This window comes from Oryctolagus cuniculus, chromosome 16, assembly GCF_964237555.1.
Source record: "Oryctolagus cuniculus chromosome 16, mOryCun1.1, whole genome shotgun sequence".
Taxonomy (NCBI): domain Eukaryota; kingdom Metazoa; phylum Chordata; class Mammalia; order Lagomorpha; family Leporidae; genus Oryctolagus; species Oryctolagus cuniculus.
Genome location: NC_091447.1, coordinates 58,437,480 through 58,562,789, shown reverse-complemented (window position 1 = coordinate 58,562,789; position 125,310 = coordinate 58,437,480). Strand labels below are relative to the sequence as shown.

At 73.2% G+C, this 125,310-nt stretch overlaps 13 protein-coding genes and 2 non-coding genes across 30 annotated transcripts in view; 4 read left to right on the top strand and 11 right to left on the bottom strand.

Annotated features, from left to right (window-relative positions):
- ABCA7 (ATP binding cassette subfamily A member 7) overlaps window positions 1-11,346 on the bottom strand; it is an 18,162-nt gene extending 6,816 nt beyond the window's left edge. Inside the window, exons 1-29 of one of the 3 annotated variants that reach the window (XM_070058439.1) lie at window positions 10,869-11,346; window positions 10,143-10,262; window positions 9,967-10,060; window positions 9,713-9,854; window positions 9,514-9,626; window positions 9,340-9,404; window positions 9,026-9,085; window positions 8,670-8,880; window positions 8,443-8,582; window positions 7,744-7,860; window positions 7,475-7,624; window positions 7,156-7,385; window positions 6,726-6,902; window positions 6,047-6,269; window positions 5,748-5,969; window positions 5,455-5,656; window positions 5,182-5,292; window positions 4,490-4,661; window positions 4,207-4,338; window positions 3,984-4,123; window positions 3,613-3,750; window positions 2,458-2,642; window positions 2,309-2,363; window positions 1,942-2,144; window positions 1,728-1,788; window positions 1,504-1,569; window positions 469-623; window positions 271-395; window positions 87-185 (exon numbers count right to left, since the gene is read on the bottom strand). In XM_070058439.1, the coding sequence (XP_069914540.1) occupies window positions 87-185; window positions 271-395; window positions 469-623; window positions 1,504-1,569; window positions 1,728-1,788; window positions 1,942-2,144; window positions 2,309-2,363; window positions 2,458-2,642; window positions 3,613-3,750; window positions 3,984-4,123; window positions 4,207-4,338; window positions 4,490-4,661; window positions 5,182-5,292; window positions 5,455-5,656; window positions 5,748-5,969; window positions 6,047-6,269; window positions 6,726-6,902; window positions 7,156-7,385; window positions 7,475-7,624; window positions 7,744-7,860; window positions 8,443-8,582; window positions 8,670-8,880; window positions 9,026-9,085; window positions 9,340-9,404; window positions 9,514-9,626; window positions 9,713-9,854; window positions 9,967-10,060; window positions 10,143-10,208 (3,854 nt within the window). In that variant the 5' untranslated portion in view covers window positions 10,209-10,262; window positions 10,869-11,346. Of the gene's footprint in view, window positions 1-86; window positions 186-270; window positions 396-468; window positions 624-1,503; window positions 1,570-1,727; window positions 1,789-1,941; window positions 2,145-2,308; window positions 2,364-2,457; window positions 2,643-3,612; window positions 3,751-3,983; window positions 4,124-4,206; window positions 4,339-4,489; window positions 4,662-5,181; window positions 5,293-5,454; window positions 5,657-5,747; window positions 5,970-6,046; window positions 6,270-6,725; window positions 6,903-7,155; window positions 7,386-7,474; window positions 7,625-7,743; window positions 7,861-8,442; window positions 8,583-8,669; window positions 8,881-9,025; window positions 9,086-9,339; window positions 9,405-9,513; window positions 9,627-9,712; window positions 9,855-9,966; window positions 10,061-10,142; window positions 10,792-10,868 lie in introns of those variants that run through there. The other 2 variants (XM_070058440.1, XR_011382809.1) reach the window with 2 other exon arrangements.
- Window positions 11,347-11,544: 198 nt separating this feature from the next.
- CNN2 (calponin 2) lies at window positions 11,545-17,872 on the bottom strand. Its single transcript, XM_051841869.2, has 7 exons — window positions 17,715-17,872; window positions 14,574-14,695; window positions 13,825-13,891; window positions 13,597-13,734; window positions 12,842-12,958; window positions 12,513-12,659; window positions 11,545-12,247 (listed from the first exon to the last, which is right to left on the bottom strand). Exons 1-7 carry the CDS (start codon window positions 17,775-17,777, stop codon window positions 11,993-11,995), a joined length of 909 nt encoding a protein of 302 aa, XP_051697829.1. The 5' UTR covers window positions 17,778-17,872; the 3' UTR covers window positions 11,545-11,992.
- A 3,011-nt stretch (window positions 17,873-20,883) lies between these two features.
- On the bottom strand, window positions 20,884-20,990 carry LOC127489912 (U6 spliceosomal RNA). Its single transcript, XR_007917761.2, has one exon. It is a non-coding gene; the product is annotated as a U6 spliceosomal RNA (small nuclear RNA).
- Window positions 20,991-21,321: 331 nt separating this feature from the next.
- Window positions 21,322-28,321, top strand: TMEM259 (transmembrane protein 259). Of its 4 annotated transcripts, none has more exons than XM_070058451.1 (11): window positions 21,323-21,735; window positions 23,434-23,697; window positions 24,033-24,129; window positions 24,760-24,870; window positions 24,946-25,068; window positions 25,626-25,726; window positions 25,965-26,022; window positions 26,152-26,184; window positions 26,276-26,408; window positions 26,993-27,092; window positions 27,222-28,321. In XM_070058451.1, the coding sequence occupies exons 1-11, from the start codon at window positions 21,511-21,513 to the stop codon at window positions 27,744-27,746; spliced, it is 1,770 nt and encodes a 589-aa protein (XP_069914552.1). In that variant the 5' UTR covers window positions 21,323-21,510; the 3' UTR covers window positions 27,747-28,321. The 4 variants fall into 4 exon arrangements, with proteins under 4 accessions (XP_051697822.1, XP_069914552.1, XP_051697824.1 ...); XM_051841864.2 differs by having other exon boundaries at window positions 21,324-21,735; window positions 23,590-23,697; window positions 26,101-26,184; XM_051841863.2 differs by having other exon boundaries at window positions 21,326-21,735; window positions 26,101-26,184.
- Window positions 27,949-35,263, bottom strand: GRIN3B (glutamate ionotropic receptor NMDA type subunit 3B). Of its 3 annotated transcripts, XM_070058449.1 has the most exons (10): window positions 33,423-35,263; window positions 31,928-32,520; window positions 31,345-31,842; window positions 30,804-31,200; window positions 29,786-29,931; window positions 29,516-29,631; window positions 29,264-29,415; window positions 29,010-29,174; window positions 28,853-28,920; window positions 27,949-28,758 (listed from the first exon to the last, which is right to left on the bottom strand). In XM_070058449.1, the coding sequence occupies exons 1-10, from the start codon at window positions 33,846-33,848 to the stop codon at window positions 28,407-28,409; spliced, it is 2,913 nt and encodes a 970-aa protein (XP_069914550.1). In that variant the 5' UTR covers window positions 33,849-35,263; the 3' UTR covers window positions 27,949-28,406. The 3 variants fall into 3 exon arrangements, with proteins under 3 accessions (XP_069914550.1, XP_051697818.2, XP_051697816.2); XM_051841858.2 differs by having other exon boundaries at window positions 30,804-31,842; XM_051841856.2 differs by lacking the exon at window positions 29,786-29,931 and having other exon boundaries at window positions 28,621-28,758; window positions 30,804-31,842.
- A 154-nt stretch (window positions 35,264-35,417) lies between these two features.
- On the bottom strand, window positions 35,418-41,528 carry WDR18 (WD repeat domain 18). Its single transcript, XM_051841861.2, has 10 exons — window positions 40,918-41,528; window positions 39,892-40,002; window positions 39,352-39,485; window positions 39,135-39,276; window positions 37,921-38,064; window positions 37,255-37,319; window positions 37,047-37,171; window positions 36,551-36,717; window positions 35,744-35,812; window positions 35,418-35,651 (listed from the first exon to the last, which is right to left on the bottom strand). Exons 1-10 carry the CDS (start codon window positions 41,215-41,217, stop codon window positions 35,520-35,522), a joined length of 1,389 nt encoding a protein of 462 aa, XP_051697821.2. The 5' UTR covers window positions 41,218-41,528; the 3' UTR covers window positions 35,418-35,519.
- A 1,280-nt stretch (window positions 41,529-42,808) lies between these two features.
- ARID3A (AT-rich interaction domain 3A) lies at window positions 42,809-67,117 on the bottom strand. 4 transcript variants are annotated; one of them, XM_051841866.2, is made up of 9 exons: window positions 66,938-67,117; window positions 63,081-63,694; window positions 62,308-62,638; window positions 52,535-52,607; window positions 50,109-50,292; window positions 49,812-50,029; window positions 46,977-47,273; window positions 45,917-46,015; window positions 42,809-44,786 (listed from the first exon to the last, which is right to left on the bottom strand). In XM_051841866.2, the coding sequence occupies exons 2-9, from the start codon at window positions 63,446-63,448 to the stop codon at window positions 44,590-44,592; spliced, it is 1,767 nt and encodes a 588-aa protein (XP_051697826.1). In that variant the 5' UTR covers window positions 63,449-63,694; window positions 66,938-67,117; the 3' UTR covers window positions 42,809-44,589. The 4 variants fall into 4 exon arrangements, with proteins under 4 accessions (XP_051697826.1, XP_051697825.1, XP_069914554.1 ...); XM_051841865.2 differs by having other exon boundaries at window positions 66,808-66,941; XM_070058453.1 differs by lacking the exon at window positions 66,938-67,117 and adding an exon at window positions 63,900-64,144.
- A 3,936-nt stretch (window positions 67,118-71,053) lies between these two features.
- Window positions 71,054-74,818, bottom strand: KISS1R (KISS1 receptor). The gene is made up of 5 exons (XM_051841868.2): window positions 73,534-74,818; window positions 73,105-73,229; window positions 72,273-72,408; window positions 71,869-72,101; window positions 71,054-71,795 (listed from the first exon to the last, which is right to left on the bottom strand). The coding sequence occupies exons 1-5, from the start codon at window positions 73,775-73,777 to the stop codon at window positions 71,427-71,429; spliced, it is 1,107 nt and encodes a 368-aa protein (XP_051697828.2). The 5' UTR covers window positions 73,778-74,818; the 3' UTR covers window positions 71,054-71,426.
- Window positions 74,819-74,842: 24 nt separating this feature from the next.
- Window positions 74,843-82,320, top strand: R3HDM4 (R3H domain containing 4). The gene is made up of 8 exons (XM_051841871.2): window positions 74,843-74,975; window positions 78,562-78,716; window positions 79,801-79,925; window positions 80,091-80,214; window positions 80,526-80,611; window positions 80,734-80,819; window positions 80,886-80,941; window positions 81,520-82,320. Exons 1-8 carry the CDS (start codon window positions 74,896-74,898, stop codon window positions 81,621-81,623), a joined length of 816 nt encoding a protein of 271 aa, XP_051697831.2. The 5' UTR covers window positions 74,843-74,895; the 3' UTR covers window positions 81,624-82,320.
- A 1,064-nt stretch (window positions 82,321-83,384) lies between these two features.
- On the bottom strand, window positions 83,385-83,491 carry LOC127489913 (U6 spliceosomal RNA). Its single transcript, XR_007917762.1, has one exon. It is a non-coding gene; the product is annotated as a U6 spliceosomal RNA (small nuclear RNA).
- Window positions 83,492-83,732: 241 nt separating this feature from the next.
- MED16 (mediator complex subunit 16) lies at window positions 83,733-93,473 on the top strand. The gene is made up of 15 exons (XM_070058450.1): window positions 83,733-83,889; window positions 85,165-85,340; window positions 86,068-86,175; window positions 86,538-86,707; window positions 87,493-87,924; window positions 88,326-88,431; window positions 89,374-89,529; window positions 90,288-90,499; window positions 90,598-90,804; window positions 91,298-91,508; window positions 91,706-91,839; window positions 91,932-92,124; window positions 92,362-92,578; window positions 92,759-92,842; window positions 93,179-93,473. The coding sequence occupies exons 2-15, from the start codon at window positions 85,208-85,210 to the stop codon at window positions 93,303-93,305; spliced, it is 2,490 nt and encodes an 829-aa protein (XP_069914551.1). The 5' UTR covers window positions 83,733-83,889; window positions 85,165-85,207; the 3' UTR covers window positions 93,306-93,473.
- Window positions 93,474-94,815: 1,342 nt separating this feature from the next.
- Window positions 94,816-96,625, bottom strand: CFD (complement factor D). The gene is made up of 5 exons (XM_070058459.1): window positions 96,494-96,625; window positions 95,911-96,067; window positions 95,683-95,827; window positions 95,341-95,598; window positions 94,816-95,033 (listed from the first exon to the last, which is right to left on the bottom strand). The coding sequence occupies exons 1-5, from the start codon at window positions 96,546-96,548 to the stop codon at window positions 94,872-94,874; spliced, it is 777 nt and encodes a 258-aa protein (XP_069914560.1). The 5' UTR covers window positions 96,549-96,625; the 3' UTR covers window positions 94,816-94,871.
- A 54-nt stretch (window positions 96,626-96,679) lies between these two features.
- On the bottom strand, window positions 96,680-99,678 carry LOC127490148 (neutrophil elastase). The gene is made up of 5 exons (XM_051842308.2): window positions 99,606-99,678; window positions 99,024-99,180; window positions 98,740-98,881; window positions 98,221-98,451; window positions 96,680-98,128 (listed from the first exon to the last, which is right to left on the bottom strand). Exons 1-5 carry the CDS (start codon window positions 99,670-99,672, stop codon window positions 97,964-97,966), a joined length of 762 nt encoding a protein of 253 aa, XP_051698268.2. The 5' UTR covers window positions 99,673-99,678; the 3' UTR covers window positions 96,680-97,963.
- A 6,898-nt stretch (window positions 99,679-106,576) lies between these two features.
- Window positions 106,577-113,225, top strand: PLPPR3 (phospholipid phosphatase related 3). Its single transcript, XM_051842292.2, has 7 exons — window positions 106,577-107,231; window positions 109,652-109,837; window positions 109,911-110,052; window positions 110,717-110,912; window positions 110,999-111,056; window positions 111,133-111,306; window positions 111,385-113,225. Exons 1-7 carry the CDS (start codon window positions 107,160-107,162, stop codon window positions 112,654-112,656), a joined length of 2,100 nt encoding a protein of 699 aa, XP_051698252.1. The 5' UTR covers window positions 106,577-107,159; the 3' UTR covers window positions 112,657-113,225.
- On the bottom strand, window positions 112,864-120,606 carry PTBP1 (polypyrimidine tract binding protein 1). 6 transcript variants are annotated; one of them, XM_051842294.2, is made up of 15 exons: window positions 120,464-120,604; window positions 119,623-119,653; window positions 117,829-117,904; window positions 117,568-117,740; window positions 117,336-117,482; window positions 117,087-117,257; window positions 116,886-116,996; window positions 116,608-116,782; window positions 116,319-116,375; window positions 115,546-115,694; window positions 114,650-114,683; window positions 114,346-114,438; window positions 114,019-114,235; window positions 113,829-113,906; window positions 112,864-113,746 (listed from the first exon to the last, which is right to left on the bottom strand). In XM_051842294.2, exons 1-15 carry the CDS (start codon window positions 120,469-120,471, stop codon window positions 113,614-113,616), a joined length of 1,653 nt encoding a protein of 550 aa, XP_051698254.1. In that variant the 5' UTR covers window positions 120,472-120,604; the 3' UTR covers window positions 112,864-113,613. The 6 variants fall into 6 exon arrangements, with proteins under 6 accessions (XP_051698254.1, XP_051698253.1, XP_069915582.1 ...); XM_051842293.2 differs by having other exon boundaries at window positions 116,319-116,396; window positions 120,464-120,603; XM_070059481.1 differs by having other exon boundaries at window positions 116,319-116,396; window positions 117,087-117,482; window positions 120,464-120,606.
- Window positions 120,607-125,310: the final 4,704 nt, after the last annotated feature.

The window sequence follows — 125,310 nt, the reverse complement described above, 5'->3', positions numbered from 1 at the left end:
TGAGCAGCTCGGGGCGGGGCCAGCGCGGGGGGGGGAGCCAGGGGCGGGGCCAGCGCGGGGGGGGCAGGGGCGGGGCCGGCGCTCACCGGTGGGAGGTGTTGTGCAGCTCGGGCTCCTGCAGCCCCGCCTCTGCGAGCAGCATCTGCAGCAGGTGGGCCCTGCCCGGGTCCCCTGGTGCATCCTCACTGCGCATGTGCAGGCGCGCAGGGTCAGCGCGGTGCCCGCACGCCCCCGGCCCTCCCTGCACCAGGCCCTGGCGCCTGCACCCACCTGAAGAAGGACACCTGGGCCCCGTACATGGCCGGACTGAGCCGCAGGGCCGGGTAGTGCCCGGCGGGAGGCACGATGCGGCTGAACGCCAGCGCCAGGCCCACGAAGAGGGCGGGCAGCACCATCTGGGGGAGCCGCCCGTGAGCTCCGGCCGCCTCCCGCAGGCCGCGCCGCCCCGCGCCCGGGCCGGCTGCTCACCTGCGCGAACAGGCCCCTGCGGCTGCGGCGGGCGAGCAGGAAGCGCTTCAGCAGCAGGGCCCGGAGCTGCTGTCGGGTCAGCGCCCAGCCCCGCACCTGGCCCGCGCCGCCTGGCTCCGCGCCGTGCAGGGCCCGGGTCTCCGGGGCTGCCCCGGCTGCGGGGACCAGAGGCTCAGTGGCGGGGCAGGGGGCACGCGGGGAGGGGCCGCGGGGGGGTGGGGGTTGGGGCTGCGGGCTCCGGGGGCTGGGGGCTATGGGGGCGACAGGGGCTGGGGGCTCGGGGTTCCTGGGGCTATGGGGGTTGGGGCTCCGGGCTATGAGGGCTGGGGGCTCGGGGCTAAGGGGGCGACAGGGGCTGGGGGCTTGGGGCTCCTGGGGCCATGGGGGCTGGGAGCTATGGGGGCGACAGGGGCTCGGGGCTCCTGGGGCCATGGGGGCTATGGGGGTTGGGGCTCCGGGTTCCAGGGGCTGGGGGCTACGGGGGCGGCAGGGGCTGGGGGCTTGGGGCTATGGGGGTTGGGGCTCCGGGCTATGAGGGCTGGGGGCTCGGGGCTAAGGGGGCGACAGGGGCTGGGGGCTTGGGGCTCCTGGGGCCATGGGGGCTGGGAGCTATGGGGGCGACAGGGGCTCGGGGCTCCTGGGGCCATGGGGGCTATGGGGGTTGGGGCTCCGGGTTCCAGGGGCTGGGGGCTACGGGGGCGGCAGGGGCTGGGGGCTTGGGGCTATGGGGGTTGGGGCTCCGGGCTATGAGGGCTGGGGGCTCGGGGCTAAGGGGGCGACAGGGGCTGGGGGCTTGGGGCTATGGGGGCTATGGCGGTTGGGGCTCCGGGGGCCGGGGGCTCCAGCGGCTACAGGGGCTGGGGGCTCGGGGTTCCTGGGGCTATGGGGGCTATGGGGGTTGGGGCTCCGGGCTCCGGGGGCTGGGGGCTCCGGCGGCTACAGGGGCTGGGGGCTCGGGGCTCCTGGGGCTATGGGGGCTATGGGGGTTGGGGCTCCGGGGGCTATAGGGGCTGGGGGCTCATCCAGGACTCTCACCCGGCTCCCCGTTCTCCAGCGCCGGCTCCTCGGGCAGAATCCGGAGCCCCTGGCGGGGTCGGCCGCCTGCAGCAGCATCGGGGGCGGGTCAAAGGCGGGGGGCGTGGCCGGTGGGGGCGGAGCTACGCTTGGGGCTGGGCTTAACCCGGACCAGGAGGTGGCTGAGGTCAGGTGCAATGGCAGAGGCCGGGGCCGGGTCAGGGGTCGGGAAGCTGCCGCCGTACCCTCCGGGTCTGGGTCTGGGTCTGTGTCCGCAGCACACTGCTCCACCACCTTCAGGAAGATCTAGGGAGGCGAGGTGGGGCTCAGGCTGGGAACCCTCCCCTCGCACGTACTGTGGACCCCCGGCCCCCAGGGCCTTCCATCACGGGCTCTGCCTCCACGCCCCAGGGACGCCCCTGCTGTCCACCTCCTCCGGGCAGCCCACCCAGCCCGCACCTCCTCGAGGCTGGTGTCCGAAATCCCGTAGCCAGTGAGATCCAGCTCCCCCAGCTGCCCGTCCAGCTCCTGGAACAGCCGCGCGAAGCTGCCGTCCTGGGCACCCTTGTAGGGCAGCGCCAGCACCAGCTCGTGCGGCAGCTCCTCCACGAGCCGGGCACCGGGCACTGAGCGCCGCACCAGGGCCAGGAGCTGGGCTGCGCCTGCGTGGACGTCACTGCGCGTCAGGGCCCCCAGATCCACTCGGCACCGCCAGCCCTGTCCCCCCACCCTCTGGGGGAGGGAGCTTGGGGAACCCACAGGGAACTGCCCGGGTCAGAGGTCAGGGTTTAGGCCAGGGTAGGGGACAGCCAGGGTCAGCCCTCACCCGCCGTGGCTCCCTGGCCGCCCGGCTCCCGGCTGTGCTGCACATCAGCGCCACCCTGTGGACAGAAGGGTACCAGCTGGCACGGCCACCGGGCTGGACAGCGCCTGGGGGTCGGGGGTCCGGGACCCCGGGGCGGCTCCAGCCCTTACCTTCGCAGAGACGGTCAGGGGCGGCGGCCTCTTGGCCAGCGTCAGGTAGTACCCGGAGCCCAGGTGGCGACGCAGGAACAGTGGGGACCCGCAGCAGCACAGCCGGCCCCCGGCCACCACGGCCACGCGGTCTCCCAGGAGCTCCGCCTCGTCCAGGTGGTGTGTGGACAGGATGAGGGTGCGGCCTGGGCGCGGGGAAGGCCGCCCCGCACGCCGTCAGGCCCCACGCCGCCGGCTCAGACACGCCCCCCCCGCCCCGCACGCCGTCAGGCCCCACGCCGCCGGTTCAGAAGCCCCCCCCCCCAGCCCCGCACGCCGTCAGGCCCCACGCCGCCGGCTCAGACAACCCCCCAGCCCCGCACGCCGTCAGGCCCACGCCGCCGGCTCAGACAACCCCCCAGCCCCGCACGCCGTGAGGCCCCACGCCGCCGGCTCAGACAACCCCCCAGCCCCGCACGCCGTGAGGCCCCACGCCGCCGGCTCAGACACCCCCCCCCGCCCCGCACGCCGTCAGGCCCCACGCCGCCGGTTCAGACACCCCTCCCCGCCCCGCACCCCGTCAGGCCCCACGCCGCCGGTTCAGAAGCCCCCCCCCGCCCCGCACCCCGTCAGGCCCCACGCCGCCGGCTCAGACACCCCCCCCGTCCCGCACGCCGTGAGGCCCCACGCCGCCGGCTCAGACACCCCCCCCCCGCCCCGCACGCCGTCAGGCCCCACGCCGCCGGCTCAGACACCCCCCCCCGCCCCGCACGCCGTGAGGCCTCACGCCGCCGGCTCAGACACCCCCCCCGCCCCGCACGCCGTGAGGCCCCACGCCGCCGGCTCAGACACCCCCCCCCGCCCCGCACGCCGTCAGGCCCCACGCCGCCGGCTCAGACACCCCCCCGCCCCGCACGCCGTCAGGCCCCACGCCGCCGGCTCAGACACCCCCCCCCGCCCCGCACGCCGTCAGGCCCCACGCCGCCGGCTCAGACACCCCCCCCCCGCCCCGCACGCCGTCAGGCCCCACGCCGCCGGCTCAGACACCCCCCCCCGCCCCGCACGCCGTCAGGCCCACGCCGCCGGCTCAGACACCCCCCCCCCCGCCCCGCACGCCGTCAGGCCCACGCCGCCGGCTCAGACCCCCCCTCCCCGCCCCGCCCCGCACGCCCTCACCTTCCCGGTACTTGAGCAACAGCTCCCAGATGCCACGGCGGGAAGCGGGGTCCACGCCGGCCGTGGGCTCATCCAGGATGACCACGTGGGGGCCGCCCACGAAGGCGATGGCCACGGACAGCTTCCTCTGCATCCCGCCTTCGTGGTGGTCAGGGAGCTCAGCAGGACGCCCCCTGCCGCTGCCCCCTCCCGGTCCGCCACCTGTGGGCGGGGCTGCCTCTGCCCCTCCCCCACCCAGGGCAGCCCCCCCCCGTCCCCACCTGTGGGCGGGGCTGCCCCTCCGCCACCTGCCCCCAGGGCTGCCTCTGCCCCTCCCCCCCCAGGGCAGCCCCCCCCCCCCGTCCCCACCTGTGGCCCCGTGAGCCACCCACCCGAGAGGTGCCGGGTCTGTGCCCCCCGCTTGGGGACGAGCCCCACGTCCTGCAGCAGCCGGTCCTGCTCGGGGCCCACGGCGGCCGCACTCAGGCCCTTCAGCCGCCCGTAGAACCACACGTGCTCGTCCACCGTCAGCCTGCAGCCACGGGTGACAAGACAAAGCAGCTACCACGGTGGGCAGGCCTAGGGCCGCCCCCTGCCCCCCGCCCGGGGACGCACAGGTCGAAGAGCACGTTGTGCTGGGGGCACACGCCCAGGTGCGGCCGCACGGCTGCCATGTCGAACCGGACGTCGTGGCCCAGGACGAAGGCCGAGCCCCCGCTGGGTGGGAAGAGGCCGCTCAGGATGGACCTGGGGAAGGCACAGAGGAGGCAAACGCACGAGCTGAGCACCTGCTGTATGCACGCCCCCGCAGGCGAAGCCCCCTGCCCTCTGCGTGCCCCGCCCCCACGGGACAGAGGGAGAGCTGGGCCCAGGGGAGGGGTGCAGGGCCCCCGCTCACAGTGTGGTCGTCTTGCCGGCCCCATTGTGGCCCAGGAAGGCGGTGATGTGGCCCTCGTAGAAATCCAGGCTGAGGCCCCGCAAGGCTGGCTGGGGGCTGCCGGGAAAGCGCTTCTCCAGCCCCCGCAGGGAGACCCCGGGGCGCAGGCCGGGCGGTGCCTCCTCCACCAGCACTGCAGGGAGAGGCAGGCTCGGCCCCACCCGGACCCTGACGCTGGCCTTCGGGAGCGGGGCTGGGGGTGATGGGGGCTGGGGGCTTGGGGCTCCGGGGGCTATGGGGGCTTGGGGGTGACAGGGGCTATGGGGGCTGGGGGCTTGGGGCTCCGGGGGCTATGGGGGCTTTGGGGCGACAGGGGTTATGGGGGCTGGGGGCTTGGGGCTATGGGAGCTCAGGGCTCCGGGGGCTGGGGGCTATGGGGGCGACAGGGGCTGAGGGCTGGGGGCTATGGGGGCTGGGGGCTCTGGGGGCTGGGGGCTTGGGGCTATGGGGGCGACAGGGGCTGGGGGCTCGGGGCTCCACGGGCTATGGGGGTTGGGGCTCCGGGCTATGGGGGCGACAGGGGCTGGAGGCTCCATTGGCTATGGGGGCTGGGGGCGCCCTGGAGGCGGCAGCATTGGGCCAGGGGCTGGGGTCTGCATAGCCTGGTTTTCGAGGGAGACTGGGGGTGCAGTGGGAAGTGGCTGCAGCCTCACCTTTCGGGTCCTGCGGGGCAGGGGGTGGGGCAGGACCCTTAGGGGGTCCCGGCCCACACCAGTAGCTCCTCCGGAAGGGGAAGTCCCACGGCTCAGGGATGCCGTACTGGCCTGGGGGAAGAGCAGCCACCTGGGCCTGAGCCATCGGTGTGGGCTCGGCCACACGGCGGGAACCCTCCCCAGCCCTGTCCATCCAATGCGGGAAGTCCCGCCCTCTCCAGGTCGAAGGGGGTCCGGAGGCCCCGCCCCTCCCGGCGTGGCGAGCCGGCCCACCTGGGCACACGGCCTCCAGGTACCAGGTGGCCAGGCCGTAGAGTAGGGCATCCAGCAGCAGCAGGCCCGAGACCTGGGCCAGGCTGAAGACGTCGGCCGCCGGCCCGCTGCCCAGGTTGTGCCACCGGGCGCCCTCGCCCTGCTCCTCCAGCAGCGCCAGGCTCTCGCAGCCGAAGCCGAAGGCCACGGGCGACAGCAGGCTCTAGGGCGCGAGCGTGGGGGTCAGCGGCGGCCCAGGGCCCTGCCGGCCCAGCCCCAGCCCCAGCCCAGCCCCAGGCGCCCGGAGCCCTCACCGCGGCCACACGGGCCCCCGCGGGCAGCTGGTCCCGCCAGGCCACGCACAGCACGTAGGGCAGGTAGAGGGCGAAGTAGGCCAGGCCCCCGCAGGCGGCCGCCAGGTTGGCCCGCGAGAAGAAGGCGCTCAGGAGGAAGCTCTGGGCCACCGTGGCCACGGCGAAGGCCGCCAGGAACAGGAAGAGCACGCCGGGGTGGCTGTAGGGGAGGATGGCCCCCAGCTGCGGGGCGGGGCGCGGCGGTCAGCGCGGGCCGGGGGCCGCGGGCGCGCGCGCGCGCGGGCCGGCCGGGCGCGCACCTTGAGTACCAGCACGAGCAGCGCGGCGCTGAGCAGGAAGGGCCCCAGGCTGCTAAGGAGCCAGGCGAGCCACAGCACTGCGCGCCCCAGCCCCATGGCGCGCATGGTGTCCCGCAGCCGCGTCTCCTTCTCCCGCACCACGGCCTTCACGGTCAGCGCCACCGAGTAGATCCAGGCCAGCGTCAGGAACAGCGGCAAGGAGCGGCTCAGCACGCGCAGGAACCTGGGGCGCAGACGGCGCGCGGGCTGGCTCCCGACCCGGCCTGGGGCGCCCCGACGCCGACCCCTCGCGGCGCCCCGCGCAGAGCCGCGGGGGCGTCCACGGCGCAGGGGACGGCCTCCGCCGCAGGTGGAACCCAGCGCTGGGGGCGGCGCCGCAGAGCACGTGCACGGTCGCGCGCTCCCGTGCCCCGAGACCCTGCCCTCCCTGGGACCCCGACCCCTCGCGGCGAGCCGCGGGGGCGTCCACCGCGCAGGGGTACGGCCTCCGCCGCGGGTGGAACCGGGGCACGGCCGCGCGCTCCCCGTGCCCCGAGACCTGCCCTCCCGAGGACCCCGGAGAGCCGCGGGGGCGCTCCCACGTCGTCCACGTAGCGGAACCCGGGACACGGCCGCGCGCTCCCCGGGCCCCGAGACCCTGCCCTCCCCCCGGGACCCCGGAGAGCCGCGGGGCGCTCACACGTCGTCCACGTAGCAGGGGTACGGCATCTGCTGCAGGTGGAAGCCGGCGCGGGGGTCGGTACCGCTGAGCACGCGCACGGCCGCGCGCTCCAGCAGGTCCTGCAGGTACACGAAGCCGCCCCACACGTAGCGCAGGTCGGTCAGGGGATCTGCCGCCGGGCCGGGGTCCCAAAACCTACGGGAGGGTCCAGCTGGAGACATCGCAGCCCTCGCTGCGGCTCTTTTAAGCACCCGGCCCCGCCCCCACAGCCCTGAACCTGAGCCCACGCCCTTCTCACCCCAGGCCCTGGGCCACGCCCCCACGTACCGAGACCCCGCCCATCACAGACCCAACCTGGTCTAAGGTGCCCTGGGCCCCCCCAGCCTGCCACCATCGCACCGCCCCGTTTCTGGCTGTCCGTGTCCCGCCCACGTCCGCCCGCCCCCACCTGTCCCGGATCTTATTGGTCCTCATGACCTCATCGATGTCCATGCGGATCTTGAGACGCACGTGGCCGGGCCCCAGGTCTGGAGCTGGGAGCTCCGTGGGGTCCAGGGGGTCCTCGGGCCCCAGGAAGACCACGCCCGCCCAGAAGCGGTGCTCGGCCAGCAGCTGCAGCGCCCGGACCTCCAGGGCAGCTTCGGAGGGCAGGGCCTCCAGCTTGTCCAGGGACACGCACTGCGGAGGGGCGTGGGGGCGGGGCGGGAGCCTGAGTCCGCGCTCTGGGGTCTGCCCTCCCCCCCCCCCGTCCTCCCCTGGGCCCGCACCTCCATCACTCGGCCCAGCCCGTCCATCAGGCGATCCAGGTCTGCGTGCGCCGTCCGCCAGCTGTAGCCGCCCAGGCTGGGGTCCAGGAAGGCGCTGAGGGCCTCGGCCTGCTCGGGCCTCCTGCCTTTGTCCCGCATTCGCAGGAGCCTCTGCGGGGCCGCGGGTGAAGGCGGGGGTCTGAGTGGGCCTCTGCCTGCCTGCCGCGGGGCCTGCTGCTACTACCTCCACGGCCGCCCCCTCCCCCACGTGGAGCCCGCCCCCGCCTCACCTGCAGCACGGCCACGTTCGTGCTGTCATTCATGAAAGCGAAGATTTGGGGGCCCAGCGTCCTCCAGGCCTCGGGCAGGTCCCTCAGCATGGCCAGCTCCTGGAAGGTCTGGTTCACCTGCGGAGGGCGGGCGCGGCCCACTCCGGCCGCCGCCGCCCCGCCCAGCCACTCGGAGAGGCGCGGCCCACTCCGGCCCCGCCCCCGGCCCGGCCCAGCCGCTCGGGAGGCGCCGCCCACTCCGGCCACCGCCCCCTCCAGGCCCCGCCCCCGGCCCAGCCCGGCCGCTCAGGAGGCGCCGCTCACTCCGGCCACCGCCCATTCCCGCCCCGCCCCCAGCCCGGCCCAGCCGCTCGGGAGGCACCGCCCACTCCGGCCACCGCCCCCTCCAGGCCCCGCCCCCGGCCCAGCCCGGCCGCTCGGGAGGCGCCGCCCACTCCGGCCACCGCCCCCTCCAGGCCCCGCCCCCGGCCCGGCCCAGCCGCTCGGGAGGCGCCGCCTCCTCCGGCCACCGCCCCCTCCAGGCCCCGCCCCCGGCCCGGCCCAGCCTCTCGGGAGGCGCCGCCCCCTCCCGGCCCGCCCCGCCCCCGGCCTGGCCCAGCCGCTCGGGAGGTGCCGCCTCCTCCGGCCGCCGCCCCCTCCCGGCCCGCCCAGCCGCCCCCTCCCGGCCCGGCCCGGCCCGCTGCTCCGGCGCCCCCTCACCTGCGCCATGAGCTGCCGGGTGAAGTTCGTGTCAGGCGTGAACAGCAGCCTCCCGTGCAGGAGCGGCCTCAGGAACCTCCAGAACAGGCGGGACAGGGGCCGGTCCCCCGGGGCCCCCAGCAGCTCCACGCAGGTGGGGCCTGGGCGCGCGGGGGGGTTGCCATGAGGCCGCACGCGACCCCACCGCCCCACGCCCCCGGTGGAACCCCTGCGGGCCGGGCACTCACTCAGGCTGCCGACAGGCAGGGCTGGCCCCGGCTCCGACCCCACCAACTCCTTCAGGTCCCCGGCTTCGAACCAGTTGAGGGAGAGGCCGGCCGGGCTGCTGGGGCCCCGCGCACTGCACAGGGCTTCCCACACCAGCTCCAGGGGGCTGCCCGCGCCTCGGGGTCTCAGCAGCAGCGCCCGCAGCTCCGCCAGGCTGGACAGCGCCCGCAGCTGGAGGGAGGCCAGCAGAGGGCGCTGCAGTCCCCGCCGCGGGCGCCTCGCTCCCTCCCTGTCCGGCTGTCCTGGAAACCTCCCGGGCGGGGGCCCAGGGCTGCCCCTCGCCTCCTCCCGCGCCCCAGGGGTGGGGGCCTCTCACCTCCTGGGCCAGGTCCTCAGCAGCGTCCACAAAGCTGCCCAGTGTGGACACTAGAGGTGTCTGGGGAGAGAGACGCCGGGGGTGACAGTGACCTTGACTCAGCACTCACTGGGGTCAAGTGCTCTGCCACCTGCCCAGGAGGCCCAAACCATCCGAGCCCCCGTTATACAACCAGAGAAAGGGGGGCTCGGAGACCCCGCAGGGAGTCTTCACCAGGCACCGGCAGGACGAGGGACGTCACAGCAGGGGACAGCCAAGCCTGGAGGCTGGAATCGCCCCAGAGGGTCAGCCCGGCCCCGCCCCACCCGGCTCACCCCGGGCAGCAGCGTCCCCAGCAGCTGAGTGGCCGGTGAAGGTCGCTCCTGGGACAGAAGTCGGGCTGCAGGAGACAACGAACGTGGCGGCATGGGGTTGGAAAAGTCCTGGCCCTAGACCCTCACCCCCACCGGGCCAGCGCCGCACCTGCTGAGGGACCCCGGCCCCCTCACCTTGGCTGCCGGCCGCCCTCAGCACCGGCATCAGCTTCCCCAGGCCGGCCAGCGTCCGGCGGGCACTGGGGCCCCCCAGTACTGTGTGAACGTCAGCCAGCAGCCGAGAGACCCTGGGGACGGAGCGGGCAGGAGGTGGGGGCTCGGGCGGCCGCTGCCGCCCCCACCCCGGGGCGCCTCCCCGCCCGCCGGGGCTCACAGGGAGTCGTTGAAGTTGTCCAGGCGTCCGGGCTGCTCGCCGGGCGTGGGCCGGGGGAAGCAGGTATTGTTCAGCGTGCAGAGCAGGCCCTGCAGCCAGGGCACGGTGCCCGCCGACGGCAGCGGCTTGTTGGCGAAGTGGCCTGCGAGAGAGGCGGCTCTGCGTCCCCGGGCGTGGCTGTGCACGGCGACCCGCTGGCTGCCCGCCCCTGCCCCCACGCCCGCACGCGGGGCCGGGTCCCGGGTCCCGCTCACATTCGTGGCGCTCCAGCGCAGGGTGCGAGCGGCGCACGGCCACCAGGATGAAGAAAATGAAGAGCGGCCACAGCACCTCCACCAGGAGCTGCACCTGGCGGGCGCAGCCGGGTGAGGCCCGAGGCCCGGGGGGCGCGCCTGCCGCCCCGCCCCGCCCCGCCCCGCCCGGGCGTTACCGGCTGTCTCCTGCGGTACAGGAGGTTCTTCCACAGCAGCAGCCGCAGCTGCGTCCGGAAGGCCATGGTGGGCCTGGACGCGGACGGCACGGAGGGTCAGGCCGAGGACGCGCTGTGCGGCTGCGGGCAACACCTCGGAACCTCGGCCCCGCATCGCAGCGCGCCCCGGGTTCCAGCGAGCAGGGCCAACAGTAAGGAGCTCCGCGAAGGCCCGCCCCCGGGGTGGGGCAGACCAATGGGAGCCGCGCCCGGCGCAGCTCTCGCTGCTCATTGGCTGCCAGGGCTGTCGCTCCCCGGCCGAGCCCCTCGCCGGGCCCCGCCCCGAGCCGCACCGCGCTGGACCCCGGTGTCCGCCGTGCGGGGCGCTGCACACGCCCGGACTCCGGAAGTGGAAGCTGATCCCCGGGGACCGCCCGGCTCCGCAGAGCCACGGAGAGGGCAGGCGCCGCCCGCAGGCAACGGAGAGCGGGGCCGCCGGGGGCGACGGGGACCCCGCGCCGGGGCTCCCTCTCACTGGGGCGGGGCGGCGGGCTGAGGGGTCGCAGGTGGCCGCCGGCGCGCATCCCCCGCTGGAGAACTCGGTCCATTTGGCCGCGGCCCAGCGCGCACCGGGGGTAGTCGGGGCTCGCTCCGCACCCGCAGTGCCCGGAGGAGCCTGCCTCCCCCCCCCCCACCGCGCCCCGCACGCTCGTGTCCCGCGCCTTCTCCCCGCTCCAGCGCTCTCACCTTTCCGGCCCGACAGCGCCAGGCAGCGCGGCCCCTTTAAGAGGAGCCCCCCGCGGGCGCCGCGCCCCGGCCGCCCCTAGCAACGCGGCGCGGACGGACGCTCCCGGCCGCGCCCTTGCCCCTGCCCACTATTGGTCGCCCTGACCGCCACTCAAAGGGCGGCCCAATGGGGGCCGCGAGCGCCGAGGGAGAAGGCGGGACCAGAGCGCGGCGCGCCCAGCCAGGTTTTTTAAAGGGCCCGCGCGTCCCGCTGGCCCCACGGACACGCCACCCGGGCTGTCCTACGCCCGCAGCTCCACAGCGCCCCCCGTCGCGGAGGCCCACGTGTCCCCGCGCGCCGCCCCACAGATTCGTCTTCCATCCGCTCACGGACCCCGCGGCTTGGCCCGGTGCCCCAAGCCGGGCCCCTAGAACAGGGTCTCGGGGCTCAATGGTGACCCCGACTTTTGAGAACTGCCTCTGGCTCTGTTTCCCGCTTTGGACCGTGGGCCACGCGGGCCTGGCAAGGCCTGGGTGGGGGTGGGGTCTGTGGGGAGGCAGCGGCGGCCCGGGGTGGGGTCTTCAGCGGGCCGGCCCCCACCTCTCCGCCCACACTGACCTCAGCCCTCGCCCCACCCCTCAGGGCGACCCCGCCCCCCACCCCGCTCCCTCCAGCACCAGGCTCTCAACGCCCTCATTAAAAATGCAGATATTTATTGCTTTTGGTCCACAGCGAGCATTTCACATTATCTCCTGGTCCGGGAGCCCCGGGCGGGGGGGCGGGGTCCGGCAGGAGCTGGGGGGCCCTGGGGAAGGTCTGGCCTCGCCTCCAACACTCGCCCCAGTGGGGGTCAGGGCGGCGGGTGTGGGGCCTGGGGAAATCCGGTTGCCCGCCTGGCCCCCTCCCCCCCAGCCCTCCCCAACCTCCGGATGAGAGGAAATTCTTCCGATTCTTTCGTTACAACTGCCAGAAACTTCGTGGGTACAGAAACCACAAGCGGATGGCGGGTGGAGAGAGGACAGCAAAGCGGAACCTTTGGGGAGGGGGCGGCCCCCCTCGGGTCCCGGCCCCGCCCCCTGCCCCCAGCCCAGGGCTCGCACTGGGCACAAAGCACGGGCCAGCTCAGACCCCCGGGCGCGGGCCCTCAGCAGCCCGCCTCCTCCTGGCAGTAGGGGGCGTGCTCGGCCTCCCCGGAGTCCGGGGCAGCCCCCTCGGCCGCTGGGCCTTGCGGGCAGTACTTGGGGTCGTAGATCTGGCGGCCCAGGCCGAAGACCTGGCCGCTCTGATTGGCGCCCTGCGTGTAGCCCATCTGCAGGGACATGGAGGAGTTGTCGCACTTGTCGGTGCCCAGCTTGGTGTCGTAGATGTGCCGCCGCGTCCCGGGGGCCGTCATGCCCACCTGGGCAGGGAGGCGGGGCGTCAGGCCCCGCCCCGCCCCGCCCGTGCGTGCTAAAGGCCTCTGGGGCCTCCCTGCTGGGCTGTGCCGGGTGCACCTGCTCCCAGCCCAGCCTGCGTTGTGTGCAGGGATGGCCCAAGTCCGCGAGCCCCCGCCACCCCCCTGGGAGACCCGGATGGAGCTCCTGGCTCCCGGCCCCAGCCTGGCCCAGCCCAGATGGGCGCTGTGTGTGTGCGGGGGGGGCTGTGTCCCCAGGGGGTGGACCCACCTGGCTGGCACACTTGTTGGTGCCCATCTGCAGGCTGATGGTGGAGTGGTCCATGGGAGGCAGGATGTGGTTCTTGGGGTCATACAGGTGCCTCCGCGTGCCGTAGGCCGTCATGCCCGACTGGCTGGCGCACTTGTTGGTGCCCATCTGCGGGGCGGCGGGCAGGAGCGGTCAGGCTGCCCCTGCTAGGCCCCTCTACCCCGCCTAGAGTCTGACAGGGCCTGGGCTGCGTCCGGAGCGCCCCTCCCCTCCGTAGGCCCCAGTGCAGCACAGCCCAGGGGCCCTGGTGCCCCCCCAGCATGGGCCCCGGGTGCCGGGCCTGTACGCACCTGCAGCCCGATGACGCACTGGCCGGCCTTCATGGTGGCGTCATCAAAGTTGCGCTCCTGCTTCTCCGAGTACTTGACCCCAATGTCCACACCGCTGTGCAGACCCTTTGTCTTGGCCTGGGGCAGGGGGGCCGGGAGGACCAAGGAGGGTCAGCCGAGGACCCCCACCCCTTCTCTCCTACCTCCCGTCACCTCCCCTGGCCCACACCCTGTCCTGGCAACCCTGGGCAAGCCGCTGCCATCGGCTCCGGCCTGGACCCCTGTCCCCGGCTCCTGCCTGCCTGGTCTCCCGCCTCCACTGGGGGCCTCTGAGAACATCTGGGCAGGGCCCCTCCCGCCAGAGCCCCTCCCCACTCCTCCAGGCTCCTCCTGCCGGAGCCCTGCGCCAGCCACGCCCCCAGCCTGGCTTGAGAGCCAAGGCCCCAGAGGTGACCTCCATGCACCCTCACAGGCGGCCGAGACCCCCGCCCCCCACTCAATGTCTGCTCCTGACCCTGGCCCCCTGCTGATGGCCTAGGAGGTGGCAGGGAAAATGCTTGGGGCCCCGCCGGCCACGGGGGAGCCCCCGGCTGGAGCTCCCAGCTCCCGGCTTTGGCCCGGCCCGCTGTGGGCACCCGGGAGTTAGCCAGCCAGTGGGAGGCCTCTGGGTGTCTCTGCTTCTCTGTCTCCCACCCGGGGGGTGCCCGGGGCCCGCCGCGTGCCCTCGGCAGCACCGCGCGTCTGCGCCCGCCTGGCCGCCGCTCTCCCGGCCTCACCTTCCCGGCCAGCGCCAGCAGGGACACCTGCACCTGCGTCAGGTTCCCGCTCTCAAACAGGTCGTTGGCCTCGAACAGGTCCACGGGGTTCATGCCGTAGCTGACCATAGCCTTGATGAAGTTGGAGAGGTTCTCCAGCTGTGGACACAGGGCACGGGCGTGGAGGGGCTGTCGGCCCGCCGGCCAGACGGGCACCCGGCCCCCGCCGGCCCCCTCGCCAGCACCCACCTGGTGCCAGTTCTGCATGGAGCGGTTGATCTTGGGCACTGAGCCCGGCTGAAGCTTGTTCATCAGTCTGGGGGTGGGGGCACGGGGCAGGGGGCGGGACAGGAAGCCCGGTCAGCCAGGACGGGGCTCCGGGGCCAGGCCAGCTTTCCTGGGCACACTCACGGCCCCCCCCCGGGCCGCGGCTTCCCCACCCACCCAGGAGACCCGGCTGGAGCCCCCCGCTCCTGGCTTCCGCCTGGCCCAGCCCCGGCTCTTGCAGGCATCCGGGGAGCGAAGCCGCAGCTGGCAGATCTCTGTGTCTCCTGCTTGTCAAAATGTTTAGGGTAAGTTCATTCTGGTGCAGAAAGAAAATCCATCGTGTGAGGGGTCTTTGGAAGTTCGTGGAAATGTGTTTCGTGAGAGAGCTGTGCACGGGCTGCCAAACGGTTTTGTGCCAAAGAAGTGATTTATATTCCTCTACTTGAAAGAGTGAGTGTGGGGGGGAGAGTGGGGGGGGGAGAGCGAGCGGGGGGGAGAGCGAGCGAGTGCGTTTCCACCTGCTGGCTCACCCCTCAAATGCCCACCACAGCCAGGGCTGGGACCAGGAGCTCCATCCGGGTCTCCTGTGCGGGTGGTGGGGACCCAGGGCAGGGGTGGGCGGGCACAGGGCAGTGGGGGGTGCAGGGCAGGGGTGGGCGGGCACAAGGCAGTGGGGGGCGCAGGGCAGGGGTGGGCGGGCACAGGGCAGCGGGGGGCGGGCGCCCACTCACGTGCACAGGATGACCCCATCCTTCAGGCCCTTCTGGAAGTCGGGACCGATGGACAGGCCGGTCAGTCCCTCGATCCAGCTGCGCAGCTCGGCCTCCTTCTGGCCGTCGTACTTGGACAGCAGCTGTGGGGCAGCGCTCGGTGAGGCCGGCCCCCCCTCCCCCCTGCCACGGCACACGATCCCGGGCCGCGGGACCCCGCCCCTGCTCCCCATCACCCCCTCAACACACACACAGCGGCGCTCGGTGCCCTCGCGACAGCGTGCAACCCATCTAACTCCAGAACACTCCGTCCTGGCTCGCGGCCGCCAGCTCCGGCCAGTTCCCTGCTAGGAAAGCAGCGGAGGGGCCCAGGTCCTCGGGCCCCTGGACGAAGCTCCTGGCTCCAGCCTGGCCCGCCCTGGCCATTGTGGCCAGGAAGCAGCAGATGGAAGAACCCCTGTGTGCAGGTCTCGCGGGTGCTGGCCCCGGAGTGCAGCGCCCACTCCCTGCGGAGGAGCCGGCCGGGCGGTGCACACGCGTCCCCGCCCACTCGGATGCGGGTGTGGCTACCCCGCCTCGAGAGGACCCCCATCTCCCCGAACTCCCACCTGCAGGAGCTGTCCTGCCCAGCAGGGGGCGTGTGGGCTCCCACAGGAGCACCCCGGCCCCGCCCACCCCTCAGCACCGAGGGACCAGAGGCGGCAGAGCGGGATTTAGGGAGCTCTCCTGCAGCTTGGGGCGGGTGGGGGGAGAAGCCGGCTGCCCTGGGGGCCTCTGCTGCGGATCCCGCCCCCCCCCCCCCCCGCCTAGCGCTCTCTCTCTAAGATTTATTTATTCAATAAGACAGAGAGGCCAAGGGAGAAAGAGAGATGAAGAGTTCATTCACTGGTTCCCTCCCCAGATGGCCACAACGGCCGAAGCTGGTCTGATCCGAAGCCAGGAGCCAGGAGCTCCATCCGGGCCTCCCACGCGGGTGCAGGGGCCCAAGGACTTGGGCCATCGTCCACTGCTTTCCCAGGCCACAGCACAGAGCTGGATTGGAAGTGGAGCAGCGGGGACTTGAACCGGCGCCCACATGGGATGCAGCCCTGCAGGCGGCGGCTTTACCCGTCGCGTCACAGGGCCGGCCTCTTGCCTCCCTCTCACTTCCCCCTCCCTCCTGCCCCCCACACCCCAGGACCCCGTGGACTCCACAGCTGCCCTCTGCCCCCCACCCCGCCTCTGAGGGGCGTCTTCCACCCTCTGAGCCTCGGTCTTCCGGCATGAGCCCCCCCCTGCTTCCCGGCTGTGCACCCTGCTCCTACGGCTGGGGCTGGGCCCGGGGAGGCCGTGGCACAGTGGAGACAAAGGCAGGGGGGGGCTAGCCCCACCCCGAGAGCGGGCGGAGGGCTCAGGCCCTGAGTGGAGCTGGAGGCTCAGGGCGCCACGCACGCCTGGTGCAGCTGGGCTGGGTCACTGTCAGCCCCGGGGGCCGGGGGGCCGGGGGTCAGCACTCCTGGCAGAGGCGCCTGGCGGGCCCCTCCCACGGGGCCGCCCTCCCCCTGCCACCTCGGCCCCCAGTGCATTCCTGCTCCCCACAAACTGCCAGGAATGTGCCCTGGCGCCCCTGCTGAATTGGGACCAGCTGTTCCCGGGCCGTGGCGGCTGAGAGGCCCCGGACCTCGGCCTGCCTCGTGCGGCCTGGGTCGCCCCGAGCGGCTGCACCGTGGACAGGGCGTGGGCTCGGAGCCACGGGGACCGGGTCTGCAGCGGGGCTGCCAGCTCGGTGCGACCCCGCGAGCTGCCGGTGGCGCTGCTCTTCCAACTGGGAGGCCGCGGGCCGGACACAGGGAGCTGGGGCGGCCGCTGCTCCTCTGACCTCAGCGCCGCCAGGCAGGTGTCGGCCTGCCCCTCACCACACCCTGCTGCCGGCTCCGGAAGCTGCCTCGCCGCGGTGGGGGTGGTGGGAGGGCGGTGCACCCTCCCCACTTCCGCTGTCCTGGGCCAGCCCACCTGGGAGAGCCGGGGGCCAGTGGGCGCTGGCCTTGGGTCTGGCCTGGGCCCAAGCTGTGTGGTCCTGCGGCGCCACTGCAGGCCGGGTGCAAGCCAGGGCTTAACCACGCCCAGTGGTTAGGGCAGCCGGCCACCGGCTGGGTCCCTGCTCGCCCGTCCGCCCTCTGGTCCCCGGGTGGGCAGGCTCCGAGGAGCCCCAGGGTCTCCCGGAGGGCAGGGACCTGTCAGGCCCGCCGAGTGCCCAGCCTGTGCTGTGGGGCTGCATCCCCAGGTGCCCCCGGGGGAAAGTGGGGGGGGCAGGATGACCACGCCCTCCCACCTGTCAGCCGGACAGGCCACTAGGAGGAACCGAACGTTCCCCATCTCTCTCTGCCCCTCCCCACTCAGGATCCCGTTCCTGCCCCTCTCCGGGCCAGAGCCACAGTGGGCTCTCCAAAAGGGTCTCCGGGCCGGCCAGCTCCAGCCCCACGCCCGCCCGTCTCCTGGAGCCCATTCCGGGCCCGGCTCCTGACTCCAGCTCCCTCTGATGCACGATGCACGCTGGGAGGCAGCAGGACCGGCTCCAGCGCGGGGGTCCCTGCCACCCCGCCCCCGGGGCCCCGGATGCAGCCCAGCCCTGGCCATAGTGGGCACTTGGGGGGTGAACCAGTGGGCGGAAGCTCTCTCCCTCTCTCTCTCTCTCTCGCAAAGTTTTTACAAAAGTCTCTCATCGGCCCTGTCCACGCTGCCAGGCATTTCAGGGTCGCGCTCGCTCGGGGGCCCTCGGGGAAGGCGGGGCGGGGCGGGGCAGAAGGCGCCCGCAGGTTTAGAACAGGTCGAGAAAGTCCCGCGGGGGTGGCCCACACCCTGCTCAGCACCGCGGCCCCGCCCCTTTCCTGTCCCGAAGCCGAAAAAGCAGAAGTGCGGCCCGCGGATGGGGAGGGGGCTGCAGGGGTCCCCCCACCCGCGCTGCACATTCCGAGGCCTGGAGGCTGTGGGGGTCGGGGCTGAGACCAGAGGGCGCATCCACGGGCCCAGGTGGGCGGGGAGGGCGCCCAGACCACCACCCAGCGCCGCGGACGGGAGGCGCTGCCTCGTCTGGAATCTCGGGGCTCCCCGAGGAGCCGTGGGGCGCCCCTCCCAGAGCCGCCCCGACGCCCGCCCGGGTCCGAGGCGCCGCCCCTCACTCACCCGGTTCTTGACCTCGGCCGAGAGCCCGTACGAAGGCCCCTTGTTGAACTGCGTGGAGCTCATGCTGGCGGCGCGGACCGAGCGCGCGGGACGCGGAGGGGCGCGCGAGGCGGCGTGCCGGGGGCGGGGCGCCCACGAGGGGCGTGCCGGGGGCGGGGCGTGCGGGCGGCGGGGGCGTGCCGCGGCGGCGACGGCCCCGCCCCCCGCCGCTGGTTGGCCCGCCGCGCTCTTGTCCTTATAAGGCCGGGCAGCGCCGAATTCCTGCGGCCGCGGACTTCCTGAGCCCCTCGCCGCGCCCGACCCCCACCCGGGTCGCGCTCCCGGGACGGCGGCGGCCGGGAGGGGCCCCTCGCCCGGCGGCTCCGCTGACACCCCCGCCCCGGGAGCGCGACCCCCGAGAGTCCCGCGCCACCCCGGGGCCGGACGGAGACCGGGCACGCGGTTGGTGCTCCACGGGCGGTGTCTGTGCGGGAGCCGGGCACACGGACGCAGAACAGCGTGGACGTCCACGCGCTCGCGCGTGCATCGGCCTGCGCCCCTGCTGCCCGCGGCTCAGCCCCGGACTGGCGGGAGGCAGTGCAGGGGCCTGGCGCCCCTGGGGTCCTTTCCTCTCCTGGGGGGCGCCCACGCCCACGCCCACTCCCATCCGGGCAAATCCTTTCCCTTCGGGGTCTCGGTTTCTTGCTCACCCCGAGCGTGCGGGTGGTCGACCCAGCAGCCGCGAGGGAGGGAGATCGATCGGGGCGTGCGCAGGGCGGGGTCCCTGCTGCTCTCACCGCACCTGGGGGTCCGCGTGGTCTACCCACCACGCCGCGGCCCCACAGGCGGGTCCAGGACACACAGGTTGATGTGATGTCTTCTCTGCCCCGCAGGGCCCACCCGGGGCTGTGCAGCCCCCATCCAGCCCCGCTCCCCGGGGGCGGGCCCGGCCCCCAGCCCCGACGAGCCTCAGCCTCGGGGGAGGGGCTCGCGTCCTGGCTCCGGAGCCGGCTGGCCCGTGTGCTCCCGGAACAGGGCCCAGTGGCAGCCGCCTTCAAGGTGGGGCCCCGTTCGGGGGTCGGGAATCTTTTTTGAAACAACCCGGCTGTGTGTGAATTTTGTCTCAAAGAAAAAGTTTCTTTCTATGAGGCAGAGTTCATGGAAAAAATTGAATATTTTATTGGAAAGGCAGCGAGATCTTCGCGGCTCGGTTGGGTCACGCCCCAGATGGCTGGGGCGGGCCGGGCTGAAGCCGGGAGCCAGGAGCTCATTTGGGGCTCCCACGGGCCCCGGGGTCTGCGTCAGCGGGGAGCTGGCGTCGAGAGCCCGAGCCAGGCACCCGAGGAGGGGTCCTCACGGCCGTGCCACCCGCTGCCCCTTGCCTGTGCCCTGTCAGCCTCGCTCTGCCGCTGGGGAGGGAGCTCAGGGCGGTTCCGTGTTCCCCGACCTGGGGACGTGCAGTGACACCCAGGTCCCGTCCTGCTGGCGCCGGCTTGCCCCGTGCCCTGTGCTCACCACGGCGGATGCCGCACCCGTCCTCCGGGAATGCTCAGTCCACTCCCCAGATGGCCGCAACGGCCGGAGCTGCGCCCATCCGAAGCCGGGAGCTTCTTCCCAGTCTCCCACGCGGGTGCAGGCGCCCAAGGACTTGGGCCATCTTCTACTGCTTTCCCAGGCCACAGCAGCGAGCAGGACAGGAAGTGGAGCAGCCAAGTCTCAAACCAGCACCTATACGGGATGCCAGGCTTCAGGCCACCACGCCGGCCCCTCCCACCTACTTGGAAGAGAGGGGGAGACAGGTCTTCCACCTGCTGCTCCCCAAATGCCTGCAGCAGCCGGGGCTGGGCCAGGCCGAAGCCAGGGGCCCCGACGGGGGTGTCAGGGGCAGGGCCCCCGCCCCTTGCTACATCCTGGGATTCGGGAACCTGGGGATATCCCAGTTCTAGAAACTCGGGAACACGATGCTGACCAGTTCCGTGACCTCCGCAGCGTCCACCCCCGCTCCCTGGAGGCTGTGTCACCTTAGGAAGCTGAGCCCGGTCCCCTGCGGGACGAGGCTGCGCCAGGAAATGTCCCCAGGGTGCTGGGCCCAGGGGCTGGCCGTCGTGCGTCAACGTGGGCCCAGGACGGCCGGGGAGGCCATGGGTCGCCCCCCTACAGTGACACGGGGCGGGGGTGGGGCTGCAGCGCCTGGGACCAGCAATGGCCCTGGGCACGGGACACAGGGAGCTATGGGTGTGACCCTGTCCTGTAGGTGACTTCTTGTCCCTGAGCTGCCCCTAACAGAGCCGCCTGGGGCAGGACACCGGCACACTGGGGGCGTCAGGGCCGGCTTCCGTGCCGTCCAGAGTTTCCTTACAGCGCCAGCAGGCGTGCGAGGGGGCAGGCGTGTCCCCCCAGCCCGGCGCATCCCACACCGGCCCTCCCACCAGGTCCCACCTCGCAGACGGAGGATGCACACGTGCGTCCCCTCCGGGTCGCTCTCCACTGCTGGGCTCGTGCGCGTGCCCCGTGGGAGTCCAGAACCTGGGACCCGGCCGCCCAGGTGGGAGCGCACCTTCCACACTGGCCCCAGCGCAGGGCCCCGGGGTGGACGGCTGCGGGGTCAGGGACAGGCGATGTCCCACAGGCCTGTCCCTCGGGGAGGGCGCCTCTGTCCCCTCCCGCGTGAACCCACCCACGGGGGCGGCGGCGGCGGGGGCCGAGCGAGCACGGAGGCGCGACAGGGGCGGGCGGGGTCGCGGGCGCAGCCCTGACCGGGGCCGGAGAGCTGCGGGGACCAGGTGCCGTGTGAGCCCGCAAGGCGGCGCGCGGCTCCTTCGGTGAGGCCCCTGCCTATCAAATAGGTAAGGGAAACAAAGTCACAGCGCTGCTGCGGGCAGAGCTGCGGCGACCGTGGCCCCGCCGGGCCCACCTGTGAGCCGTGGCGCTGCACCGCGGGAGCTCCGTGTCCCGGGGTGCGTCTGCTGTGGGTTCAGTGCCCTCTGGTCCCGGGCCGCCTTCTCACCTGCTCCGGTGTGTGCCAGAGGGCAGGAGCAGGGCGTGGGCTGCAGAGCGGACGGCGTAGACCCCCGGCCCCCGCGCTCACCGCCCAGTCACGCACACCCTGCGTGGGCATTCACGCGCGACGGCTGCGGCTCCACGCGAACCCGGCCGGCTCCTCCTGCACGCTGTTCGTGGAAAGGGGTAGCAAAATATGGAACGCTTCACGAATTTGCGTGTCATCCTTGCGCAGGGGCCATGCTAATCTTCTCTGTATCGTTCCAATTTTAGTATATGTGCTGCCGAAGCGAGCACGAACAAGCAGTGCCTGCCGCTAGTATTTAAAGGTCACTAACAAAATTACTTTACATTTAGGGTACCTTTGGTATAGTTTCGCAGAGAGCATAGTACCTTCGTGTTCTACAGAAAAGGACAATTTCTGTACCCTTACTTACTTTGAGTCACATCTAAGCCTAAAACTACCCATAATGTTACAATTCAAACGAGGCCTCTCAGTCGCGAAGGCTCCTGGGAAGCAATATGCAAACGAGTAGTGCCACGCGCAGCCACGCCCCCGGGCTCCGCCGAGGCGGGCCGCGGAGCGTGGGGGCGGGGCCTCCGCGGTCGGGCCGCCGGCATCCCAGGGTGCCCCGCGGGCGCAGCGAGGCTGCTCTGGCCGTGCGCGGCGGCTCGTTGGTCAGCAGGGCCGCGGCCCGGAGGAGGCGGAAGATGGCGGCGGCGGCCGGGGGGCCGTGAGCGGCGCGAAGGGGCGCCGATGGCGGCCGGGAGGCGTCCCCGGGCACCCGCGGGCCGTTAGGGCGCGACGCCGGACGGCATGTCGGAGCACGCGGCTCCCGGAGCGCCGGGGCCCGGGCCCAACGGCGGCGGCGGCGGCCCGGCCCCCGCGCGCGGGCCGCGCACCCCCAACCTCAACCCCAACCCGCTCATCAACGTGCGCGACCGGCTGTTCCACGCGCTCTTCTTCAAGATGGCCGTGACCTACTCGCGGCTCTTCCCGCCCGCCTTCCGCCGGCTCTTCGAGTTCTTCGTGCTGCTCAAGGTGACCGCGACCCCCGACCCCTGACCCCCGACCCCCGACCCCCGGGCCACCCGCCTGCCGGGGGACCTGCCGCCCGCCCCCTCCGGAAAGTTCACCCGTTCCAGTCCCGCACTTGCCGCCGACCTTTGACCCCACTCTGGTGCGCCTTCCCCAGCCTGGAGGGTCCGGCGCCCGCCTCCCGGTGGGGGTGTCCCCTCCCCGGGGCCTCCCCCGCCCCTGCCCGCGCCTCACCGCGAAAGTGACAGCTGAGGTCGCCAGGCCTCCGGCTCCCCCCCCCCCCGCCGGGGTCCGCCCCTCCCGGGTCTGCTCTGGGGGGCCTGGAGGGGGTCGCGGAAGGAGCTCGCCCGGCTCCGGGGGCCGCCCGTGTTCCGGGTTTCCCTCCGGCCAGGGGAAGTGGGGAAGTGGGCAGGGCGGTTTTCATCAGCGCCCCGCCCGCGGGTGCGGGGGTGCAGGGGTGCCGGGGGCGGCCTGCGCCCCGCCTGCCGCAGGTGGGAGGGAGGGGGAGCCCCCTGGACCTCGCCTCGGCCGCCCGTCCCCGGCCTGGAGCCGGACGCCGCACGCCGGGCCGCCGCCCCCTCCGGACAGCCGGGTCTGCGGCGGCCGAGGGGGCCGCGGGGCCTCGCGGGGCCCCTCCGTGGGCGTGGAGTGGCCGGCCCCGGGCGCCGTGTGGTTGCTGGAAGCTCACCGGCTGTCGGGCCAGCTTGGTGGCCTGCTTCCTCCTGCCGGCCGCGGCGCTGCCCCGAGTTCCGGAAGCACCTTGCTTCCTGCCCGTGGTGTCCACGCGGCGCCAGGCGCTGGGGACGCGGCCTCAGACCACCCTGCTGGCCTCGGCCGTGGCCTCTGCTGGCTTCAAGGCACAGAGCAGGTGCCTGGGCCAGGCGGCCTGACCTGCCACGGGGTGAGGGCCCTGACCCGTGGTGGCGTGGACGTGGGCGGTGGTGGTTGGGAGTGGCGGGCACCCCCGCGGGGTTCCTGGGAAGGCTGCGGCGGGGGGACCCAGGGTGCCGGCGGCGGGGGGACCCAGGGTGCCGGCCGCGGGTCCCGGGGCTGGGCCTTGGGCGCTCTGCACCCTCCCCGCACGGGGAGATGCGGCCTGGAGCCGTGTCCAGGGTCACTCCGACCCCAGAGACAGGTGGGGAGGCAGGAGGCAAGGCCCGCCCCGGCAGGCCCTGCTGCCCAGGCTGCTGGCCGGGGACTGCTGCAGCTCTGTGGCTGTGCCTTGGCCGCCTGTGAACCCGCGAGGCGTGTCGTGGCCGGCCCAGGACCAGGAGGTGCGGCGTCCGGCCACACCCACGGCGGGTCCCAGCTCCCGCCTCCTGAAGGCCGCCCGTCCCGCAGGTCCCGGTCAGCCCACTGCCGTCCGTCTTGGCTTCACAGCCGTCCGGGGGCCTGGCCGTGTCCAGGTGCTGTGGGGGCGGCAGGGGTGTGGCCGGCCACAGCAGGATGTGGGCGCCCAGCTGTTGAGACAGGCGAGGTCTTTGGCCGGGGACAGGCGGCACTGCCCGCTCGGGCCAGCCAGATGGACAGAGGCGGCTGGGGGCGCGTGCACCGGGACGACCCTCGCAGGGGAGACGCCCGGCCCGGGTCCAGCCGTGTGCGGGGGCGGGTGGCCATGGTGGACGCCGGCGGGGGGTGCCGGTGCGGGGGCGAGCCCAGGCTCTCCCGCGCTGCGCGGCGCTGACCCCGCTGTCCCCCCAGGCCCTGTTCGTGCTGTTCGTGCTGGCCTACATCCACTTCGTCTTCTCCCGCTCGCCCATCAGCTGCCTGGAGCACGTGCGGGACCGCTGGCCGCGGGAGGGCGTGCTGCGCGTGGAGGTGCAGCACAACTCGAGCCGCGCGCCCGTCTTCCTGCAGTTCTGCGCCGGCGCCGGCGCCCCCGGGAGCTGCCCCGGGCTGGCCGTGGAGCCGGAGGACGAGGACGAGGAGCTGACCATGGAGATGTTCGGGAACAGCTCTGTCCAGGTGAGCCGCCAGGCCCGGCGTGCGGCCCCTGCCGGGGGCGGGGTCTGCCCTCCCAGCGCCCCAGTGGCCACGAGGAGGGGTCGGCTGGGCCTGGGCGCCGAGAACGGAGGCCGGCCAGGGCTGGGCCTGCTGTGGGGCCCCATGTCCCTGGCTGGCGGCCTCAGTGCTGGGAGGGCGGGCCGTGGGCCGGCCGTGACCAGGGCCTCCCGTCGGGGCCTGGGTGCTGTCCCCACGCGCCCACCCCCGGGGCTGGGGCAGCGCCGGGGTGGGGTCCCCGCAGGGCGGTCAGCAGGCCCGAGCTGCTGCGGGCCCTGACTCTGGCTCCGCCTCCCCAGTTTGAGCTGGACATCGAGCCCAAGGCGTTCAAGCCCCCGCGGGGCACTGAGGCCAACGACAGCCAGGAGTTCCCCTTCTCCGAGACGCCCACCAAAGGTACAGGGCCGCGGGCCACCCGCTCTGGGGCCTGGGGGTCCCGGAGCAGAGCCTCCAGCTTATCAGCAGGGCCCTGGGCAGCCGGCAAGGACCCCCTCCCCGCGCTGACCGCCCCTGCACTGACCCCCTCCCCACGCTGACCGCCCCTGCACTGACCCCTGCCCCGCGCTGACCGCCCCTGCACTGACCCCTGCCCCGTGCTGATGGCCCCTGCACTGACCCCTGCCCCGCTCTGACCGCCTGCCCACTCTCTCCCTCCCGCACTGACCGCCCCGCCCACTCTCTCCCTCCTGCGCTGACCGCCCCGCCCACTCCCCCAAGCTGTCCGCCCCACCCACTCCCCCGCGCTGACCCCCTCCCCGCGCTGACCGCCCCTGCACTGACCCCCACCCCGCGCTGACCGCCCCGCCCACTCCCCCGCGCTGACCACCCCCCCACTCCCCCGCGCTGACCCCCTCCCCGTGCTGACCACCCCTGCACTGACCTCCACTCCGCGCTGACCGCCCCGCTCACTCCCCAACACTGACCCCCGCCCCGCGCTGACCGCCCCTGCACTGACCCCCACCCCGCGCTGACCGCCCCGCCCACTCTCTCCCTCCCGCGCTGACCGCCCCGCCCACTCCCCCGCAGTGTGGCCGCAGGACGAGTACATCGTGGAGTACTCCCTGGAGTACGGCTTCCTGCGGCTGTCGCAGGCCACGCGGCAGCGCCTCAGCATCCCGGTCATGGTGGTCACGCTCGGTGAGTGGGGGCGGGCGCGGGGGGGCCTGGCCGAGGGAGGCGCCCGCGGCTGACCTGCCCCTGCCCCGCCCCCAGACCCCACGCGGGACCAGTGCTTCGGGGACCGCTTCAGCCGCCTGCTGCTGGACGAGTTCCTGGGCTACGACGACATCCTCATGTCCAGCGTGAAGGGCCTGGCGGAGGACGAGGAGAACAAGGGTGAGCGGGGGCGGGGGTGGGGTGGGGGGGCGGGGCGGGGCCTGCGTGAAGGGCCTGGCGGAGGACGAGGAGAACAAGGGTGAGCGGGGGCGGGGGGCGGGGTGGGCGGGGCCGGGGGCGGGGCGGGGCCTGCGTGAAGGGCCTGGCGGAGGACGAGAACAAGGGTGAGGGGGGGCGGGGGTGGGGTGGGCGGGGCCTGCGTGCAGGGCCTGGCGGAGGACGAGAACAAGGGTGAGCGGGGCGGGGGTGGGGGGGGTGGGGGGCGGGGCCGGGGCTGGGCCTGCGTGGAGGGCCTGGCGGAGGACGAGAACAAGGGTGAGCGGGGCGGGGGTGGGGGGGTGGGGGGCGGGGCCGGGGGCGGGGCCTGCGTGAAGGGCCTGGCTGAGGACGAGAACAAGGGTGGGGGGGCAGGGTGGGGGTGGGCGAGGCCGGCGCGGGGCTGGCCTGGGAACTGGGGGGGCGGGGCCAGGGGCTGCCGGGGCGGGGCCTGGCCTGGGGGTGGGGCCTGGCCTGGGGGCAAGGCAGGGACGGGCCGGCTCATGGCCCCCACCCCCCAGGCTTCCTGCGGAACGTGGTGTCGGGCGAGCACTACCGCTTCGTCAGCATGTGGATGGCGCGCACGTCCTACCTGGCCGCCTTCGTCATCATGGTCATCTTCGTGAGTGCCGGGGCGGGCGGGGGACCATGCGGCAGCTGGGGGCGGGGCGGGGCGGGGCGGCTGTAGCTGGGGGCGGCGCGGGGCGGGGCGGCTGTAGCCGGGGGCGGGGCGGGGGACCATGCGGGGGCGGGGCGGGGCGCGGCGGGGCGGCTGTAGCCGGGGGCAGGGCGGGGGACCATGCGGCAGCTGGGGGCGGGGCGGGGACCGCGGCCGCCCCTCACGCCCCGCCCTCCCGCAGACCCTGAGCGTGTCCATGCTGCTGCGCTACTCGCACCACCAGATCTTCGTCTTCATCGGTGAGTCTCGGCCGGGCGGGGGCGCGGTGGGCGCCGCCCCCGCCCTCACCGGGCCCCGCCCGCGCCCTGTGCCCGCAGTGGACCTGCTGCAGATGCTGGAGATGAACATGGCCATCGCCTTCCCCGCAGCGCCGCTGCTGACGGTCATCCTGGCCCTCGTGGGTGAGCCCCCGCCCGCCCCGCCCCGCCCCCAGGCCGCCCCGCCCCCAGGCCGCCCCGCCCCCCGCGCCAAGCCCGCGCCCTGTCCCCGCAGGGATGGAGGCCATCATGTCCGAGTTCTTCAACGACACCACCACGGCCTTCTACATCATCCTCATCGTGTGGCTGGCCGACCAGTACGACGCCATCTGCTGCCACACGAGCACCAGCAAGCGCCACTGGCTGCGGTGAGGGCGGGCGGGGCGGGGCCGGGCAGGGGGCGGGGTTGGGGGAGGTGGGGCCGGGAACTGGGTGGGGGAGGGGAATTGGGGTGGCAGGGGGCGGGGCCGGGGAGCTAGGGGGGAGAGGCGGGGCCGGCAGGGGGCGGGGGCTGGGGGGGATGCGGGCGTCAGGGAGGGGCCGGGGACCTGGCTAAGGCGCAGGAGAGGCGGGGGCGGCAGGGGGCGGGGTTTGGGTGGGAGTATGGGGCGGCAGGGGGCGGGGTTGGGTGGGAGAGGCGGGGCCGGTAGGGGGCGGGAGCTGGTGGGGGGGATGCGGGCGTCAGGGAGGGGCCGGGGACCTTGCTAAGGCGCAGGAGAGGTGGGGGCGGCAGGGGGCGGGAGCTGGGCAGGAGGGGGGCCTCTGTGGGAGGGGACGGGGACCTGGCTAGCGTGCAGGAGGCGGGGGCGGCAGGGGGCGGGAGCTGGGCAGGAGGGGGGCCTCTGTGGGAGGGGACGGGGACCTGGCTAGGGTGCAGGAGGCGGGGGCGGCAGGGGGCGGGAGCTGGGCGGGGCGGGCACCAGGGGGGCTCACGCCGCACCCCACCCTGCAGGTTCTTCTACCTGTACCACTTCGCGTTCTACGCCTACCACTACCGCTTCAACGGGCAGTACAGCAGCCTGGCCCTGGTCACCTCCTGGCTCTTCATCCAGGTGAGGCCCAGGCCCGAGCGGCGCCTCCCTGCTGCCGCTGGGGCTGGGGGCGGGGCTGGGGGGGCTCCCGCCTGCGCCCTGGACCGGCGGGCAGGCGGGGCCTGAGCCTGCGCCTGGCTCCGCCCACAGCATTCCATGATCTACTTCTTCCACCACTACGAGCTGCCGGCCATCCTGCAGCAGATCCGCATCCAGGAGCTGCTGCTGCGGACCCCGCCCCTGGGCCCCGGGACCCCCACGGCCCTGCCTGACGACCTCAACAACAACTCGGGCGCGCCCGCCGCCCCCGACGCCGCCGCGCAGCCCCTGGCGCTGGGCCCTGGCGCGGCCGCGGCCAGCGGGGGTCCTGGGCCTGTGGCCTCGGCGCCCAGCTCCCTGGGGGCGGTGGCGGCCTCCGTGGCGGCCGCGGCCGGGGGCGACCTGGGCTGGATGGCCGAGACGGCGGCCATCATCACGGACGCCTCCTTCCTCTCGGGCCTGAGCGCCTCTCTCCTGGAGCGGCGGCCCCCCGGCCCCCCGAGCCCTAGCGCCCCCCCGGACAGCGCCCCCCAGAGCGGCTCTGCGCCGGACACAGCCCCCGCGGCGGCCCCAGGGGGCGGCCCCAGCCCCGTGCCCACAGCCCCCGCGGAGGGGCCTTCCGAGGCCGCGTCCTGAGCCTGCCTGCAGCCGACACCGACCCTCGGTCCGGCGGCCTCCCTGGAGCCGGGGGGTGGGAGCCCCGGGGCGCACCCCTTCCTCGGCCTGCCCGGCCTGCTGTGGTTGGTTTTGGGGTTTCGCCCCGTTTGCCGGGAAGCCAGCCTTCTGCCCCAGGTGTGTGCCGGCTCGGAGGAGGGGGTGGGAGGGGCTCGGTGGTTCTGGGCGGGGCTTGGTGGAGGTGGAGCCGAGGCCTGAGGGCAGGCAGGTCTGCGCACGCGCACGTGAGCCGTGGAGGAAAGCCGGGCCGCGCCGCGCCGCGCCGCAGCGGCCGGGGGTGGGCATCCGCCTGGTGCTCCCTCTGCAGTGCCTTCCCCGCCCGGGCCCCTCCCCGTCGTGCGGGCACGGGGAGGGGGTGCAGGTGCCAACAGCAGGGGTGGTGGCCCGGGCGCCAGGCTCCCGCCCTGCTCGGTGCAGCGGGCGGTGGGCGGCAAACCAATCAGTCAGGAATGCAGAGGAGCGCTCATTCCATTCTATTTAATTGCAGTGTACAAAATTGTGTTTGTATATAGAATAAACTGTCCCCGGACAGCGCCGCTCTGCGCCTGTGTGTGTGCCGGCGGGGCGGCGGGCGGGGGTCCCCGCGCAGGCCGAGCCGGGGGAGGGCTCGTGCGCCCGGCGTCACCGGGGCCCCGCGGGGGCCGCCCTGCCCTGCAGCAGGCGCAGCGGGCGGTGGCGGGCGCCGTCCCGGAGCTGGGCCAGGAGGTCGCCGCGCCGCAGGAGGGCCTGGCGCAGCCGCTCCCGCACCGCCTCGATGTGCCGCTCCAGCGCCTGCAGCTCGCCGGGGCGCGGCGCGCGGGGCGGGCGGCCGTTGGAGCTCGGCCAGGCGGGGCCCGCGGGCTCGGCGTCGGGCGCGGCGGCCTCCAGCAGGAAGCGCACGCGGCGCTCCTTGCCCGCCGCCCGGCGCACGCGCTTCCAGCGCGCGGTGCCCTCCGACTCGGCGGGTGCGTCCTGCCGCTGCTCCTCGGGGCCGCTGGGGACGGGACGGCGGCGCTGGGCAGCGGCTCCCACTGCGGCGGGGCGGGCGGGCGGGGCGGGGCGGGGCTGGGCTGGGCTGGGGTCTTTACCTAGGCTCCGGCTCCGGCCGCTCCTCCGGCCCCTCCGGCGGCTCGGTGTTGAGGGCTCGGTGGATCTTCTAAGATGCGGAACAGGCCTTGCTGGCGCCGGGCCCGAGCGGCCCGCCACCCGCCACCCGCCACCCCGCGCCCCGCGGCCCGCGCCCACCTGGCTGGTGTGCAGCCAGTACTGCAGCCGCGGGCTCCGGCGGATGTGCGGCAGCACCAGGTGGAAGAAGGCGCGCTCGCCCAGGGCGCTGAGCAGGCCGCTGGCCAGGCCCAGGCACAGCAGCACGAAGAGCCCCGAGAAGTGGTAGACGCCCATCTGCAGGGTCTGCGGGCGGGCGGGCGGGAGGCGGGCCCTCGCGGGGGTGCGCTCGGCCCCGCCCGGCCCACCCCGCCCCCACCCGGGGCCCGGCCCACCTCCGTCACCGCGAAGACGCGCTTCCCGCACGGCACCATCCGGTACCACTTGTCGTGCAGCAGGTCGAAGAAGCCCGACGACTTGTAGCGGCTGATGAACTCGGACAGGTTGGCGGTGAGCGGCGAGTTCCGCGGCAGTCCGATGCCGTAGCCTGCGGGACACGGCCGCTCGGGAGCCCCGCCCGCGCCCCGCGCGCCCCCGCCCCCGCGCGCCCCTGCCCCCGCGCGCCCCCGCCGCGCCCCGCGACTCACCCTCGATGGCGAAGGGCTTGCCCACGGTCAGCAGCCGGCAGTCGGCGTCGATGGAGACCTCGTAGTCCAGCAGCGACTTGTCCATGATGAAGGCGTTGAGCTGGGGGGGGTCGCTCCTGCGGGTCGCGACGGCTCAGCGCGGGGCTCCGGCCCCGCCCCGCACGTGAGCATGGCCACGCCCCGCCCCGGCCGGCCCCGCCCGCCGCGCCCGCGCCTCACGTGAGCATGGCCACGCCCCTCCCGGCCCCGCCCCGCCCGCCCGCGCCTCACGTGAGCATGGCCACGCCGTGCGGCGTGGTGGGCGCGCTGTGGCGCCGCATGTGCGCGTGCATCTCCGGGAAGCTCTTCTTGATGTAGGCCTCGGCGCTGCTCTCCCACACCGTGCCGAAGCGGAAGCCCTGGGCCGGGTGGTGCAGCTGCGGGGGACGCCCGCGGGGGGACTCGCGCCGCGCGCCCTCCCCACGCGCGAGCCCCGGGCGCCCGCCCCGCGCGGCCCCCACTGGCAGCGCCTCTCGATCCTCGCGTGGAGGGTGCAGGATGCTGCCGACCGAACTCCCGCAAGGGCGGCGGCACCGCTAGGGCCTTGCGCCCGCCACCCTCGGGCCCAACCCCGCAGCTCCGCAGCCGTCAGCCCGGCGCGACCCCGGGGCTGCGGAGCGCTCCCACGCGCAAGGCGCTGTGTGCGGGTTCTGTTGCCCAGCTCTGGGTCGCCACGGCCTGCACGGATGCGGGCAGCGTGGGGAGCAGAGCCTGCCCAGGTCCGGCAAATCCGAGGGAGGGGAGAGGTGGGCCGGGGGCGACGCCAGCCTGGAGCCGCCGGGTGGTTTGGGAGCGCGGCAGGGGCTGGCGGTGCTGCACCGGGAAATTTCCATACAAAAAAAAAAAAAACGGGGCGGGCAAAACGACAAAGCCACAGCGTGCCACCCCCGCACCCAACACGGGCCCCGGCTCCAGTCCTGGTGCTCCAGCTCCTGCTAATGCACCTGGGAAGGCAGTGGACGATGGCCTCAGTGCTCGGACCCCGTACCCACGGGGGAGACCGGATGGAGCTCGTGGCTCCGGCCTGGCCCAACGCTGGCTGTTGCAGGCATTAGGGGAGTGAACCAGCAGGTGGGAGAGCTCTCGGCCTTTCAGATTAAGTCTTTAAGGACAGAATATGTGGACCGGAGCGCCCCCCAGCAGGGCTCTGCCCAGCCCTCCAGCGCCCCCGCCCGGCCCCACGCCAGCCTGGCTGTGCCTCGGGCTGGCCCCGCCCCGCCCCGCCCCGCCCGGCCCGGGTCTCGCCCACCTTGGGGTCGTGGATGCCCGACAGCTCCTCGAAGGTCTTGTCCCCCACCATGGCGGCGGCCAGGTTGGCCGTGTAGCTGGACAGCACGAGCAGGCAGAAGATGGCCCAGAGGTTCATGAGAAAGCGGCCGGTGGGGCACTTGGGCGTCTTGCTGGACACCGTGCGGCCGAACAGGATGGCGTAGCAGAGGTTGAGGGCGGAGGAGTAGGAGAACACGGTGGTCCTGTTGCGTCCGCGGGGCGTGAGGCCGTAGGGGCTGCGCCATTCGTACAGCGTGAGGAAGAGCGCGGTGAGGTGCAGCGCCGCGAACACGCCCAGCCACGTGGACCAGTGCAGCGGCCACATGAAGGCGCCGATGGGCGAGGCGGCGTCGCGGGCCCGCACCAGGATGCCCAGGCTGGTGGAGAAGAAGGGGCTGGTGAAGTCCACCACCTGGGAGCGGGCCGAGTTGATGCTGAAGCTGGTGACGGCCATGTGGGCCCTGCCGGCCAGCAGGTCGCCCACCAGGCCGGTCCAGCGGCCGCCCCGCAGGGCGCCGTACTTGCCGTCCCCCACGATGTACAGCTCGAAGGAGAAGGGCGCGTCCTCGGCCAGCCGCTCCAGGAGGTCGATGCAGTAACCGTAGCAACACTTGTGCAGGCTCCGCGGCGCCGAGCCGTTGGCCAGCGCGGCGAACAGCGCGTCCAGGGCGGCCGAGTCGCTGGTGCGGGGGTCCAGGCACAGCTGCCCCGCCGGGCACTGCCCGTCCTCGTCCGGCTCCCGGGCGAACACGAAGGGGTGCTCCACCAGCGTCACCACGCGCAGCTTGGGCCGGGCCTGGGCCCCCGGCGGGGGTGGGGGCCGCGCGGCGGCCGCGGCGGCGCCCGGCTCCAGCTCCAGCCGCCCGTCCCGCCAGCTGCCCAGCGTGGCCCAGGCCGGGGCGCCCAGCGGGTCACTGCGCAGGCTCCACACCTTGAATCGCCGAGACAGGTGCACCCGGGAGGTGCTGGTCACCCACACTGGCCCCGTGTGGCCCTGGAAAGACGTGTTGGCCAGGACCCTGCGGGCGGGGTGGGGGTCAGTGGGGATGCTCAGGCCTCGGAACCCCACCGCACAGCACCGGGCACGGCCGACGTCCCACTCACCGGGCCAGGAAGCGCCCCCAGGAGTCTGACCCGGCTGCCTGCAGGTCCTCACAGCTGAGCATGGCGGGGTGCAGGGTGGGCTCCGGCCGCACGAGGACCGCGCTGCCCAGAGCTCGGGCCACCAGCTCCACGGCGTCGTGGATGGCGGCCTCTAGCGGGGGCCGGGCCACCTCGCCCAGCGCCAGCAGCCCGGGCGGCAGGCCCGCGGTGGGCAGGGCCTCCGCAGCCAGTGGGGTGCCCAGCAGCCAGCGGGGGCCCCGGGGCGCGGCCTCCAGCACCCGGCGGGCACGGGGCGCGTCACAGCCGAGCAGGACGGCCACGGGCACTGGGCCTTCTGCGCCCACCGGCGCCCCCAGCGGGGCCAGGCGTGCCCGCAGCCCCGCAGCCCCGGTGTCAGGCCGGCCCAGGTTCAGCACGAGCCGGGGTGCCCGGCCGGCCCAGCGTGTCCAGAGGGCCAGCAGACCTGCGGGGTCCCGGGCGCGGCAGAGCACCAGGCCAACGTCCTCCCAGGAGTGGGCCCGCAGCACGGACACGAGGACCTCCAGCAGGGTGTCCAGTGGGCAGCCCCAGTCCAGCTGCAGGTGGAACGGGGTCTGGGGACGAGGGGGCAGCAGTGAGGGCCGGTGGCCCCGCCCCCCGTCTCTGCCTCCCGGGGCCTGGCCACCCTTACTGCGTTGCTTTCCCACTTGGCACCCCGTCTCCCTCCAGGCCGACCCCCACTTCCCTCTGAGCTCCCCCAGGGCCGTGGCCAGCCTGCTCCCTCCTAAGGCTCCTGGGCCGGGCAAGCCGGCTTCTGGAAAGTTCTCCAGCATTGCTCTTAGCGTAATAAGGACGAGTGCTTGGCCAGACACCTGAGGTGGGCAGGGTGTCTGGGGCCAGGCTCCCTGCAGCTCTGGAAGCTGGCAGCAGAGGGCGCCACAGCCCGGGGTTTCGGTCCTGCAGGGGCGGGGGTGGGGGGACCCCAGAGCAGGGTCAATGCGACCCCATGCTTCTTCCAATGCTAGCGTCCTCCTGCAGGAGGCTCCCAGGCAGGTGTGGAAGAGAGAGGCCGCGGGCTGGTGCTGGCCCTAGGGGGTCTCCCTCTGACCCAGCGGACTCCGACCTCAGCCCTGCCAGTGCCCACTCCTCCGGAAACCAGGGCCCCAGGGGACCAAGAAGAGAACAACACCGAGGGGCTGTGGGGCCCTGGGAGAAGGGGAGGGTCCGCCAGGAGGCAGGTCCAGGCCGGCGGAACCCAGCACACACCCGTGGCGGGGGTGTGGAAAGCCGCGAGGTTGGGGCTGGAAATCGGCGGGGGTCCCGTCGGGAGGGGCGCCCTCCACCACCAAGACCTGGTCTCACCGGCGTTCCGCACCCCTGCAGAGGGTCCCGGGCAGCCCCGGCCGGGCCCCTGCGCCCTGGAGCTCCCCCCTTTCGCGTCCAGGCGCCCGTCCCCGCGCCCCCCGCCCCGGGAGTCCTGGTCCCGCGCATCCTGAACGCGGGCGTCCGCGCGTACCGGGGCGCCGAGGGGCGCGCGCGCCTCCCGCCGCAGCACGCTGAGCACGGGGGTCCCGGTGGCAGTCGCCAGGAAGTGCAGCTGCAGCAGCTCGGGCCGCGCCTCCGGGAAGGCGAGCAGGGCCGCCACGCCGGGCGCCGACAGCGCCTGGCAGACGCCCCGGGCCAGCGAGGCGGGGTCGCGGGCGGGGGGCGCCGCGGCCACCAGTTCCAGGCTCAGGTTGTGCGGCAGCCGCGCCGCCAGCGCGGCCCGGGTCAGGGCGGCGCGGGCGCGGGCGCGGGCGGTGGGCGCGCGGGGCAGAAGGGCGCCCACGCGCACGGAGCCCCCCAGGCGCGCCAGAACGCCGCACGGCTGTGGGTGTCCCCCGGCGGGCGCAGGCCCCAGCGCCAGCGCCAGCGCGAGCCCCAGCGTCCACACCAACTCCATGGCAAAGTTGCCGCTGGCCGCGGGCACAGCTGCGGGAGCCACCGCGCCCGGGCCAGACGCTCGCTCCCCGCCCCTGCCGGCCCCTCCGCCAACCCGCGTCCGCCGTCACCGCCTCGGAGCGGGGAGGGAGGGTCACGCCCCGACGGCCACGCGGGCCCCTCCCTGCTTGGCTCTGCCCGAGGACACCGGGGCCATCCGCGCTCCCCAGCGTCGCGACCCCTGACCACGCCAGCCCCCTGCTCAGAAGGGAGCCGGCAGGAGGACCCGTCCAGGCCACCTGGGGCTGAGGACGCCTCTCCCACCCACACCCACGGCTGACGCCCGCCTGGCACAGCCCTGCCCCCTCCTGGCCCTCCCCGGGGGCGGCCGTCCACACCGCTCTGGGCACAGGGGCGTCTGCGCACAGCAGGGGCTCCGCGCTGACTTCTGCCCCCTCCACGACCTTCGCAGTTCCTGGCTTGTGAACTCGCGCAGGGCAGCGGACCGGGTCTCTGCAGCCTTGGCGCCAGATGGACACGGGTGGGCCAGGCTCACCCCGGCTGGGGGCGCCAGGAAGCCAGGGCTGCTAGGACCCCTCAGGCAGCGTGGACACTTGGCCCTAACGGTCTACACTCGGTGGATCCTCTTCACACACACCAGGGTCACAGACGAAACCCCACGGAGCAAACCAAAGCCGAGAGCCAGCAGGGCGGCCCGGCCGTCGTCCCCACCGCCCGCCTGCTCCCGGAGGGCCCCTCCCACCCCGGGCCGAGGATGAGGTCAGCAGTGGGAGGCGCAGGCTCCGTCCCCCCAGCGCACTGGCCCTGGGCAGGCCGGCAAGGAAGCCAGGGGAGCCCTAGCACCACCTGCAGGCTGGAAGCCGAGGACAGCTGGGCCATCCCGGGCCGTGTTCCTGGGCAGAACCAGCGGGACCCAGGCCCGCGGCTGCAGCCCCTGGGCCAGCACAGGCACCCTGCCCCGGCAGCGCAAGGTGGGCCAGCGGCTGGACGGAACCCCCGTGGGCCTTCTGGCTAAGGGGGGGTAGCCCGGCCGCCAGCGCCAGGCCAAGCCCCAGCGGGGACAGGACACGAATTAGCCTAAAAGCAGGAACGGTACTGGCTCGCGGCCGGTCATTACCGCACCCGCTAAATCACCCACTGGGCAGGGCTGTCAGTCGCGGGCAGCCTTCTGGAAGATTCTGGGTGCTGGGCTGGGCTCCAGGCGCTGGCTGGCAGCATCCCCAGGAAGTGGGGGCACGCAGCCCTCCCCGGGCGTGGCATGGCCGGCCCCAGAACCAGCTGTGGCCCCCACGGGTGGGGCCCTCCGGGGCCTGTGGAGGGGACACAGCAGCCGTCCCTCGGGAGGGGCTTCCAGGGGTCACCCCGCTGGACACGGGTTGCACGACAAGAGGCCCCGCTTTCTCCCTGAGGGCCGGGCACTGCGCCCCCAGGCCCACTGGACCCAGCCGGCTTTCCCGACAGCAAGACCCCTCCCCACGGCCGCCTGGATCACCGTGGCCTCTGGCACGCGGGCCAGGAGGCGCCCGGGGCTCGGCCGCCCCCCCACGCAGGGACAGGACAGAGGCCGACAGAGTTTTCACATCTTTTGTTACAAAAAGCAGCGCCAGTGGGCACGCGGCACGGGACCCCAGCGGGCACGCGCGGAGCCGGGGCCGGGGGGCCGCTGCCCGCCTCACTTGCCCGGCCGCGTTATGATGCGCGTGGAGAAGTCGAAGAGGTCGCGGTTGATCTTGCGCAGGCTCCGCACCTCGTCCTCCAGCGCGGACACGCGCACGCGCAGCCGGTCCTGGCCGCCCAGCACGCTCTGGGCGGGGGGCAGGCGCGCAGGTCAGCATGGACGCCCCACCGCGCACCCCTGTGCCGCCCGCGGCCCCGCCCACCAGAGGCCCCGCCCACCTTCTCCATGGTGCCGCACATGACCGCCTGCAGCTGCTCCGTCCGGTCCAGGTAGCTGGGCTCGGAGCCCTGCAAGCGAGGGCAGCTTGAGCCCGCCCCTCAGGCCGCCCAGGAGGGGCTGCCCCCTGCCGACCACGGGGGGCTCCGTCTCCGACCCCGCCCCTCTGGACGCTGCCAGCGTGCCCCGGGGTCCCTGGGCCAGGCCCGGCCAAGGACAAGGAGGCCCCGGGCAGGGCTCAGGCAGGAGAGGCTGTCCATCTCCTGGACAGTCTGGGCCTGGAGCCCTGGAGCCCTGCCCGTCCTCCCAAGCCCGGGCGCTGCAGGGGGGCGGACAGCCCCTGGGGCCTCCCGGGAGCCCACGCTGGGAGGGGCAGCACTGCCCGGAGGCCTGGAGAGGAGCCCTCGGGAGCCCCTGACCTGACCCGCGCCACGGCTGGGAGGCGGGTCCCCCCCCACGCCCGCAGTGGCCAGCCCAGCCCCCCCCCAGGCCTCCGAGTGTCCCTGCAGTGTCCCCGCCTCACGCCGCTCCTGGCGTGGGTCCTGCAGACGGTGCCCTGCGGCTGTGAATCAGCCTGCGGCGCAGGGACGTGCGGGGACAGGCGGCCAGCGTCCAGAGCCAAGCAGACGGTGACGTCACACGCCAAGGACACAGGCCGGCCCCTGAAGGCCGGTGGGGATGGGCAGGCCCACGGCAGGACGGGACCCGGCCCGGAATCCGCAGGGGACCCTGGGAGAGGCACCCCCGCCCTCTGCAGACCGGGCAGTGTGGGGGCCAGGGGGGAAGGCGAGGCCCGGGCGCTCGCGCACCTGCTGGTGGAGGCCCAGGCGCACGGTGAGGCCCCCGCGGCGCGGCTCGTCCCCGTGCTCCGCGCCCAGCAGGTGCTTGTTGAAGTAGGGCAGTGGCAGGCTGGGCCGGAAGTCGGAGCTGAGCATGCTGACCGGCGCCGGCATGATGGTGGCGTTGGTCACGGGGCCTGGGGGCGGCGGCAGCAGTCAGGCCCCGCCCCCGCCGGCCCCTGGGCCCCACCCCCAGCGGGACACCCCTTCCCTCGGCCCCGCCCCTCCCGCTGGGCACCCACCACCCTCGGCCCCGCCCCCACTTCCATCCCGCCCCTCCCACTGGGCACCCACCACCCTCGGCCCCGCCCCCACCCCGCCCCCACCTCCACCCCGCCCCCCACTGGGCACCCACCACCCTCGGCCCCGCCCCCACCCCCCGCCCCGCCCCCCGCCCCTCCCACTGGGCACCCACCACCCGCGGCCCCGCCCCCAGGCCACACCCCCGGCCCGCCCCCGCCCCCACCTTTGAGGGCCACCGTGCGGATGCACTGCTTGCTCTGCACGTCCCACACGCGCACGCTCTCGTCGTGGGAGCCCGAGAGCAGCACGCTGCCGTCCGTGGACACCGAGAGGCAGGTCACCTGGTTCCTGCGGGGCACACGCGAGCTGTGGCGACCCTGCTCAGCGCGGGGGGGGCCGCGCCGACGCCCGCACCTCTGGGCGGCGCCCACCTGTGCCCTCGGAAGACCTTCCCGGGGTCCTGCTCCGCCTGCAGGCTCTGCTCCCGCTGCCCGGGCTGTGGGGCCGAGAAGGGGGTGAGGGGCAGGGCCGCGGCCACCCACCCGGGGGCAGAGGGCCACCCACCCGGGGCAGAGGGCCACTCACCCACTCACCCAGGGGCAGAGGGCCACCCACCCGGGGCAGAGGGCCACCCACCCAGGGGCAGAGGGTCACTCACCCACCCACCCAGGGGCAGAGGGTCACTCACCCACCCACCCGGGGCAGAGGGCCACTCACCCACGTGCAGAGGTCCACTCACCCACCCGGGGCAGAGGGCCACCCACTCGCTCACCCAGGGGCAGAGGGCCACCCACCCGGGGCAGAGGGCCACTCACCCAGGGGCAGAGGGCCACCCACCCGGGGCAGAGGGCCACTCACCCAGGGGCAGAGGGCCACCCACCCGGGGCAGAGGGCCACTCACCCACTCACCCAGGGGCAGAGGGCCACCCACCCACTCACCCAGGGGCAGAGGGCCACCCACCCACTCACCCAGGGGCAGAGGGCCACCCACCCAGGTGCAGAGGGCCACCCACCTGGGGCAGAGGGCCACCCACCCGGGGCAGAGAACCACTCACCCGGGGCAGAGGGCCACCCACCCGGGGCAGAGGGCCACTCACCCACGTGCAGAGGTCCACCTGGAAGATGGAGCCATCGCTGCCTCCGCAGAAGATGTGGTGCTCGGCCAAGTCCATGGTGACAGCCATGATGCCCACGTCGAACAGCACGGACAGCAGCAGCTCCCCCGAGGACAGCTCCCACAGCTGGGGCACAGGGGTGGGCGGGGTGGGGGCGGGGCTCCCACAGCTGGGGCACAGGGGCGGGCGGGGGTGGGGGCGGGGCTCCCAGAGCTGGGGGCACAGGGGCGGGGCTCCCAGAGCTGGGGCACAGGGGTGGGCGGGGTGGGGGCGGGGATCCCAGAGCTGGGGGCACAGGGGTGGGCGGGGGTGGGGGCGGGTCTCCCAGAGCTGGGGCACAGGGGCGGGGCTCCCAGAGCTGGGGCACAGGGGTGGGCGGGGTGGGGGTGGGGCTCCCAGAGCTGGGGGCACAGGGGTGGGCGGGGTGGGGGTGGGGCTCCCACAGCTGGGGCACAGGGGCGGGCGGGGGTGGGGGCGGGGCTCCCAGAGCTGGGGCACAGGGGTGGGCGGGGTGGGGGTGGGGCTCCCAGAGCTGGGGGCACAGGGGCGGGCGGGGGTGGGGGCGGGGCTCCCAGAGCTGGCGCACAGGGGCGGGGCTCCCAGAGCTGGGGCACAGGGGTGGGCGGGGTGGGGGCGGGGCTCCCAGAGCTGGGGCACAGGGGTGGGCGGGGTGGGGGCGGGGCTCCCAGAGCTGGGGCACAGGGGTGGGCAGGGGTGGGGGCGGGTCTCCCAGAGCTGGGGCACAGGGGTGGGCGGGGTGGGGGCGGGTCTCCCACAGCTGGGGCACAGGGGCGGGCGGGGTGGGGGCGGGTCTCCCAGAGCTGGGGCACAGGGCAGGGTGGGGTGGGGGCGGGGCTCCCAGAGCTGGGGCACAGGGGTGGGCGGGGTGGGGCGGGGCTCCCAGAGCTGGGGCACAGGGGCGGGCGGGGTGGGGGCGGGTCTCCCAGAGCTGGGGCACAGGGGCGGGTGGGGGAGGGGTGGGGCTCCCAGAGCTGGGGGCACAGGGGTGGGCGGGGTGGGGCGGGGCTCCCACAGCTGGGGCACAGGGGTGGGCGGGGTGGGGCGGGGCTCCCAGAGCTGGGGGCACGAGGGGGAGGGGAGCAGCACCCACAGCAGCCACCCCCCAGGCCGAGCCCACACCCCCGGCCCGGCCCCCGCGGGGGAGGAGGCGTCACGGCCATTGGGGCGGGCGCTACCTTCACTGTCTGGTCCAGCGAGGAGGTGGCCACCCGGGCCAGGGGGCCCCCGCAGCCGCAGTGCAGGTCTGTGATGGGCAGGGTGTGGCGAGACCACACGTGCCGGGGGGCCGGGATCCTCGTGGGGTCCACCTGCAGCACGCTGGGGGCGGGGCGGCACTCAGCGGGGAGCCCGGGCCGGCGCCTCCGCCTGTGCCGGGGGCGGGGGCGGCGCTACCTGCAGAGGCTCCAGGCCAGCACCAGGCAGTCCTTGCCGCCCGACAGGAAGTGGCCGCTGTCACCCGTGAACTTGAGGCACGAGACGTCCTGGTAGTGGCGGCTCAGGATGACCAGCAGGTTCCCGGTGCACACCTGGGAGGGGCAGGGGCGGGGCCGGGGGCTGCCGCGAGACCACGCGGGGGCCACCCCATTCAAGTCCCACGTACCCGGCGGCCAGGCCCAGGGGCGCCGAGAGCCTCCTGGGCCAGCGAGCCCTCAGTAGGGCCCGATCCAGGCCGGGGCCGCCGACGGGAGCACCTGGCGGGAGACGCGGCCAGGCCCGGAGCAGGTGCACCCGGATGGGCCCCGAGTGACCACGGAGACAGAGCCGCACCCGCAGGCCCAGGCCGGCTCAGCCCCATCAGGGCCAGCGAGAGGCCGCTCGGACCTCGAGGGCGCCCGCAGCCGTCCCCGCTGCCCCGCCGCACTGGGCTCACCCCTGCGGGCGCCCCAGGGCCGCCCCGGGCAGGCGTCTCGCGTGGGAGCCCCGTGTCCCTACCTCCCACAGGTATATGCTTTCCGCGATGCCCGCGAGGACGTAGAGGCCGTTGGGCGACGTGGCCAGGCAGGTGACGGGCCCAGGACACATGATCTTCTGCTGGAGCTGGTCCTAGGACACGAGGGGGCGTGGGGTGGGCGTGGAGCCGCACCGGCGTGGGCGGGGCCCAGCTCGGGCTCAGCCAGGGGCTGCGGGTGGGGGCTGCTTCCCGGGCGAGGGGCCAGGTGCCCGCGCCCAGGTCCTGCCTGTCGTGAGGCCCAGATCCTGACCCCTCTGGAGTGGGGACACCGCTGGGGCCCGCGCTGGGGCCCAGCGGGCAACGCCGCCGTCTGCAGAGCGGGCATCCCATTGGGGCACCAGTTCGAGTCCCGGCTGCTGCACTTCCGAGCCTGCTCCCTGCTCACACAGCTGGGAAGGCAGCAGCAGACGGCCCAGGTGCGTGGCCCTCTGCACCCACGTGGGAGACCTGGACGGAGCTCCTGGTGCCCAGCTGCGGCCACTTGGGGAGTGAACCCGCGGATGCAAGACCTCTCTCTCTCTGCCGCTAACCCAACCAACAAATGGGAAGACGGCACGGGGGCGGGGCGCAGCAGGCGGCGCTGGGGCTGCACTTCGAGGAGGGGGCGCGGCGCGCCCGGATGGCAAGGGCCGGCTGTTTCCGGGGGCTCCTGGACTGGCCCTCAGGCGGACCCCTGTGGCCGAGGGCTGCCCCCTCCTCCTCGGACCCCCACGCTCCGCGCAGCTTCCGCCTCTCGGACACGCCCCCCTAGCCCCTAGGTGCGCGCGGGCCCGGGAAGTCGGCTTCCCAGGGACCCTGCCCCCCAGTCCCGACCCAAGCCCACCCTCACTGCGCGCGTGCGCACAAAGCCCGGGCGCGCCCACCCGCCGCCGGAGAGCCGCGCAGGCGCAGGGCGGGCTAAGCGACCCCAGCCCGCTCCAGGGCGTGCGCGGGCTGTCCCCGCCGGCCGGCCGCCCGCCGCCTCCGGCCCGCGCGCCCGGCTGCGGACACGGCCCGCGCCGTCGCACCTTGCGCTGCACCTCCCAGGCGCTGATGTAGTTCTTGCCCAGCTGCGCCGCCAGCAGGTACTCGCCGTTGAGCAGCGCCAGCCCGCGCGGCCCCGCCTGCCCGCCGCGGTACGTGAGCAGGTTGGCGCCCGAGTGCAGCTCCCACACCACGCAGCTCCACAGCTGCGCCGCCGAGTCCGTACACACGGCCACCTCCATGGGCGCCGCCATGTTGCCGCCGCTGCCACCGCCCCGGATGTGCGACGTCACCAACAAGGCGCGCCCGGCGGCGCCGAGCGGGCTAGAGCGGCGCGCGCGCATGCGCACTTGCCCCGGCGAGGGGGCCGGCCGGAGGAGGGGGCTTTCCGGCCCGGCGTGGCGGCTGGACCCGCGCGGGGGTCTTGGCGCTGTCTGTCGAGGCCGAGCCGCTGCGCCGGGGAAGGGCCCGCCTGGCCGCTTCTTCCCAGGCCTTGTAGGCCGATGGCCGAGCCGCTGTCCCTTTCGCGCGTGTGTTCTTCATAACGTGCGAATAATAAAATACAGGGCCGACCTCGCGGGCCTCAGTGGACCCCTCGCGGTCGGAGCTTCCCTCAGACCCCCGCGCGGGCCGCGGGGCGCCCCCGGGCGTGGCGCGCGTGTCGTGGGAGCGAGCGCCTTCTAGGAGCGCGGCGCCCCGCTCGGCCGCCAGGGGGCAGGCGCGAGCCGCCTGGACGCCGGCCGCGAGGTTGGGGCGCCCCGGCCCACCTGGCCGCGGGGCGGGGGCGGGGGCGGGGGCCCCGGGGGGCTGGCCCGCCGCGGGGTAGTGGGGGCGCTTTGGGTGGATTCGGTTTCCCAGCCTCCCCAGGTGTTGCTTTAAAACTGCGTGAGAAGTGTGATTGACAGCTTTTAAACAGAGACCTGGAGCCGCGAGGGGGAGCCCCCAAATGCCCACGGGAGCCCGGGGCTCTGTCGGGGTCTTCCCGGGGAGCGGAGTGGGTGGGGTCGAGGCACTACTCGGGGCTCCCCGGCGCGGGGGTGGGTCCCGTGGCTCCCCGGCGCGCGGCGGGTGGGGTCCCGCCCCGCCCCGCCCCGGTCCCCGTCCTCGGCTGGGCCCCTCCGGCCTGGACGTCTCCCTCCCCAGGTTCCGGGACCCTGGGGCCTGCCCGGCAGCTGTGCGCCACGGGCACCCATTTCGCAAGAAGCCCGGCGGCGGCTGGACGCGGGAGAGCGCTGCGCCCGCCCCGCACTGGCCTCTCCAGCTGCCCCTGCGCCCCCACCCCCGCGTCCCCGGGGACGGGCCTGGCCGGCCTCGGGAGGTCAGAGGTCGCCCCGCCCCCAGCCCGGTCCCTGGAATGAGGACGGACCAGTTGTGCCGGGCAGCTGGACAAAGTCCACACCCCGGGGGCTTCGCTGGGCCCCCTCCCCGCCGCCCCCTTGCACTGCTGTCCCCGCGCCCGGCGTCCGGCAGCTGGAGCCGCCTCCGCGCGCCGTGCCCAGGGTGGCCGGCGAGGGGCACCTGCGGCCGCGGGGAGGCCGGGAGGGGCCGAGCGACCCGCGGGCGGCCAGGAATGAGGACGCAGGACTGGCCCTGCGGGTTGGCCGGCAGGAGGGCTGTCCGCAGCGGGACCCTGCCCCTGCACGCAGCGCCGGAGGTGAGCGCGAGCGCCAGGTGGGGCCCTGCTCACGCCTCCCGGAGGGACCGGCCCGGGCCGGCCCTGGCCGGAGTCTGGGCCTGCCCGGCCGCTGGCCGCGCTGACCTTGGGCCAGTCACGTCCCCTGGGTTGGGCTGGGGCACAGGGAGCAGCGGGCCACCGCGGGTCGGGGGCCTGGGCCGCGGCGGCCGTGGACTTGGGGGGCCCGCGCGCCCCGCCCCCCACGCTGGGCGCGCGCCCCCCGGCCGCAGCCGCACAGGAAGCACAGGACACGCGTCTGGTCCAAGTCAGAAGTGTCTCGTTTAATATCTCATCAGCTTTACAGGGTTACAATTGTCTTAAATATTTCTGGAGCTTAAATACAATCTGAATAATGTTATAAAATGTAAACTTTCAGTGTTCTTTAAGTCTCAAAATCACACTTTTTTTTTTTGGTCTTTTTGTCTTTTTTGCCTTTAACACCTTAATGTTCTGCAGACTGAAATCCGTAGGGGCGGGGCGGGCAGGGCGGGGCGGGGCGGGCGGGGCGGGGCCGGGCCCGGCCGGAGGTAGAGCAGGTTCGCCTTTGTTTAAAGTTTTTTTTTTTCTTTTACCTGAGTTCAGACGTGGTCCCCACGCCACCGGACAAAGACCCCAGAGGAACTGAAATTTTACAGGATCGAGAATGCAGGCTGAATTTGTGTGTGCCAAGGGAAGAAAAAAAAAAAAAAGAAAAGAAAAATCGGGGAAAAACAGAGCCAGGGGGCCTGCGCGGGCGGGGCTCTCCGCAGCGGAGCGCGCGCCGCCCGGCCCTCAGCGGTTACAGAAGATTCTAGAAGCAGTCGGAGCAGGGGTTCCCACAAGCCCTCTTCGCCCTGAGTTTTGTGGGGAGCCCCATGGTTCTGCCCAGGGTCCTGGTGGGCAAGGCACTGCCTCTCCCCCAGCCGTGCCAACAGAGGGGCGCTGAGCCCACCCCAGCGCCCCCCAGCAGCAGGGCGTGGCCAGGGCCTGGCGGTGGGGGCACTGGGCGGGGGCCCCTGAGGCAGGGCGGAGGGCCCCACCCTTGCACCTGCAGGGGCTCCGGTCAGCGGGCGCCCCGGAGCGGTTACAGCAGGCCAGGTCCCCTGAGTAGAATCCAGCCCTGGACACCCCGGGCTGGGCGGCGCGCACGGCACAGGCGCGCCAGTCCCCAACACGCACACGGGAACACACACACACACACACCCAGTGACATGTGACACGCGCCCGGGCACGCGCCCAGCCTCCCAGGGAGGCGCGGGGCGCGGCGGGCGGGAGGCGCGCGCCCCGGCGCGGTTTTTGGCATCAAAGTCAGACCTGAGGTAGAAATGTGCAGCGGACACAGCCCCCCCCCGAGGCCAGCAGGGCCCGAGGGCCGCCGGCGAGGCGGGGGCTGGGGGGACCCCCGTTTCCAGGACGATTGTGCTGCGGCGGGCGGAGGGAGACCCCCGGGGCCCTGAGACGCTCCGGAGGCGCGGGTTCCGGGGCCACGGCACGGGCGCGCGGGGAGGAGACGTGAGAAAGTCGGGGTGCGGGTGCTCGGGGCGCCGCGGCCCCGCCCCTCGCCCTGAGCTGGGCCCGGCCCCACGACGCCCCCTCCCCTGTCCCTGAGTCGGCGCGGGGCGCACGGTGCGAGCTGCGGTTCTGGCCCTGGGCGCACACAAATATAGAGATATATAGATATATAGATACCCTCTTCCTAAGGCTTGACCCGAATAAAATATTTACAAAGCAGACCCCACAACCTCTTAAAACCCTAGAGTTTGAACGTTGCTATTTCGTTAAAAAAAAAAAAAATTAGAAGAAGAAAAGTAGTTCCCAAGCAACAAGTGGGCGCGCGTCGGCGGCTCGGGCGTCCCGCACCGGCCCTGCGCGCTGGACGGACGAGGTGGCCGGGCCGCCGGTCCTCGCTCTGCTGGGCTCCGAAACCTGAGACATTCACGTGGGCCTGCTTCCCGCTTTATTAAACTCTATTTGTATATATTCTCTTTCCTTTTTGGCGTCAGCTGTGGCTCCGTCCCGGCCCGAGGGGCAGACCGAGGGCGGCGGGCGCAGGGCAACGCGGTTAAGGCAACGAATTACTTGAGGTAGAAGAGGTGGCGGGCGCGGGCAGCCCCGCAGGCCCCGCAGGCCCCGCAGGCCCCGCAGGCCCGCCCGCAGCGCCGCTGGTCCCGCCGGCTGCGCCCCGGCCGCCGCCGCCGCCGCCGCCTTTGCTGGGGGCCGAGGGCGCCGCGGGGGCCGGCGGCTGCGCGAACAGCACTCCTGTGCGGGGACAGAAGGCCTGGTCACGAGGGCGCAGAGCCCGCCCGGTCTCCCCAGGACCCGCCCTGAGACCCGCCCGGTCTCCCCACCTACCCGGCTGTCTGCGCACACGACCCACACTCGTGTGCATACGCAGCGCAGGGACTCAGACGTGTACACACCCATCCAGACAAGCGCGTGTGCACACGCGCACACACAGCCGCTCCACCCCGGGAGCCCACGCAGCACCTGCAGGGCCGCGCTGACCGTCCAGGCGTCTGGGCACCCAGGCTGCCCTGTGCCAACAGCACCCCCTGGTGGCCAGCACCAGGGTCAGCCTCACCACTCTTCAGGGGAACACCGGGCAGTGGCCAACCCAGGCGAGTGAGCCCGCGCTGAGCCCCCCAGGGTGGGCAGTGGCCGCTTCGGCGAGCGAGCCCGGCTCGGGCCCGCGCTGAGCCCCCCAGGGTGGGCTGTGGCCACCTCTGCGAGTGAGCCCGGCTCGGGACCGCGCTGAACCCCCCGGGGTGGGCTGTGGCCACCTCTGCGAGTGAGCCCGGCTCGGGACCGCGCTGAGCCCCCCGGGGTGGGCTGTGGCCGCCTCCGCGAGCGAGCCCCCCCAGGGTGGGCAGTGGCCGCCTTGGCGAGCGAGCCCGGCTCGGGACCGCGCTGAGCCCCCCGGGGTGGGCTGTGGCCGCCTCCGCGAGCGAGTCCGGCTCGGACCGCGCTGAGCCCCCCGGGGTGGGCTGTGGCCGCCTCCGCGAGCGAGCCCCCCCAGGGTGGGCAGTGGCCGCCTTGGCGAGCGAGCCCGGCTTGGAACCGTGCTGAGCCCCCAGGGTGGGCTGGGCCGCGCTGAGCCCCAGGGTGGGCTGTGACCGCCTCGCTGAGCCCCGGGGGTGGGCTGGGCCGCGCTGAGCCCCGGGGTGGGCTGTGACCGCCTCGCTGAGCCCCGGGGGTGGGCTGGGCCGCGCTGAGCCCCGGGGTGGGCTGTGACCGCCGCGCTGAGCCCCGGGGTGGGCTGGGCCGCGCTGAGTCCTGGGGTGGGCTGGGCCGTGCTGAGCCCCGGGGTGGGGGGTGGGCTGGGCCGCGCTGAGCCCCGGGGTGGGGGGTGGGCTGTGACCGCCTCGCTGAGCCCCGGCCGCGGCGGGTACCTGTGTACATGATGCCGTTGATCTCCACCGACATGCTGATGCTGTTGCTGCCGTTGGCGCCGGTCAGGCTCGCGGCTGGGTCCTGGCGGCTCTCGGAGGCTGCGGGAAGACGCCCGCCCGCCACTTATAACCAGGAACGCCCCGGCGGTCTCCCCCGCACCGAGATCGCAGCGGAAGGCACTGCGCCCATCCCCGGCGCATACAGCAGGTGCTCAGACCACATGTCACCAGTGCATACAGCAGGCGCTCAGCTGCATCCATCCCCGGTGCATACAGCAGGCGTTCAGCGATGCCTGTCGTATGACAGTGTTCCCTATCTGCACACCTACCTCGCCTCATTCTTTTCTACTTTCTATTATTTGTTTGTAAGACAAGAGCTGGAGGCAGAGGGACACCTCCGTCCGGGGTTCCCCACCGGGGGCCCAGGGTGTGTGTGGGGGACGCGGCCCTGTCCAGTGTCCCAGGGTGTGTGTGGGGGACGCGGCCCTGTCCAGTGTCCCAGGGTGTGTGTGGGGGACGCCCGGCCCTGTCCAGTGTCCCAGGGTGTGTGTGGGGGACGCCGCCCTGTCCAGTGTCCCAGAGTGTGTGTGGAGGACGCCCAGCCCCGTCCAGTGTCCCAGGGTGTGTGTGGGGGACGCTCGGCCTGGCCCAGTGTCCCAGGGTGTGTGTGGGGGACGCCCGGCCCCGTCCAGTGTCCCAGGGTGTGTGTGGGGGACGCTCGGCCCGGCCCAGTGTCCCAGGGTGTGTGTGGGGGACGCGGCCCTGTCCAGTGTCCCAGGGTGTGTGTGGGGGACGCGGCCCCGTCCAGTGTCCCAGGGTGTGTGTGGGGGACGCCCGGCCCCGTCCAGTGTCCCAGTGTGTGTGTGGGGGACGCCTGGCCCGGCCCACCCCATGCCCCGCCCCCATGCCCCGCCCCCCCGCACCCGCCCAGGCCCACCATCCTGCCCCAGCCTGCGCCCCGCCCACACCCTGCCCCCCCCCCCGTGCCATGCCACGCCCCCACACCCTGCCCAGGCCCACCCTCCTGCCCCGCCCGCCCGTGCCCCGCCCCCGCCGCGACCTCGGCTGCTGATGCGGACGCTCATGGGCAGCTGGGCGGTCATGGCCAGGAAGTTCTCCTGCAGGGCCCGCTGCATGAGCCGCTGCTGCTCGTCCGCCACCAGCGCCATCTTCTTCTCGGGGGGCGCCCCGCACTCCAGCTTCTCCCGCAGCTGCTCCAGCGCCGCCGCCTGCGCCGCCACGGCCGCCTGGGCCGCCACCGCCTGCACCGCCGCCGCCTGGGCCGCCACCACCGGGTGGCCCGCCAGGGAGACGGGCAGGCGGCCGGGCACCGGGATGGGGATGGCCGAGTCCTCCTCTGCACGGAGAGCGGGGGGGGGAGAGTCAGTGACCGCGGGGGGGGGCAGAGAGTCAGTGACCGCGGGGGGGGGGGCAGAGAGTCAGTGACCGCGGGGGGGGGGCAGAGCGTCGGTGACCGCCCAGGGAGGGGGGGCAGAGCGCCAGTGACCGCCCAGGGAGGGGGGCAGAGCGCCAGTGACCGCCCAGGGAGGGGGGGCAGAGTGTCAGTGACCGCCCAGGGAGGGGGGCAGAGAGTCAGTGACCGTAGGGGGGGGGCAGAGAATCAGTGACCGTAGGGGGGGGGCAGAGAATCAGTGACCGCGGGGGGGGGCAGAGCGCCAGTGACCGCCCAGGGAGGGGGGCAGAGAGCCAGTGACCGCCCAGGGAGGGGGGACAGAGCCCCGGTGACAGCGGGGGGGGGGGGCAGAGTGCCAGTGACCGCCCAGGGAGGGGGCAGAGAGCCAGTGACCGCCCAGGAAGGGGGGGCAGAACGCCGGTGACAGCGGGGGGACAGAGCATCAGTGACTGCTGGGGGAGGGGGGACAGAGCGTCAGTGACCACGGGGGGGGGCAGAGTGCCAGTGACCGCCCAGGGAGGGCCGGTGACAGCGGGGGGGGTAGAGCGCCAGTGACTGCCCAGGGAGGGGGGACAGAGCGTCAGTGACCACGGGGGGGGGGGCAGAGTGCCAGTGACCGCCCAGGGAGGGGGGACAGAGCGCCGGTGACGGGTGGGGGCAAGTCGTCGGTGGCCGCCCAGCGGGGAGCCTGGGCCGCAGGCTGACCGGGGCTCGGTGGCAGGGTGGGAGGCGGGCACCCGGCGGGGGTCTCCCACAGGCTCCCGGGAAGCGTGTCCGGGAGGTGACGCGGGGGTTTCCTTTACTAAGAATTATTCTTGTTCTCCGAGTTACTTTAAGAGAACTCCCACACGCTGGTCACTCCCCAAACGCCCAGCCAAGGCCAGGAGCTCTGAACTCCTCGCAGGCTCCCGGTGCCTCCCAGGGTCTGCCGTCGGGGGCCCGGGGGCCCGGTGTCTCAGCCACCAGGCCAAACGCCTCCCCGGCAAAGCTGTCTTTACCCACGTCTCCAGGCGCGGCCACAGCCACAGCCAGAGCGCCCCACGGCCCGCCTGGGCGCAGCCGCCCGCCTGGAGCGCCCATCACCCCCCCACAGACGACATGGGCGCCCGTGTCCTCGGGGGTCCCACCCAGGGCTGCACGCTGACCCTGCACCGTCTCTGCCCCCGACTTCCTCTGCGCCTGCTGGGCTCCCCAGCCCGGGCCGGGCCCCGGAACGAGTGAGTTCTGAGCTGTGTTCCAGTCTCCCGGGAGGGAGCCCCTGCACCGGGCCTCCAGGTCGGAGTGCTCAGCCGGCGGGAATGAGTGGCAGAGGCGAACCAAGGCCACGGGCGAGACCCCGGCCCCCAGGTCTGCCCGCTCCTCATCTCAGGGCCCTGGGCGGCAACCGGACCCTCAGCCCTGCCCAGGGAAGTCTCTGGAACCCCGGCACGGCCATTCGCCCGAGGCAGGGAGGCCCAAGCCATCCACTGGTGATGTCTGCATGGACAGGACAGCTCCTGGGAGGGTCAGGGGCTCCGACCGAGCCACACGGCCCTCTGCCTGGTGAGCGGGTTCTAAACCCCAACCCGAAAGACCGCGGTGATCAGCTAGCAATGTCTACCGGGCACATGGAGCCAGAAAAGAGCAAACAGAACTGGATCAATGCTAACACCGATTAGCAATGCCTGAATGGGCTCAGTTAATAATGCCTATCTCGGTAGACAGAAAAACAGCGATCAATTAGTAATGTCTGCACTAGCACAGAGCGCGCCTCTTTTTCCTTCCTCTTCACTGCTTTTTAAAATGCACTTTCTGTATTACGTCTGTAACTTTGCCTTAGGACAGAACTGGGGAAGACACTGGCTAACCTCTGCCTGCCAGCGCAGACACAGATGGGGACTTGGGGTTGACTGGTGATGTCTGCCCGGGCACAGTGGAGACACAGACAGGAACACGGGGTTGACTGAGATACAAGATGGGGACACGGGGTTGACTGGTGATGTCTGCCTGCCAGTGCAGACACAGACGGAGACTCGGGGTTGACTGGTGATGTCTGCCCGGGCACAGTGCAGACACAGACGGGGACTCGGGTTTGACTGGTGATGTCTGCCCGGGCACAGTGGAGACACTGACGGGAACACGGGGTTGACTGAGATACAAGACGGGGACTCGGGGTTGACTGGTGATGTCTGCCCGGGCACAGTGGAGACACTGACGGGAACACGGGGTTGACTGAGATACAAGACAGGGACTCGGGGTTGACTGGCGATGCCTGCCCGGGCACAGTGCAGACACAGACGGGGACACGGGGTTGACTGGTGATGTCTGCCTGCCGGTGCAGACACAGACAGGGACTCGGGGTTGACTGATGATGTCTGCCCGGGCACAGCACAGGGTGACCGGCAGCTGTCTTGCAGGCCAGCTGTCTTGCAGGCCAACGGGGGCGGTTACCATGGGTTGCCACCCCCCACACCTGCTGGGACCCAGGCCCAGGCTCCCTACCTTTCTTGATCTTGGGGGCCGGGGCGACGGGGCTGCCGTTGGTGCTGGTGGCCAGGCCCAGGGAGGACACGGGCAGCTTGGGCGAGTAGGCGAAGAGGGAGCCCCCGAAGCCCTGGCGCCGGCCCTCGCGCCGGTTGCTGTCGATGGCGGCCTGGAGCTCGCTGGGGCTACTCAGACCCCGCTTCTCACACTCGTAGGGGTACAAGTACTTCATGTACCTGCGGGAGGCAAGCGGCGGATGGCACCGGACGCCCGCCCCCGCCCGCCCCGCAGCCCCCGCCCGCCGCCCCCACGCACTGGGTCCGCAGGGTGAAGGCGGCGCTGGTGATGGAGGTGGGCAGGTTCAGGCCCTTGGTGATCTCGCGCCACAGCTTCCGGTTGATGACCTCCACCAGGCCGCCCTTGTCCGTCACCAGCACGTACAGCATGAAGAGGTCCAGCACCTGCTTGGCCATGATGGGGATCCGGTTCACGGGCGTCCCTGCGGGCGAGGGGCCAGGCTGAGGCCGGGGCGCGGGGCGGCGTGCCCGGCTCTCCCCCGAGAACCGCGGCCCAGGTGGGCTCCCGGGGCGCATCTCTGCCTGGGCGGGGGTCTCTCCAGGAGGGGCGCGGGGACAAGTGCCAGAACTTCCCTCTGGTCTCCCGGGAGAGGGCAGGGGTCCACCCTGCAGGTGCCCGCCTGGGCCTCCGCCCGGCCTCCCAGTCGCTGGCTCTCAGCTCGGCGGCGCCGGGGACCGGAGAAGCCACCGGCTCAGGTACTGTGGGCCCAGTACTCCACCCAGGATACAGCAGGCGCTCAAACATGGTGAAGACGGACCGGCCTTGTCCCAGCCACAGCTGCTGACCGCTCGCCCCGTGGGGGAAAGCTGACTGCCCAGGTAAGGAAACTGGGGCTCCCCCTTCAGGACCCCAGCCCCAGCCCCTGGCCGCAAGGCCCAGGGCAGCACCCCCATGAATGGGGGAGACCCCAGGGGCACAGGGACCTCGGACCCCAAACTCCCAATTCCGTTTCCCAGCCCAGGAGGGAGAGGCAGCCCCGCGTCCAGGCCACGGCTGTGTCCAGGCCGCCCCTCCCCGCTCAGACACGGGGAGCCCCAGGGCCTTCTGGGAGGTCGGGTGGTGGCGGGGGAGGGGGAGGATGTTTATAGAAGCCAGGGCCTGGTGGGGGCCCAGGCAGGAGTGAAGGGGAGGGGCGACCTGTTGTCAAGGAAACAGTATGGCCGCAGAGGAGGGAGGGGCCGGGCAGGACCCCTCCCCTCATTCCCAGAGCAAAGCGACCTCTCCCCCATCTGGGGGCGGAGGGATTCTCGGTCCCCAAGGCGCCCGCTCCCGGGAGTCCGGTCTGTAGGCGTCCTGCCGCCGCTGCCCCCACGGGGCCCCCAGCCTCACTTCTGCAGCACCCAGGCACCACGCCAGGCCCGGGGCCAGGACAAGGGCTCGCGCTGGTCTGGCTTGGAGGCCCCAGCAGGGGCTGGGGGGCTCTGGCCGGTGTGGACGTGATGATAAGAGCGTGGCCATCTCTCTGGCCACACCAGGGGCAGCAGGGCTGGCTGGGGCGATAGCGCGGGCCCGCACTCCTGGCCGCGGCACGGGAGGGGTTAACCCGGAGGCCGCCGGGCAGAGGGGTCCGGAGGCAGCAGCCCCCCTTCCCCTCCTTCCCTTCCTGTGTTTACAGAAGCCAGGGAGGGGCGGGCAGAGGCCTGGACAAAGCCGGCTGTGCTGGGCTGGGCACGGGCGGGACGCAGGGCGCAGCCGCCAGGGTCTCCCCTCCCGCGGAGGGGTCTGGGGGTGGGAGGAGCCACCCAGAGGGGGCGCGGTGCGTCCCCGCCTCCACCTGCGCTAGGCTGGGGCCAGGCCCCTCGCCCCCTCTGAGCCCTGGTCTGCCCGGGCCTAGGACACCCCTACCTGGACACCTGCCCGGGGGTGGTCCCAAGTCCACCTCGCGGCAGCCCAGCCGGCACACAGCAGGCGCGCAGTAAGTGCGCGGTAAACCGGCGGCCTGCGCTCTGCACTGCAGGGGGTCCGTCCTAGCCCCTCACTTGCCCCCCCCCCGGCCTAATCCTGCGCCCCCAAGCAGAGGCTGCCCCGGCCACCTGTCGGCCCCACTCTGGGGGTCCTGGAGCGACAGCCTCTCCCCTCCACTGCACCCTGGGTCTCAGGGTAGGGGGCCCCCGAGACCCACAGCCATCCGTGCCCCCCAGACGTCTCTGCCCCATGACTCCCCAGCCATCTGCCCCGTGCCCCCCAGACGTCTCTGTCTCATGCCTCCTCCATCAGACGTCTGCCCTGTGCCTCCTCCATCAGACGTCTGCCCCATGCCTCCTCCATCAGACGTCTCTGTCCCGTGCCTCCTCCTTCAGACATCTCTGCCCCATGTCTCCTCCATCAGACGTCTCTGCCCTGTGCCTCCTCCATCAGACGTCTGCCCCATGCCTCCTCCATCAGACATCTCTGTCCCATGCCCCCTCCATCAGACGTCTCTGCCCTGTGCCTCCTCCATCAGACGTCTGCCCCGTGCCCCCTTGACGTCTGCCCCATGCCTCCTCCACCAGACATCTCTGTCCCGTGCCTCCTCCATCAGACGTCTCTGCCCTGTGCCTCCTCCATCAGACGTCTGCCCCATGCCTCCTCCTTCAGACGTCTCTGCCCCATGTCTCCTCCATCAGACATCTGGCCTGTGCCCCCCACGTCTGCCCCGAGCCCTCGGCGGGGGGGGCGCTCACCTCGCTTCTGCATGAAGCTGAACAGGTCGTCCAGGAACTCCTTCCGCTTGGGGTCTCCATCCAGCTCGTACAGCTGTGGGCACACAGGCGGCGCGTCAGCCAGGGCCAGGGGTCCCGGCCCCCAGGACCCTGCAGGCCCACGAACTGGCCCTGGGGGTCGGTGAGGCAAAACACCCAAACCAGCTGGAACCTGTCAGCTGGGGGCAGAAGCCAGGGGCCAGGTGTGGGCAGGGCCGGCTGCCCCTCACCTCGTCCACAGTCCTCCCCTAGTCGAGTGGGCAGGACCTCACTTGGGGACACGCCTGGGCCCCCAACAGCAGCTACCCAGGCTCCTCGGCGAATGACCAGGACGGCCACCATGGACGCCCCGGGCTCTCCCAGGGGCCCCAGCTGACCAAGCTCCTCTGCACACAGCAGTCATCGGGCGAGGCCCGCTCCTGCCGGGGACCATCAGGGCCTCAGTGTCTGTCCCCGCTGCCTGCCCTGGGTGGCCCGGCGAGACTGGCCGGCCCGCATTCCTCGGCTGATTTACGCTGGCCAGGGAGGCCCACTCCCCTTCAGCGCCGGGAGGCCAGCAGGTACACAGCTGGCCGGGGGCGGCAGGTCCCACGGGCTGCGGGCACGCGTGCGCACACCCGAGAGCCACCCGCCGAGCTGCTGCGGCCCCCGTCCAGTCCCGAGCCAGGACCCTCGGGCGTTTGCTTCCCGTCCAGGGCGCACACACAGCAGCGGCTTCGCAAGTCAGCCGTGACTCAGGGACAACGTTGGGGGCGGGTCACTGCCATCCCGGCCCACGGCCAGAGCCGGGTCTGCACCCAGACACAGGGAAGCGGCCCCTCCTGGAGGCAGAGGCTGGGGGGGGGGGGGCAGGCACAGAGCCCTCCTGAACGGGGGAGCCTCTGGTGCGGCGGGTAGAGCCGGTGCCGGCCCCGGCTGCTCCGCTCCCAGCCCAGCTCCCTGCTAAGGCGCCTGGGAAGGCAGCAGGCGGTCGCCCAGCCCCTGCACCCACACGGGAGAGACCGGGGTGAGCTCCCGGCTCCGGCTCCGGTCTGGCCCAGCCCCGGCTGTTGTGGCCGCCTGGGGAGGGACCCGGTGGATGGGAGACTCCGGCAGCAGCAGCAGGCCACAGACGCCTGGGAGTCCCGGTTCCCGCTTCCCGGGCCGGCCCGGCCGAAGCAAAAGGGGGTGTGCGACGCCCCTGGCCAAACGGCGGGGCAGCAGGCCGGGGCAGCGCTCACTCAGACCCCGTGCACCGGGCACTGATCCCAGGCCATAAAGGGGCACGGCGGAGGCCTCTTTAATGGCACGGCTGGCGGCAGTAAAGGCCCCGGCGCTCCCGGTTCCGCTGCCCTGCGGGGTGCATCCCGCCCCGGCCAGCTGGCGGGGGCCACGGGGATGGGGGGATGGGGTGGTGTCTAGACGCCCCACGGCAGTGTTCAGGCCCCCCTTGTGGGCCACTGCGCTGGACAGGCTCTGAGGTCGCACCTTGCAGGCCTCCCCCGCTGGGGTTTCAGCGGCAGACCAGACAGCCCCGAGGGGGCCGGACCCCAGGCAGGGCTGCGGCAGGACCGCCGACCCCTCCGGCCACCCCAGCCTCCCCGGCACCCACACTCTGGTCCCAGGCTCAGCGGGACCCCTCTGCAGCCCCCGAACGGGGCCAAGCACGTGGCTGTCACTGGGGAAACGCTGGTGCGGGCGGGCCCCGTGGGCCCCCACCCAGGGCAGCACCTCAGGCGAGGCTGGGTGGGGGCTGGCGGCACCCCGCGGGGCTTCCTACGCACACACACCCCCGGCTCCCGCAGGCCTCTGCGCCCATTTCACAGGAGGGGAGACTGAGGCCCAGGAAGGGGAGCTGAGCTGACGGGCAGGTGGGCTTCTAACACCCTGCCCCCACCCGGGCCTCCGCACTGCAAGGCCGCTCCCCCTCTGCTCCCACCTTCCCAGAGGCCCCTTCTCCCCCTCCGCACCACCCCGCCCGTCCCCTCCCCTGCTGGGGGAGGAGAGAGGCGCCCAGGGCTCAGGTGTGGCTGTGGGGCAGGGACAGGGCGGGAGGGAGAGGAAACACCAGAAACCCCCCATCCCCCCCAGCCAACAGCAAACAGGAAATTCTTGTTTGTGGGGGCGGGGCTATAGCCCTGACCAGCGAGTCCCAGGACCCTGGGTGTGTGTGGGTGGTGGGTGGGGGTGTTTCTCAGCCACCTGCAGGGCCGGAAGCCCCCTCATGAGCCCCGGGGCTCAGCCCTGGCTCGGGACCCCTGCCCAGCCCGCCCGCTGCAGCTCCGGGAGGCAGGTGCAGACTGGGGACAGCCGGCCAGCTGTTGGGGGGGGCCCGCAGTGCCCAGCCCGCAGCAGCCCCCTCCCCAGGCCCCGCTGACACCCACGGGCGGCTGCACCCGCCCCTAGCAGGGCCCCACCTGGGCAGTCACGCCAGTTCCCAGCGCCCGCCCGCCCCGGGGGCCCAGGGGCGGCACCCGGCCAAGGCCGAGGGGCCCCTGCTGTAAAGAAACCGCCCGGGAGGACCTCGGCCCCCACCCACCCCCGCACTCCAAAGTCCAGCCGCGGTCTCCGTCTGGAACAGTGGCCCGGCTGGGGCCGGGGGGGCAGCCCTGACCTCCAGACCCCAGGAGGCAGAGCCCTGGAGGCCAGGGAGAGGCAGGCAGGCAGGGACCTGGCCCGGCCCAGAGGCACCGGGCACTGGGGACGCAGGCCCTGCTGGGAATGAGCGAGCGAGGGCCGCGTGGGCCTGGGCTCGCTCCCGTCTCCCGGAGTTCGTGGAAACACGCGTGGATTGAAATTCAGATAACGGGGAATGAACCCAGGTGAACGGCCGGGGGCTGCGTCGCCACATTGTGCAACGGTTTTCCACCGTCCTCTCCCGGGACATTCCCCGCCCCCCCACCCCCGGCCCTGGTGAATCCACTTCCTGTCTGGATCGGCCTGGCCTGGCAGCTTCCCGTGTGCCGGCGTCGCCGCGGCCCCTGGCTGTGCGGTGCTCCCTGGATGCTGGCCGGCCACAGTGACCACCTGCTGTGGGTGTGAGGGCACGGGTGCACCCACCCTGTGGCCCCCCCATCCTCACCCCCGTGAGATGCGGATGAACTGTCCCCCCAGCCCCCGTGAGATGGGGGTGAACTGTCGGCCGGGGGCCCTTCCCCCAGCCCCCGCGAGATGGGGGTGAACTGTCGGCCGGGGGCCCCTTCCCCCAGCCCCCGTGAGATGGGGGTGAACTGTCGGCCGGGGGCCCCTTCCCCCAGCCCCCGTGAGATGGGGGTGAACTGTCGGCCGGGAGCCCCTTCCCCCAGCCCCCGTGAGATGGGGGTGAACTGTCGGCCGGGGGCCCCTTCCCCCAGGGCCTCTGCACCTCATGGCCGCTGGCCCTGCAGCCCTGCTCCGAGCCGGGCAGGACTGGCTCTGGGAACGCCTCCCGTCTGCCCCCCATGAGACCCCCATGCAGGCGCCGCAGGGTGTCGGGTGCCAGGTCCCCCTCCCCAGATAAAGCCCTGGCTATCAGGCACCCGGAGGCCCAGGGCCGCCCGCCTGCTATGACTCAGCACTGAGCCGCTGTGGGGGGGGCAGGTAGACGGGGTCCCTGGGGAGCCCCTCCCTTCACACAAACACCCACGCTGGGCCCACACCCCTGGGGAGACTGACGGGGTCCACGCATGGCTGGTGGCCAGGCTGCCGGACACCCCAAGGCTCATGGCCCGGCAGGAACACGCAGAGGGCACGGAGGCAGGGCGGGGCTCCCCAGGTGGAAGGATCCAGAATGAGGGGCCTCAGTTTACCCAGCAGGGAGGGAGGGCCCGCGGCTTTCACGATTCAGGCTTTCGCCATTTTGGGAACTCCCAGGACTCTGGGAGGAGGAGGGGTGGGGGAGGAGGAGGGGGAGGGGGCGGCGGCGGCAGAGCCAGGCGCATGGCTGCGGGGGGCAGGGTCAGCCTGCAGGGCGGCCCCGAGCACTTCCAGTCCAGGCCCGCGCTTGATACTGTCCAGGGAGCCCCTGGCCGGCCAGGGCACGAGGCAGACGGTGGCGGCGCTGGGGTCTGTCCCCGAGGGAGGCCCCGAGTGATGTGCGCGGCCGCGGGCCCTCCCCCGCCCTCCCGGGCGCTGCCGGCCGCGAGCCCCCCCCCCAGGTGCACCTGACCAGCCGGGGGCTCCCCGAGCCGCGCGGCTCTTTCGTTTCCCGTCAGCTCCGCAGGCGGCGGGGCCTCCTGGACACAGATGCGGCGCCGGCCTCGCGGGAAATTGGGGAAGTGATTCTGGGCAGGGCAGAGACATCTGTCCCCTTGGCCACCCCCACGCCCACCGGGCCCCGGGTCCCCTCTCCGAAAACACACAGCGCCCCACCCACGAGAGCGAAATTAGTACAAAGACGCTCCCAAAACGGCCGCAGGCGTGGCCCGGCGCCGGCCCCTGCTCCGGGTTTCCGGACCCCTCTCCCCCGCCCCGGTCGGCCAGTCCCCTCCGCTGGGTGCGCGGGGACGCTGCCGTCGGCTGCCAACCCCTCCCATGGGTGGCCACACGGAGGCCCGGGGATGACTGGCGAGCCTGGGGCTGCCCCCTGCCCGTGGTCTGGCCCCGAGCAGCCGAGCAGAGGCACTGGGAGGACCCAGGCCGGGCCCCGGGACCCCTCCGCGTGCAGCGTGGGAGCCCAGGAGGGCCGCCAGGACACAGCAGGAGTTGCTGGACCGCGGAGAGCCCCCCCCCCAGCGCCACTCCCGCCCGGCCACTGGCCTCGGCCTCCGTCTGGGTTCCCTCTGGCCGGGAGTCCGCCCCGCCTGCAGGCGCTGGGAGAGACCCACGGGGGCAAACTCCCAGCCCAGGTCCTCGCACTCACACCCAGCCGGGCGCTCCCACCCCAGCCACGTCCACGGACAGACACGCAGCCCACCCCAGCCTGGCCCGAGACGGCCTCCGGGAGGGCCCCTGCAGGGCCAGGCTGGGGACAGAGCCACGGCACGGGTCGCTCTGGCCGCCGGCCCGCGGGCAGCAAGCGCTCCGCCCGGGGCGCACAGCTGGTGCCACCACATGCCCCGTCCGTCCACTCCCCACGATGGCCGCCGGGAGGGCGGGCGGGGGCTCCCCACCAAGCCGCTGCTCGGGACACCACGTCGGGTGCCCGGAGCCTGGCTCCCTCTGAACGCACACCCTGGCGGTGGCGGGTGACGGCTGGCTCGAGTCTGTGGGTCCCCACCACCCACGGGGGACACCCGGACGGGGCTCCCAGCCCTGGCTGTTCAAGGCGTTCGGGGGCAAACGAGGGGACCGAGGGACTGTCCCGTCTTGCTCTGTCGCTGTGCCTTCCAGCGTGCATGAGATGAAAACTCTGCCTGTCTGAACATGGCCCCTGCCTGGGGGGGGGGGGGGCCGGGGCTGAGGCCGAGGCAGGAAGGGAGGGCGGCTGGCGGGGGTGCACCGGCCGCCGAGCGCCGGACGCAGGGGCAGCCCCGGGCCCCGCCTCCCTCCCAAGAACAGGTGCCAGGCGCTCCCTGCCCGCCAGCCAGCCAGGCGCGTGGACGGGCGGCAGGGGCCGGGGAGGGACAGGCCCAACGCCAGGCAGGACGCTGGCTGGAGCAGGGGCCACGGCGGGTGTGGGGAGCGCCCAGTGCGCAGGGCCAGGGCACGGCAGTTAGGATGGACTCACGGCCGCGCCTCCCCCAGGGAAACCCCGCGAGGCCACCCTGGCCCAGCCCTCCGCACTGCCCCTGGTCTCTCCTGGCCCCCAGGGATGCCTGGCACACGGGGGGACGCACACGGGCACACGCGTGTCCGACACACAGACATGGCACCCGGGAAGACCAGGGCCAGGTGGCACACAGGGACTCAGGACCAGGGCCGCTGCCCTCCCCCGTCCCACGGCCCTGCCGGCCCCCGGTGGCCAGCGCACGCCACACTCTGCGGCCTCGCCATGTGCCAGGACCCCTCTGTAGTCGGGGACAAAGGTCCTGGGGCCGCAGGCAGGACTGGCCACAGCGGCCACTGCCGGCGCCCCTGGGCTGGGCCCAGCCTGACCACTGACCCCGCGAGGCCCGTCCCGAGGCTTGGCCACGCGTCCAGCCGGGGCCCGGATTCCCCGGGGTGACCCTGCCTGTATCCCCTGTGCCCGGGAGGTGGGAGGGCCGCAGCCCGAGACCCCCGCCCAGCCCTGACCGCAGGGGCGAAGCTGCGTCCCGGGGCCTTCAATGGGCAGATCAGTGACCGTTTAACCTCGTGACCCCCAATTGTCCTCCAGCCGTGTGCAACCAGGCGAGGGAGAAGGGGCGGGCTGCCCCACCCCCGCACGCCACCCACCGGGCCGGGACCCCGATGGCTCCTCCACGCGGCCTGGACTCCCCTGGGCGGGCGACAGCGTCTCCGCCAACACAGGGAGGCGTCCGGCGGGCGCCCCAAGTCCAGCGTCCACTTCCGGGTGGCCCGGGGGTGGCCAGCGGGGCATCTCGGGGTTGAGGGCGTCCCGGGGACCTGCGCGCGGGCAGCCGACCGGACCACTGACCCGGACGGCAGGAGGCTAATGGCTAACACGCTCTGGGGCCGGCGGCCAGTCACGGGCACAGGGCTCCAGCCGCCCCGCGCGGCCCGGCACACGAGTGCGCACACAGCGAGCCGGATGGCCGACACGCGTGTGCTGGCAGACACCCGGGCTCCAGCCACCCTCACGCGTGTCCACACCGCAGGACACTCAGCCCTCGCGGGCGCCTGAGCCCGGCCCGCATCCCCGCCGCACCGGGCGGCAGACGCCGCGCTCTGCCCGCGTGTGTTATTAGAAAGCGTGGGGCGGGGCCGGCGCTTGGCAGTGGCCGTGGCGGCGGTGACCCCGCGGGCCACCCGGGGGCCAGATAAGGTGCTTCCGGCTGAGTCAGCGCGGCTCCCAGGGCTGGCACGGGCCGGGGCACCGTGCCAGGGGCTGGCGGGCAGGCACCCTCGCCGCGCCCGCCGTGGCCCAGCTGGCTCCTTGCCAACAGCCACAGCGGCTTTGATGAGGCAGCGGCTGGGGGGCGGGGCCCCAGGAAGACACAGACACAGGAGCTGGCCCCTGGCCCGCTGGGCAAACACGTATCCCAGCCACGGGCACACGGTGCCCGCCGGCACGGGGCCCTGACCCCAGGCCCTGAGCCGCAGGCCGTGCCCTCTGCCCAGCACCCCCACCCAGCGCCTGGACCACTGACTCTCCCACTCCGGGCTGGACACAGGCTCCGAGAGGGTCCTCCCAGCCCCTCTCCCCCGCCCGGCTCCAAGAGCTGCTTTTCCCCAACGTCTGCCCCCCCACTTCACCTTCCGGCCACGCTCTACCAAGGAGCAGGCCCTGCCTGCTGCATGAGCTTTTACGTATCCTACAAAACCCCAGCTGCAACGCCCCTTCCTCTAGCGCAGCCCTGACCCCTCAGAGCTGGGAGCCCCCATGTCCAGCTCTGGTTCCCACCACCAGCTGGGGGGCTCCTGCACAGAGCGAGAGGATGCTGGCCCTGCTCCCCAGCCCTGGCACTTCCACCCCACCCCCGTCCCAGCCCCTGTCCCAGCCCAAGGACAGGGAACGGGCAGCAGGAAGCAGAGCAGTCAGACAAGGCCTGACCCTGCGGCTAAGAAGGGGACGGCCCAGGTGCTGGGCCCTGCACCGCCTGGCAGCCTCCTGGCTGCAGCCCAGCCCCACCGCTCCGGCCATCTGGGGACCGGCCCAGCGGATGGAAGGCCTCTCTCCAACTCTGCCTTCAAATAGACACGTCGTAAAAGAAAAAAACCATCAACACACATTTCCCATCATCAAAAAAGCTCTTTAAGCTGTAAAAACCAGAAAGACGGAGCCAGACCCCAACCTGCGGCTGAGCGGACGGGCGCCGGGGCCAGGGCCGGGGCCGGGGTGAGGCCGAGCTGGGCTCCTGCGCCCCGGCGCTCTCACCGCCGCCTTCCTTGGGGCACCGGCGGGAAGCAGGGTGGCCGGGACTCGAACCCAGGCCTCACACGGACGCCAGCGTCCTCAGTGACACCGTAACCCAGGGCGCACACCACCAGCCCCGACCCCCCACAGGTAACGGACGCCAGCCACGCCCACGAGGACGAGGACGGAGCCGCCGGCCAGCCACGGCGGGAGCAGCCCTCCCGGCCCAGCGTGGGGCCACCAAGGGCCCGGCAGCCCCACTCCCTGGCGTCCCCACAGACGCACGGAACAAGAGGCACCAGCAGCCCGGGTGTGCGCCCCTACGGGAGCAGGGCAAGGCTCGGCGCGCCACGCGTGCCCCGGGAGACAGACACGGGCCACACGCGTGGTCCACGCACACGGGGAGCAGCCAGGAGCAGGGGCGAGGCCCCGACACGTCACGCGTGCCCAGGGAGACGCAGACACAGAGCCCACGCGATGTCCACGGGGACAGGAAATGACTCGCGGTCCCTGGGGCAGCAGGGAGGCCGGCTAGCAGGGGCGGGGGTTCCTCGGGGGGCAGTGAGAGCCCCGAGGCCGCCCCGTGAGGACCCCAGCCCGCGGGCGCTCCAAGGCCAGGACGCGGCCCAGGGGCCCGGCCAAGGCGGCTCCCAGCTGTCGAGGACCTGCGGGCGGAAGCCAGCCCGGGCCCTGCCAAGAGCCGGGAGGAAGCTGCGGGGCCGGTGCCAAGCGGCGGCCGCCGGCCAGGCTGCCACGTGCCAGGAAGACAGTGGGGCGGGCGCCAGAGTCAACACGGGCTCCAGCCAGCGCCCGCAGGTGCCCGACCGTCACCGACCGGCCACGATCCCCGCCGGCCCCGGCCCTGGCCCCCGCCCGGCACAGCTGCTCCACAGCGGCCGCCCCGCCGCCCCGGCCGGGCTGTGAGCCCCCGGGACCCCTGCCCACCTCTGCCTCCGGCTGCACAGAGACCCGCAGCTGACACGGAGCCTGCTCCGCACGGGCGGGGTGCACAAGGACCCCGAAGGTGGCCCCCGCCCGTGGGGGGGCACCAGCTCCACCCCTGCCCCGGCCCGGAGAGCGCCTCCCGCTGGGGCCTGGCCACGCCCAGAGCTGGCCGCCTGCCCGCCTGGCACCGCCGCTCTGAGTGCCCACGCTGCCACCGCCTGGGGCCACTGCGGCCGCCACGGGACCCAGACACGGCCTGGACCGGCCACCATCTGCAACCCATCTGCCCGACCTCAAAGGCCCCACGGCCCGCCGGGGAGGACACGGCGGCCGCTGCCCCGCCCGGAGCCCTGGAAGTGGCCCGGGGGTCCCCGAGCCCGCCCCGTGCGGCCGTCCCCGCACCCAGGCTAGTGTAGCTGGCGCGTGGGTCCCCCGCCCCACGGCTCCCACGGCCGCGGGGCTGCTCCGGGGCCCTGGACTCCAACACGGCCACGGCCGGCCGGACCCCGACCCGGACCGCGACCCCGACCCCACAGACTTGCAGCCCGCGAGAGCCGCGCGCGCAACCCTCCACGCGCCAACGACCTACACGGACGCCACGCGCCGCATTACCTGACGCGACCTGACGCGCCGCGCCACTCCCACGGCGGAGCCGGCCCTGCCCCGCGCCATCCTCGGACGTGCACCGAGCCCCGGCGTCACGCGACCCGGCGTGACGTGGCGTGACGTGGCGTGACCCGACGTGACGCCTCGCGGCCCCGGCCGGCGCCCCCCACCCCTGCCGTCCTCGGACGTGCACCGAGCCCCGGCGTCACGCGACCCGGCGTGACGTGACGCGACCCGACGTGACATGACACGGCCGGGCGTGACGCGCAGGACCCACAGCGGAGCCGGCCAGTCCCCGCCATCCCTGACCCCATGCAGCGCCCCCGCCCGGCCCGGCCCGGCCGCCCACCTGCTTGAACTGCTCCTCGTACGTCCAGTCCCCGTGGTCCGGCGGCTGCAGCGGCGGCGCCGAGTGGGCAGCGCCCCCGGGGTGCGCCGGGCCGGGCCCCGGCCGCTCCTGCCCGCCCAGCGCCCTGGGGAGGCCGTCGCCGCGCAGGCCCGGGGCCGGCGGGGCCTTGCGGGGGAACAGGGCCGCGGCGCCCAGCCCGGCGGCGCCCGGGGGCCCCAGGCCCTCGTCCTCCTCCTCCTCGTCCTCGTCCTCCTCGTCCTCGTCGTCGTAGTCCTCCTCGTCCTCGTCCCCCAGGTCCTCGTCCAGCTCCTCCTCGGCCCACCTGGGCTTCCTGGGTGGACACGGAGCGGCTCAGCGGGCGGGCGGGCGGCAGCTGCGGCCCAGCCCCCCCCACGCAGTCCACACTCGCAGCGTCCACCCCCTCCCCATGCAGTGTCCACACTCGCAGCGTCTACACTCGCAGCATTCACCCCCCTGCCCATGCAGTGTCCACACTCGCGTCTACACTTGCAGCGTCCACCCCCTCCCCACAGCGTCCACACTCACAGCGTCCACCCCCTCCCCACAGCGTCCACACTCGCAGCGTCCACCCCTCCCAGCCTCCCTCCTCACACAGTCCACACTCACAGCGTCCACCCTCTCCCCACAGCGTCCACACTCACAGCGTCCACCCCCTCCCCACAGCGTCCACACTCGCAGCGTCCACACTCACAGCGTCCACACTCGCGTCCCCCCCACGCACTGCCCGTGCACACGGGGCTGGGGCCACTCACAGGTTGTCGTCGGAGCCCACGGCCCCCGGGAGCCCTTCCCTGCCTCGGCCGGGCGGGGCGGGTGAGCCCGCTGCCCCCTCCTGGGCCCGGTCCTCGTCCTCAGAGCCGGGGGGGTCCTCGGAGCCCCCCGGGCTGGGCGGGTGCCCCAGGCCGGCGGCGGCGGCCCGCATGGCGGCCAGCGCGGCCATTTGTGCCCGCTGCATCCGGGCGTGCTCCGGCTCTCGGTCCTCGTCCGGGGCGGCCCGGGCCCGGGCGGGGGCTGCGGCGGGGGGCTCGGGGGGCTCCTGCTGCCGGGCCTCCAGCTCCTGCCGCGCCCGCTGCTGCTGCTGGCGCTGCAGGAGCGTCTCCATGACGGCCTGCAGCTTCATGGCCCTGCGGGCGGGGCCGCCCCGGGCACCGGGGGTGGGCGGTGGGGGCGGCCCCTGCGGGGAGGGCGCCCGGCCGCACTGCAGCGTGGGGGCCTCGGGGGAGCCGGGGCAGTGCAGGGTGGCGGGGGGCGGGGGCGGGGGCCGCCGGGCTCAGGCCGAAGGCTCGTGGGGCATGCCAGGGGCAGCCTGCGGGGGGCGCTGGGGGGCCGCAGCTGGCATCCGGCTCACGCTGGCGCTTCCAGGAACCTGCGGGCAGTGGGCAGCGGGTGAGACCCTGCCCCAGCTCCCCCTGCCGCCACCCTGCGAGGCCCTCCGGGGAGATCTCGCACCCAGGCTCACCAGGATGGAAACCTGGCGGCAGAGGCACCTGCCGGCCCCATTCGCCCCTCCGCGCCCCCCCAACTCCCAAGGGCCTCCACGCCCCACCCCACGGGGCCACTGAGAAACGTGCCGGCGGGGGGTGCCTGCCCTATGGCTTCACAACAGGGACCCCGCCTCTCCAGCTCTGATTGGCTGCAGCCGGCCGGGCCCTGGAGTCTCTCCGTCGGGTTCTGGTTCCAAGTTCTAGATGCTGCTGTGGTCAGCGTGGTGGGGAGACCACGGTCCTGACCCCAGAGAGAACGGAGACCACGGTCCTGACCCCAGAGAGAACGGCCGCTGGGTGGGGAGACCCCCCCACCCCAGAGAGAACGGAGAGACCCCCACCCCAGAGAGAACAGAGGCCACCCCCCACCCCAGAGAGAACAGAGGCCACCCCCCACCCCAGAGAGAACAGAGACCACCCCCACCCCAGAGAGAACAGAGACCACCCCCCCACCCCAGAGAGAACAGAGACCACCCCCACCCCAGAGAGAACAGAGACCACCCCCCCACCCCAGGGAGAATGGGGAGACCACCCCCCACCCCAGAGAGAATGGAGAGACCCCCCACCCCAGAGAGAACGGGGAGACACCCCCACCCCAGAGAGAACAGAGAGACTCCCCCACCCCAGAGAGAATGGAGAGACAACCCCAACCCCAGAGAGAACAGAGACCACCCCCCTACCCCAGAGAGAACGGGGAGACCACCCCCTACCCCAGAGAGAACAGAGAGACTCCCCCACCCCAGAGAGAACGGAGAGACCACCCCCCACCCCAGAGAGAACGGAGAGACCCCCACCCCAGAGAGAACAGAGGCCACCCCCCACCCCAGAGAGAACAGAGACCACCCCCACCCCAGAGAGAACGGAGAGACCCCCACCCCAGAGAGAACAGAGACCACCCCCACCCCAGAGAGAACGGAGACTCCCCCACCCCAGAGAGAACGGAGACCACCCCCACCCCAGAGAGAACAGAGACCACCCCCCCACCCCAGAGAGAATGGAGAGACCACCCCCACCCCAGAGAGAACAGTCGGCGGGTGGGAAGACCACCCCACCCAGACCCCGAGCCCACTCCAGCCGGGGCTGCACTGCCCGCCCCCCTCAGGGGTCATCATCCCCAGCCTCAGTTTCCCCACCTGAAACTTGGAGGCCAGGGCCCACAGCACTGCAGTCCAGTGGGTGCTGACACAAACTCATGGCCCCAAGGGTGGGCACAGGGTGGGCACCACACAGGCATCAGGGAAGGAGGCCCTGGGAGGGCGCCCATCTTACATTCAGGGAAAACTGAGGCTGGGGTCCCTGGCCTGAGGACAACCTCAGAGCCCCCCACCCTCTGCAGGGGGTGCTACCTCTGGGGCCAGGCCCCCACTGGCCGGGCTGCCCACAGAGCAGCCCCAGCGGGAATGCCCCGAGCCCCTAACTCAGGGGGTGAACGCAGGGGAAGTGGCAGCAGAGGCCCGGGCAGCTGACCCCTGCGGGCGTGTCTGGTGACCTGGCTGGACGCAGGGGCCTCTCCATGTGGCCCCCCCAAGCAAGGGTCTGGAGGGCCCTGCAGAAGCCACAGGGAGCCCCCAGGCCCACATCCCCGGGGCTTCCAGCCCAGGAGAGGCAGGTGGGGGTGGTCAGCTGGCAGGCCAGCGCCCAGCCCCCCAGCGGCCCAGTAAAATGCTGAGGGGCCATTTCTGGCCCCGGCTGGTCTGGTGCGCCGCCCCTCCCCCACCTTTGACAACTTCAAGACAAGCCCCCCCCACGGAAGCGCTCCAGGCGACCCCCCCTCGGGGGGGGGGCAGAAGGAAGAGGCCGGAGGAAGCCACTGCCCCCACCCCCTCCAGGCCTGCTGCTGGGTTTAATGACCCTTCCGGGTCGGCGGTGGGGGAGGGGAGCAGGACAGGGCCACGCTGGGGCCGTGGAGGGGGCAGGCTGGAACCCCAGGGGCCCCCCCAGGCCAGGCCAGGGCTCCCCACGGCCGCCATTAACCCTACGCTGGAGACGCCCACCCCCTCCAGACCCCTCCCCCCAAGAGCCCTTTGTCCTCGGCCCCCACCCCCACTTCTTGACAGCCCCACGGGAGAGCCATTCCTAGGCAGGGCCCGGGCGCGGGTGGTCGCCGGGGCCCGGCTGGGCGGGGGGCGGGAGGGATGCGGGGCCACACCCTCCCCCCCCAGTGCCCGGGGAGAGAGGTCACCCGCCCGGGCCGGGCCTTGCAAAACTCGGTTATTTAGAGTTGTGCAAGGCTGGGGCCGCGGTGGCGAAAGGGGCCCCTCGCTGCACGGAGGGGCGGGGGGAGGGGCGGGGCGGAGCGCTGGGGAGGGGGCTCGTAAAGTGGTGGGGGGCGCTCCCCGGAGGAAGCGAGAAAAGAAAAACTGAAGAAGAAACGAGACGCCAAAAACCCCGGTCCGGCGCGTGAGGCTTCTTGGAAAGAGGCCGATTTGCATGGGGGGGGGGGGGCGCGCCCCGGCCCCGAGCCGCTCGAACGGAAGAAAATGGGCAGCCGGGCGCTCGCGGGGCTGACACCGCGCGCCCCACGGCCCCTGCGCACGCAGCGCCGGGCCGGGGTCTCCCAGGGGACCCCCGACAGCCCCGGGCCGGGGCCCTCTGCGAACTCCCGGGAGGGCTGGGGTGCGGGGTCTCGGGGACCGGCCCCAGCCCCGCGTCCCCGGCGCACACCCGACACCGGGGAGCGCACGCGAAATAAAAGCGCGGGCGCAGCCCCCCGCGCGCGCACGGGGCCCGTTTCCTTCCGCCGAGCGCGGGGCGCGCGCCCCCGCGCCCCCCGATCGCCGCCGCACGCCTCTGCGCCCGGGGCCGGGGGTGAGCTCCCCCGGAGGGGCGCCGGGACGACCTCGCCCACCTGGGCCGCCCACCCCACCCCAGCCCCCCGCCGCCCCGGTCCTGGACCCCTGCCCGCGCCTGCGCCCAACGTGGGCACCCTCGGCGGCACCCCGCGCGCGCGGCGCCCACCCGGGCCCGGACCGCCCCGCGCCGCGCGCCCACTCACCGCGCGCCGGCCGCGCCCGCGTCTCCGCCGCTGCGCCCGCCCGGCCCGGGCCTCGCGCCGCCCCTCCCCCACCGGCGCGCCGCCCCGCAGACAAATCACCGGGTGACAAATCGCTCTCAGATGCAAATACCTCGCCGGTGATTCAGCGCCGCGGCCGGGACGCGGGAGGGCTCTCGCCAGGCCCCCTCCCCCGGCCCCGCACGCCCGCTCGCCCTCGGAGCTCGGCCGGACCGCGCGCGGCCGGCCCGAGGGGGTCAGGAAAGCGGGCGGCGCGGACGCCAATTTTCAGGTCGCGGCCCCTTTAAATGATAATAAATAATGAAAGGGAAGGGGAACAGCGCGCGGACGCCCCGCCTCCCGCCCAGGGACCGTGGGCAAAGTGCGCGGCGCGGCGCGGAGCGCAGAGGGTGCGGGCCGGGCCGGGAGGCCGGCGGAGGGGCGGGGGTGGGGCCTGGGCGCGCGCGCTCCGGGGCGGGGGCGGGGAGGGACCCGGGGAGGGACCCGGGCCAGAGACCCTCTCCCCTCCTCGCGCGCGCCGAAGGCGGTGGAGCGCTCGACTCAGAATTTCTCCCCTGCCCCTGAGGCTGAGCAGCCGGACCGGTGGCACTTGGCCCCCCGGCGGCCTCGTTGTCCAAGTCCGTGAAATGGGTTTTGAGGACCCGACGAGGGCCGGGACGGGGCGGAGCGGGGGCCCCGCGGGGTGTGCGAGCGGCTGCGGGGCTGAGGCGCGACCCCCGCCCGGACCCCGGCCCTCCCGCCTCTGCGGCCGGTCCATTTCGCAGATCGGCAAACAGAGGCGCGGCGCTGGGTGCGGGGTCCGGAGCGCTGCGCTCCAGGCGAGACTGAGCCAGGGTGCGCCCTCTCCCCCCCCGGACTCGGAGCCCGGCGGCCCTCCCTGCCCTGCCTCCGGCGGCGCCGCCCCCTCCCACTGCCACCCCCCTCCCCGGGATTCCGACACCCCCGGGAGTGGGTGCCCCAGAGCGGCCCCGCACCCCCGGCCTTCCAGCCTCCACGCGGCCCCAGCAGTCGGCACCCGGGGGACAGGTGCGGGAGCCCCCGACCCCCCTCCGCTTTTTGTCCGCGCGGTGGGCGTGGCTCCGGCAGCACGACCCCGCCCCTCGGCGGGCGGGGAGTGGGTGGGGGGCGCAGAGCCCCGCTCCCGGGGGGGGGTGGGGTCCCGGGGAGGGAGCAGATACCTGTCACAGACCGCTGGGCTGCGGCTCCGGGCGTGGGGGCCTCGACCCTCCCCGCACACCTGGGCCCCTCCAAGACCCCCGCCCCGACCTCGCGGCGTCCCAGCGGCAGGAAGTGGGAGCCCCGGCGTGGACAGCACCCCGCCTCCTCGTGCCCCAGGGCCTGAGGCTCCCCGTGCACACCGGGGCTCCCTGACCACACGGGGCTCTGTCCACACTGGGCTCCGTCCACACCGGGGTTCTCTGACCACACCGGGGCTCCCTGTCTACACCGGGCTCCGTCCACACCGGGCTCTCTGACCACACCAGGCTCTGCCCACACCGGGCTCCGTCCACACCGGGGCTCCCCGTCTACACCGAGGCTCCCTGACCACACCGGGCTCTGTCCACACCGGGACTCCCCGTCTACACCGAGGCTCCCTGACCACACCGGGCTCTGTCCACACTGGGCTCCGTCCACACCAGGCTCTCTGACCACACCGGGCTCTGTCCACACCGGGGCTCCGTCCACACACCGGGGCTCTCTGACCACACCGGGCTCCGTCCACACCGGGGCTCCCCGTCTACACCGAGGCTCCCCGTGCACACCGAGGCTCCCTGACCACACCGGGCTCCGTCCACACCGGGGCTCTCTGACCACACCGGGGCTCTCTGACCACACCGGGGCTCCCTGTCTACACCGGGCTCCGTCCACACCGGGCTCCCTGTCCACACCGGGGCTCTCTGACCACACCGGGGCTCCCTGTCTACACCGGGCTCCGTCCACACCGGGCTCTGACCACACCGGGCTCCGTCCACACCGGGGCTCCCCGTCTACACCGAGGCTCCCTGACCACACTGGGCTCTGTCCACACCGGGCTCCGTTCACACCGGGGCTCCCCGTGCACACCAGGCTCCGTCCACACCAGGCTCCGTCCACACCGGGGCTCTCTGACCACACCAGGGCTCTGTCCACACCGGGGCTCCCCATGCACACCGGGCTGTGTCCACACCGGGGCTCTCTGACCACACCGGGGCTCTGACCACACCGGGCTCCGTCCACACCGGGCTCCCTGTCTACACCGAGGCTCCCTGACCACACTGGGCTGTGTCCACACCGGGGCTCTCGGCCCACACAGGGGCTCCGTCCACACCGGGGCTGCGTCCACACCGGGGCTCCCCATTCACACAAGGACTCTGTTCACACCGGGGCTCCCTGACCACATCGGGACTCTCGGTCCACACCGGGGCTGCGTCCCCAGCTCGGCCGCGGACCCACACGGAGACATCGCTTTCATTTCTTCCGAAAGAAGGGATGCCGGCCGCAACCGCGGCAAACACGCGCGGTCAGCACCCTGCGCGGCGTGGACTCGGGACGGGGTCGCGGGGCGTGGACTCGGGACGGGGCCACCCAGGCGCACCTGCACGCCCGCGGAGCCCCGGGGACTGCACCGCGCAGCCGGGCACCGAGGAGCGGCTTCCCCGCGGGCCCCGGGGACGCCCCCAGCCCCAGCCGCGCCGGGCCGCGAGGGGCGCGGGGACCCTCCGCGGGGCGCGCGCGCCCCCTGCCGGGCGGCTGCGAAACCACACGCGGACGGACGGGGCCGACGGGGTGGGGCCTGGGACGAAGCCCCGCCCACCAGGCCGCAGCCCCGCAGGTGTCCGGCAGGGGGCGCGCTGGCGCCAGAACGCGAATTTCGCTGGGATCCGGACCGCTGGAGAAGGGAGCTTCCGGGGAGCCACGCGTGGCTGCTCCCGGCACGGGAATATCCCACACAGGCGCTTGCACTGTGCGTTATACGTAAAGCATTCGACTAAAGCTGCTCCTTGGGTATCTGCGGCTCCAGCGACTCCAAGTCCTGCCCAACCCACCAACCCCCCCCAGGGGGCACCTGCCCCTGCCCTGCCCTCCCACGCCAGGACCCACCCAGACACCTCTATGGCCCAGCCGAGGCCCCTCCCAGGCCTGGTCCTGGTGGCTCCAGAGTCCTCAGGCCGCCTGGGAAGGCCCACACCCCTTGCCCGGAGCCCGGCCAGCCCCCCATCTGCAGACTGACCGCCCGGGGCCCTGGCACCGGCGTGCACCCCCTCCCCTGGGCTCCTCCCCACCCCAGCTCAGTTCCTGTTTCCTGGATCACCTCCTCCAGAGAACCCCCACCCTACCCGCGCCTGGGGCAGGCTGCCCGGTGTGCTGGGGTCACTTTGCCTCTCCACTCGCTGCCCCGCCCCCCAGGGTCGGCCAGAGCGCTCCTCACCCGGATGCCTCGCCAGGGCTTTTACTTTAGTTTTGAAGGTGTTGCTTATTCGCGAGCGAGGCTGAGTGACACAGACGGCCGGCGCCAGAGTCCCTGGCCCCTGGCTCACTCCCGGAGCTCCATCCGGGCCCGCAGGGCTTGAGCCGGCACTGCTGCCCGCAGGTCTGCCTGGGGTGTCCGGCGGGAAGCCGGAGCCGGAGCCGGAGCCGGCTGAGTCGCTCCGTGTGTGCACGCGTGTGCTCCGTGTGTGCACGTGTGTGCTCCGTGTGTGCATGTGCACGTGTGTGCGTGCAGTTCTCTGCTCCCCAGCGGCGCTGCTCAGCTGTGCTCAGTCCCAGGACTCCGTCACCGCGAGAGGCCACAGGGACACTCGCGTCTCCCACGTGGCTCTGGGCCCCACCCCTCCCACTCAGCTCGGGGCTTCTTGAACCACACCCGGGGCTGGCAGCGGCCGGCCGGGGCTGCGGTGTGGAGTGGGGGGGTCAGGAGGGGAGTGACACCAAGTGTGGGGCAGGGACTGGTGGGGGGCACCTCCAGGGGCTGCGGCTGGCCGCCAGACCTGAACAGACGAACTCCGATCCCCAGATCCGACCCCCAGATGTGGCCTCGAAGTCCCAAGAACACATCGGCACGGGCTTCCCGGTCAAGGCCACGTGGGCCGTCAGAGCCTCCTGGCCGAGCCCTGCGAGGTCAGGGCCTGGGCTGCTGACCCCTCGCCCGGGCGCCCTGCACCCCACGGGGGGGGCACTCAGCGGCTGCCACCGTCTTCCTCTGCACACGCTCCAGGCAGGGGTCCCTGGTGTCACCCACTCTAGGATGTGCTCATTCAAAACTGATTTTAATTAGAGGGAGAAAGAGATCTTCATCTGCTGGTTCACTCCCCAAATGGCCGGGGCGGGAGCCGGGCACCCCCTCGGGGCTCCCACGTGGGTGGCACTGACGTGGGACACACGTGGCCTCGGGGTAGCCCCAAAGCCCGCTGGGAGTTCACAGTCCGCTGCCTCTGGGAGTGGAGGGACCTCAGCGTCGCGGTCCCGCGTGGGAGAAAAGCTGTGCACGCGGCCGGGAGCGCATCGTGGGTTTCAGCGAATGCGGACCCAGCAGCGCCAACGGCAAGCGGGGGGGGGGGGGGGTCGGCGCTCTGGGCAGCACAGGGGCAGCTGCGGGGCAGTGCGGACTGCAAGGAGCGCGCTCAGCGCGGGGCGGGCGGCTCCCCCGGAGCACACGGCCGCGGAGCCCTGGCGGGGTCTGGGGGCGCGGGCGCGCGCGGGCGCGGCGCGCAGGGGCACGCGCGGCGGAAGGCGCGTCGGAACTGCGAGCCCAGGAAGGCGTAGAGCAGCGGGTTGAGCGCCGAGTTGCTGTAGGACAGGCCGTGCGCGCACGTCTTGAGCGCGTAGGCGGCGTAGCTGCGCGGGTGCCAGGCGCCGGCGGGGCCCAGCGCCTGCAGCACCAGGAACAGCTGGATGGGGCCCCAGCAGGCCGCGAAGAGCAGGACCACGGCCGCCACCAGCCTGGAGACCCTGGCCCGCACGGCCCCGGCGCGCGCCGCCAGCAGGTGCCCCTGCGGGCGCGGGAGCGGGCGTCAGAAGAAGCGCGGGGCCGCCGGCCCTCCCCGCACCCGCGAAGCCGCGCACCTGCAAGCCGCCGTCGGCGGGCGCTGGGCGCAGGGCGGCCCGGCCCAGGTGGCGCAGCATGGCCCCGTAGCAGGCGCAGGTGGCCAGCAGCGGCAGCAGGTACAGCGCCAGGAGGTTGAAGAGCGCGAAGGCGCGCTCCAGCGCGCGGCTGGGGAAGGCTTCGCTGCAGTAGGTGTGCGGCCCAGGCGAGAGGCGGTGCAGGGCGAGCACCGGCGCTGACACGGCCGCCGAGCCTGCGCCGGGGCCCGCGTGAGCTCCGCGCCCGCCCGGGGCTTCGCGGAGCCGGGTCCGGCCCATGGCCCGGACCTCTGGCCCGGTCTGAGGCTCCGCGCCCATTGTCCCGAACGCCCGGCTCGCCGCCTCCCCCCCCCCCCCCGCCACGTGCAGCCGCGCCCACCACTCACCCAGCCAGATCCCCAGGCTGACGCCAAGCGCCAGGCGCGGCGTGCGGCGGTGCAGGGCGCGCAGCGGGAACACCGTCACGTACCAGCGGTCCACGCTCATGGCTGTCAGCGTGGCGCACGTGGCCTGCACCGAGACCTGGAAAAGCCGGGAGCCCCCCTGCCGTCCCCCCTGCCGGGACCCCACCTGTCGCTCCACGCAGGCAGGCGGAGGGGTGTCCGGCGGCTACGGAGGCAAGGGGCCAGAGGAGCGCGGGAGGGAGCGAGGGGAGGGAGCCTCTGGGGGTTGCCTGGTACCCCGGGCCCGACCCTGGGAGAGGCGGGGCACCCTGGGCAGCTGCAGACCCCCAGTCGCCTGAGACCCCCTCTCCTGCGCTGAGGCCAGGCTCTGCCCCGCCCCCACATTGCGGCCCCGCCCACGCGCCCGGTCCTGCCCCATCAGGCTCTTCCCAGTGCTCCCCGGCCCAACCCACGCACAGATATTTCCCCCAGCGCACCCAGGCCCCGCCCACAGTGGGCCACTCCCAGCCCCGCCCACACCAGGCTCCTCCCAGAGCACCCAGCGCCCCACCCACACCAGGCTCCTTCCAGCGCTCCTCCCACAACAGGCTCCTCCCGGCCCCGCCCCTCCCCACAAGCTCTTCCCAGAGCGCCAGGCCCCGCCTACAGCGAGCACCCCGCCCACACCAGGCTCCACCTAGCACGCCCCAACCCCACACATCAGGCTCTTCCCAGCCTCGTTCCTCCCCAAGGCTCCTCCCAGACCATCCAAGCTCCGCCCACAAGGCTCCGCCCAATCAGGCCCCGCCCACCAGGCTCGGCCCCGCCCGCGCACCTGCTGGATGTAGTTGACGAACTTGCACATGAAGGCGCCCAGCACCCAGGCGGGCAGCGGGTAGAGCAGGGCGGTGAAGGGCACGCAGCACAGCAGGAAGGTCACGTCGGTGGCCGCCAGGTTGGCTGCGGGGGCGGCGGACGCTCGAGGCCCCGCCCCGTCACCCCCGCCCTGGCCCAGGGGCCGGGCTCGCGCCCCCCGCCCCCCCGCACGGACCTGCAGGAGCCCCGCACGCAGGTCCAAAAGGGCTCGGCGCTCCTGGCGCCTTGGGCGGGATCGCCGCCGCTCCGCGAGGGGCAGCGCCCGGCCCGGCCACGCACGCGCCTTGACCCTTGCGCAGAGACAGCCCCAGGCCCCCGGGGAGGGGCGCGAGGAGACGCCCCCCTCCCCGGGGGCGCAGGACGCGGCACCACCGCCCAGCGCCCTCACCGATGTAGAAGTTGGTCACGGTCCGCATCCGCTTCTGGCGGCAGACCACGTAGATGACCAGCGAGTTCCCGGCCAGGCCCAGCAGCATGAGTGCCCCGAACAGGAGCGGCACCAGCCAGGCGTCCACCGGCCACGCAGCCGGCGCTGCGCCCTGCGAGGCGTTGGCGCCGCAGCCAGGACAGCCCGATGCGTTGGCCGGCGCCCACCAGGACGCGGGGGAACTCGACGCCGCCTCGGCGCCCATGGCCTCGCCGTCCGCCTGCTCCTGTGGGCTGCAGGCCGTCGGTCCCGGAGCACCGCAGAGCCGCACTTTTATGTCCCGCCACCCCCTCCCTCTCCCTGGCCTCCTGCTGCCTCTGCGGCCGCTGGCCAATCCCTGCCCACGCCCCCCGCACCTGCACCACAGCCTTCCTCTCTTCTCACCGCCCGCCCGGGGTGCAGGCGCAGGTGGGGACCAGCGGGAGGCCCTGCGGGGGGCCGGGGATTGCCAAGGGCAACCAGGAGAGGGGGCCGTGGGGCGCCACTCCGCAGGACCCTGGGAGTGGGGACGTCAGGGCAGGCGAGGGTGTCCTGTGCCTGGTGGATGCTGCCCGGCCGTGAGTGACCCTGCAGGTGGGGACAGCAGCGCTGCAGCCAGGAGCTCCACGCGGGCTCCCACGTGGGCAGCAGGGGGCCCAGCGCCTGGGCCCCCACCTGCTGCGGCTGCCTCCCAGGGTGTACACGGGCAGGAGGCTGGGCCAGGGAGCAGAGCCGGACTCGGACCCAGGCCAGGCTGTGTCTGCGGCTGCTGTGCACGTCCACCTCCTTCCATCCCTAAAGGTCATTCCTGACCAGGAGGGAGGGGCTGGAAGAGGGGTGACGACCTCCCAGGGACAGGCCCTGGGGTGACCAGGCCTTGGACAAGGGCCAGGCACCGGCTCCTGCTGTCCATCTGCCCCAGCCCAGCCCCCAAGGTGTCACGGCTGGGTCCCAACCCCTCTGTCCCCTGTGTGAGCCGAGCTGTGCGGTCCTCGCCCAGGGGTTCCCGCCACGCCACGTGGGACCTAGCAGGATGGGGGCTGAAGGGCTGGGACGCCAGGTTCCACGGCGGGTCCGCCGCTGGCCGCCCCTGCCCACGGGCCCTCCGTGGGTCACCGCTGCTCCGCATGCGCCTGGTCGGTGGCTGAAAGAAGAAGCGGGGGCTGCCCTGTGCGGTTTTGGGGGTGAGCGACCCAGGGCAGGCGTCCCACTCCCCGCCGCGGGGCCGCCCCGCGCCGGCCCGCAGGCCCCGCCCCGGCCCGCCTCTGGCGGCCGTCACTTCCTGCCGGGCCGGGGAAGGCCCTGCCGGGCGGCGGCGACAACAGCGGCGACGGCGACCGAGCCATGGTCGCCCCCGGGAACCCGGACGGCGGCCCGGAGGCGGCGACGGCGGCGGGGGGCGCCGCGAGCGGACGGCGGACGCTGTGAGCGCGCGAGGGCGGACCCCTCCCCTCCCCGGGTACCCCAGGCCCCGCTCCGCCCCTGCTGCGTGCGAGCCCTTGGCCCCCAGACCTGGCGGGGGGGGGGCGGCTTCACTTGCACCTGGGCACTCACCTGGCCCCCGTGCCTCCCCCCTGTCCCGCACACCCGTGTTTCCGGCGCGGGGGCACCTGTCCCCGCCTGGACCTCCCACCGGGCCCCTGCGCGAGCGTGCGGCTGCGGGTCTGGGGGCTCCACCGGTGGCCGCCGCGCACCTGGGCAGCCAGCGCCTTGCACCTGCAGGCGAGCCAGGCCTCTGCTGGGCGCGAGGGCCCCCCACCGCGACCGCTTCCGGAGTGCACTGGGCTCTTCGGTTTTCTCTGGGTTAGCACCGAGGTGGGGGCGGGGACCTAAGCACCCGCGGACGCGAACCTCGGCCGTGGGCGCTCGCCCGGGGCTGTGAGGGCGCGCACCGCGGGGTGAGCCCTTGGCCGGTTATTCTGCCCTCCGGGCCTGGGTTTCCTGTGATGGCCACATCGCCCCGAGTGGCCGCCGGTCCTTTAATTGGGAGTTTCCCTAACGGCCTTGGAGGCCCAGCCGTCTGTTCCTGGTTGTGGTCATGACGGCACCGGGCCGGGCTGCACCTTCCAGGGGGCCGCTGACCACCCAGATGGGCCCCTGGGGCCGCCTGCGGTGGGCAGCAGCGGGGCTGGACTCCAGCCCTGCTGGCCACTGCGGGGCCTCCTCGGGGCACTCACCTGCCAGCTGCCCGGCCCTCCCCCCCCCCCCCCCCGGCCCAGGGGCGGGGACTGCTGGGCACCCCCGCGGCCCTGCCCTGGGCTGAGTCACGTCCACCCTGGCTTCCTGCTCGGGGACTTGGGAGGAGCCGGGCAGTGGCAGAGGTGTGTTTCCGCCCTGGGGAAGTGGGTTCCCATCTTGAGACCCTCAGGGCGTAGGAGTGGGGGCACCCGAGAGGCCTCTTCTCCCACTGCCCAGCCTGGCCGGTGAGAGAGAGAGAGAGAGAGAGAGAGAGAGAGAGAGAGAGGTCTTCCATCCGCTGGTTCACTCCCCAGATGTCACAATGCCCAGGGCTGGGCCAGGCTGAAGCCAGGAGCCAGGAGCTCCATCCGGGCCTCCCACGTGGGTGCCGGGGCCCAACCACTTGGGCCATTGTCCACTGCTCTCCCAGGAGCACTAGCAGGGAGCTGGGTGGAAGTGGAGCAGCCGGGACTCGAACCGGTGCCCGTGTGGGACGCCGGCACCAGGTGGTGGCTTTTCCCACTGTGTCACAACTTGGCCCAGCAATTGGGCAGGGAGGGGTGGGCAGTTGGGGGCACAGGCGTGCAGAGGCCCCGGGTGGCACCAGTGGAGACACCTGGTTCCCGCCTCGGTGGGAAGGAAGTGGGAAACGCTGACCTGCCGCTGCTGGGCCCAGTGGAACGGTGAAGGTCAGAGCCTGGAAGTGACTTTGGGGTTCCCTGGGCAGAGCGGAACAGAGAGTGGTGAATCCCAGGCTCGCGGCTTCAAGGCACGGGGGACAGGGTGAGCAGAGGAGAAACGGGGTTCAGTGAGCCCCCGCCCGGAAGCTGTTTTGTGTTTTTGCCACATCATCTGTTTGGTTTTTCTGCACCAGGACGCACGTGGCGTTGCCGTCCCGCAGGGTGGCTGACGCGCCCTGGTCCGGCACACAGCGTTGCTGGTTCAGCCAGGCGCTGGGCCCTTCCCGGGGTGCTGGGCGGGAGCACCCCTGCCTGGGCCGCGGCGTGGGTCCCTCTCCTGAGCCAGCAGGGGTGTTTCTTGGCTCCGCCCACTCCCACCAGGCGGCCCTGGAGCAGGGCAGGAGACGTGGGGGCTTTGGGGGAAGCCGGGGGCCACGTTCACGTCGACTCTGCCCCTGGCGTGTGGGGTGCAGGGCAGAGCCTGTTCCTAGGCTCCTGGGCTTCCTCCTCTGGGGTGTGGGGGTTCCGGGGCTCCCCGACAGCCCCTGGGATGTGGCCACTGTTATCAGCCCGGAGCAGCTGCCGGGGCGGAGCCTGGGGAGGCCGTGGTGAATCTGAGGTCTGGGCTGGGGTGCCCTGGGTGGCAGCTCCTGGTGGAGTCTCAGCGCCCATCCCAGCTCCTGGGGCGACGGCGCAGACGGCGGCACACAAGCCCGTCACGGGGTAAAGGCTCAGTCCAGGGACTTTGAGCAGAAGCTGTGTGGCCCGGGGTTGGAGGTGAGCTCCCCGTCAGCAGAGGAAACCAAGCAGGCGGCGAGCCGGTGGGGCTCCCAGGGACTGCTGGGAGACTCTCTCTGGAGAGGGGGCGGAGGTCGCGGCAGGCCAGTGAGGACTGGGCCTCCGGCTCCCTCGGCTGTGAGGGTTCCAGGCTGCCCCGTGCCCCTGCCTGGGTGGCCGCTGTTGGTCCTTGTGTGTGGCACGCTTACCTGCCCGGCAGATTCTCCGTAGATTTTTGCCTAAACAGCATCCCAGGCCACCTCCCGAGGGCCCCGGGGGGCTGCAGCCTGCGTGGGTTTTGTCTGTTGGACTTAGAGCGAGAGACAGGTCCCATCCACCGGTGTGCTCCCCACACGGCCACGACGGCCAGCGCCGGGCCGGGGGCTCCATCCAGGGCTCTGGTGTGGGTGGCAGGTGCACAGCCCTTGAACCACCACTGCTGCCCCCGGGGTGCGCATCAAGAGGCAGGACTCGAACCCGGCACCCGGATATGGCTACGGCCTGTTTGCTTTGTGCTGGGGGTGGGGGGCACCCGTGGGTCTCGAGGGGCCAGGATTTCGTGCCTGTTCCTCGCGTGTGTCTGGGCTGGGATGTGGGCACCTGCCGTGGGGGGTGTGTTGGGAAAGGGGGCTCAGCAGAGACTTGGACAGAGCCAGGGGGCCCATGCCAGCCCTGGGGGCGCCCGAGGAACCCCGCACCAGGTGGGAGCAGCCCTGGTCCCCCAGACCCCACCGTGGGCTGCGGAGGTGTGGGCCTCTGAGCCTGGTGGGATCATCCCCCGCGTGTCGTGGTCTCTGTCCCAGGCTGATGAGAGTCCAGCCGCGGCCCCCTCCCCGGCCCGCTCCCGGGTGCCTGCTGGGCCCTGGGCACCACCTGCCCGCCCACCGTGGGCCCCAGCGGGAGGCTTGGCCGGCCAGCTGAGCCTCCCTCCTTAATGCCTTCTGCCTGGAGGGGGCCGGATTAGCTCGGAGGGGGTCTCTGCAGCCTCTCCCGTCCTGGCTCCTGGGGGGGGGGGGCGCTTGGCCATCCCCTTGAGCTTGTGGGGGTGGGGCTGTCCTGGGTTGCCACTGCTGGTTGGAACCAGATTTCCTGCTTCCCCAGAGCAGGCTGCTGCCGGGCCGGCTGCGGCGCCCTCTGGTCTGCAGCTGAAATGGGAAAGCTCGGGGCGGGCACAGGGGCCGGTCTCCCTCCCCCGGGCCTCAGTCTACCAGCCTGTCACCAGGGTTGCGCCAGAGCCCCGGGGTGGGACGGGCACAGCGCGGGAGGTTTTAAGGGTCCAGGGCTCCACTCGCGGGAGGAGTGAGCCTTGTTGCCGGGGCTCTGCGGGGCCCCTGGCCCGTCTTGGTCCTGAAGCCCACCCCCTCCCCGCCTGCAGACCCCTGCCCGGCTGCCTGCCCACGCTGGCCAGCGCCCAGGTGAAGAGGCTGTCTGCCTCCAGGCGGAAACAGCACTTCATCAACCAGGCCGTGCGGAACTCGGACCTCGTGCCCAAGGCCAAGGGGCGCAAGAGCCTCCAACGGCTGGAGAACAGTGAGTGGGGGTGGGGAGACCCCGGGGGGCTGGGGAGACCCGGGGGATGGGGAGACGGGGGGGGGGATGGGGAGACCCCGGGGCCTGGGGAGACCCCGGGGGGATGGGGAGACCCCGGGGGGGATGGGGAGACCCCGGGGCCTGGGGAGACCCCGGGGGGATGGGGAGACCCGGGGGGCCGGGGAGACCCCAGGGGGGGGATGGGGAGACCCCGGGGGATGGGGAGATGGGGGGGTGGAGGAGACCCCGGGGGGATGGGGAGACCCCAGGAGGCCGGGGGAGACCCCGGAGGGATGGGGAGACCCCAGGGGATGGGGGAGATCCCGGGGGGGCTGGGGAGACCCCAGGGGATGGGGGAGATCCCGGGGGGGCTGGGGAGACCCCGGGGGGCTGGGGAGACGGGGGGGGGATGGGGAGACCCCGGGGGCCGGGGGAGACCCCGGGGGATGGGGAGACCCCAGGGGGCCGGGGAAGACCCCAGGGGATGGGGAGACCCCGGGGGGATGAGGAGACCCCGGGGGATGGGGAGACCCCGGGGGGATGGGGAGACTCTGGGGGGCTGGGGGAGACCCCGGGGGATGGGGGAGACCCGGGGGGATGGGGAGACGGGGTGGGGTATGGGGAGACCCTGGGAGGCTGGGGGAGACCCCGGGGGCTGGGGAGACCCCGGGGGGATGGGGGGATGGGGAGACCCCGGGGGGATGGGGGAGACCCCGGGAGGCCGGGGGAGACCCCGGGGGGATGGGGAGACTCGGGGGGATGGGGAGACCCCGGGAGGCTGGGGGAGACCCCGGGGGCTGGGGAGACCCCGGGGGGATGGGGGGATGGGGGAGACCCCGGGAGGCCGGGGGAGACCCCGGGGGGATGGGGAGACCCCGGGAGGCTGGGGGAGACCCCGGGAGGATGGGGAGACCCCGGGGTCTGCAGTATGGGCTCCGGGTTCTGGGGTGGGGGCTTCATGGGATGCGTAGGGGGAGGAGGGGGAGTTTGCGCGGGGACAGGTGGCTAACAGGGTGCAGGGGGAAGAGGGGTCCTGGGGGCCCCGCGTCCCAGCCCCGGCCGGCCGGCGGCCCTTTCCTCCTAGCCCAGTACCTGCTGACCCTGCTGGAGGCCGACGGCGGCCCGCCGGGGCTGGAGGACGGCGACTTGACGCGGGCCGCGGCTCCGGGCATCTTCGCTGAAGCCTGCAACAACGCCAGCTACGTGGAGGTGAGGCGGGCTCCCTGCTCCCGGGCGTGGGGAGCGCGCTGGCCAGGGACGCCGTGCCTGGGAGCCGTGGACACAGCCCGGCAGCGTCCCCGGGCTCTGCAGGGAGGCCCCCAGGCCAGTGTAGACGCCCTGCAGCCGCGCCTCTAATCGCGGCCCGCCCTGCAGGTGTGGAACGACTTCATGAACCGCTCCGGCGAGGAGCAGGAGCGGGTGCTGCGCTACCTGGACGGCGACGGCCAGAGCAAGGCGCGGAGGAGGGGGCCGGGTCGCGGGGAGGACCGGCGGAGAGGTGCGCCGGGTTCCTGTGGGCGCGGCCTGGGCGTGGGCGCGGCCTGGGCGTGGGCGGGGCCTGTTTGTGTGTGGGCGGGGCCTGTTTGTGTGTGGGCGGGGCCTGTTTGTGCGTGGGCGGGGCCTGTTTGTGTGTGGGTGCGGCGTGGGCGGGGCCTGTTTGTGCGTGGGTGCGGCCTGGGCGTGGGCGGGGCCTGTTTGTGCGTGGGCGGGGCCTGTTGGGTGCGGCGTGGGCGGGGCCTGTTTGTGCGTGGGCGGGCCAGGCTGGCGTGGGGGGCTGCGTCATGGCCGCCGCGCCCTGGCGTGTTGCAGAGGACCCGGCCTACACTGCCCGCGAGTGCTTCCAGCGCATCAGCCGGCGCCTGCGTGCGGTGCTCAAGCGGAGGCGCATCCCGATGGTGAGTGCGCGGCCTCTCCTGCACCTGCGCGGTGCTGGTGCCCGGGCGGCCGGGGGCGGCCCCCCCCGGGAGGGGAGGGTCAGCGTGAGCCGGGCCAGGGCTGACCCCCGTGCCGTCTGCAGGAGACGCTGGAGGCCTGGGAGGAGCGGCTGCTGCGGTTCTTCTCAGTGTCGCCGCAGGCGGTGTACACGGCCATGCTGGACGACAGGTGAGGGGGGGGCGCTGGGGCTGCCCTGCGCGCCTGGCCTCGGCCCTCACGCGGCCTCCTCCACAGCTTCGAGAGGCTGCTGCTGCACGCCGTCTGCCAGTACATGGACCTCATCTCGGCCAGTAAGTGGCCCCCCCGACCGGCCGGGGGCGGGCAGGGCACGCAGGACCTCGGAGCTCCCGGGGAGCCTGGCGCTGCGCGGTGCCGCTGCGGACACAAGCGCCCCGCGCGCCGGCGCTGCGGGAGATGGAGCCGGGCCTTAGCGGCCCCCGGGGGGGGTGTGTGTGTGTGGCGGCTCCCAGATGCGCAGGCGCCCCCTCCCGAGGGCCTGGGTCCTTATCTCACGCAGGGGGCTGGCCCCAGGTGCCCGGCTGGTCCTGCTGCCCACACCTGCCTCTCGCCCGCGGTTGCCGTGGAGACGGTTTCCACGGCAACCCCGGGCCGGCTCCTCCCCTGTCTGCGGGAGCCCCGCCTGCCTTTGTTCCCCGAGTTTGGGGGGCTTCTCTGCGGGCTCCGAGCTGTGGCCTGGGCGGGGGAGGGGGGGACTCTGGCACTGAGCTGGGGCGGGTGGGGGGGCTGGGCTGCTGCGGCGGGGGTCCCTCCTGGTTCATAGGCGAAGGCGGCCGGACACTCGTGGCCAGGCTCCGGGCTGCAGCGGCCCGTGCAGCGGCCACCCGCGAGCCCCTCTGCTCCTCCACAGGTGCCGACCTGGAGGGCAGGCGGCAGATGAGAGTGAGCAACCGGCACCTGGACTTCCTGCCCCCGGGGCTGCTCCTGTCTGCCTACCTGGAGCAGCACAGCTGATGGCGGCCCTCCGAGACCGCCTCGCCCTGTTTTTAGATTCTGTCCTGGACGCCTGCCCCTCCTGCCCTGCCCCGCCCCGCCCCGCCGCTCCTGCCCTGGGACTTGTATTTGGGCGAGGAGGCCGGGCCTGGGCACCTCCACTTCTTTCAGTTTTCTCTGGCCCTGTCGGAAGCCCTACCAGGGGAGGGAGGCTGAGTTTTATCCCTTTAATGCATTTGTCGTGATGTGCTGTAGGGTTTTAAATTTCCCTGTGGGTGGGGAAAGCCGCACCCCTGCCCCAGCCCTGGCTTGGCCGTCCCTGCCTCTCACTTGGCTGGGGGTGGGGCGCATCCCCAGGACCTGGCCCCTTGCCCCATGAGCAGTTTGTCGTGCGTGTGTGCGCACACGCGTGTCCATGCGTGTGCCCCGTGACCCAGGACAGAGGCTTTGTCCTGCGGGCCGGTTTTATGCATTTTGTCCTCCGTGTGTGTGTGTGTGTGTGTGTGTGTGTGTGTCCCCACCGCGGGCCCCCCTGCTCTCCACCCCGCTGCCCCCTCACTGAGGTCCAGGACTTCCGGCCAGAAGCCGCTGCCCTCGGTGTCCCCCGCCCCCTGCCTGGCCCCGCCCCCTGCGTGGAGCTGGCCTGCACCCCTGTCCCCCGCGTGTGGCTTGTGCTTTGGGGAATGGGAAGGGTTTAATAAATTTCTGGTGCTCTGGCCTTGGGCTGTGCAGATGCTTCTTTGGGGGGGGGCTGGGACCCCCCCCCCCCGGCCCAGCCCCTCTCAGCTGCCCGGGTTCCCGTGGACGGGGCATCAGCGGCTGGAGTGACTGCAGGTGGCCACAGACACCCCCGGCGGCCTCACTGCAGGGCTGGCTTTGGCTCCTTCCTCGTCTGAAAGTTGTATATTTATTATCATTTTACATGAAAGGCACAGTTACACGGGGCGGGGCGGGGGGATCTTCATCTAAGAACAGTGACGGCCAGGGCTGGCCCAGGCTGAAGCCAGGAGCCGGGAGCGCCACCCAGGTCTCCCCCGTGCGTGCAGGGGCCCTGGCACCTCTCCGTCACTGCCGCCTTCCCGGGCCGTTAGCAGGGAGCTGGGCTGGAAGGGGAGCAGCCGGGGTGCCCGGGGTGGCCACTCAGACCTCCAGGGACCGTCCGTGAAGCCCCCTGCCCAGTTCTCAGCCACGGCAGAGGGCCTGCTGGACCCAGGCGTAGCCCAGCAGCTGAGCCCCAGGGTAAAGCTCCTGACCTCGCTCCCTGCTATGCACACCTGGGAGGCGGCAGTGCCCGCTCGAGTGCTGGGGGCCCTGCACCCACGTGGGGAACCCGGGGCTCCTGCTTGGCCCAGCCCCGGAGTGAACCAGCCGATGGGAGATCTGTCCCCCTCTCCCCCTCTCCCCCTCCCCACGGCCCCTGCCTATCAAATAGGTAAGGGAAACAAAGTCACAGCGCTGCTGCGGGCAGAGCTGCGGCGACCGTGGCCCCGCCGGGCCCACCTGTGAGCCGTGGCGCTGCACCGCGGGAGCTCCGTGTCCCGGGGTGCGTCTGCTATGCTGTGGGTTCAGTGCCCTTTGGTCGCGGGCCGCCTTCTCACCTGCTCCGGTGTGTGCCAGAGGGCAGGAGCAGGGCGTGGGCTGCAGAGCGGACGGCGTAGACCCCCGGGACCCCGCGCTCACCGCCCAGTCACGCACACCCTGCGTGGGCATTCACGCGCGACGGCTGCGGCTCCACGCGGACCGGGCCGGCTCCTCCTGCACGCTGTTCGTGGAAAGGGGTAGCAAAATATGGAACGCTTCACGAATTTGCGTGTCATCCTTGCGCAGGGGCCATGCTAATCTTCTCTGTATCGTTCCAATTTTAGTATATGTGCTGCCGAAGCGAGCACGAACGACCGCTATCCTGGACAAGTATTTAAGGTGCCGAGAAATCTTGTCTTTACGATAAGGGTGAATTTTCTTGCGACAACTTTGTGGGGCACTCGTGCTCTTTACTGTGTTAGGACAGTATATGTTCTAATGAGGTGTAGTTTTTAATCGACGTTAGGGAAATATTTCTGTTTTATATGAGACACACGAACGGAGGCTGCCGGGAACCTAATAGGACTATGCAAATAAGCCCGGAAGCTGGGCGGAGCCGGAGCCGCCGCCGTCCCATGAGCCTGCGGGAAGCGGCGGCGCGGCTTGGGCGACTCGTTGGTCCGGGAAGATGGCGGCGCCGGAGCCGCGGCGTTAGGGCGAGTGCGGGCCGCAGCCGTGCCCTCGGCTCCACGCTCGGGCCAGCCAGGTGAGCGCGGGGCTCGTGGGAGGGCCCGGCGGCGGCGGCGGCGGCCAGCCGGCCTCGGGACGACGTCCGCGACCCCGGGGACAGCGGCGCGGGGAAGGCAGGGGCGGGGCCTCCGGGGTCAGGGGGCGGGCCCGAGCGCAAAGGCTTCTGGGCGCGCGGCCCGGCGCGACGTGGGGGAGCCCGGGCGCTGCGCGGAAATTGAGGCGAAGTCCGCGGCCGAAGCGGGGCGGCGGGACCGGGGGCGGAGCCTGAGGCGAGCTGGGGGCGGGGCTGCCTGGCTCGGGGGCGGGGCTGCCTGGCTCGGGGGCGGGGCCCGCAGACGGGGGGGGGGTCCCTGGGGTTGGGCCTGAGACCCTGGGGCTGGATGTCGGGACGGTCGCGGCGTGGGCTCGCGGGGTGCCGGGGCGGAGCTGAGGGGTCGGGGTGGGCGTGGGCTCGCGGGGTGCCTGGGGCGGAGCTGAGGGGTCGGGGTGGGCGTGGGCTCGCGGGGTGCCCGGGGCGGAGCTGAGGGGTCGGGGTGGGCGTGGGCTCGCGGGGTGCCTGGGGCGGAGCTGGGGGGTCGGGGTGGGGTGGGCGTGGGCTCGCGGGGTGCCTGGGGCGGAGCTGGGGGGTCGGGGTGGGGTGGGCTCGCGGGGTGCCTGGGGCGGAGCTGGGGGGTTGGGGTGGGCGTGGGCTCGCGGGGTGCCTGGGGCGGAGCTGGGGGGTCGGGGTGGGGTGGGCGTGGGCTCGCGGGGTGCCTGGGGCGGAGCTGGGGGGTCGGGGTGGGGTGGGCTCGCGGGGTGCCGGGGCGTGGGCTCGCGGGGTGCCGGGGCGGAGCTGAGGGGTCGGGGTGGGGTGGGCTCGCGGGTGCCTGGGGCGGAGCTGGGGGGTCGGGGTGGGGTGGGCTCGCGGGTGCCTGGGGCGGAGCTGGGGGGTCGGGGTGGGGTGGGCTAGGGTGGGCGTGGGCTCCCGGGGTGCCTGGGGCGGAGGGGTGGGCCCACGTCGATGGAGCCCCTTCTCTTTGGAGCCGCCAGGGGCGCCGGCGCTCGCCGCTGTGGTCACTCTGGGCCCTCCGCAGGCCCGGGCCCAGCCTGGGGGACCGCGCGGCCCTGGGCGCCCCCTGCCGCCCCATCCTCGCTCCCCGGACCAAGCACATCTGCGGGGTCCTGTGGAGACCTGGGGGTGCTGGCCCGCGCCCCAGCCGCCCGGCCCCTCCTGGAGTCCCCGTGTGGACGCCAGCGTCGCGGAGGACGGGCGTGGCCTCGTGTGTTTAAGCCCCCCTATGCCCCCCCCCAGCACTGGGCCGTGTCAGTGACGAGCCCCCCGGGCCTGCGGCGGGATGGACCTGGCCTACGTCTGTGAGTGGGAGAAATGGCCCAAGACCACGCACTGCCCCTCGGTGCCCCTGGCCTGCGCCTGGTCCTGCCGCAACCTCATCGCCTTCACCACAGACGTGCGGAACGAGGACCAGGGTGCGCCCCCCACTGCCCTCTCTCCCCGCATGTCCCCCACCTGTCCCCGCCCCCCGTGTCCCCGTCCTGCTCCCACCTGGCCCCGCCCCCCATGACCCCACCTGGCCCCGCCCCCCGTGTCCCCGCCCGGCCCCCACCTGTCCCCGCCCCCCGTGTCCCCGCCCGGCCCCCACCTGTCCCCGCCCCCGTGTCCCCGCCCGGCCCCCACCTGGCCCCGCCCCCCGTGTCCCCGTCCTGCCCCACCTGGCCCCGCCCCCCGTGTCCCCGTCCTGCCCCACCTGGCCCCGCCCCCCGTGTCCCCCATCCTGCCCCACCTGGCCCCGCCCCCCGTGTCCCCCATCCTGCCCCACCTGGCCCCGCCCCCCGTGTCCCCGCCCGGCTCCGCCCCTCACCTCCTCTGGAACTTGGGGCGTCCAGAGCCCCGGCCTCCCCGACGCTGGGGTCCGGCTCCACGTGGGGCTGGGGTCTTGCTGGCCCAGGCCCCGTCCCGGCCCCTGCTCTGCGTCAGTGGCCGTGCCGTCTGCCCTGCTGCCGGGTGACGCGTGCTCGGGGACCGCGGGCGCTGCTGCCCGGGCGTCGGCCCCTCTCACTCCATCTTCCCATCGCCCGGTCACTGGCCGCTCTGCCCGCCAGGGGGCAGCCTGTCCCTCACCATCGCCCTGGGGGTCCTCCACGGAGCCGCCTGGGGGTCACGGGACCCCTCGGGACTGTGTCCTTGTGCCCCCAGACCTGACCCGCACCATCCACATCCTGGACACGGAGCACCCGTGGGACGTGCACTCCATCAGCTCCGGCCACACCGAGGCCATCACCTGCCTGGAGTGGGACCAGTCAGGTGAGGGCGGGGGCGGGGCCTGGCTGCCCGAGGGGCGGAGTTACGGAGGGAGGGGGAGAGGGAGGGAGGGAGGGGGAGAGGGAGACAGGGAGGGGGGGGGTGGAGAGCGAGGGGGGGTGGTCTCCCGTCCCTGATCCACTCTGGCCAGGGCCAGACCAGTCCAGTCCAGAGCCGGGAGCCAGGCGCTTCCCCGGGGCCCCCACAGGGTGGCGCCCTCCCCAGCCTCTGTCCCAGAGCCCCCGCCGGGCCTCTGCTGCCCGCGCCAGAGCCCAGAGCCGGCGCTGCGGCGGGCGCCGGTCCCGCCTGGCCGGGTCCCCGGGCCTCTGCCCTGGCCCCCACGTCCCGCGACGTTGTCCCCGCAGGCTCCCGGCTCCTGTCGGCCGACGCCGACGGGCAGGTCAAGTGCTGGAGCATGGCTGAGCACCTGGCCAACAGCTGGGAGAGCCTGGTGGGCAGCTCGGTGGAGGGGGACCCGATCGTGGCCCTGTCCTGGCTGCACAACGGCGTGAAGCTGGCCCTGCACGTGGAGAAGGTGGGTGCTGCCCGCGCCCGCCCCAGCACCCAGGCCGCCGTCCCCAGGACCCGGCCCTCACGCTGAGCCACTGGTATCCCAGAATTCCCTGCCACTCAGGGGCTGTGCTGCGCCTGCCACGGGTGGACGGCCACGTGGTGTGAGCCGGCGCCCACGGCCACGGGTGGAGTCCAGCACAGGCTGCAGGCGGCTCAGCGACTGGGGTCGGGTGCAGCCGGGGGTCTGGGGGAGGGGCCTGGGGGAGGGGCCGGGGCAGCCGGGGGTCTGGGGGAGGGGCCGGGGCTCCCGCGTCTCTCCGGGCGTGGGCGTGATGTTAATCTGAAGGCCTGATGTGGCACTGGAGCGGCAGCAGCCCCCCACGATGTGGCTGGGCCTGAGAGGCACACGCGTGTCCCCCCTCAGCCCTGTCCGGTGCACGCGTGTCCCCCCTCAGCCCTGTCCGGCACACGCGTGTCCCCCCTCAGCCCTGTCCGTGGGCTTCCGCGGTAGGCGTGTCCCGGGCTCCCGCACAGGCAAGGCGGGGTCAGCGAGGGCGGGGCTCCGGTGGTCTGGGTGCGCGGGCAGGGGCGGGGCTCCGGTGGTCCGGGTGCTCGGGCAGGGGCAGGGCTCCGGTGGTCCGCGGGCGGGGCTCCGGTGGGGCGGGGGCGGGGCTCCGGTGGTCCGGGTGTGCGGGCAGGGGCGGGGCTCCGGTGGTCCGCGGGCAGGGCTCCGGTGGGGCGGGGGCGGGGCTCCGGTGGTCCCGGTGCGGCGCGCACGGCAGCCCGGCCCCTCCGCCTCTCCCGCAGTCGGGCGCCTCCAGCTTCGGCGAGAAGTTCTCCCGCGTCAAGTTCTCGCCGTCGCTCACGCTGTTCGGCGGCAAGCCCATGGAGGGCTGGATCGCCGTGACGGTCAGCGGCCTGGTCACCGTGTCCCTGCTCAAGCCCAGCGGGCAGGTGCTCACGTCCACCGAGAGCCTGTGCCGCCTGCGCGGCCGCGTGGCCCTGGCCGACATCGCCTTCACGGGCGGCGGCAACATCGTGGTGGCGGCGGCCGACGGCAGCAGCGCGTCCCCCGTGCAGTTCTACAAGGTGTGCGTGGGCGTGGTCAGCGAGAAGTGCCGCATCGACACGGAGATCCTGCCCTCGCTCTTCATGCGCTGCACCACGGCGCTCAGCCGCAAGGACAGCTTCCCGGCCATCACCCACCTCAAGTTCCTGGCCCGCGACATGTCCGAGCAGGTGCGCCGCCCGGGCTCCGGCGCCCGCGGCGATGGGCGTCGGGAGGCCCCGCCCCCGCCCACGCGCTCGCCCAGGGCCCCGCCCCCAGCTTGCTCTGCGCCCCCCCCCCCCGCGCGCGCCCAGGGCCCCGCCCCCGCCCACGCGAGCTCGCCCAGGGCCCCGCCCCCAGCGCGCTCTGCGCCCCCCCCGCCCGCGCGCTCGCCCAGGGCCCCGCCCCCAGCGCGCTCTGCCCCCCCCCGCGCGCTCGCCCAGGGCCCCGCCCCCAGCGCGCTCTGCCCCCCCCCCGCCCGCGAGCGCTCGCCCAGGGCCCCGCCCCCCGCGCGCGCGCTCGCCCAGGGCCCCGCCCACGCGCGCTCGCCCAGGGCCCCGCCCCCAGCGCGCTCTGCCCCCCCCCCCCGCAGGTGCTCCTGTGCGCGTCCAGCCAGACCAGCAGCCTGGTGGAGTGCTGGTCCCTGCGGAAGGAGGGGCTGCCCGTGAACAACGTCTTCCAGCAGATCTCCCCCGCCGGTGAGGGCGCTGGGGCGGCCGCTCATGCCAGCCCCGCGGGCAGGCTCGGGCGCCGGGCACTGGGCACCGCACCGGGTCGGGGGTCTGGGCGGGGGCAGGCGGCGGGCGGCAGCCTGGGCAACATCGGGCGCCGGGTCTGGGGTCTGGGCGCAGGTGGGCGGGGGGGGGAGCATCGGGCACCGGGTCTAGGTGGGCGGCGGGCAGCGGCCTGGGGGGCATCGGGCACCGGGTCTGGGGGGCATCGGGCACCGGGTCTGGGGTCTGGGAGGGGGCAGGTGGTGGCCTTCCCCCAACACACAGCCTGCTCCTGCTCCCCCCCACAACCTGCTTCCCCCCACACACAGCCTGCTCCCCCCCCCACACAGCCTGCTCTCCCCACACAGAGACCCCCCAAGGACACAGGTGTTTTTCCCGCAGTGGACACCCCAGCTGGCCTGGAGGCTGCCCCAGGGCCCTGGGCTCCCCGGCAGCCGCCCCCCAGTGCTGGGCGCACAGGCAGGGCGTGACGCTCGCGGGGCCTGCGCCCGCCGTTTCTTCAGCCCTCGTCCTCGCGCAGCTGTGGGCCCCTGGGAGGCCGGGACGCTGGCTCTGTCCAGCCCTGTCCCTGTGACCGCGGCCCCGCCCAGAGCCCCGTCCCCCTCCCCTCGACCAGGCTGGGTCCCCACGCTCCCGCAGCAGGGCCCTGGGGGCTTGAGTCAGGGAGCCTGGGGCCCCGTCAGACCCGAGATGTGGCCCCTGCTGTCCACCCTCCTCGCCGCGGCGTCCACCCCGGGCACCTGCCACAGTGCAGCCTGGCTCGGGCAGGCACGGGGTCAGAGCCTTGGTCAGGGGCCGGCCTCCGGGGCTCCGCCGTGTTGGACGCGTCCTGTCGGCCCGCGGGGGCAGCTGTCCCCTGGGGTGGGCGGGGCGGGGCTCAGCGGCCACCTCCTCCTCCTCCTCCAGTTGTGGACAAGCAGCCCATGATCCTCAAGTGGCGCATCCTGTCGGCCACCAACGACCTGGACCGGGTGTCGGCCGTGGCGCTGCCCAAGCTGCCCGTCTCGCTCACCAACACCGACCTCAAGGTGGCCAGCGACACGCAGTTCTACCCCGGCCTCGGTAGGCGTGACGGGGGGGGGGGGTCAGCGTGTCCTGGGGTGGGGGGGTCAGCGTGTCCTGGGGCTGGGCAGGGGTCAGTGTGTCCTGGGGGGGTCAGCGTGTCCTGGGGCTGGGCGGGGGGGGTCCATGCCCTGGGGCTGGGCGGGGGGGGTCAGCGTGTCCTGGGGCTGGGGGGGGTCAGCGTGTCCTGGGGCGGGGCAGGGGACGGTCAGCGTGTCCTGGGGCTGGGGGGTCAGCGTGTCCTGGGGCTGGGCGGGGCGGGATCAGCGTGTCCTGGGGCTGGGGGGTCAGCGTGTCCTGGGGCTGGGCAGGGGGGGGTCCATGCCCTGGGGCTGGGCGGGGGTGGTCAGCGTGTCCTGGGGCGGGGCAGGGGGGGTCCATGCACTGGGGCTGGGCAGGGGTCAGTGTGTCCTGGGGCTGGGGGGGGTCAGCGTGTCCTGGGGCGGGGCAGGGGTCCGAGCCGGGCTCTTGGCTTGTGTTGACGTTTGGATGCCGGCCCTGAGCTCCCCAGGTCTCCACACCAAGCCTCAGTTTGCACAGCTGCCCAGCCCAGGCCCTGCCCCCGCCTCACGGCCTGCGGCGAGGGGAGGGACAGCCCCCACCCCCTTCCACCCCAGGCCCTTTGTGTCTGGCTCCTGGAAGGCCGAGGCACCCCTGCCGGGAGCCCCAGGTCCTGGCGGCTCCGTCCCTGTGGGAACAGGGGCCGGAGGCCGCGGGCAGCCACGGCCACACCCTGACCTGCCCGCCCACCCGCCCAGGGCTGGCCCTGGCCTTCCAGGACGGCAGCGTCCACATCGTGCACCGGCTGTCCCTGCAGACCATGGCCGTCTTCTACAGCTCCGCGGCCCCGCGCTCCGTGGACGAGCCGGCCATCAAGCGCCCGCGCACCACGGGCCCCGCCGTCCACTTCAAGGCCATGCAGCTCTCCTGGACGTCCTTGGCCCTCGTGGGCATTGACAACCACGGGAAGGTGAGGGCCGACAGGGCCGGCGCTTGGCCCAGACCCCCCCCCCGCGGGGCCCCGCCCCCTCCTGACCGCCCCCCCCTCCTGACGCCCCCCCCCCACAGCTGAGCCTGCTGCGCGTCTCGCCCTCCATGGGCCACCCCCTGGACGTGAGCCTGGCCCTGCGGCACCTGCTCTTCCTGCTGGAGTACTGCATGGTGACCGGCTACGACTGGTGGGACGTCCTGCTGCACGTGCAGCCGGCCATGGTGCCCAGCCTGGTGGAGAGGCTGCACGAGGAGTCCACGCGCCAGAGCGCGGCCCTGCAGCAGGTGGGGCGGGGGGCGCGGGGAGACCGCGCCGGGACAGCCGGGCGTCGGCCCGTCCACGGCTGCGGTTCGAGGCCGTGGGTGACGCAGCCAGCGTCCGCTCGGTCCCTGCCACCGCGCTGGCACTGCGGGACGGGGGGGGGGGGCCCCAGCCAGCGTCCGCTCGGTCCCTGCCACCGCGCTGGCACTGCGGGACCGGGGGGGGGGGGCCCAGCCAGCGTCCGCTCGGTCCCTGCCACCGCGCTGGCACTGCGGGAACGGGGGGGGGGGCCCAGCCAGCGTCCGCTCGGTCCCTGCCACCGCGCTGGCACTGCGGGACGGGGGGGGGCCCAGCCAGCGTCCACTCGGTCCCTGCCACCGCGCTGGCACTGCGGGAACCGGGAGGGGGGGGCCCAGCCAGCGTCCACTCGGTCCCTGCCACCGCGCTGGCACTGCGGGAACGGGGGGGCCCCCAGCCGTGCGCTGCCGGGAGGGAGCTCACGCCGCCCGCCCCCAGGTGCTGTCCACCCGCATCCTGGCCATGAAGGCCTCGCTGTGCAAGCTGTCGCCCTGCACGGTGACCCGCGTGTGCGACTACCACACCAAGCTCTTCCTCATCGCCGTCAGCTCCACCCTCAAGTCCCTGCTGCGCCCCCACTTCCTCAACACGCCCGACAAGAGCCCCGGCGACCGGCTGGCCGAGGTCTGCGCCAAGATCACCGACGTCGGTGGGTCGCCGTGCCGGGCGCTCGCGCCGCAGGACACGCTGTGGGCCGCCGGGGGTGGGGGGTGCGCTCGCCGGGCTGGCCGGGTGGGTGGTCCGGCGTCCCCGGCGGAGGGCCGGAAGGGGCGGGGCCGGAGGGGCGGGGCGGCGCGGCTCCTCCCCCGCCCGCTGGCTCCGGCGCGAGGCCCGCCTGCCTTGCAGACATCGACAAGGTGATGATCAACCTGAAGACGGAGGAGTTCGTGCTGGACATGAACACGCTGCAGGCGCTCCAGCAGCTGCTGCAGTGGGTGGGCGACTTCGTGCTCCACCTGCTGGCCAGCCTGCCCAACCAGGTGCGCCCTGCGCGCACGCGCACACGCACGCCGGGCATGCCCCCCCGCCCCCCGCCCCCGGCCGCTGCAGGGTGCACCCGCTGTCCCCGCAGGGCTCCCCGCTGCGGCCGGGCCACAGCTTCCTGCGGGACGGCGCCTCGCTGGGCATGCTGCGGGAGCTCATGGTCGTGACCCGCATCTGGGGGCTGCTGAAGCCCAGCTGCCTGCCCGTCTACGCGGCCACCTCCGACACCCAGGACAGCATGGCCCTGCTCTTCCGGCTGCTCACCAAGCTCTGGATCTGCTGTGAGCCCCGCCCCCGCCCCCCCCCCCCGCGGGCAGCCGCTCGCCGGCCACCTCCGTCCCCCAGCGTCCGGTTTCTGGGGACCCGGCCTGGCCATTCCTGCGCCCCCACGGGGCTTTCCAAGTGGACGGGTGGAGCCGGGGCCGGAGCGGGAGAAGGGACTGCCCAGGGCCCCGGCCACCAGCCAGGCGGGCGAGGGCGAGCCGTGCCCGGGGCAGACCCGACTCGCATCCCTGCAGGCCGTGACGAGGGCCCGGCCAGCGAGCCGGACGAGGCCCTGGTGGACGAGTGCTGCCTGCTGCCCAGCCAGCTGCTCATCCCCGGGCTGGACTGGCTGCCGGTCAGCGACGGCCTGGTCAGCCGCCTGCAGCCCAAGCAGCCGCTGCGCCTGCAGTTCGGGAAGGCGCCCACCCTGCCCGGCAACGCCCCCACCCTGCAGCTGGACGGCCTGGTCAGGTGCGTGCGGGTGCCGGGAGCGCTCGGGGCAGCCGCGCTGCGTGTGGGAGCCCAGGTGCCCGTGTGTGTGTCCGGGTGCGGGAGTCCCGGGGGGAGGGAGGGGGTCTGGCCCTGTGTCCCGGGGACCCGCGCCGTCCACCTGCGGCTCCTGCCCTGCCTCACGCGCCCCCTTGGCCCCAGGGCCCCCGGCCAGCCCAAGATCGACCACCTGCGCAGGCTGCACCTGGGTGCCTACCCCACGGAGGAGTGCAAGGCCTGCACCAGGTGAGCCCTGCCCCTGCCCGCCCCCCCCCGGGGGGCTGCAGGGGAGGGGGCGGCCCCGCCCCCATGGCGCAGGGAGCAGGGCTGGGGGTGGGAGGGGTGGCGCTGGATGGTAGGGGGCGGGGCCGGCGTGGGGGCGGCGGGGTGGTCCCCGGAGGCCTCACCCCGCCCCGCCCGTCCGCAGGTGCGCCTGCCGTGAAGCAGTGGGAGGAGGGGTGGGGGTGGGAGGGGTGGTGCTGGACGGCAGGGGGCGGTGGGGGCGGGGCCGGCGTCGGGATGGTGTTGGGGGCGGGGCCGGCGTCGCGGTCCCGAGGCCTCACCCCGCCCGCCCGCCCGCAGGTGCGGCTGCGTCACCATGCTGCGGTCCCCCAACAAGGCCACGGCCGTGAAGCAGTGGGAGCAGCGCTGGATCAAGAACTGCCTGTGCGGGGGGCTGTGGCGGCGCCTGCCCCTCAGCTGCCCCTGACCCCGACGCGGGCGCCCCGCGGAACGTCCCGTGAGCGGACGGAGCCCCCGACAGGGCGGCCCGCCGGCCAGGGCCCTGCCCAAGATGGCCGTCCCGTGTGACTGCCCGGGTCGCCTGTGCCTGTGGGGGAGGGGGAAGGGCTGGCCCAATAAACCCCCCACAGCTGTGCCCGTGTCCCGCCCCTCACTCGTGCCGGGGCCCCGCCCCCCCACGGCTCTTCCTGCGGGGCGCGGCTCACTGCCCGGCCCCCTCCGCCTCACAGCCTGGCAGCCAGGGGGTGACCGCCCCGGGGCAGGGGGCCCTCGCAGCCCTGTGTGGTGTGTCTCCTGGGTTCTGTCACCGCCTCCCCCACACCCCGTCTCGTCCCAGACCCACGGGAGCTGAGCGTGGGCGCTTGGGGAAGCCACGGGGGAGACCTGGGACAGATGTCCCCGCCAGTGGTCAGGCCGAGTGCCCTGGTGGGGGTCCCGTGGCGCCCAGGAGCCCGCAGCTTGGGGGCCCCAGGCCGCCTGGGCCGCACACATGGGTCTTGGGGCCAGGGGGTGATGCAGCCGCAACCTCCCGTCCTCCAGGGCCTCCCGTGGCTCCCGCTGACCACAGGAGAGGGTGGAGCCACCAGCCCGCTCGGCACGCCCCGCGTGGCTGACCTCAGAAACAGCTCGGGCCGTAGGCTGCCCGAGACGTCCGCTTAGGCTGTGGACACATGAGGTCCCCCAGAACTGGGCCTGTGTGCCCGCCCCGCCCACCTCTGACAGCGAGTCCCCAACACCCCCGTCTACTGTGGTGGAACCCTGGCAGCTGCACGCCGGCCCTCGACGGCCCCCCAGCCCGGCCCCCTGCCCACGGGGGCGCCAGGCTCAGGCCCGGCTGCCCCACTTCCCACCGAGCCCCCTGCAGAGACACCTGGGAAGGCAGTGGGTGACGGCCCGAGTGCCTGGGTGCCCACACCCAGCTGGGGGAGCCGGGTGCAGCGCCTGGCTTCGGCCTGGCCCAGCCTCGTGGCCACGTTGGGAGTGTGAGTGGGAGACCTCTCTAGCCCCCTCATTCTTCCAAGTAAATAAAAGTTCAAAAAGCAAGCCAGCAGTGTGACTCCCAGGCGGGCGCTGGTCCCAGCTGCGTCTCCCCCTCCCTGTGGGGTGCACGGGTCACCTCTCGGGCCCTCAGCCTCCGTCCACCCACGGGAGGCCGGGACCTGCTCGCTCTGGTCCAGGCTTGGCTTAGTGGGGAGTGGGTGCTGGGCGGTAACGGCCTCCCCCCAGGGAGAGCAGTGGACTTCCGGGCCTGGGGTCCGCTGTCGCCCCCGCGTTTGTCCTTCAGCCAGGGAGGCGTCTTGTGCCGGGGACCCCCCACGCCCCACTGGGGATCCCGGGAGGGGGAGCTCAGGGTGCAGCAGGGCTCGGGCGCCACCGCGTGGTCGAGCTCGGAACGACGCCGGCGGCGCTCTGTCGGCTTCGCCCCCGCCGCAGCCCCGCACGCAGCACGCACTCCACAACAAAGGCCGGCCGCGCGCTGCAGGGATGATCGCTTTTATTGCTGGGCGCGCGCGCCGACCGACTCGAGGTCCGCTCAGGACGCCGCGCCCCCGGCCAGGACGCTGTCGATCCAGCCCGCGTAGCTCGCCACGCGCGTGTAGATGCCCGGCTTCTTGCGGTTCCCGCAGACGCGTGAGCCGGAGCTGACCACGCCCTCGACCACGCCCCCGCACACCAGCGGACCCCCGGAGTCCCCCTGCGTGGGAGGGGCCCGTGAGGGCGGGGCCTGCCGGAGCTCCGCCCCACTCCCGGTCCCGCCCTTGGCTTACACGGCCGCCTCACTGGGCCCCGTCCATCACGGCTGACTCCGCCCGCCCTCTCCACGTCCCACCCCCTAGAGCTGCCCACCCGGTTCTTGGCCTCTCCGCCTCTCGGACCCCCACCTGTCCTCAGTCTCATCTCCGGCCCCGCCTCGCCCAATTCCCCGCCCTCGCCGCTCCGCAAGCCCCTAGGCCCGCCCCTCGGCCCCGCACCAAAGCTGCGGCCCCGCCCCGCCCGCGCACCTTGCAGGTGTCCCGCCGGTGGCTCTGCGCGCACATCATGCGCCCGGTGATGGCGCCGTCGTGGTGCGCGCGCAGGTTGCAGGTGTCGCGGTCCAGCACCGGCAGCTGCACGTGCTTCAGGAGGTCGGGCCTGCGGCCTGCGTGCGTGTCCACGCCCCAGCCAGCCACGTCGCAGAGCGTGCCGGGCGCCACGTCGCGGTCTTCCCGCTGCCAGGGCAGGGTGCGCACGGCGGGGCCCAGGGCGGCCTTCTCCGAGAGCTGCGGGGCGGGCGAGGCGGGCGTGAGCGCCGGGTGCGCGGCGCCGAGGCGGCGGGATGCGGGGGCGGGACGCGGGGGTGGGACCTGCAGCAGGAGGAGGTCGTGGTCCAGGGCGTCGGGGCGGCTGTCCGGGTGCGGCACCACGCGGCGCACGTCGTAGCGGCGCTTGGAGGGCTCGGGCTGCGAGAGCGAGTGCGCGCCCAGCAGCACCTGCACCCGCCCGCCGGCCCTGGAGGTGGGGCGGGGCCACGGTCAGAGCCGAGGCCCCCCCCCCGCCCCGGCCCCGGCCCCGCCCGGGCGCCCGCCACTCACGCGTCCTCCAGGCAGTGCGCGGCGCTCAGCACCCACTCCTCGGCCAGCAGGACGCCACCGCACACGTGCGTGCCGTCCACCTGCACCGACGCCATGTAGGGCCGCGCGTGCGGTTCGGCCACCGCGCCGCCCAGGATGCGCCCGCGGGGCTGCGCGGCTGAGGGCGGCGGGCAGGCGGCCGTGAGACCCCGGCCCACCCGGAGGGGCCCCTGTGGACTCCGAGCTCCGCCGCCGCCCTGTGACCCCCGCCCCGGCCTGGCGGACCGCGTGCCCCAGGAACGCCCGCGGGGAGAGGTGGGGAGCGACCCCCAGGAACGCCCGCGGGGAGGGGTGGGGAGCGACCCCCAGGAGGACCCGCGGGGAGGGGCGGGGAGCGACCCCCAGGAACGCCCACGGGGAGGGGTGGGGAGCGACCCCCAGGCACGCCCGCGGGGAGGGGTGGGGAGCGACCCCTTTGCCCTGGCAGGCGCGACGTTAGCCCGGGAGAGCGGCCCCACCCGCCCCGCCAGGCCTGGTCTTCAGATCCGAGGCCTGGAGGACCCCTGCGCTTCCGGTCCGGAGCCCCTCCGCCAGGCCCACTCACCGCACACGGCCGCTCCCAGGAGGACCAAAGCTGCCACGCTCGCGGACCTGCGCATCTCGAAGCCGCCAGCGGGGACTGTGGGCCTGGCGGGGCCGGGCGCTTTGCCGGGGTGCGGTGGGGGGGGGGAGGGGGGCGGGCGCGGCCCCGGTTGCACAATCGCAGCTGGAGCCAGTGCTGGTAAACAACCCCCCCCCCCCAGCTCTGTTTCCTCCCCGGCTGAGAGGCTGCCTGGCCCAGGGTCACTGGGCCCCCGGGGGCCAGACCCCCACCAGCTGGAGGTCGGGAGGGGGCCCTGTGGGGTGGCAGGATCAGGACAGAGAGTGGGTTCAAAGCTGGGCCTCACCCTGCAGGGGGGGCTGGGTCCAGGGCCCTGAGCGCCTTCAGGTGCCAAAGCCTGGCGCCTGCCTCTGATTGGCTGAGCCGGGACCACCTGCTGCCTCCCAAACCAGTCCCGGCGGAAGGTTCCGGAGAGTACGGCGGGTCCCTGGGCCGGCCAGGAGACCTTCCCCTCCGCTTCTTCCCCTCTGTGCGCAGACAGCGGGCAGGAGGGGCGGGGCGACACCCCACCTGCCTCCCGGGGGGGGGGGAGGGGCATGGCCAGGCCGGGCAGGTCCACGTCCTGCCCAGCTCCCTGCCCGTGGCCGGAGGAGAGCCTGGGCCCTGCTCCCGCGTGGGAGACCCGGAAGAAGCTCCTGGCTTTGGCCTGGCCCGGCCCTGGCCACCGTGGGAATTTGGGGAGTGAACCAGTGGATGGAGGACCTCTCTCTTTGGAACTCGGGCTTTCAGATAAGTCAATCGGTCTTTAAAAATCGATTTCCCTTTGCAGTAAAGGCCGACGCGCTCAGCAGACGCCTCCTTGGGCGTCCTCCAGGTTGTGTAACCGCAAGTGCTCAAAATTGCAGGAAAAAAAAAAAAAAAAAACAGCAAGGCTCCCTGGCAGCCGACCCAAGTGGGAGGCAGGGGCGGGGGAGGGGAGCAGCCTGGGGGCCGAGGTGGCGCCCAGCCTGTGGGGGGGCCGCACCCTCGGCGTCACTGCCCCCTCCTCCCCGGTCAGACCCTGCAGCCAGGGCCCCCACCGCAGGCTCCCTCCATCAGGGCTGGGGCCTGTGTGCTCCCCGCCCCCCGCTGAGGGGAAGTGGGGGGGCAGGACGGCCCCTCCCAGGCGGCGGCTCCCCACTGCCTGGTGCCCCAAAGCCTCTGCTAGCGTGGGCTTCACACCGCTCTGCCCGTGCCCCACGCCACGCCGGGAGACTTGGCCAACCCTGCGTGAGGGCGCCGAGTGGCGGGCAGGGGGCCCGAGTCCCCTCTGCGGCGCGTGGGGAGGGGGCTCGGCTCTTGCTCCGGCGACCTGACTGTGCTGCCAGCCACTTGGTGGTGGCCTACTCGGGACACAGCGCGTTCCAGATAACGGACGGGGCTTTTATTGTAGCACATGCGGGGGGCTGGGGGGTGGCAGGGGCGGGCCACCCGCTAGGGCCGGGGCGGCCTGCGCGAGAGGATGGAGTTGATCCAGTTCGAGAACTTCGCCACAGGCGTGAAGGCGTCTGGGTAGAACCCGGAGCCGCAGCCGCCCCGGATGAAGGAGTCGATGCCGTGCACCAGTCCCTGGCAGACCAGGGGGCCGCCGGAGTCGCCCTGCGGAGGCGGGGGGTCAGGAGCTGCCCCGAGAGGCCGCCCCGCCCGCCGCGTGGGAGCCCCCCTCCCGGGGGCCCGGGAGCCCGACGTACGAAGCAGATGCCGGCCTGCCGGCGCCGCACCAGCGTGCACACGTTGCTTCGCCGGCACAGCGAGGTCACCACGGTCACGTTCAGTTGCTGCAGGACGCTGGGCAGGGGCCGGTTCGTGCCCAGCCGGCCCCAGCCCATGGCCAGGCACCGCGTGCCGTTGCTCACGCCGCGACCCTGGGACGGCAGCCGGGCTACCTGCACGTTGGCGTTGATGGTGGCCGACCCGTTGAGCTGTGGACAGCACGCCAGGGGCGACCTGTGAGGCGGTGGGTGGCGGCCCCTGCCCTCGGGGCCTGGGGTCCCCAGCTGAGCCTGCACACCCGCCCTGAAGCCGCTCCTGACCCCAAGCCTCAAGTCCCCCTGGGAGACGGCGGGTGCTTCTCCCTGTCAACCCAGCCCTGCAGCCGGCCCGCGGGGGCTGTCCCTGCCCCAGCCGCAGCCCTGGGAGTGGCCCAGGACCCCGCCTTGTGCCCCACCCCGTCCCCAGCCCCTGCTCCGCCCCCCGCACGCACGTCGCACCTGGAGCACCACGATGTCATTCACTAGGCGTACGGGGTCGAAGCCATTCTCGAAGACCCGCCGGACGGCAAAGGTCTGTCGGCTGGACTCCCGCCGCCGCAGGTCGTGGGCACCCAGCACCACCTGCACCGACCGGAAGTTTCTGTGGGTGGAGGAGGGGCAGTTGGGGTCTCCCAGGGAGCCTTGCGCCCTGCCGGCCCGGTGGGCACAGGACAGACCCCGGCCCCAGCCTCTCCCCTCCCACCCGGCAGGCATGGAAACCGTGCGTCCGAGGCGGGACTCACCGGCCGTTCATGCAGTGCGCGGCCGACATGACGAAGTTCCGGGCGATGAGAGTGGCCCCGCAGAAGTGGCCGCCGCGGCGCTGCAGGGACACCATGAAGGGCCAGGCGTGGGGCCGGGCTGGCCGCCCCCCCACAATCTCGGAGGCCAGCGTGGGGCCTGGGGATACACGGGGGTGCGGTGAGGGTCTGCCAGGAGCCCCCTCTGGGAGCCCGTGGGGCCAGTGAGGACACGGGCGGGTGATGGGCAAGGGGCCGCCCACCACCCCCTGCCGGGCCACGGTCAGGGCTGGACGTGGGTGCAGCTGCAGCCTTTCGCCTGGAGCCCTGGCTTCTGCCCCCCTCAGTCCCCACGCGGTGGAGGGGCCGCCCTGGCTGAGCAAGTGGACACCAGGGACAGGGGGAGGGCAGGAGGGCAGAGGGTGGACACCCAGGGACAGGTGGAGGGCGGGAGGGCGGAGGGTGGGGGGTGGACAGGTGGACAGGTGGAGGGTGGGAGGGTGGACAGGTGGAGAGTGGGAGGGTGGAGGGTGGAAGGTGGACAGGTGGAGAGGGAGAGGGAGAGGGACCTGTGGCCCCACTCACCGCCCAGCAGCAGAGCCAGCAGGGCAGAGGCCAGGGCGGCCCCCGAGGCCCAGCCACTGAGGGTCATGGTGGGGGCGCTGCTGTCTCTGAGCCCGAGCCCGCCCTGCCCTCTTTATGGCCCCGGGAGAGGCCGTTGATTGCCCCACGGCCTGCAGTGCCCCCACTTCCTCCCGGGGCGGGGTGAGGGGAGCAGGAGCCCCGGTTGGCTCCGGCAGGGGCGCCCGTCAACGCCCAGGAGCCACTGACGTTTCAGTGCCAGGTCCGTGAGCAGTATCGTTAGTGCCAGCGTGGCCCAGCCGTGGCCCAGTGTGTCCCAGCCGTGCCCCAGGTGTGTCCCAGCCATGGCCCAGCCGTGTCCCAGCCGTGTCCCAGTGTGTCCCAGGTGTGCCCCAGCCATGTTCCAGTGTGTCCCCGCCGTGGCCCAGGTGTGCCCCAGCCATGTCTCAGTGTGTCCCAGCCGTGGCCCAGTGTGTCCCAGCCGTGTCCCAGTGTGTCCCAGCCATGTCTCAGTGTGTCCCAGCCATGTCTCAGTGTGTCCCAGCCGTGTCCCAGTGTGCCCCAGCCATGTCTCAGTGTGTCCCAGCAGTGGCCCAGGTGTGGCCCAGCCATGGCCCAGCCATGTCCCAGCCGTGGCCCAGTGTGTCCCAGCCATGTCTCAGTGTGTCCCAGCCGTGTCCCAGTGTGTCCCAGCCGTGGCCCAGCGTGGCCCAGCCGTGTCTCAGTGTGTCCCAGCCGTGTCCCAGTGTGTCCCAGCCGTGTCTCAGTGTGTCCCAGCCGTGTCCCAGTGTGTCCCAGCCATGGCCCAGCGTGGCCCAGCCATGGCCCAGTGTGTCCCAGCCGTGGCCCAGCGTGGCCCAGCCGTGGCCCAGCCATGTCCGAGCCGTGTCCCACGACGCACTTGCCTGCAGAAGCATTGCTCATCTGGTGCTCAGGCCTGACCTGGGCCAGGTTCCCTCCCCCTGGGCCCCGCGCATCACCTACCCAGGGCCCTGGAGCGGCCACACGTGACCACTGCCCAGCCTTCCCCGGGGGCAGTGGGGCCGGGTCCCAGCCAGGACCTCCCGCTGGCCGCAGTTTTAGCGCAGACCCCGGGGGCCGCAGCCAGGCCCCCTGCAGGGCCTCATCTCCCACCTCTCACAGGGGCACTCGGACCCCCACCCCACCCCCACCTGGGCCAGGCTGGTCCCTGGGCTGCAGCGGGGGTTCTGGGAAAAGTTCCCATGTTGTGAGGGGACTGGGGAGGACTTGAGGCCCCCCAAGGGCAGGGGTCCCAGCCCCAGCCAGCCCGCTCCGTGGCCCCGACCTCTCCCACCCCCCAGGATGTTCCCACTCCAACTGTCGCTCGCCAAGGCTGTTGCAAGGGCAACGTCCCCCTGGCTCCAGGCCAGTGACGGGTGGGCGGGGTGCTAGGCACACAACAGGCGCTCCCAAGGGCTGGGCCCCAGCCTGGTACACAGCAGGCGCTCACAGGGGCCTGGTACACAGCAGGTGCTCACAGGAGCCTGGCACACAGCAGGCGCTCACAGGGGCAGCTCTCCCTCCCTGGTACACAGCAGGTGCTCACAGGGGCTGCACCCCAGCCTGGCACACAGCAGGCACTCACTGGGGCAGCTCTCCCTCCCTGGCACACAGCAGGCGCTCACTGGGGCTCCCTCCCTGGCACACAGCAGGTACTCACAGCCAGCCTGGTACACAGCAGGTGCTCACAAGGGCTCCCTCCCTGGTACACAGCAGGCACTCACTGGGGCTCCCTCCCTGGCACACAGCAGGCACTCACTGGGGCAGCTCTCCATCCCTGGTACACAGTAGGCGCTCACAGGGGTTCCATCCCTGGTACACAGCAGGTGCTCACTGGGGCTCCCTCCCTGGCACACAGCAGGCACTCACTGGGCTCCCTCCCTGGCACACAGCAGGCACTCACTGGGCTCCCTCCCTGGCACACAGCAGGTGTTCACAGGGGCTGCACCTCAGCCTGGCACACAGCAGGCGCTCACTGGGGCAGCTCTCCCTCCCTGGCACACAGCAGGCGCTCACTGGGGCTCCCTCCCTGGTACACAGCAGGTGCTCACAGCCAGCCTGGTACACAGCAGGTGCTCACTGGGGCTCCCTCCCTGGTACACAGCAGGTGCTCACTGGGCTCCCTCCCTGGTACACAGCAGGCGCTCACTGGGGCTCCCTCCCTGGCACACAGCAGGCACTCACTGGGGCAGCTCTCCATCCCTGGTACACAGCAGGTGCTCACTGGGCTCCCTCCCTGGCACACAGCAGGCGCTCACTGGGGCAGCTCTCCCTCCCTGCTGGCTCAGACACCCACGCGCTGAGTTGGCTCCGGCTGCCAGCATGGGACCGTGAGTGAGCGTCTGTTGCATACACACTCCCCGGCGTGGGGAGAGCCGTGGCGGCCACGCGGCTGCACTGAGGCTGACTGGGGCCGGCTGGGGCGCGGTGGGGATGCAGCCTCCGTCTGCAGCGCCGGTTCGAGTCCCGGCTGCTCCGCTTCCCATCCAGCTGCCTGCTGTGGCCTGGGAGGGCAGCAGAGGTCGGCCCACGTGCTCAGGCCCCTGCGCCAGCGTCGGGGACCCGGAGGACGCTCCTGGCTCCAGCCTGGCTCAGCCCCGGCCCTCGCGGCCATCAGAAGTGGCCAGCGGATGGAAGACCTCTCTGTCTGTCTCTCTGCGTCTCTCCAGACAAACCGATCACCAGAGCCAGGAGCGTCCTCTGGTCTCCCGTGCAGGTGCAGGGGCCCGAGGACCTGGGCCGTCTTCCGCTGCTTTCCCAGGCCACGGCGGGAGCCGGATGGGAAGAGGAGCAGCCGGCACTGCAGGCGGTGGCCACAGCGCCACCCCACATAAGTAAATGCAGCTGCGTTTGCTGAGCGCCACCTGTATACCGGGCCAGCACAAGCCCTGGTGGCTGAGTGTGGACCCCCGTCCTGACTCCCATCCCTGCGACTCCGCTTCTTCCTCTTTAAGATGGAAGCGGGGGGGGGGGGGACCTGTTCGCTCTCCCCGTTCAGCCGCTGCCTGAGACACCCACATCCCCTATCCGAGGGCCTGGGTTCAAGTCCTGGCCCTGCTTCTGGCTCCGGCTCCATCTGGTGCACGCTGGGAGGCAGCAGGGGCGGCTCAATGCTGGGTCCCTGCCGCCCACCGCGAGCCCCTGGCTCCCGGTTTCAGCCTGCGCCAGGGCCTGGCTGCGGCCGGCATCGGGAAATGAACCAGAGGCTCGGGGTGCTCGCTCTCTCGCTCTCGCTCCCTCTCCCTCTCTGAGAGGCAGAGCAGCAGAGAGGAACAGAGAGAGGGGTCCTCCCTCTGCTGGTCCACCCCCCACAGGACTGCAATGGCTGGAGCCAGGAGCCAGGACTGCCCCCGGGCCCCAGCGCCTGAGCCGCCACTGCTGCCCCCGCGTGCGCCAGCGGGGAGCAGAGCTGGGACTGGTACCCAGGCGCTCTGATGTGGCATGGGGACAGCCCAGGGGGTGTGGTGGCCGCCGCACCGAACACCCACCCCCGGGCCCTCCCCGCCTCCCGCTCCTCAGGAACCCACACGAGGGGCTTTTGGGGCGCGGAGTGCTCTCCAGTAGCCACCCCGGCGTCGTCACCGAAACCGCGGGTGCAATGGCCTCTCCCGCTGGGGGCCGGCTGGGTTTAAAGCCTTGACCAGGGGCAGGCGGGGGGCTCTGGGGCCCACTTGAGGTACGCGGCCACCAGGTGGCAGCAGAATGGGCAGTGAGGCAGGAGCTGCCTCTACCTGCCGCTGTCCAGGCCACTGCCCTCTGGCCCTGGGCCCGCCCTCGCCGGGCCTCCCCTGCTGTCCATCACTGCCCATCACTGCCCCCTGCGCTGGCCTGGCTCCGGGTGCCCTCACCTCACATCCCAGTCTTGCTCCTGCCCCTGGCCCTTTGCACCTGCAATGCCCCCAGCCCAGCCCCTGGCCTCTTCTCTCCACACCTCCAGTCTCGGCTCAACTACTGCCGCCTCCTCCAGGAAGCCCCCCGACAAGGCGGTCCTGATCTCCCCCCTTGTTACGGCAGCCTCCAGCTCTGGGGAGGGTCCATGCCCAGAGGAGACAGCGAGGCAGGAATGAGTGGCAGCTGGCCCAGGCCGCCCCACCACGCACCTCGGGACCTCCCAAGGAGGCAGGGCCAGCTGGCCACGCCCCCACGCGGGAGGCAGGAGCCACCCAGCCTCAGGTTCCAGGGACCCTGTCCACTGAGGGACACGCTAGCCAGCAAGTCCGGGACTGCCGGTGGCGGAGCCTGGAGGGGGTGGTGGGTCAGTCCCGCGCAGGCAGGGGTCCAGGCGGCCCCCGCCCACTGCCGGCGCTGGGTGCCCCGCGACAGGGCCGGGGGTGCCACCGCCGCCGGGGGACGGGGACTGAGACCAGTCAGAGAGACTGGAGCCGCAGCACGAGGGTCCACAATCTGACCATTGGCAGGTGGACAGACTGAGGCTGGAGGAACCCTGGTCAGTGGTAGACGCCCACCCCCCGCCCCGCCGGCTCTGGGCAGCCTCACTCATTCGTCCACCGCCAGCGCTCACTGGTTCATTTCTTCCCAGGACACCTGCCCCGGCGTGGGTCAGGCAGGCAGACCGGCCCACACCCAGGGCTCCGCTGCCCTCGTCCACCCCCGCCACGCAGGTGGACAGACAGGTGGACGCCTGGCCGTGGTGGGCTCAGGGTCGCCGCGGCCGGCGCTGCTGCTGGACCCGGGGGTCCGGCTCTCCCTGGAGACAGGGGAGGCAGCTCCCGCCCACCCCAGCGCCTGGCGCCTGGGGGATGCCGCCCCGCCCGGTCCTGAGGCCCCAGCCACGTGTCCAGCCCAGCGGCTGCTGTGAGCCCAGAACCAACACGGAGCAGGGCTCGTCTGGGGTGGGGACAGGGAGGAGGGAAGGAGGGGCACGGAGCCGTGTGTCCCCCAGCTCTGGGGCCCCACGCCCTGGGCCGTGGCTGGGGTGCTGCTGGCACAGCAGGGGTGGGGGCAGGGACCCCGGGGCGCGTCTGTCTGAGGACGTGAACCTGCAGCTCCCGAGTGCAGGGAGCTCGGGGGACTGGACCCACTGGGGTCTCCGCTGCCTTGGGACGCGGTCCCCATCCAACCCGCGACTCCAACCATGACCTCGCCTCTGCCGCCCGGGGCAGGAGCAGGTCGGTCGCCCTTGGAGGAGCTGCAGCGTGGGCCCGGTGTCTGCACAACTCCCAGCCGGCCAGCGTCCGCTGGACCCCTCCCATCTGCTGGTTCACTCCCCAAATGGCCGCAATGGCTGGGGCTGGGCCAGGTCGAAGCCAGGAATCTGAGCTGCTTCCGGGTCTCCCCCGCGGGTGCAGGGACCCGAGCGCTTGGGCCATCTTCCGCTGCCTTCCCAGGCGCGTCAGCAGGCAGCTGGATGGGAAATGGAGCAGCCGGGGCTCGAACCAGCACCCATGTGGCATTGCAGGAGGCGGCTTTACCAGCTGTGCCACAGCCCCCACCTCAGGTTCTTTCTTTAAGGGGGGCTCATTTCCAAGGGGAAACCGAGGTGTGGGGTCCCGGGGCCCCTCCCTCTCCCTGCGCAGGCCAGGGTGGATTTGCTACCTGGGCTCCCGCTTGGCCCCTGCCCCCCACCTCGTCTCTCTGCCTGTGCAGTGGGGCCAGGCTACATGGGCTCCGCTCGGCCCCTGCCCTGCCCTCACTCTCCATGGACTCTGCAGTCAGTCCCCTGGGCCCTGGGCAGAGCACCCCTCACCCCTCGTGGCCCCCAAAAGGCGCCAGCGGCGATTGCCCCACTTCCCCCTCCCCACCTGCCCCGGGCCGTTGGCGGTCTCCTTTCAACACCAAGACTCCAACGGCATCCAGGCCGGGTCTGGGAAGGCCTGGGGCCGGGCGGCCGCCCCGGGCAGAGGCCCCACCTCCCTCCCGGCTGGGCCACCTCTGCGTTCCCATGCACAGCGGTGGCCACGCCACCCCGCTTTCTGTGGGGCTGGGACCTCGAGGTGCCCATTCCTGAGTGAGGCACCTGCAGCCCCAGGAGGCATGCACCCCCCAGGCGCACTCTCTGTGTCCGTGCACCGGGGCGGCAGCGGGCTCAGGTACTTGGGTCCCTGCCACCCACGTGGGAGACCGGGATGGGTTCCTGGCAGCTCTGGTTGCTGTAGGCATTTGGGGAGTGAGCCAGCGGATGGAAGACCTCTCTCTCTGTCTCTGTCTCTCTCTATAACTCCGCCTCTCAAATACATAAAAAAAAAAAAAGTGGAGCTGGTGGGAATTGAACCGACATCCCCAAAAAATTATTTTAAAACCCTGCTAAGGCCGGCGCCGCGGCTCACTAGGCTAATCCTCCGCCTTGCGGCGCCAGCACACTGGGTTCTAGTCCCGGTTGGGGCACCAGATTCTGTCCCGGTTGCCCCTCTTCCAGGCCAGCTCTCTGCTGTGGCCAGGGAGTGCAGTGGAGGATGGCCCAAGTGCTTGGGCCCTGCACCCCACGGGAGACCAGGAGAAGCACCTGGCTCCTGCCATCGGATCAGCGCGGTGGGCCGGCGGCAGCGCCCATTGGAGGGTGAACCAACGGCAAAGGAAGACCTTTCTCTCTGTCTCTCTCTCTCTCTCTCACTGTCCACTCTGCCTGTCAAAAAATAAAAAATAAAAAAATAAAATAAAAATAAAAAACCCTGCTATTTGGGTCCGGGCACCTTGGGCAGTGACTTAAGTGCCCCAGGCTTCGATGTCCCCATCTGTGAGATGGGTCAGTGGGAATCCACAGCGCGGCTGGGGAGGAACCCCACGCAAACAGCAAGCACAACCTAAGTGCGCATTAGCTTAACGCACACCTGGGCCCCGCCTGCCGCCCCGCACACCCCGCACACTCCCGAAAGCTGGGACCCCCACGCTGCAGGGGGCGGGGACGCGGGGAGGGCTGGGGGCCCGCCCCGCCCACCCCCTCCTTTGTCTCCCGCCCGCCGGGCGCCCGGGAGCTCGCCATGGAAACGCGCGCGCGATTGCGGCGGGCGCGGGGGCGGGGGCCGGGGACGTCGCGAGCGGGTGAGAGGCGCGAGGGGCGTCGGGGGCGCGGAGCCTGAGACCCGCGCCCGCGCGGGAGGCGGGGACGCGCGCGGCGCCCCGGGCCGCGGAGACAAAGAGCCCCGCCCCTCGCCCTCGCGCCGCGTCCAGGCCGCCGCCAGCGCGGGGGTCTCCGGGCCGAGCCCCCGGCTGCCGCCGCTCCGCGCGCCGGGAGGGGCCGCGCTTTGTGCGCCCCGCCTTTGTGCGCCCCTCGCCGCAGCCCAGCGCAGTCCTCGGAGCGCCGCAGCGCTAGGTGAGGGGCTGCGGGCTGGGCCCACCCAGCCCTGCGCGCTCCCGGGACCCCCAGCTCCCGCCGCGCCGGCCGCGCCCTCCTCGCGGAAGCCGACCCTGGTGCCCAGGCGACCCCCGCCCCCCCAGCCTCAGTGTCCCTCGGCGGCCGCTACGCGTCCCCGGCCGCCCCTCCCCCGCGGGCGCGGGTCCCCGGGGCTCAGCCTGGCGCCCCTGCCGCCCGCGCGGCTCGGTGCCCCCGCAGCCGCGGCCTGCGGCGCCCGCAACACCATGATCCCGGCCAAGGCCAGCAGGACCCCGAAGGACAGTATGACGCTGCTGCCCTGCTTCTACTTCGTGGAGGTGAGGGGGGGCCGGGCGGGGCGGGCGGGGGCCTGGAGCTGGGGCGGGCGGCCCGCGGGGTCGCCCGGGTGCTGCGGGATGCCTCCCGGTGCGGGGGTCTGCGCTCCGGGCCTTCCTCTGCCAGCTGCGAGGCCGCCCCGCCCCCGCCCCTTTGTAGAGCGGGAATGGACAGGTGCGGGGCCGGGGGCCGGGGCGGCGGCTCCATCGCGCCGTGTGGGGGCAGGGCCCCTGCTCCCCGCCCCGGCGGCGCCCCCCCCTTCTTCATGCACGCCTAGAGCTCCGGGGCTGGACTCCGGCCCCTCCCACAGCCCCCGCCAGGCCGTTGTGGGACAGCGCCCTGGGCGGGCAGGTCTGGGCCCGCAGCAGCACCCCCGTGGGCCAGCGGCGCTCTGGAGGCAGGAGGAGCACACGGTGGGTGCACGACCTCCGCGGGCAACGCCCCCAGCACGCCTGGCGCCGCGACCACCCCCGCGGCCCGCTGAGCCTCACTGCGCGGCCGGCGGGCGCCGGCGTCTACGTCTGCGGAGCCTGCAGAGGCCTGAAGTGGGCTCGCCGTGCACTGGGGACTGTCGACATTAAGTTTATTTTACAGAATTATTTATCGATTTGTCGGAAGGGCAGCGGTACAGACAGGAGAGAGAGAGGTGGATCGTCCACCTGCTGGGTCACTCCCCAAATGGTTGCGACGGCCAGGGCTGGGCCGGGCTCCATCCGCCTCCCCCTCGGGTGCGGGGCCTGGGCCATCTGCTGCTGCTGGATCAGACGTGCAGCAGCCGGGACGCGAACCAGTGCTTGTGTGGGGGCCACTGGGTCAGACGGGCGTGTGTGAGCTCCCAGGAACCTGCAGCTGCAGGACGCCCTCCCGGGGAGTCCGCAATGTTGGTTTGGGCTCAGGACCACCCCCTCGCCCCGCCCCACCCCCATAGCGGGGGAGGAGCACACAGGGATTGGGGGAGGAGCTTACAGGGGTTGGAGGAGGAGCTCACGGTGGCTGAGGGGGTCACAGGGGCTGGGGGAGGGGCTCACAGGGGCTGGGGGAGGGGCTCACAGGGGCTGGGGGGGTCACAGGGGCTGGGAGGAGCTCACAGGGCTGGGGGGGTCACAGGGGCTGGGGGAGGAGCTCACAGGGCTGGGGGAGGGGCTCACAGGGGCTGGGGAGGGGCTCACAGGGGCTGGGGGAGGGGCTCACAGGGCTGGGGGAGGGGCTCACAGGGGCTGGGGGAGGGGCTCACAGGGCTGGGGAGGGGCTCACAGGGGCTGGGGGAGGGGCTCACAGGGGCTGGGGAGGGGCTCACAGGGCTGGGGGAGGGGCTCACAGGGGCTGGGGGAGGGGCTCACAGGGCTGGGGAGGGGCTCACAGGGGCTGGGGGAGGGGCTCACAGGGGCTGGGGAGGGGCTCACAGGGCTGGGGGAGGGGCTCACAGGGGCTGGGGAGGGGCTCACAGGGCTGGGGGAGGGGCTCACAGGGGCTGGGGGAGGGGCTCACAGGGCTGGGGGAGGGGCTCACAGGGGCTGGGGGAGGGGCTCACAGGGCTGGGGAGGGGCTCACAGGGGCTGGGGGAGGGGCTCACAGGGGCTGGGGAGGGGCTCACAGGGCTGGGGGAGGGGCTCACAGGGGCTGGGGGGTCACGGGCTGGGGGAGGGGCTCACAGGGGCTGGGGAGGGGCTCACAGGGGCTGGGGGAGGGGCTCACAGGGGCTGGGGGAGGGGCTCACAGGGGCTGGGGAGGAGCTCACAGGGGCTGGGGGAGGGGCTCACAGGGCTGGGGGAGGAGCTCACAGGGGCTGGGGGAGGGGCTCACAGGGCTGGGGAGGGGCTCACAGGGCTGGGGGAGGGGCTCACAGGGGCTGGGGGGGTCACGGGCTTGGGGAGGGGCTCACAGGGGCTGGGGAGGGGCTCACAGGGGCTGGGGGAGGGGCTCACAGGGGCTGGGGGCTCACAGGGGCTGGGGGAGGGGCTCACAGGGGCTGGGGGAGGAGTTCACAGGGGCTGGGGGAGGGGCTCACAGGGGCTGGGGGAGGGGCTCACAGGGCTGGGGAGGGGCTCACAGGGGCTGGGGGAGGGGCTCACAGACCCCCAGCCTGGCCAGGAGTCCACCTGCATCAGGGTCGCCCACACCTGCCCCTCCGTGGAGCAGGGGCTGCAGCCCAGGCAGAGGCCGAGCGGGCCAGTGCTGGACGGAGGCTCCCTGGACGGGAACCCAGCCGCTCCCGGACACTCAGCCTGCGCTCAGCTACGGGGCTGGCGGCGCCGCGTCTGCCTTGCCCCCTCCTAGGGCCCCAGCGCACTGGTCAGCCTGCCTGGGCCCAGCCCCTGTCCTGGCCCGCAGGCCTTCAGCCTCGGTCTCCCCGGCTGCCGGGGTCCCTTGCTGTCGGGGTGCGCAGCGCCCGGGGCTGACGGCGGGGGCCGTGTGCCCGCAGCTGCCCATCGTGGCGTCCTCCGTGGTGTCCCTGTACTTCCTGGAGCTGACGGACGTCTTCAGGCCGGCCAGGGTGGGCTTCCAGTGCTATGACCGCTCGCTCTCCATGCCCTACGTGGAGACCAGCGACGAGCTCATCCCGCTGCTCATGCTGCTCAGCCTGGCCTTCGCCGCCCCCGCCGCCTCGGTGAGTGCCCGCCCCGGGGCCCGGCCGGCCCGTGGGCAGCGCGGCCGCGGCCTGAGCACCCCCCTGTCGGCAGATCATGATCGGCGAGGGCCTGCTGTACTGCGTGCAGTCCCGGCCGTGGGGCCGAGGGGGCGTCCCCCGCGGGGCCGAGGGCACCATCAGCGCCGGCGGCTGCCGCCTCAGCTCCTTCCTGCGCCGGACCGTTCGGTTCGTGGGTGAGTGGCCAGGCTGGCCCGCCCTGCCCTGCTGGGGCCCCCACCACTGTGTCCTCTGCGGGCATCCAGGTGTCGGGCCTGGGGTCCCTTCCACCCCCCAAGGTGTCCAATGTTGACCTGAGGCCCACTCGCCCCCCAAGTGTCCACATGTTGGCCCTGAGGTCCCCTCCCCACAAGTGTTCACACGATGGCCCTGAGGTCCCCTCCCCCCAAGTGTCCACACTGGCCCTGAGGCCCACTCCCCCCCAGGTGTCCACACATTAGCCCTGAGGTCCCCTCCCCCCAAGTGTCCACACTGGCCCTGAGGCCCACTCCCCCCCCAGGCGTCCACACGATGGCCCTGAGGCCCACTCCCCCCCCAGGCGTCCACACGATGGCCCTGAGGCCCACTCCCCCCAAGTGTCCACACTGGCCCTGAGGCCCACTCCCCCCCACGTGTCCACACATTAGCCCTGAGGTCCCCTCCCCCCAAGTGTCCACACTGGCCCTGAGGCCCACTCCCCCCCCAGGCGTCCACACGATGGCCCTGAGGCCCACTCCCCCCCACGTGTCCACACGTTGGCCCTGAGCTCCTCTCGCCCCCCAGGCATCCACATGTTGGCCCTGAGGTCCACTCCCCCCCAGGCGTCCACGTGTTTGGCCCTGAGCTCCTCTCGCCCCCCAGGCGTCCACGTGTTTGGCCTGTGTGCCACGGCCCTGGTGACAGACATCATTCAGCTGGCCACAGGCTACCACGCACCCTTCTTCCTCACGGTCTGCAAACCCAACTACACCCTGCTGGGCACGTCGTGCGAGGCCAACCCCTACATCACGCAGGACATCTGCTCGGGCCACGACACCCACGCCATCCTGTCTGCACGGTGAGCGGGGTGGGCTCTGGCGGGGCCTGGCGGGGCCTGGCGGGGAGGCCACTCGGGCCGGGGGCTCACGGGCGCGCGTCTTGCAGGAAGACCTTCCCGTCCCAGCACGCCACGCTGTCCGCCTTCGCGGCCGTCTACGTCTCGGTGAGTGCGGCCCCCGCAGCCCCCGCTCTGGCCGCCTGGGCCTCCCGCTGACCGCTGACCGCCCCGCCCTCCCTAGATGTACTTCAACTCCGTCATCTCGGATGCCACCAAGCTGCTCAAACCCGTGCTGGTGTTTGCCTTCGCCATCGCGGCCGGCGTGTGCGGGCTCACGCAGGTCACGCAGTACCGCAGCCACCCCGTGGACGTGTACGCCGGCTTCCTCATCGGCGCCGGCATCGCCGCCTACCTGGTGAGCGCGGGGGCGGGGCGGGACCCCGGCCGCACCCGCCGCGGCCGGCTCGGGCCTCACCCCGCTCTTTCTCCGCAGGCCTGCCATGCGGTGGGCAACTTCCGCGCCCCGCCGGCCGAGAAGCCCGCGGCCCCGGCGCCAGCCAAGGATGCCCTGCGCGCGCTCACGCAGCGCGGCCATGACTCCGTGTACCAGCAGAGCAAGTCGGCCAGCACCGACGAGCTGGGCCCGCCCGGGCGGCTGGAGGGCGTGCCGCGGCCCGTGGCCCGCGACAAGACGTCCCTGGGCAGCCTGAAGCGGGCCAGCGTGGACGCCGACCTGCTGGCACCCCGCAGCCCCATGGTCAAGGAGAACATGGTGACCTTCAGCAACACGCTGCCGCGGGCCAGCGCGCCCTCCCTCGACGACCCCGCGCGCCGCCACATGACCATCCACGTGCCGCTGGACGCCACCCGCTCCAAACAGCTCATCCGCGAGTGGAAGCAGACGCTGGAGGGCCGCGGCCCCGGGCTGCCGGACGAGGCCAGCCCCGCACACCTGCGCGCGCCCGCGGAGCCGATGGCGGAGGAGGACGAGGAGGACGAGGACGAGGAGGAGGAGGAGGACGAGGACGAGGAGGGGCAGGGGGAGGGCGAGGAGGGCGGCCCCGCGCCTCCCTCGCTGTACCCCGCAGTGCAGGCGCGGCCGGGGCTTGCGCCGCGCGTGGTCCTCCCGCCGCGCGCGGGGCCGCCGCCGCTGCTGCACATCCCCGAGGAGCGCGCGCCGCCCGCGGCCGGGCTGTCCCCCAAGAGCAGCGCCGCGGTGCGCGCCAAGTGGCTGGCCATGGCGGAGAAGGGCGGGGCCGTCGTGCCCGCGCCCGGCGCGCAGCCGCGCGTGGCCAACCCACCGCGGCTGCTGCAGGTGATCGCCATGTCCAAGGCCCCGGGCGCGCCGGGCCCCAAGGCGGCCGAGACGGCGTCGTCGTCCAGCGCCAGCTCCGACTCGTCGCAGTACCGCTCGCCGTCCGACCGCGACTCGGCCAGCATCGTCACGATCGACGCGCACGCGCCGCACCACCCCGTGGTGCACCTGTCGGCCGCCCCCGCGTCCTGGGAGTGGAAGGCCGCGGGCGTGTCCCCCGGCTCCTCCGTCAGCGACGTGGACCAGGAGGAGCCGCGGTTCGCCGCCGTGGCCACCGTGAACCTGGCCACGGGCGAGGGCCTGCCCCCGCCGGGCGCGGCCGAGGGGGCGCTGGGGCCGGCCAGCCGCGAGTCCACGCTGCGGCGCGCGGCGCTGGGGGAGCGCGAGGCGGGCGAGGCGGAGGCCGAGGGCTACTACCGCAGGATGCAGGCGCGCCGCTTCCAGGACTGAGCGCGGGGCCGGGCAGGGGCGCGGGGGGGGGCGGGCCGGGGCATCCGGTCGTGGACCAGGAATAAAGATGCAGATGTGGACTGCGGGCTCGCTGGTCACTGGGGGAAGGGCGCGGGCGGGGACCCCACGCGGCCAGTTCGGACCCCACAACAGCCGGGCCAGGGCGCGCCCGCGTGAGCGCGTGGACGGAAGAAGAGGCAGGTGCAGTTTGTTGTAAAATCGTTTAATTGAGTTCTCTCGGCGCGCGCCGTACAGGGCCGCGCTGACAAAATATACATCTGTCGCCATAGAAAACCGCGCCCCGAGCTCTCACAGGTATAAAAAACCATAAATATGTACACCCTGGGCGCCCCCCGCCGGGGGCGCTAAGACTCAGTCAGTCCCGCCGCCCGGGCCCAGCGCGGAGCAGGCACAGAGACGAAACGCAACTTTGGTCCAAACCTGGGGCGGGGCGGGGCGGGGCGGGGCGGGGCGGGGGCGGCCCGGTGGGGGCCGGCGGGCGCGGGGCGGGGCGGGCGGGCAGCGCTGCGCCCTGGGCTAAGGTACTGGGTACTCGCTAGCTCTTGCATATACGTGGGGCTATTTGGTCACGTGGAACACGGCGAGGCACAGGCGGGCCCGCAGCGCGGGGGAGGGGCGAGCGAGAATCACGTCACTTGATTGGGGGTCGGCCGGGCCCCCGCCGGCCTCAGGCACATGATTGGGGGCGGCCCCAAGGCAGGCAGGTTTAAGGCACGAGGAAGCCGAGGGTGCGGGCGGCCCCGCGCGGCCAGGGGGGCGCCCCCGCCGCAGTCACCCGCCACCGCACGGTCAAAGGTGAACTGGATTTAATTTTTTTTAAAAACAGGTAAACTGATTTCTCTTTAAAAAAATAAACTCTCTGGTCTGTTAAGGTCACTTCAGCTGCGTTAAAGTGGCTTTTCTGGAATGACGGAAGTGGGCGGCCCGGCCGCGGGCCTAGATGGTGGACTTGGAGAAGGACACGCGCAGGTGGTGGCTCTCGCCCAGGTCGTGGTTGTGCAGGTCGATGAGCGCCTGCACCGCCTCCTCCACGGAGCCCATCTGGATCAGCGCCATCTTGCGGTCCTTCCTGGGGGTGGGGGTGGGGGTGAGTGGGGGCGGCGGGGTGGGGGTGGGGGGCGGGGCGGGGCGGGGCGGGGGGGCGCACTCACTGGAAGAACTTGAAGCCCTTCACCACGCCGCCGTTGCTGGAGAAGAGGATCTTGAGGTCGTCCTCGGAGACGGAGGGCCTGCGGGCAGGGGCGGGGCGGGGCGCCGTGAGGGGCGGAGCCCAGGAGGGGCGGGGGCGGGGCGCCGTGAGGGGCGGGGCGGGGCGGGGCGGGGCGGGCGGGCGGCACTCACGGGATGTTGGACAGGTGCAGCGTGGCCGAGGGCGGGAAGATGTTCTGGAAGTTCTTGGAGCCCGGCTTCTTGAAGCGGTGCAGCGGCGAGTTGCCGTAGTCCTTGGTCAGGCCCTGGTCCTCCTGGCCCTCGCGCGGCAGCTGCACGTTCTGGTGCTTGGACAGCGTGATGCGGATGGGCTTCCCGTGCAGCTTGTGCCCGTTCAGGTGGCTCATGGCTGGGGGGGGGGGCGGGGCTGAGCAGGGCGGGGGCGGGGCCGCCCTCACCCAGCCCGCCCCGCCCCCGGCGCCCTCCCGCCCCCAGCGCCCTCCTGCCCCCGGCCCTCACCCAGCTGCGCCTGGCTGCCGTCGGCCATCTGCACCAGGGCGTTCTCCTTCTTGTTGAACAGGATCTTCACGCGCTGCACGTCTCCGTAGACGCCTTCAAGAGCCCGGGACGGACGGGGCCGCTGAGTCCCGCGCGCCCGGCCCGCCTCCCGCCAGCCCGCAGGCCCCGCCCCCCTCGCCAGGCCCGCGCGGCCCCGGCCGGCCACGCTGGGCGCTGGGCAGCATGCGGGCGCCCTGCCGCCTGGGGTCCGCGGGCGAGGCCGAACCGCAATTGCCCCGCAGGAATAAGAGCGAATGTCACATACCGAAGAGAATAAAGAGGCTTTGGGGTGTGACTCTCTAGAGGACAGCAGAGCAAGGCAGCGAGGGACAGGGGAGAGGGGGGCCGGCGCCACCGGCCGCCGCGATGAGTTGCCAGGATGTTAATATTCAAGGGTTGGTTTCCGGAGCAGGGTTTGGGGGGGATTTTATGTATGTTTTGTTTTGTTTCAAGCAACAACAGGAAGCAGAAGTACCGTGCAGTCAGTTGGCAAAGAAATTCCGGACCAGGAAGAACAAAAAGGGGGAGGGAAGGAGAAAAAAGAAAAAAGTAGCAAAAACACAGGTCAGTAAATACGTAAGAAACACCGCAGGTTCCACCAGCCACGCGAGCCACGAGCCACACAGCCAGTCACGCCAGCCACGAGCCACACGAGCCACACAGCCACGCGCTCCCGCACACTCCACACGGCAGGCCGCAGGGGGCTCTGGGACTCCGCCCAGACAGCGGCCCAGCAGGGTCACCCATGACCGGGGCGGAGTCCCAGACAGCAGGAATCACGGGATGGACAGTGGCCAGCTGGGGGGCGGGGCAGAGGCAGGGAGACTGCCCCCCCAAGGTCAGAGCCGCCAATCAAGGGCCATGTGGGTGGGGCCTTTTTGATAGGGAACCCAGGCTCTCCCATGGGCTGCCGGACACCTGGCGCCCGCCCCAGGCCCTGCTCGCCCCCAGCTGAGCGCTAGGCGACCTCGCGTGCGGCACAGACACGGCAACTCTCAACACGTGGGATTGGAAACGCAGCCAGGGTGTCACAGAACAGGAGCACAGGGAGACCACGACAGCCAGCCAGACGGAAGTGCAGGCACGGAGGGGCGGGCCTGTGCCACCACCACCCGGCCACGGCCTCCCGGGCTCCCGGGGCGGCCAGGGAGGCCCACGTACCTCAGGGTTCAGGTTGCTGACCAGCAGGACCGAGTTGCCCGCCCCGGCCAGGCCCGGGATGGCGATGCGGCCTGCCGCCGCCGCTGCGGCCGCTGCCGACGGGATGGCCAGCGGGGCCAGGGCTCCGTGGACGTTGGGGACGGAGAGGCCTGGGGAGGAAGAGCAGGTCAGCGCTGAGACGAGCCCGGAGCACCCTCGCGGGCAGTGCAGACGCCCGGTCCTCATGCAGAGGAGCCGCGGGAGGCGGCGGCGGCGGCTCGAGCCGGGCGCTTGCTCCAGGCCCCGCCCGCTGCTCCGCGGGCACGCCCTCTCCTCCCGGCTCGGCGCGGCCCGCCGGCCGGCCCGACGCATGCGGCAGCAGCACAGAAGCCTGGGTCCGGGAAGGCAGACGGGCCCTCGGCAAGCAGGGCCTGCACAGGACAGCTCGCGGCGCCCACACGGCGCCCAGGCGACGCACACCTGCGCCCGCCGCGCATGCTCCGGGGCCGCAGCTTACCAGGCCAGCGTCACCCTGCGAGGGACAAGCCCCTCAGAGGCACCGGTCCTCGTCCTGCAGCTGCTTGAAGGGAACCAAACACTGGGCGGTCAGTCGCCTGCACACACAGCTGCGGCCGCGGGCTCAGGCCGGCCCTGTCCACGCCACGCCCCCGGGGCAGGCGCCCTGCGGCTGCCTGCGCCCTCCCAGGGAGGCGGCCCCGCGGGCTGGCTCTCCCTGCTGACCGCTGCGTGGGCATGCACGACCGGCTGTGGGGTCAAGACCGAGTGTTGAGTACCTGCAGCTGGAGGAATGGCAAAGGTGGGAGGGAAACCAGCTCCTGCATACGGAGAGGCTGAGATTATACCAGGTGCACCTAGAAACAAATGAGACACTAACCATCGCACCCACAGCCGGCGGGCGGGCAGGCGGGCGGGCGGGCGGCCGCGCTCCCGGAGGGCCCTGGGGCCGTGCTGGGCGGGGCGCGGAGCGGCAGGAGCCGGCTCCCTGGGTGCTGCCTGGGGCGGGCCGGGGTGACCCCCGCGCATCCTAACACTGGTGCTCGGCGCGCCGGGAGGGGGCCTCACCGAAGGCGGCGGCCATGGTCTGGTCCAGCGACGGCTGGCTGTCCCCGGACGGCAGGTCAGGCCGCGTGTAGTCGCGGCTCTTGTCGTTGTTGTACTTGACGTTGAGGCTGGTGAGCTTGGAGAAGTCGATGCGCAGCGTGCAGCAGGCGTTGTAGATGTTCTGCCCGTCGAGGGACTGGGGGCAGCAGCGCGTGAGGGGCGCCCAGGGACCCCGGTCCCCCTCCCCAGCCCCGGCCCGGCCCGCCCGGCCCCCTCCCCAGCCCCGGCCCGGCCCTCACCAGCTTGGCGTGCTGGGCGCTCACGGGCTCCGCGTACTGCAGCAGCGCCTGGAACTGGTTGTTCTTGGTGAAGGTGATGATCTTCAGGACGGTGCCGAACTTGGAGAAGATCTGCAGGGCCACAGGCAGCCTGAGCCCCGCCCCCGGCTGCCCGGCTCCGCCCTGGCCCCGCCCCCGGCCGCCCGGCCCCGCCCGCCTCACCTGGTGCAGCACGTCCAGCGTCACCGGGTAGAACAGGTTCTCCACGATGATCCTGAGCACGGGGCTCTGGCCGGCCATCGCCATCCCCGCGTCCACCGCCGCGGCCGAGGCGGCCAGGGCCAGGTTTCCCGACTGCACGGAGTTCACGGCCTGCAGGGCTGCCTGGGCCCGCTGTGGAGGAGGCCGCGTGAGCCCGAGCCCGGCCCCGCCTGCCCGCCCGCCCGCCCCGCCGCCCGCGGGCGCACGCACGGCCTGGTTCGGGGAGCTGTCGGTCTTGAGCTCCTTGTGGTTGGAGAACTGGATGTAGATGGGCTGGCCGCGCAGCACCGGCGTCACCGAGGTGTAGTAGTTGACCATGGTGTTGGCGGCCTCCTCCGTGTTCATCTCGATGAAGGCCTGCGGGGGGGGGGGGGGTGTGAGCATGGCGGTCCCCCCCCCCCCCGCCGCACGCCCCCCTGCCGCCCCCCCGCCCGCCGGGTACCTGGTTCTTCCCCTTCAGCATGAGCAGGTTGGTGACCTTGCCGAAGGGCAGCCCCAGGGAGATGACCTCGCCCTCCGTGACGTCCCCGGGCAGCTTGCGCACGTGGATCACCCGCGAGGGCACGCCCGCGCTCCTGCTGTCACCTTTGAACTTCTTGCTGTCGTTGCCGTTTGCTGGGGGAGGGGGCGGTCGGCTCACCAATCCGGCGCCACCCGCCGCCCGGGAGCCCGCCCGCCCGCCCGCCCTGGGCGCAGGCCCTACCTGCAGAAGCGGAGCTGCCGCTCATGATGAAGGGGCCGTTGGTGACGCAGGTAGAGAAGAGCTCGTCAGATCCCCGCTGCCAGAGAACAGAGCTGCAGGGCTGCCCGCCAGCCACGCCCCTGCGCCACCCAGCCACGCCCCATCCCAGGACACCAGCCATGCCCCTGCTCAACAGGACCCACACCCCTGCACCCACCCTGCTCCACAACAGACCCACACCCCTGCGCCCACACCGCCAGCCACGCCCCTGCTCCACAACAGACCCACACCCCTGCTCCACAACAGACCCACATCCCTGCTCCCACCCTGCCAGCCATGCCCCTGCTCCACAACAGACCCACACCCCTGCGCCCACCCTGCTCCACAACAGACCCACACCCCTGCGCCCTGCCAGCCACGCCCCTGCTCCACAACAGACCCACCCCCTGCTCCCACCCCCCAGCCATGCCCCAGCTCCACAACACAGGCAGTGGCCAGACCCCACCCACACCCCCAGCCCTGCTCCCGTGCCAACACCCGCCACGCCCCTGCCCCCACCCCAGCCCTGCTGTGAACAGAGCCCCCTGGGGCCAGGACCCCTCTGTGGGGGCTGACTCCCCCCCCAGCCCAAGTGCCCCGGGCCAGCACGGAGCCCGTCCGGGCAGGGGGCGGGGCCTCCCGTGCATAGAGCAGGTCTGTTCAGAGCTGAAACCGGAGCCCCAGGCGACAGGGCGACTCGGTTACACGAAACAAGGATGCCGGCAGCCGCGCAGGCAGCCCGCCCCAGGCTGCAGACCCCCGCCCAGCTCCACCCAGCCCCCCAGAACCAGGGCAGGGAAACGTGGCCTCTCCACTTTCCCCCTCCAGGCCATGCCAGGACGCTGCCCCACGAGAGGCTCCCACAGACCGGAGTGGGAGGAGCCCACCGCCAGCCGCCGGGAAGAAGGCGGAGCCGAGCGGCCCCCACCAGCCCTCCACAGCCCCTCGGCCGGGAGCCGGCCCCCACCACGCCGACCGCAGCGTCAGCCGCCCTTCCTGTAACTGGACGGTGCCGCAGACAGGAAGCCGGCGCCCCATGCCCACGGGGGACCGGGGGCACCGTGGGATCCACAGGAAGCCGCCCGGCCTTACCCCGCTGGACCGCGTCCAGGCACCCATGCGGCTCCCATGTGCTAACTGCACGAACCTTAAAAGGGGCATCGCGGCGCCGGCCTCCGCCCAGAGCGGCGGGCGGGCCGCCCAGGACGGCCTCCTTGGCTGCCGGCCCCGTGTGCATTCCCACGGCAGGCGGCCGGCGCGCCCACAGCCGTCTGGCGGGCACGCTCTAGCCCACCGGGGCAGCAGGCCCCGGAGCCCAGGCCGCTCCAGCAGACCGCGGCCACTCCCGCCCACGCGGCCCGGCCCCCAGCCCGCCGGCGCCCACAGGAAGAGCTGCGCAGGGCGCCCGGCCGCACGGGCGCAGAGGAAACCCTGCCGGCCCGGGACAGCCCGCGCTGACGCAGCACGGGAAGCCCGCGAGGGCTGTCCTGGAGCCGCGGCCGCCCAGGCCTGCGCTGCCCCGCGCACGCACACGGGCGGAACGCAGCCCGGGGGGCAGCCAGCCGGCCCGCAGCGCGCAGGCACACGCGTGACCGCGGGACGCACTGACATCCACACACCAGCAACCGCCGAGCGCCCGCCTCCCGGAACACCCGCGGCCCCGCCGCCCCGGACACGGCGCCGAGGCGGGCCGGGCCCACGACGGCGGCTCAGGCCCGCGCCGCCCGCACACCCCGCCGCCGCCCGCGGCCCCCGCCGGCTCGAAGACCGCCATACCTTTGTGCCAACTGCTATGTCTGGGACGATGCTGCGGAGAGAAAGCCAGAGATCAGCGCCCCGGGCTGCAGCGCCGACCCGGGGGCGCGGGCCCCCACCCGCGCAGGCCCGCTCGGCCCGGAAAGGGGCCACCATTGTCCTGAGGGCCCCTCCCTCCCAGCGGGACCCCAGGCCCCGCCTCTGGACCGAGTTCCCGAGGTCCAGACAAAGAGCCCCGCGCCCTCGGGCGGCGCTGACAGCCGGGGCGCCGCATCCACCCGCGCGCCGACGTGGCCGGGGGTCTGCAGAGACCCGCGCCCCAGAGCCGCCCGCGGCCGCCCCCGGGCCGGGCGGGGCCCGCACGCAGGAAGCGCTTCCACCCGCGGCCCCGCCCCGGCGAGCGCAGCCCCGCTTCCCGCCCGCGCGCCGCGACGCACCGGCCCCCGCGGCCCGGGCCGCCCCCCAGCCCCGGCCCCGGCCCCTGGGCCGCGGCCGCGCGGCGGGAAACACGCGCGCCCCCGCCGAGGCCCGCGCACGCGCACAGGGCCGCGCCCGCGTCTGCGCACGCGCGCGGCGCCGACGGGAAGCGGGAAGGGCCGCGCGCCGCCGGGACGGCGAGACGCCCGGCGCCGGGAGCTGCGGGCGCGCGGACCCGGAAGTGGGCCGGGCGCGGGTCCGAGGGCCCCGCAGCCCGAGAGCGCGGCCCCGGCCGCCCCGAAGCCCCGATCCCGCGCGCCACGCGGAGGGGGGAGGGGAGCCCGCACCCCTCCCGGCGGGGCGACGGCCGGGGCCGCCCGTGTGGCGGCGGGGACGCGGGTGGAGCCCGGGGATCGCGGCGCGGCGCGTGGCGGACGCGACTCACCCGTCCATGGCACTCAGAGCAGACCCACAGGGGACGGAGTGGAGGCGCCGGAATAGCAGGAACCGACCCAACGGCTCGGAGTTATAGACTCACAAAATGGCGGAGACGCCCGCACACGTCCCCCGCGCGCGCTGCCCATTGGCTCCCTCGGCGGTCAGGGGGCGGGGAGAGCCTCGCGGGCCCCGGCCGGCGTCTCTCAGTGGCTACCGGGCCGCCAGGGGGGTGGGCGCAAGGCGGATACCAGAACGCTATTGGAGAAGGCGGCCTTCCGTCAGAGCCGAGGCGGAAACGTCCTGTGGAATCGGGGGAGGGGAGGAGAGTACGGACGCACGTGACGAGCTCAGAGCCAATGATCTGGCCGCCAGCCGGCCTGGGCCTTGGCGGAAGAAGCCATCTTGAGAGTGGGTACGTGGCGAGTCAGGCGGCAGGAAGCGTGCTTGCCCTAGGCTGCCGCCATCTTGCAAGCGGGCACAGGCCGCCCGGGGCGCGAGGGCCAGGGAAGGCGCGTCGCCATCTTGGAGTCGGGCACGAAAACTCCGGGGGCTCCATAATGCTTGTGGGCACGTGGCCAAAAAGCTGAGTTCTCTACGAGCTGTCCCTCCGGGGCCGAGCCGCCGAGGCTGTGCCCGCCCGCGGCCACGGAGCCTACGGCCGGGACACGATCCCGGTCAGCCTGGACTGTCCCGTCCGGCTTCGGAGCAGCGAGGCTGGAGCGCGGTGCGCCCGGCCGGCCGCAGGGGCGCGGGGAATCCGAGGCCCGGGCCCTGCTGGGTGACGGCCGCCAGCACGAGCCGCTGCCCGACGGCCCAAGAATTGAAGCCGGGCCGCGGGGGAAGGGTCGCGGGGACGCGCACGGGGCGCCGGCCCAGCAGTGGAGCCCGGGCCTCGCCCCGCGCGGAGGCGCACGGGGTCTCCGCGCTGTCTGGGCGCGCACGGGGCGCCGGCCCGGGGACCTGGCCCCGCTCCGGCCCAGCAGTGGAGCCCGGGCCTCGCCCCGCGCGGAGGCGCACGGGGTCTCCGCGCTGTCTGGGCGCGCACGGGGCTCCGGCCCGGGGACCTGGCCCCGCTCCGGCCCAGCAGTGGAGCCCGGGCCTCGCCCCGCGCGGAGGCGCATGGGGTCTCCGCGCTGTCTGGGCGCGCACGGGGCGCCGGCCCGGGGACCTGGCCCCGCTCCGGCCCAGCAGTGGAGCCCGGGCCTCGCCCCGCGCGGAGGCCCCCCGGCTGCAGCCAGGGCGCCCTGCCCCTCCCGTGGGCGTCGTCGTGGCAGCGGCGTCGCTTCCAGGGCCGGGCCTGGCCGGGGCCCAGCAGCCTTGGAGCCCCGACGCGGGCCCGGCGCCAGAGGATTCCGGCCGGGATTAGGGGCGGCTGCCGCGGCGCGCGGGCCGCCCGGGGTCCCTGCCGGGGAAGGTGCGGCCGCCGGGGTGGCTGCGGCCAGCTGCCTCCGGGCGCCCCCGCCCGCTGGACCACCAGGGATGGGGGCAGAGACCCGCGGGGGAGCAGAGTGGACGCCTGGCTCAGCCCTGGCCACTGCGCTCACTGGGGGATGAACAGCAGTCTTTGAGATAAGGAACAGAGAGAGCCCCGGGCCAGACCCCCCCAGGGCGGCGCGGGTGTCATCCGACTCCCGGCCCTGCCAGCTGCCTCCCTGAATGATTGAGCAGCCAGGGGCCGCCGGCTCACCTTGCGGTACCGGGAGCCAAGCCGGGGAGACCCGGAGACCTGGGGCCCTGCCCCGTGTGCGCCCCGCGCTGCTGACACGACGGGAGGGCGGGCCTGCCTCAGTTTACCCCGTGTCAAACTTGGGGGCGGGGCCGGGGTCCCGGGGGTCTTCCCGTGGGCCGGCGGCCGTGCAGCTGCAGGTTCAGAATTTGTGCTTCCTTATTGCGCCCATCCCAGAAAGCGGCCGGGCAGGAACCCAGGGTGTGGCCGTGGCAGGCGTCCAGGCCCTCAGCCCATCTCCCAGCTCCAGTGGGGGCCCTCGAGGCCGCGGGCGGCTCCTGGCTCAGCCCCGGGAACCCAGGCCAACCCCACCCTCCGATCTGGGTGAGAAGGGGTGGGGCAGGAGGTGGCGTCCTCCCTCCCCTGCCCCGGGCTTCTGCCTGCCTGACCCACCGGCCCCCAGCCCCAGCCCCGCCCCAACCCAAACACCCAGTGCTGCTCCCAGGAGGCAGCAGGCACCCTCCCCCCCAGAACCCCACCCCTGCTGCTCAAGGGGAGTTGGGGGGCTTGGAAGGGGCAGCAGTGTGGCCATTCCTGGGCGATCGGCGTGAGTGGCTGTGGAGTGGCCCCAGGAGGCGCGTCCATCTGCGGAAGCCCGGACAAGCCCGCACGGGGCGGGGCGGGGGGGTGGGGGCACCCTGGAGCGCAGCGCAGCCAGGCGCAGGGGCGAGTCTCAGACGGGCTGTGGTGTGCAGGAGCCCGAGGGCGTCACCGAAGCCCACACATGGGGCTCCACGGGGCCCGCAGGGGGCCGGTGGAGGGACTGGCCCACTCCCGACCCAGCCCCCTGCTAATGCACCTGGGAAAGCAGCAGGGTGCCTGGGCCCTGCACCCACGGGGAGACCCAGAGGCAGCGCCGGGCTCCTGGCTGGGGCCTGGCCCAGCCCTGGCTGATGCAGCATCTGGGGAGTGACCCAGCGGATGGCGGTCTCTCTCTCCCTCTCCCGCCATCCCCCTCCCTCTATCCCTCCCCCCTTCTCCCCCTCCCTTTCCCTCTCTCTCTCCCTCCCTCTCTCTCTCTCCCTCCCTTCCTTCCTCTCTCCCTCCCTCCCTCTCCCCCACCCCCAACTCTGCCTCTCAGTGTCAATGAGGCTGTTGCGGGAACCGCGGCTTTCATGGCCGTGTTTTGGGCACACGCAGAGCAAGCAGATCCCAGCCCCGCGCTGGCCTTGGCCCGGCCTCCCGCCAGGTCCCGCTGCCTGCAGCACCCCAGACGCGCTCCTGCTGCCCTGGGCTGTCACTTATTTACTCTTACATTTCCTTGCGAGACAGAGACAGAGGTCTTCCTTCTGCTGGTTCACTCCCCAGATGGCCACAACAGCCAGGCTGAAGCCAGCAGCCGCCAGCTCCATCCGGGACCCCCACGTGGGTGCAGGAGCCGAGCACACGGGCCACCACTGCCTCCCTGGTGTGCACTGGCCGGGGGCTGGAGTCAGGGCTGGAACCCAGGGGTGGCCACGCGCAGGGCCCAGACACCCGGGCTTTTCTCCCCTGCAGCTTGCAAAGGAGGGGAGGCTGTGGACTGCGGGGGTGGGGTAGGGATGGCCATGGCGAGGGGCTGGGCGAGGAGAGCCGTGGGGGAGGGCGCCTCAGCCAAGCAGCAGGGCACGAGTCTGGGGGAGCCTGGAGCCCCCGGGAGCCGGGAGAGCGCCGGAGGACCCTCCCTCAGACGCCTCAGGAGAGGTGTGGCCCTGCCCACACACCCTGGTCTCCACTTGTGGGCCCAACACCAGAGGCTTGGGGTGTGGGGTGCCAAGCTGCCCGTTGGTAGCCATGGTCACAGCGGCCTGGACACCAGTCCAGCCTGTGCGTGAGGGCAGGGCTAGGCCAGGGAGACGTCCGGCGCCGGCCCCTGACCAGGCGCATTGGCCTTGCACAATTTATTTAAGGAAGATTCTCCACAGGGAGTGGGAGCAGGAGCCCCACCCTGAGAGAACCCTGGTGCCTGCTCCCTGCCCGGCACAGGGTCATCGCCTGCCCACGGGGTCACCTGTGCAGGTGGGGGCGGGGGGGCCGACCACACACCTGGGACAACCTCGTCCAGCACCGCCCTGCAGGGCTGGGAGCGCCCCGGCTACTGGGGCAGGGGATGCCTAGGACTGAGGGGGCGTCCACCGTGGATGGGGGACACCAGGGACCCTGCCCCACACCCTGCAGGGCCAGGATGGCCCCTTCCACACAGCATCCCAGCTCCAAACCTCAGCAATGCCAGGACCCGGCACTGGGGCAGAGGGAAGCCCCCCACCCCGGGCACCCGGCACTGGGGCAGAGGGAAGCCCCCCCAGGACCCCGCACTGGGGCAGAGGGAAGCCCCCCCCCAGGGCACCAGGCACTGGGGCAGAGGGAAGCCCCCCCAGGACCGGCACTGGGGCAGAGGGAAGCCCCCCCCAGGACCCGGCACTGGGGCAGAGGGAAGCCCCCCAGGACCCGGCACTGGGGCAGAGGGAAGCCCCCCACCCCGGGCACCCGGCACTGGGGCAGAGGGAAGCCCCCCCCAGGACCCCGCACTGGGGCAGAGGGAAGCCCCCCACCCAAGGACCCAGCACTGGGGCAGAGGGAAGCCCCCCCCGGGCACCAGGCACTGGGGCAGAGGGAAGCCCCCCCAGGACCGGCACTGGGGCAGAGGGAAGCCCCCCACCTGAGAGGACCCGGCACTGGGGCAGAGGGAAGCCCCCCAGGACCCGGCACTGGGGCAGAGGGAAGCCCCCCACCCAAGGACCCAGCACTGGGGCAGAGGGAAGCCCCCCCCGGGCACCAGGCACTGGGGCAGAGGGAAGCCCCCCCAGGACCCTGCACTGGGGCAGAGGGAAGCCCCCCGAGGACCCGGCACTGGGGCAGAGGGAAGCCCCCCCCACCTGAGGACCCGGCACTGGGGCAGAGGGAAGCCCCCCACCCCGGGCACCCGGCACTGGGGCAGAGGGAAGCCCCCCACCGAGGACCCAGCACTGGGGCAGAAGGAAGCCCCCCGGGCACCCGGCACTGGGGCAGAGGGAAGCCCCTCCCCAGGACCCTGCACTGGGGCAGAGGGAAGCCCCCCCCCAGGACCCGGCACTGGGGCAGAGGGAAGCCCCCCCCAGGATCCGGCACTGGGGCAGAGGGAAGCCCCCCGGGCACCCGGCACTGGGGCA

Coding starts and splice junctions, on each gene's coding strand:
- KISS1R (XM_051841868.2), bottom strand. CDS start 73,777: ATGGGCGCCGAGGCGGCGTCGAGTTCCCCCGCGTCCTGGTGGGCGCCG. Junction 73,230..73,533: donor CGTGACCAACTTCTACATCG/GTGAGGGCGCTG, acceptor CCGCCCCCGCAG/CCAACCTGGCGGCCACCGAC. Junction 72,102..72,272: donor CAGCCTGGGGATCTGGCTGG/GTGAGTGGTGGG, acceptor GCCCCGGCGCAG/GCTCGGCGGCCGTGTCAGCG.
- CNN2 (XM_051841869.2), bottom strand. CDS start 17,777: ATGAGCTCCACGCAGTTCAACAAGGGGCCTTCGTACGGGCTCTCGGCC. Junction 12,660..12,841: donor AGTGCGTCATCGGGCTGCAG/GTGCGTACAGGC, acceptor GCCGCCCCGCAG/ATGGGCACCAACAAGTGCGC. Junction 12,248..12,512: donor CCAACAAGTGTGCCAGCCAG/GTGGGTCCACCC, acceptor CTCCCTGCCCAG/GTGGGCATGACGGCCCCCGG.
- TMEM259 (XM_051841862.2), top strand. CDS start 21,511: ATGTCGGAGCACGCGGCTCCCGGAGCGCCGGGGCCCGGGCCCAACGGC. Junction 21,736..23,433: donor AGTTCTTCGTGCTGCTCAAG/GTGACCGCGACC, acceptor CTGTCCCCCCAG/GCCCTGTTCGTGCTGTTCGT. Junction 25,727..25,964: donor TCGTCATCATGGTCATCTTC/GTGAGTGCCGGG, acceptor GCCCTCCCGCAG/ACCCTGAGCGTGTCCATGCT.
- PLPPR3 (XM_051842292.2), top strand. CDS start 107,160: ATGATCCCGGCCAAGGCCAGCAGGACCCCGAAGGACAGTATGACGCTG. Junction 109,838..109,910: donor TCGCCGCCCCCGCCGCCTCG/GTGAGTGCCCGC, acceptor CCCTGTCGGCAG/ATCATGATCGGCGAGGGCCT. Junction 111,057..111,132: donor TCGCGGCCGTCTACGTCTCG/GTGAGTGCGGCC, acceptor CGCCCTCCCTAG/ATGTACTTCAACTCCGTCAT.
- WDR18 (XM_051841861.2), bottom strand. CDS start 41,217: ATGCGCGCGCGCCGCTCTAGCCCGCTCGGCGCCGCCGGGCGCGCCTTG. Junction 37,320..37,920: donor AGGTGGACCTCTGCACGTGG/GTGAGTGGCCCT, acceptor TCGGCCCCACAG/CCCGGGCAGCGGGAGCAGAG. Junction 35,813..36,550: donor GCCTGGGCCTCCACCAGCAG/GTGCGCGAGCGC, acceptor CCTCGCTTGCAG/GGCTCCGAGCCCAGCTACCT.
- ARID3A (XM_051841866.2), bottom strand. CDS start 63,448: ATGAAGCTGCAGGCCGTCATGGAGACGCTCCTGCAGCGCCAGCAGCAG. Junction 50,293..52,534: donor CAGCTTCATGCAGAAGCGAG/GTGAGCGCCCCC, acceptor CCTCGCCCGCAG/GGACGCCCGTGAACCGGATC. Junction 46,016..46,976: donor CGTCCGCATCAGCAGCCGAG/GTCGCGGCGGGG, acceptor GTCTTCCCGCAG/CCTCCGAGAGCCGCCAGGAC.
- LOC127490148 (XM_051842308.2), bottom strand. CDS start 99,672: ATGACCCTCAGTGGCTGGGCCTCGGGGGCCGCCCTGGCCTCTGCCCTG. Junction 99,181..99,605: donor GCTGGCTCTGCTGCTGGGCG/GTGAGTGGGGCC, acceptor GTGTATCCCCAG/GCCCCACGCTGGCCTCCGAG. Junction 98,129..98,220: donor GGCAGGCCGGCATCTGCTTC/GTACGTCGGGCT, acceptor CCGCCTCCGCAG/GGCGACTCCGGCGGCCCCCT.
- R3HDM4 (XM_051841871.2), top strand. CDS start 74,896: ATGGTCGCCCCCGGGAACCCGGACGGCGGCCCGGAGGCGGCGACGGCG. Junction 78,717..79,800: donor CCTCCAACGGCTGGAGAACA/GTGAGTGGGGGT, acceptor CTTTCCTCCTAG/CCCAGTACCTGCTGACCCTG. Junction 80,942..81,519: donor CATGGACCTCATCTCGGCCA/GTAAGTGGCCCC, acceptor GCTCCTCCACAG/GTGCCGACCTGGAGGGCAGG.
- PTBP1 (XM_070059481.1), bottom strand. Junction 114,684..115,545: donor TCAGCAACCTGAACCCTGAG/GTACGTGGGCCT, acceptor GCTGTCCTCTAG/AGAGTCACACCCCAAAGCCT. Junction 114,236..114,345: donor CGGCAGCCAGGCGCAGCTGG/GTGAGGGCCGGG, acceptor CCCCCCCCCCAG/CCATGAGCCACCTGAACGGG.
- CFD (XM_070058459.1), bottom strand. CDS start 96,548: ATGCGCAGGTCCGCGAGCGTGGCAGCTTTGGTCCTCCTGGGAGCGGCC. Junction 96,068..96,493: donor CCTGGGAGCGGCCGTGTGCG/GTGAGTGGGCCT, acceptor CGCCGCCCTCAG/CCGCGCAGCCCCGCGGGCGC. Junction 95,828..95,910: donor GCGCACTGCCTGGAGGACGC/GTGAGTGGCGGG, acceptor CCCCACCTCCAG/GGCCGGCGGGCGGGTGCAGG.
- MED16 (XM_070058450.1), top strand. CDS start 85,208: ATGGACCTGGCCTACGTCTGTGAGTGGGAGAAATGGCCCAAGACCACG. Junction 90,500..90,597: donor GCATTGACAACCACGGGAAG/GTGAGGGCCGAC, acceptor CCCCCCCCACAG/CTGAGCCTGCTGCGCGTCTC. Junction 91,840..91,931: donor TGGCCAGCCTGCCCAACCAG/GTGCGCCCTGCG, acceptor CTGTCCCCGCAG/GGCTCCCCGCTGCGGCCGGG.
- GRIN3B (XM_051841858.2), bottom strand. CDS start 33,848: ATGGAGTTGGTGTGGACGCTGGGGCTCGCGCTGGCGCTGGCGCTGGGG. Junction 31,843..31,927: donor TGGGGGCGCTTCCTGGCCCG/GTGAGTGGGACG, acceptor CCCCGCCCGCAG/GGTCCTGGCCAACACGTCTT. Junction 28,921..29,009: donor ACTGGCTGCACACCAGCCAG/GTGGGCGCGGGC, acceptor TCCGCATCTTAG/AAGATCCACCGAGCCCTCAA.